Below are 144179 nucleotides of genomic sequence, written 5' to 3'. Positions count from 1 at the left end.
CTAACAATAATTCTGCAGGTTCATTTTTCAGTTCTATCAGTACTCTGGGATGAATACCATCCGGTCCAGGAGATTTGTTACTCTTCAATTTGTCAAATTGCCCCATTACATCCTCTAGGTCTATAGAGATTTAATTCAGTTTCTCCGACTCGTCAGCTTCAAATACCATTTCTGGCACTGCTATCTCTCCCAAATCTTCCTCAGTGAAGACCAAAGCAAAGAATTAATTTAATCTCTAAGCTATGGCTTTGTCTTCTCCAATCCCCCCTTTTACCCCTTGGTCATCTAGTGGTCCAACCGATTCTGTTGCCGGCTTCCTGCTTTTAATATACCTAAAAAAATGTTTACTATATGTTTTTGACTCCAACTCAATCTTTTTTTCAAAGTTCCTCTTTGCCTTCCTTATCAGCACTTTGCATTTGACTTGACATTCCTTATTCTGTTTCTTATTATTTTCAGTCGGTTCCTATTGAATACCGAGTAATTTTGGTTCATGAGGTTATAATATTGATTACTTACTATATTCTGCTTGCTTGCTTTATTTTTTTTTTATTATTATCACATTAATCCATGCTCTGTTCACTAATATCGCTGTGTATATACTTGCACTTGTGTGTGTTTGTGTGAACGCATGTTTGATTTTCTGAATATAATATTTTAAAGGTATCTGATACACTCACTTTCTTACCTTTTTTCAACCTAAAGTACTATAATGCTGGCTGATCGGATAGTTATGATGAAAGATGAAACAAAAAAGTGGAGTCAGTCAAACGAATGTAGGAGCCAAATGATTCTTTAATTGTCAATATTCAAAATATTCAAAGAGCCTGGCATGGCTGTGTTTCAGCACAAGCAAATGCCTACATCAGGAGTCAAAAGACAATAATTCACCATGTATGTCCTTGTAGTCCAACAAGTAGTGCAGTGCTTGAACTAAGTTGATCTCCTGTCCATGGAATGTGTCCAGCACCTTACCCTAAACTTGTTGTAAAGATTTTTTCCTTCTATGTTTTTTTGTTCTTATTGGATAGTTACTGCATACTGTTTGCTAATCGTCTACTTTAGAGCTAGATGTCACTCTCTGTTTGATTGACATATGCTCTTGAGTTCAAGAGCGTCTGTAATTATAGAGGCACAGTTTGAGGCATATTTTCATTTGTGTGCATGGAATGGACATCAGACCTGACAAGATTGAAGTCATGTGTGCCTATTAATGTTTGTTTCCTTCCTTCTCTGCGTAATAACTCTAATTTCAATGTTTATATATTGCTTTATTATGAAGAACACCAACTTTATTGTTACCACCTTATCTGTTGTAGCAGAGTAATATTTGTAGTGACTTTTTTGTTATCATGATGTTATTGCAGTTTTGAGTTGTTCACATATGTTCTTCCTGCTGATCTCACTGACCCACAGCTTTTTTCTTCATGTGCACCACGTTCTTGCATGAGATTTTGATAAGATGTGGACATTATTTATATTTTGATTATATTATTGGTCCTTTAAAACTAATTGTATATCCCTCAGTGTCAAAGGTATCCACAATCCTATAAAAAGAACTAAAATTCTGAACTATTGTCAAATTTTCTCCTGACATTGCTCTGCTTCAGGAAACTCATCTGCTGCGGAGTCCCTCAAATTCTCCTGTCATTGGGCTCATCCTCCTCTTTTTTTTTTTTTTTACCAGCAGAAGGAAGAAAGAATGGTACCTGATTCTTATAAGGAAGCGTGCTACTTTCTCATGCTACTGACTCCAGTGGTCGGTTGAATTAAAGTTTCCTTATGTGTCAACAAAAAGAAATTGACATTAATCAATATCTATGTACCAAAAGCTGACAATCCAAACTTATTTAATACTATTGCTGATTTGCTTGCGATGGAGGGTGATATTCCATGTATTATTGCTGGTGACTTTAATCTAACCATAAATCCTGACATGGACAGGAAGTCCTCTGCTTCCCTTAAGAAAAGTAAGGCTCAGCTTAAGCTTCTAGACATATGTTACTCAATTTAATCTTGTGGATCCATGGCGCTTACAGCATCCTAACCAATATACAGTCTTCACTCCCTTCGATCCTCATGGTGCCTAATACACACCTACCTCTTTCGACCACAATATCACCTGTATTTGTTATCAACCAAATTGGCAAACGCCATTACAGTACTATGCAAGCCACATTGAGCCTGCAAATAGGTGGGAAAATGTGGGGTACAAATGTAACAAATAAATAAATAAAATAAAATCTCATGGAGCGTTCTTACACTTTTTCCTCTCCTCCACATGCTTCATACTCACAAATTGATTTCTTTCTTGTAACTAGACATCTTCAATAGCCTCATATGGTCATTGAGGCTATAACAATGTCAGATCACGCCCTAGTTACGATGCAATTAGCAGGTATTACAGAGCTATCTAAAACAACTAACTGGTGCTTTAATTCCTCACTGTTGGATACACCTGAATTCTGTGAACATATCACCATAGCCATCACAGATTACTTTGAGTTGAGCAAAGTTGAGGATACTGACTGGTTCACTACCTGGGATGCTTTTAAAGCGTTCATAAGAGGCATAATCATCACTTTCTCTGCTAATTGGAAAAAAAAACTAAGAAGGAGCTAAAAGACTTAGAATGCGATATTAGTCATCTCAAAAATTTATATTTACAATCTCCTAGTGATGTGAAGATTCTTGACCAATTGCATCATCAGTGCTATATATATAACAACATCCTTAGTAAGAAGGCAGCTAAAAAGATTTTCAACATGCAGCCACTTATGCTGAGCTAGATCGTTCTGGGCATCTTTTAGCCAATTTTTTGAAGTCTAAAATTGAAAGATCTTCTATAACTGCCATCAGATATTCTTCTGAAACTCTAGTCACTCAAGACTCTGCTATTTTAGAATGTTTTTATGGCTATGACAATGACTTATACACATCCCAAACTCCCTTGATAGATCTAAAGGATATTTTTTTTAAAGAGATTTGTCTCATCCAGTCATAGATGAGAACGATAATCTAATGTTTACAAAACCTATCTTCAAGAATAAAATTCTGGACACTTTAAAAAGTATGGTTAAAGGGAAGACACCAGGACCTGATGGTCTTCCAGTAGAGTTTTATTTAGCTTTCCACTCTCTTCTTGTGCCTAAGTTATCTCAGTTCTTTGAGCATATGATTCTCACCAATTTTGCTTGTGGTTCATTCACTGGAGCAACCATAATTGTCTTACCAAAACCAGACAAAGATCCTCAGATGGTCTATAGGTATTGACCTCTTTCTATGATCAACATTGATGCAAAAATATTTGCCAAGCTCCTTGCTTCACATTTACAATCTATTTTACTACAAATAATTGGCAACAGCCAGAATGGTTGACACAACAGATTCTTTGTAAATGCACTAATTTCCATGTCCACCTCATCAACTCCCAAAGCTACATGGTTAGCATGTGTTGATTTTTAGCATGCGCTTAAAATGCTAGTGCACCTTAGTAAACAGAGCCCTTAGCTGTTACTTTGGATGATACCCTTAATTTTCAGGCTAAGATCTCATCTGTAGTTAAGCGTTATTTCTATAAATTGAAATTGATTCATTCCATTTGTCATTCATTTCATCAGTTTGTGCTTTAGTCATTAATAATTTAGGGCCCCTTTTACAAAGCAGCAGTAAGCCCAACTTAGGCTTACCGCTCGCTAAAAAGAAAGTACTGCCAGCTTGGCGATACTTCCCACCCCCAGTGCACCATAATATCTGGTGCTACAATAATATATTTATTTTTGTAGCGCCGGTGTGTACCTGGTAGTAATTGGGCAGTGCCGTGTGCTTCCCAGTTACCGCTGGGTAAGGGCTCCAACTGAAATGGCCTCACAGCAAGTTCTTCACTTGCTGCACGGACATTTCTTGAGAAAAAGAAAGACCTACATTTTACCCATTTTGGTAAAAGGGACCCTTAGATTACTGTAATTCATTTTATCAATGTATCAACATTTCCAACAACTGACATCTTCAACTAATTCAAAATGTAGCAATTAAACTTATCATGGAGTCAAAAAGTATGACCATATTATGCCTTTACTCAAACAAGCACACCAGCTATCCCTGTCCCACTGCATTATGTATAAAATACTGTCACTTATCTATAAGATTCTACAGTCTTCTGGCCATCCATTTTTTTGTCATGTTTATTGATTCCATATAGTCTAGCAGGACACTTAGGTTGAGGCAATAGCAATTACTTGCGATCCCCACATTTAGACTATCTAAACTCTTTTTATTCTGTTTATCCTTTATTTTAGAGAAACATAGAGACATGACAGCAGTTAAGGGCCAAATGGCCCACCCGGTCTGCCCTTCCTCAGTAACCACTTACTCCTCATTTTCCTAAAGGATCCCATGTGCCTATCTCAAGCTTTCTTAAATTCTGAAACAGTCCTCATCTCCACAACCTCCACAGGGAGGCCATTCCATGCATCCACCTCCTTTTCCATGAAAGAGTATTTTCTTAGATTCCTCCTAAACCTATTTCCTCATAACTTCATCCTATGTCCTCTCATTCCAGAGTTTTCCTTCATTTGAAAAAGATTCACCTCCTGTACATTAATGCCAATGAGGCATTAACATCTCTCATTCCCCACTGTCCCGCTTTTCTTCCAGTGTATACATGTTGAGATTCATAAGCCTGTCCCTATATGCTTTATGACTGAGACAGTTTACCAATTTTGATTTGATTATTGAAAATCTGTTAGTGAAACATTATCCCCCACTGGCAGGACTGTAGATGATGGACTCCTGCTCAGCTTAGATGGAACAGTGGGTGCTAACTGCCTGGTTACTGCTGAGTTAGCGTGGGAGCCCTTACCGTCACCTCAATGGGTGGCGGTAAGTAGTCCTCCCGAAATGGCCATGTGGCAAGTTGTTCAATTGTCGCACGGTCATTTCCTTAAGAAAAAGGGAAACCTGCTTTTACCCACTACAGTAAAAGGGGGCCTCGGTGCGTGTCAAAAACACCCGCCAATATCAGCGCAGGCCCCCTTTTGCCACAGCTTCATAACTTGGGGTCATCGACTCCTCCCTCTCCTTCTCTGCACATATTCAGCAGACTGCTAAAACCTGTTGTTTCTTTCTCTATAATATCACCAAAATTCGCCCTTTCCTTTCTGAGCACACTACCAGAACCCTCATCCACACTCTTATCACCTCTCGCTTAGACGATTGCAACTTGCTTCTCACAGGTCTCCCACTTAGCCATCTCTCTCCTCTTCAATCTGTTCAAAATTCTGCTGCACGACTAATATTCCGCCAGTGTCATTAAGCTCATATTAGCCCTCTCCTCAAGTCACTTCACTGGCTTCCTATCTGTTTCCGCATACAGTTCAAACTCCTCTTATTGACCTATAAGTGCATTCACTCTGCAGCTCCTCAGTACCTCTCCACTCTCATCTTGCCCTACATTCCTCCCTGGGAACTCCGTTCACTGGGTAAATCTCTCTTATCTGTACCCTTCTCCTCCACTGTTAACTCCAGACTCCGTTCCTTTTATCTTGCTGCACCATATGCCTGGAATAGACTTCCTGAGCCGGTACGTCAAGCTCCATCTCTGGCCGTCTTCAAATCTAAGCTAAAAGCCCACCTTTTTGATGCTGCTTGTAATGCCTAACCCTTACTCACTTGTACAGAACCCTTATTTTATCATCTTCACTTTAATATTCCCTTATCTCTTGTTTGTCCTGTTTGTCTGTCCTAATGTAAGCCACGCCCCCTCCCAAGCGATTTAGATCTGATGAAATGAAGCAGAGTTCTCTATGTCAGTAGTCGTGCCAGTGACTCTGAATCATCCACAGGAGCAAGGCGATGGATATAAAGAAAACTAACCTCCTTACTCACCTTAAGAAGGTAAGGACGGAAATTAAACTCAATTCTTACCCAATTTAACCCAAATCTTTTAATAACCAAACCTTCCACTTAGAATGTGAATTCTGTTTTTTTATTTTTATATTTTCCAATCAAGGTAAGTATTTAGCTATATTATGTTTAGAACCATTTTTCTTCCCTTAACAAAACTGTTTTTCCTTAATATGTAACTTTACATTTAACCTTTGTCTGTTCTGTATATCAACAGGTCAATTCTACTCTTCAGACAGAAAACCTAAACATCAGAGAAGTAATTTCCTTTAAAGAACAACACATTTAACCTTTTTATTTATTTTACTTTTTCTCAGAATTTGTCAAGAATTTGATTCTTTATGTAACTCTTTCCTTGCAGTCCCTCCTCACTTCTGGAAAAGAACCAACTTCAATTCAGGTATTTCTTCTAACTTTTCCCCTTTCTTAGGCAATTTCAAACTGATAAAGGTTTCCTTTAAAATTGGCACTTAGCGTGGGGGCCCTTGTAGAAGTCTTTTATGCAGGGTACTTCACAGGTTTCTTCTCCCTAAACCTCACTTATAAAGAACATAACTTGGAGGCAAAACCCTAAACTCCCTTTATTCAGGAACAGGCTCCTTCCTGGTGACATTTAATTAGTGTTCAATACTGTGGCCACATACTCTACTTAAAACAAAATAAGTCAAAGGATTTCTCAGTGCCAACCCTATTTCTCACGGCTATGTGTCCCTATTCTAGGATGCTGCAGCAGACTCTTGCACTGCATTCATGCACCTCACACAGTATCACATTCTGTATTCAAAGGGTGTTTCAACATTCCATCCTACAAACCTCACTTAAATGCATAACAGTACCTTTTGTAACTTTCAGATCAATCTGGGAAACACTGCACCCTCATAGAAAAGCAGCATTGTACTTTCTTTAAGATTCCAAGCCCTGTACTGATCCCAGCACACTATCATTCATCTTACCTTTCACACAGACACAGCCTAAGGATTTTCTCTTTCAATTCTCAAACCCACCTTCAGACTCTCCCCTACCACACTTCAAAACCTTTTTCACCCTTTTTTTCTGACACCTTTAGGATTTTTCTCATTTAATACTCCCACAAACAGGAATCATAGTCTCCCTCCCTCTAACCAGACACTCACCATCTGTATGTCAACTGTGCACTTCAGCATTCATACCTTTCTCAAATACAACTTACAACTTTTTCTTTCTTTCTCTCAAGCCACCACCAACACCACCTCTCACTCTCACTGCTTTCACCTTCTTCCCCAATTGCCCAACCCTCAACTGACCAGCAACATGTTGCCAAGGCAACCAGGTCTCAGCTTGCTCAGCTGTTGGCCCATAGTGATGCCACTATAGAACCCTTATTTCTTTCCTCTGGAGGAGCCCAGTTAAGATTATTTTAACCCCTTAGGGTTGCACTAATTAGATTGTAAGCTCTGTCAAGCAGGGACTGTCTCTTCATGTTCAAGTGTACAGCGCTGTGTACGTCTAGTAGCACTTTAGAAATGATAAGTAGTAGTAGTAGTACATAACTTTGGGAGTATAGATCCTCTGAAGCAGGGATTTGGGCCCCCAGACAATAAGATTCATGGACTTGTAACCCAACTGTACCTTAAGAAACACCTGCCCCCCCCCCCCCAATATGTACATACACTTAGGTGTACTACTACTGATAATTTCTATAGCAGTACTAGATGGTGGCAGCGCTGTACATAGTTTAAGCAGGTACTTTCTCTGTCCCTAGAGGGCTCACAATCTAAGCTTTTGTACCTGGGGCAATGGAGGGTTAGGTGACTTGCCCAAGGTTACAAGGAGCTGTAATGGGAACCAATCCCAGGTAGTCAGGATCAAAGCTTGCTGCACTAACCATTAGGCTATTCCTCCATTCAAGCACAATTTTTCCCCTAAGGTAGGGGAAAGGTAGGGCTTCAACCCAGAATCTTCTGCTCTGTATGTATAGTTACAAGCAGCTGCTTTAGCCATGTGTACATCTTGGACAATTGTGAAAAACCTAATTTCTGAATGTAAAACCATGTTTTATTTCTGGAAAAGCCTTTGAAAATTCTATCTCATCACCTGACTCCTGTCCTTTACTGAATTTAAATGTCATATAAGAAAACTCCAGAGCTGACTCTGTACTATTTACATAAAAGGGGCCATTTTGTAAACCGCCATGAGGATATCCACTTACTAGAGGGTATTATCAAAGTTAAAGTGCAATAGCTGCTGAAGTACCTCATTAACTGTTGTCACAGGTTAATTTTTATGTTACTAGCTAACACAGCTTCATAAGTAGCCCCCACTGTTTCCCACTGATTTGATGAATGGAGGAAGACCCTGAAAAGCTAATCACATGTATAGGGTTAATCCAACAATAAAGTATCACCAACAAAATTGTTATTGACCACTATATTTACTTAAGTTTTATGTTCAAATTGTGTATAACATATTATTTTAGTTATAAAAATATGTGAAATTTAGGATGGCCTCGACCAATGATGCAGTTTCTGCCAAAAAAAAAACAAAAACAAAAACAAAAAAGCCCAGATCATTCACTTTTAACTTGCCAAACAAATGATAACAATAATTTATTTAATCCATCATTTGCATAAATTTTAATCATTTCAGTTTTTAGATAGGTATTTTCTGCTGTTCCTTTCAGGCCTCAGCAAAATAATGTAGCACTTAGGGAGAAAGATACAGCCCAGAAGTCCAGCACTGGAGGCCAGGATAGCAAATATCTCCACTGCCACCATGTATTTGCCCTTGGTGCTCAGATACGTTGGGATGAAGGCGATCCAGACACTGCAGAGCACCAGCATGCTGAAGGTGATGTATTTGGCCTCATTGAAACTGTCAGGTAGATTTCTTGCTAGGAAAGCTATGACGAAGCTAATACCTGCCAAAAATCCTAGATATCCCAGAACACAGTAAAATGCAACTCTTGACCCTTCATTACATTCAATTAGAATTGTTCCAGTTTCTGATTTCATATTAAGATATGGGAAAGGGGGAGCAGTACACAACCAGATAAGACAGAGAAGAGCCTGAAGAATGGAACCGGAAAGGACTATAGAGTTTGAGAACCTGGAACGTATCCATTTACGGAGCTTGTTCCCAGGTTTGATGGCATGGAAGGCCATGACTACGGTGATGGTTTTTGCCAATACAGATGAGAGTGAAATGGAAAAAGTGATCCCAAAGACAATATGCCGGAGAATACAAGTCACCTTTTCAGGACGGCCAATGAATATCAAAGAACAGAGGAAGCAGAGCATGAGTGAGATGAGGAGAATGTAACTGAGGTCTCGGTTGTTGGCTTTCACTATGGGAGTGTCTTGGTAGTAAATAAAGATTCCCAGAATAACAGCAGTGATGAGAAAGAAGAAAATTATGATGAAAGTCAAAGTTATTCCCAAAGGCTCTTCATAGGACAGGAAGGTTATTACTTTTGGGATGCAGGCATCTCTCTTCTGATTGGGCCATTGGTCCTCTGGGCATGTTATACAGGTATCCATATCTGAGAATGAAAAATATTGTCATATCTCACAAATAGCATCTGTTGCAGGACATACATGAATCTCTATTCTTTTATAAAACAGGCTCCTACTTGTCATCTTCTAGGCACCTAATTATGGGCGTCCTTTTATAAAATTACCCCCTAAGGGCTAAACCCTTTTCAACCATGCCTCATTATTATATAGTATTCTTGTGGCTGCATTGCATTATTAGAAAAGGTACAGAGAAGGGTGACTAAACTCTTAAGAGGATAGATCGAATCTCATTAGAGGAAAGGCTAAAGAGGTTAGGGCTCTTCAGTTTGGAGATGCAATTGCAGAGGGGAGATATGACATAGGTCAGTAGAACCATGAGTGGAGAGGTACAGGTAAATATACAATGGTTATTTACTCTCTCAAAAACTGCAGAGTCTAGGAGACATGTCATAAAATTACTAAGTAGTACCTTTAAACTGAATAGGAAAAATATATATCTGTATATATCTATATCTATATTTTGTTTTCACTCAGTGCATGTTTTGGTTCTGAAACGTTTTGCTGGAGGATGTCACAAAAGTATTTAGCTGGGTTATAAAAAGGTTTAGACAAATTCCTGGAGGAAAAGTCCATAAAGTATTATTAAGGCATTGCTTATCCCTGGAAATAAGGGGGCATGGAGTTTATCTACTTTTGAGGTTCTGCTGTGTTCGTGTGACTTGGATTGACAACTGTTGGAAAGAGGATACCAGGTTAGATGGACCTTTTCTCTAACTCAGTATGGCAACGCTTATGTTCTTATGTTTGCAAATTTGAGCAAAAATTCTTGATTACTCAAATAATAGAACATTTGCAGGCTTATTTTTGAAAGAGAAGGATGCCCATCTTTTGACACAAATCGCAAGATGGGCGTCCTTCTCACAGGGTCGCCCAAATCGGTATAATGGAAAGCCAATTTTGGGCGTCCCCAACTGCTTTCCATCGCGGGGACAACCAAAGTTCCCGGGGGCGTGTTGGTGGCGTAGCGAAGGCGGGACTTGGGAATGCTTAACACATGGGTGTCCTCGACCCATAATGGAAAAAAAGGGCGTCCCTAATGAACATTTGGACGACTTTACCTGGTCCTTTTTTTCTTACGACCAAGCCACAAAAAGGTGCTCAAACTGACCAGATGACCACCGGAGGGAATCGGGGATGACCTCCCCTTACTCCCCCAGTGGTCACTAATCCCCTCCCACCCTCAAAAAACAATTAAAAAATACTTTTTGCCAGCCTCTATGCCAGCCTCAAATATCATACCCAGCTCCATGACAGCAGTTTGCAGGTCCCTGGAACAGTTTTAGTGGGTGCAGTGCACTTCAGGCAGGAGGACCCAGGCCCATCCCCCCTACCTGTACACTTGTGGTGGTAAATGTAAGCCCTTCAAAACCCACTGTACCCACATCTAGGTGCCACCCCCTTCACCCGTTAGGGCTATGGTAGTGGTGTACAGTTGTGGGGAGTGGGTTTTGGGGGGCTCAGCACACAAGGTAAGGGAGCTATGTACCTGGGAGTGGAGGAGTGGCCTAGTGGTTAGGGTGGTGGACTTTGGTCCTGGGGAACTGAGTTTGATTCCCACTTCAGGCACAGGCAGCTCCTTGTGACTCTGGGCAAGTCACTTAACCCTCCATTGCCCCATGTAAGCCGCATTGATGCTGCCATGAGTGGGAAAGCGCGGGGTACAAATGTAACAAAAAATAAAAAAATTTATGAAGTACACTGCAGTGTCCCCTAAGGTGCCTGATTGGTGTCCTGGCATGTTAGGGGGACTAGTGCACTACGAATGCTGGCTCCTTCCATGACCAAAGGGCTTGCATTTGGTCATTTCTGAGATGGGCATCCTTAGTTTCCATTATCACCAAAAATCAGAAACGACCAAGTCTAAGGACGACCATCTCTTGGGACGACCTAAATGTTAAGATTTGGGCGTTCCCGACCGTATTATCTAAACGAAAGATGGACGCCCATCTTATTTTGATAATACGGGTTTCCCTGCCCCTTCGCTGGGACGTCTTGCGAGGAAGTCCTCAGGAAAACTTGGGCGCCCCTTTCGATTATGCCCTCTTGGTGTTCTAAAGTTCTGACAAATATCAGTAGGAGTCACGAGTAAAAATACCACTTAACACTGGAAAGAACTATAGAATTATTCTGCTTCTGTCTGCTACTCGTGTGCCCCATCTTTTCAAATCCAAATATTCCCATAAAGCAGCTTATACTAAAATTTCCCCATTAGCACATGGCCATTAGAGTGGGAGCATTAACCAACACCTATTTTCTAGATAGTTATTTTTATTGTTAACCGTCTTGCTTTGCTTGTCAGTTAAAGGTCGTACATCAAGTTACAAATAAATAAGGGTTCACTGCTAATCATTTGCTAATCTTTAGCTTATGGGAAAGTTATCTGGACAACACTTCTGAATATTGTAGTGCACAGGAAAGTCCAGGCTTTACCTAGAATACACCGCAGGACCACCCCAGCAGTAACAGGATAGGGCCTCAGTCAGTGGTGTGCTGGTAAATTTTTAACAGGCTCTCTCCCCGGTCCACCTCTGCACCGCCCCGTCCACCTCTGCGTGCCCCCCCCCCAAATTGTAGAGCTGGCTATACCCAGGGAGAGAGCCGGGGGGTCATGCATTACTCTCTCCAGGAATTTTTTTTAAAATGCTCCCAGGTTCCAATCTAATTCATGTTTAATGTGGGATAAAATGCCATAATTAAGTAAATAAATAGATAGAAACTCTGAACATTGAGAACCTGATTCCCATAACTAATTAACACTAAACTCCTTAATTTGTTTACTTTAATCACACTGTTATTATTTAATGCTATACTTTATCCTATATCTCACATATCTGATATGAATTAATTATTTCTTTACTTCTAATTTTCTTGATTTCTTATGCACCTTAATTGTAATAACACTCTGTTCTTCTCAAACCGTTAATGGTGATTACCATTGCGGCATAATGGAAGCCACATTGAGCCTGCAAAGAGGTGGGAAAATGTGGGATACAAATGCAGCAAATAAAAGAAATAAACATGTTGTCTGTTTTAGAAACCCATTACCAGGAGAAAAAAAATCTCTGCACCAATAACAGGGTTAAATGTCATAAATAAGTAAGTAAGTAAGTAAGTAAGTAAGTAAGTAAGTAAGTAACTAACTAACTAACTAACTAAATAAATAAATAGATAGAAACTCTGAATGTTGAGCACCTGATCCTTATAATATGACATCTGTTTTAATGGCCCTTTACCAGAAGAAGGGCGGGGGCTAGACTGCACAGAGGACAGGGGTTGAGTGTGGAAGAGAGCAGGAGATGTTTACAGGAGACACTGTAAACGCCAGAATAGTAATTAATACATTAATCACAGAGTTAAGTGTGATTAACTTGCAGCCCCCTATGTTTCTTCCAAACTACAAACATTCCTGAGTTACAGATTCTGAAATACCTTCCGTACCATATTTGTTTACATTATGAAAATATATGTATTTAGTGTGAATATCATTTATGCCTAGTATATTTACACACATATAATATATAGAATATAAATGTTCAAGCCCAACCTCACAAGATAAAAATGTTTATATACTTGTTAGATTAGTTTTGCACTAAGTTTAGAAAACTTGTGAGGAGGTAGTGGGGGAGGGGAAGGAAAAATTCACTCAGCTTTTCTGGTACATAATAATGTCACAAACATTATGCAGGAATCAATGTGCCTTTTGTTAAAGCAGACATCAGCAAGGTTTGGGGAAAGAAAAAGTTAGACACCGATCCTACTGATAAGCACTTACATGCAAAAGCAGGGATGCCTAGTACTCTGTCCCAGTAATGTTCTGCATTCTCACCCAAGGTTTTCTTCCTCATTTTTTTTTTTTTTACTCTCCCTTCCTTCCACCATTTCTGCCCTACTGTCTCCTCTCATTCCTTTCATCACTAGTTTTCTTCCAAGTATTATGCTCTCTCCCTCTCCTGTTTGGATCATTTTATCCTTCACTGTAGCTAGACCTTTCTTGCCACCGCCTCTCCTTTGATGATCTTCTCTCCCCCCCCCCCCCCCCCCCACAAACCATACTGCCTCAAAGCTCATATGGAAAAACAGGCAGAAAAGTGCTGCTTTCGAGCTCTACTGTTCCAGCCTCAACAAGCTGCAGAAGGCAGCAGCAGCATTTTTAACAAGAAATTATTTTCTGCGTATTCCTTCAAACTGCTCATGCTTGAGCCACAGAACAGGTCACTTGTTCAAATTACAGCTGGCAAGATGCAGACCTGAAATTTTGCTTCACAAATTTCTTACTAAAACTGAACTACTCTCAATCTGTTTACAACTCACAGCAAAGGAAACAGACCAGAATAAGAGCCAAATTTTGTTTACTGAATCTTTCCTAAGCAGCAGGGCTATTACTTTTAACTTCTAACAAGAAGAGTACCTGCTAACATTACTGGTGGAAGTAAATGCATTACTAGAGGTTGCTGGAGAGCTGAGCACACTGTCTAATTCTGCTAGAGCTGCATACTTGTCTGTAGATGCACTTGATAGACTTGGAGCCGACACAGTTGACCCGGCTGATGCTGTAACTGCAGCGCTGTTCAGACCTTAATCTTCCAGCAGCTCTAGTGGTGGTCACTCAGAGCCTTGTCTCTGCCGAGCAGGGGCGTAGCTACGGGTGGGCCTGGGTGGGCCTAGGCCCACCCAATTTCAGTCCAGGCCCACCCACCCAAGCGCACACAGTCACACACAACTGCAGCAGCAGCCTAGCGCAGAGACGGCGGCACTCGCGGCGCTCTGGCAGCTGATTTCTCCTCTCCAGGCTCCGATTCAGGCCCGCCCACCACTGGCACAAACACAGCCTAGTGTACGTCGCGGTCGCGGCTCAGCCATCATCATCAGATTCACAATTCAGCCCACCTACCTTCGCTTCGGGCTTATTAGAGGCAGAGTGCGTCGTGGTTGGTTGTTATCCACACACGTCCATTCCTACGCGGAAGCGCGTAGCGGTACAACTCGGACGTGGCTGTGCGCGGAGTGCTCTCAGCCTCGCTCTCGCTCCGCTTGGCTCCGTGTGCTCGCTCGTGTTCTGAGGGAGGGCAGGCTAAAAACAATAGCTGCATGGCCACATGCACGCAGGGTTGTGCGAGCCTCAGCCTGGCCTGCCCTCCCTGGATTCTGGAAACGTGGGAATTGGTCTTCGAATTGAGGAGAGATCATTCGAGAATCGGACTTTATCATCACAGAAGCGGAGCACTCCCCCATAGCCCCCCACAAAAGGTACAGGAGCCAGTGCACACTGCACCACGTGCAGCAGGTAATTCATACATTTTTTAAATTTTAACCATGTCGTGTAATTGTAATCAAAATGCTGGCTGCTGGTGGTGGGCTTCTGGGTGGGGTAAACACTTCACTGCCTACAGGGCAAAAAAGGTATATTTAATCATTAAATATACCTTTTTTTTTGCCCTGTAGGCAGTGAAGAGCTCACCCACACCCAGAAGCCCACCACCAGCCAGCATTTCGATTACTCTTGTAATCAAAATGATGGCTCTGGTGGTGGGCTTCTGGGTGGGAGGGGGGGTGGACTCTTCACTGTCTAGGGCAAAAAAAAAGGTATATTTAATCATTAAATATATTTCTTTTGACCTAGACAATGAAGAGCCCATCCTCACCCAGAAATTCACCAACAATACATTTTAATAGTGCCCATGTTAATTTTAAAAGATTGTCTATTTCTCAAGTTGGTGGGTTTTTGGGTGGGGATGGTCTCTGCAGTGCCTAGGTTAAAATAAAAAAAAAAGTGTAGGCAGTTTTCTCTGGGTGCCAAAGGAAGGGGAAAGGACTTCAAAGGTATTTTACCTATTTTCCTTAATCAGACATTTACATTTCTTACAAAGCAAATTATATGCCATTCTTGTAATTATAGTGCAGGATCCTGTTATGTGTGTTGACATATTTGTCATTATTATAGACTTATATTTGGTCAAACTTGATATGGCATAATGTAACCATATTTAAAAATATAGGTATTTTATTTTATTTTCTCCATTAAGTATGTTTGTGGTTTATGTTGATGCAGGGCAGCTGTTGGGCACACTACTTAGAAATCCATCATCAAGTGAACTCTAAGGCATTATTTTATAGTATCCCAAGAAACACTACTCATACATAGTGCTCACCCACATTAGCTCTGGGCCCACCCAAAATGTCAGGTCTGGCTACGCCACTGCTGCCGAGTACTGCCCGCTGATGCAACACGGGCGGGTGGGGGCTGGGGGAGGAGGGAGAGAGGAGGAGAAAACCCCCCCAGATGTTTGTGTGCTCCCTGCCTGACTTCAACAACCGGCTCGCAAAAACCAATAAAATTTAACAACCGGCTCCAGCACACCACTGGACAGTGCTCTTCCTGGATTTTGAGTGGAAATATGCACTTATGGGCTGCTGAAAGTACTGGTATAATTCAGTCAGCAATACTTAATCTTATAGGAACCCCTTCTGGAAAGTTAATTAGTGCTGAATAGAATATTGGACCTATAATTTATATAATACATAGCTAGTTGAGTGCTAAATTAGACTAGATATTGGTGATCAATACCTTGATTTTATTTATAGCCATGACCGCCAGTATTTTTAAAATAGCAAGAAGAAGCACCAGGAGCCTTCAAAATTGGGACACAATTTCTTTAATCATGTAACTTGAACATTAATTCTTCCCTTAGTGACCCGACAAGGGCCATGTTTCGTGCATAGCACCTGTGTCAGGGGTCAGAATAAGGCTTATGAATTCGAGTAAGAGGGATCACCTTTGCTCTAATTCCACTGAGTGATCTAGTATATTTTATCAGCATTTAATGGGAGAATTCATCTAACTTGTCATTCTCAAAGAAGTAAGTTCCGTTGCTTCTTAGACGTCACAACCTATTTCACCCCTGACGCAGGTGCTGTGTGCTGAAACAAGGCCCGTGTCGGGTCACTAAGGGAAGAACTGATGTTCAAGTTACATGATGAAATTAATTGGGGTCTTGACTTTGAAAGCTCCTGGTGCTTTTTCTTGCTATTTGGACTTTATTCTGTACTTCGGGCCCTCTCTGTGACGTTCCTTCGCCAGTATTTTTAAACAACGCTGACTGCAAAGGCTGGATATGTGCTTAATAATGAATAACCAGTGCCCAATTGAATGCCTTATTCTAATTCTATCACTCACCAGTTTGGTTGGAGACCTCGCCTTCTGAACAGGGAATACAGTCATAACAGCAGATTGACATTCCTTTTCTGGTTAATTTCCAGAATCCAGGATTGCAACTTGGGCTGCATCCAGAATGCGGAGGAGCCTGAGGATTGAAAAAATAATCTGAGAATGTATAGATAAATACTGGATTATGATTTTTCAGATGAGGTTTGACTTTTCTTTTTAAATGTGAGCTGGTTCCATCCTTTTAAGATTTTTTTTTGTCTCATTACCAAGTTATTTAGTAGAATATGAGGGTTGGGTATGAGCACTATTTTGACTGGAAATATAGTTAAAGATAAATTATGAAACAAGTTTGACCTGGAATCAGTCATTCAGGTTCATTGGGGAATGTGTTGAGGAATGTTCTTCTGCTGGGCACCCTTATAAATAATATCTTGATTAAATAATAGGATGAAATTCCTCTGTTTCCTCAATTAACTTTGAAAATTGCCTCTGTTCTTGAGACTCAGACAGATAAGCTCTTTGTTTAAACTTTTTGCCTCACCAAATAGAGACATTTTGACTATATAAGTCAACATATAGCCAAAATGTATCTATATATATCAGAAGAAGGGAGCAAGGTTGTTCCAGGGGAAGGCGTAAAATTTTCACCCGCTACCGATATAACTTATCCATATATAGCAAATTATACCCAGAAAGAACAGGTCTAACTTTATATGAATAACTTATCTGTATAAAGTTAGGTTGACATATTCATTAGGCTTACCTATAGGGATATTACCACTGAATACAGCATGAAGATATGCAGAAAAATGATCAGTTATGCAGTCATTATGAACATAAGAATTGCCCAAGCCCAATATCTGTTTCTAATAGTGGACAATCCAGGCCAAAAGTACCCATCAGGATCCTAAAACTTAGCAAGATTCCATGCTACCTACCCACAGGGATAAGCAATGTGTCATGGTTGTGACCATGCCCGTATGTTCAGACCTACTGTTTCTTTGTATCTGGCTCTGTGACCTCTCCAGTCTGCCTTTTCCTATTGTTCTTCCTGTTAGCCAAGCCTCACTTTGGTTTCCCTGCTTCTGCTTCATTTCCTACTTGTGACATCATCAGCCTACACCTTTATAGGGACCCAGGGAGCTTTCCTGTGTTGCCTTTGCAACAGGTCTTTTTTCTTGTTGTACTGTTGTGTGATTCTGAGGGAACTGGTCTTCTTGTTATGCTGTGCCTTTGGGCACAGCCTTGAGTCCTGTGTGAGTGGTTTTGGTTTGAATCTGTATGGATTACTTCCCTGTTAGGTTTGTCCTCAAACAAAGCCCTCCTCTGTTTCTCAGTGTGTTGTTCTGGTTTAAACCTGTATGGATTACTTGCATGTTATCTTTATTCCCAAGCAAAGCCCTCTTCTGTTTCTCTGTGTGGGTTGTTTTGATTAAAGCCCTCTTCTGTTTCTCTGTGTGTGTTGTTCTGCTTAAGGCCCTCTTCTGTTTCTCTGTATGTGTTGTTCTGCTTAAGGCCCTCTTCTTTTTCTCTGTGTGTGTTGTTGTGCTTTAAACCTGTATGGATTACTAGCCTGTTAACTTTGCTTCCAAGCAAAGTCCTGTTTTGTTTCCTTGTGTGGTTTCCCTTGTTACCTTTCACTGTTCAGAGAGCCAGTTGTTGCCAGACCAGCAGCTTTTCTTGATTACTTTGCTTCCATAGCCTAGCTGCTTCCCTGATTATCTTGCTTCCATGCAGCTGGGTGTACTCTGTCTCTGCCTGCTTTTCTCTTCCTTTCCTAGCTGAGTTCTGGTAAGAACATTGTTGTTTTTTTCTTTGCTTTAAACCTTTGATTGCAGTCAGTGTAAGCCCTGCTTCTTTCTGATGTGTTTTAGAAGCAGCTTTTCCCTTTAGCCTGCTTTAACTCTTGGTCTGCTGGTCTGTCTCCTGATTCTTGTGAGCATTGCTCCTTATCTGATTTGTGTATGTAAAGGCAGCTTTCCCTGTTTGCTTGCTTTTCCCTTTGCTCTAGTGTCTGTTATTTGACTCTGTGGCACTGCCTTGTGTATTCTTATGAGTGGTTTCCCTTTGCCCTTGAGTGCTGTGTGGCACAGCCTTGTGTATTCTTATGAGTGGTTTCCCTTTACCTTTTTTTGTTTCATTTGTACCCCGTGCTTTCCCACTCATGGCAGGCTCAATGCGGCTTACATGGGGCAATGGAGGGTTAAGTGACTTGCCCAGAGTCACAAGGAGCTGCCTGTGCCTGAAGTGGGAATCAAACTCAGTTCCTCAGTTCCCCAGGACCAAAGTCCACCACCCTAACCACTAGGCCACTCTTCCACTCTTTGAGTCCTGTATGGCCAGCCTTGTGTATTCTTGTGAGTAGATTCCCTTGACCCTTGAGTGCTGAGTGGCACAGCTTTGTGTATTCCTATAGGTGGCTTCCCTTTTCCCTTGAGTGCTGTATGGTACTGCCTAGAGTGCATTCCTATAGTTGGCTCCCCTTTATCCTTGAGTGCTGTGTGGCCAGCCTTGTGTATTCCTATGAGTGGCTTCCCTTTTCCCTTGAGTGTTGTATAGTATAGCCTAGAGTGTATTCCTATAGTTGGCTCCCCTTTACCCTTGAGTGCTGCGTAGCCAGCCTTGTGTATTCCTATGAGTGGCTTACCTTATCCTTGAGTTCTGTATGGCATACCCGTGAGTGTTCCTTTGTGTGGCCTTATCTTGAGTTTTTCCTGTGTGCTTTCTGTTTGAGTTCTCTCTTTGAGGTTTATGGTTGTGTTTGAGTGGATTGCTTATTTGCTTAGCTGTGACTATTAGTGCAGCCTTGAGCGGTCTCTCTCTGTGGCACGAGTGGGCCGATCTTCCATTTAGCTATGTCTACTAGCACAGTCTTGTGCATCCTCTCTGATTGATTGAGTGGGTGGTTCTTCTGTTTGCTGGGACTACTAGCTCAGCCTTGAGCTACCTCTCTGTGTGATGTCTGTTTGACTTGGTTAGGACTATTCATTTATAGCTGGGGTCCTAAGCCCAGTCCTGTGCTGCCTTCCTTTGTGGTTTTCTTATCTTTTATTCGTAGTTTCTACTATGTGAGTCTAGTGGGGTTGTCTCCTCCTCTTCAGTTTCTTTGTGCCTGTGTGTAGGGTCTTTTGACCCCTTGTTAGTGGCTTTGTTTAGTGCAGTGTGTGAGCACTGCTTGAGTAGTACTTGCACAGGAGATTCCGTTCTGTTTCTTTTCCCTTCCCTCTGGCCTGTATGCTTGGACTCTGTACGAGTGGGTTCCGGATTGGCCATGAGGCCCGCCTGAGTGGTCTATCTCCCTTTTCTGGTGGTGCTTGTTGCTTGTCTTGAGTGTGCTCTATTTGCAATGTCTGGTATCCTGTTTGTATTCAGTGCCTGGTTCGCCTCTGCTCTGCGCCTCCCCAGAGGACTTGTCTGCTGCAGCCTGGCTGCAGCCCAAGGGCTCACCATCCTGGGTTCCATGACACAGTGGCTTCCACAGATCTACCTTAATAATGGTTTATGGTAATAATAATAATAATAATAATGGTTTACTTCAAGGAATTTGAATTTGTCGAAATCTTTATGTAAACCCAGCTACCATAAACTTCTTTTACCATATCGTCCAGCAATGAGTTCCAGAGCTTTAAGTGAATATATATATATATTTTTTTTCCCTCCTCCTATTTGTTTTAAATATACTGCTTAGTAATTTCATGGCATGTCCTCTAGTCTTTGTATTTACTGAAAAAGTAAACAATTGATTTGTTCCACTCTACTCTGGATTTTAGAAACTTTAATCTTTCTAGTCTGAAGAGCCTCAACCTCTTTAGCCTTTCCTTAAATAAGAGTAATTTGATCCCCTTAATCATTTTGGTTGTCTTGCTCTAAACCTCTTCTACTGTATCTTTTTTGAGATGCAGGTGACTAGAATTGCTCACAATCGGCCTGATTCTATATTTATCGCTAAAAAAATTGATGCATAGTTTATAAAATACGTGAAGTGCCATCTATGTGACTAAAATTTAGGCACAGCCTTTTACACTAATGAAAAGCTGGTGTAAATGCCTATGATAAACTTTAAATCTAATAGATAGGACCAAATTACTTAGGGACCCTTTTACAAAGGTTCACTGAAAAATGGCCTGCAGTAGTGTAGATGCATGTTTTGGGTGTGTGCAGAATCATTTTTCAGCGCACCTGTAAAAAATGCTTTTAAATTTTTGCCAAAAATGGATGTGCAGCAAAATGAAAATTGCCGCACATCCATTTTGGGTCTGAGACCTTACCTCCAGCCATTGACCTAGCGGTAATGTCTCAAGCGGTAATTGGGCGGTAATGACCTAGGCACGTGAAATGCCACTTGGCACGCGTCCTATACATGCATCCAAAAAGAAAAATTATTTTTTGTACATGCATATCGGACATGAAATTACCGCAAGAGCCATGCAATAGCTGGGCAGTAATTCCATTTTGCCACCCTTTGGGTATGCGTAGACACTTACACAGCTTAGTAAAAGGGCCCCTTTGTGCAGGGACATGTAGAATATATTAAAATCTATTCTAAGCATCTATATCCTTGTACACAATGCAATACATCACAGCTTTCACATATTAAATTTTCCTCATGTATTACTCCATTTATTTAGCTTTTTACTAACAAGGATCTTCAGAGTTTAACTGGATGTTCCAGAGCAACGGTGTGCCAATCTTCATCGATCCTTATTGTAGTTTTTATTTACTCATCTTCAACTCTGTGATAGACTTTAACATATGTACTTTTTAGCTTAAAATTACTCCAAATGTTTTCAGCAAATAATCAGAATTATGATAATGCCACTTAACTTGCCGCTGTTTTCAAATCCATGAGAACCTCCACCGAAATGAACAGGTTTTGATACTTCCTCAGGGAAGGGGTTCTGATGTCATAACTTGCAATGTGTCTCATTTAAAAAGGAAAAGGTCAAAAAGTTTTAATGTTTCTTGACGTAGCTAGGGTCATGCAGCTCAGGAGAACATTATTTCTTCAGTTAAAATCAAAAGTTTCTCAAGTGGGTGGAACCTTTTTGTTTTTTAAGGTTCCATTGTAAAAGTTTAATTTTCTGGCAAGGCAAACAATATATCTTTTTTGACCATCTCCATTTGGAGAATATTTTGAGTGATAATGTTCCCTTAAAGATTATTTCTTCGTGTTTAGAAGTAGGATATGGTACTATAATGTGGTGGGAGTTTTAGCTGCATATTTGAAATAAAAAGAATTTTTCATGTTATATTTATGATAATGTTTTCAGATTTTACCTTGACATGGCCTACATAACCTAATTTGATTAAGGTTTTTTTTTCCTTCCCTCATGATTTGTTGGTCAATTTTCTTCTAAAGTGCATTTTTTTCTCTTTTGTGTTCCTAAGGTAAAGGGATTAAAAATTCCAATTTAAAAAAACATACAAAACTGTATGAAAAAAAATATCCTAGATAACAAGTAAATGAAGATACATTAAAAAAGAAAACCCAATAGATACTATTTACTGGCTGCCCCAGGTTCCTAATCCTGATTATTTATTTATTTGTAACACTTATACCCCGCGCTTTCCCACTCACTAGTAGGTTCAATGCGGCTTACAAATCCTACAGGTTAAACTATGGAGAAGAGCGGACTATAATTTAAAAAGACCTGGTTAAAGTTAGGAGCTGAGATTATTTATTTGTTAAATTTGTACCCCACATTTTCCCACCTATTTGCAGCCTCAATGTAGCTTACATAGTACAGTAGTGGCGTTTGCCAGTTCGGTTGATAACAAATACAAAGTTATATTGTGGTCAGATGAGGTAGGTGTGGATCAGGCGTCATGGGGTCGAAGGAAGTGAAGATTATAAATTGTCCAGTACGATCATTAGTTATGCTGTGTTGCTGAGTGTGAGGATTTACGTTGGATCTGTTGGATTATGGGGGCCTTGAGGGTGAATTTAAGATGCATAAAAAAATGTAGGAGCATAGTGTTGAATTTAACAACAAAGTATCCAAATTCAGGGCAAAAATCTAGGTAAATGAATAGTGGTGAAAATTTAGGATCCTAGGGGATTAATATTAAGATATTGTATGCAGCTGATGTTGGTTTCTTGCCCTGGCCAGTACATTTCACTGAAATCAAAACATCAACAAAAAATCTGAAATGTTATTTTTCCTGTGCCATCAGTAAAGGGGACTAATAATACCTTGGGGGTGTCTTTAAACTGCTCCCTCAAAACTAAAATCATGTAACAACCTGATCTGTCTCATGTTGTGTTGTTGTAATGTGTTTTTTTTATTATGTATGTAATTAGGTATGTCTGGCGATGGCGCACGCAGAAGAACAAATGGCTAGAAATGTAAGGAGGGGCGACAAAAATTTCTTCAGGTATATTAGTGAAAGGAGAATGACTAAAAAGGGAATTGTGAGACTAAAAGATACAGCAAACCGCTATGTAGATAATGATGAAGAAAAAGCCAATTTGCTAAATAGATACTTTTGTTCTGTTTTCACTGAAGAAAATCCTGGAGAAGGACCACGAGGGACTGGCAAAAGTACATCTGAGAATGGAGTGGATATAGCACCGTTCACGGAAGAGAGTGTGTCTGAACAACTTGGAAAGCTAAAGGTGGACAAAGCCATGGGACCGGACGGGATCCACCCCAGAATATTGAGGGAGCTCAGAGAGGTTCTGGCAGGTCCTCTTAAAGATTTGTTTAATAAATCCTTGGAGACGTGAGAGGTTCCAAGGGATTGGAGAATGGCGGATGTGGTCCCTCTTCACAAAAGTGGTGATAGGGAAGAAGCTGGAAACTACAGGCCGATAAACCTCACTTCAGTTATTGGAAAAGTAATGGAAGCGATCCTGAAGGAAAGGATAGTGAATTTCCTGGAAGCCAATAAGTTGCAAGATCCGAGACAACATGGTTTTACCAGAGGGAAATCGTGCCAAACTAATCTCATTGAATTCTTTGATTGGGTAACTGGAGAATTGAATCATCGACATGCTATAGACGTAATCTACTTAGATTTTAGCAAAGCTTTTGACACAGTTCCCCACAGGAGGCTTTTAAATAAACTCGATGGGCTGAAGATAGGTCCCAAAGTGGTGAACTGGATTAGGAATTGCTCGTCAGGGACGCCCTTTTTTCCATTATGGGTCGAGGACGTCCAAGTGTTAAGCACGCCCAAGTCCCACCTTCGCTACACCTCCAACACGCCCCCATGAACTTTGGCCATCCCTGCAACGGAAAGCAGTTGGGGATGTGCAAAATCGGCTTTCAATTAAACCGATTTGGATGACCCTACTACTACTACTTATCACTTCTATAGTGCTACATGGCATACGCAGCGCTGTACACCATACATGAAAAGACAGTCCCTGCTCAAAGAGCTCACAATCTAAATAGGACAGGCAAACAGACAGAACAACTAAGAGGTAAGGGAATTAAAGAGGTGGGGATAAAAAGGTACAGGGCAAGTGAGTAGTGGTTAGGAGTCAAAAGCAGCGTTAAAGAGGTGGGCTTTTAGCCTGGATTTGAAAACAGCCAAAGATGGGGCTAGACGTACAGGCTCGGGAAGTCTATTCCAGGCGTGAGTTGCAGCGAGATAAAAGGAACGGAGTCTGGAATTAACAGTAGAGGATAAGAGGACAGACAAGATAGATTTATCCACAGAACGGAGTACCCGAGGGGGGTGGGGGCGTAGGGAGAGGCAAGAGTGGAGAGGTACTGGGGAGCGGTAGAGTGAATGCACTTATAGGTCAGTAAGAGAAGCTTGAATTGAATGTGGAAACGGATAGGGAGCCAGTGAAGTGACTTGAGGAGAGGGCTAATGTGAGCATAGCGACTCTGGTGGAGAATGAGTCGTGCAGCAGAGTTTTGGACTGATTGAAGAGGAGAGAGATTTCGGGAAAGGAGGAAAAGGACAGAGGGGTTGGGGAGTTAAGGGAACAGACAAGGGGAGGGAGAGGTGGGGGTGACTTGGTTGAGAATTCAAGGTTTATCTTCTGAACCTTGTCGTGGAAGAATTCAGCTAGGGTCTGAGAAGATAGTGAGGGGGGAGTTGGAGATGGAGGCACCTTGAGGAGAGAGTTCAGTGTGGCGAAGAGAAGTCGAGGGTTTGAGCCGAGAGAATTAGTCATCTGGATGTAATAGTCCTGTTTAGCAAGCAAAAGAGCAGATTGGAAGGAGGTCAGCATAAACTTGAAATGTATGAAGTCAGCAATGGCACGAGATTTCAGCCAGAGGCGTTCGGCGGAGCGGGCACAGGAACATAGGTAGCGGATTTTAGAGGTCAGCCAAGGCTGGGGTTTGGTACGCCTTATAGGACGGGGCGTGAGAGGTGCAAGAGTGTCTAAAGCAGAGGATAGAATAGTATTGTAGGAAGAGATGGCTTCATTGACTGATTTGGATGGTGCAGTAGTAGAGAAGAGGTTCGAGACACTGGAGGATAGGGTAGTAGGGTCAATAGCCTGAAGGTTCCTAGATAAATTGGTTAAGATTGGATGGGATTGGGCAGGAGGAAGTTTAAGTGTGAAGGTTGTTAGATGATGGTCAGAGAGGGGAAGATCTGAGGCAAAGGAATTGGAGGGAGAGCAGTTATGGGAGAAGATAAGATCAAGACAGTGACCATTTTGGTGAGTGGGGGAAGTGGAGCGTAGTTGGAGATTGAAGGAGGATGTTAAGGCGAGGAACTGGGAAACGTAAGAGTTGGAGGGATCATTAGTATGAATGTTAAAGTCGCCAAGGATGAGGGAGGGGGAAGAAGGATCATGAAAGAAGGAAAGCCAAGCGTCAAAGTCACTGAGAAAGGATGAAAGGGACTTATCAGGGGGATGATAAATAACTGTTAATTGAAGAGGCAAAGGAGTGAATAGGTGGACGGAGTGGACTTCAAATGAAGAAAAGCAGAGAGACTGAGGTGGTAGAAGAGATTGAAATTTGGAAGAGGGTGAGAGTAATAGTCCAATACCACCACCACGGCCAGCAGGGCGAGGAGTATGGGAGAAGAGATAACCACCATGGCAGAGGGCTGCGACTGAAGCAGAGTCTTCAGGGCACAGCCAAGTTTCTGTTATGGCGAGCAGATGGAGGCTACGAGAGATAAAAAAGGTCATGGATATAGGAAAGTTTGTTGCAGATGGAGCGGGCATTCCATAGGGCGCATGAGAAGGGCAGAGAAGAGGGTGGGAGGAGAGGAATAGAGATGAGATTGGAGAGGTCACGGTGCACCTGCACAAATAGGATGAGGGTTGTTGAGGGGGACCAGGATTGGGATTGATGTCTCCAGCAGAGAGAAGAAGAAGGATTAAGAGAGTGCAGAGGAGAGTAGGAGAGGAGTGGCGATGAAGGTGACGAAGGCGAGATGAACTCAGATAGAATGGGGAAGGTACAATGGAAGGAATGAAATGTTGAAGGCAGAAAGCAAGGAGGAAGGAAGAGGACAAGAGAGATGGTGAGGTAATAAAATCAATGAAAGGGTAATGTATAACTGTAGTGCACAGTGGCTTCAGGTGGAGGAGTAGATTGGGAAGGGACAGTAATAGGAGGAGAATGTGAAATGGAGCCATATGTAGTGACTCAGGCAGTCCCAAGCGCTAGATAACAGTCACGAACAAAGGTGAGGCAGTAGGCTGGAGCTGAGGCTGAAGGCTGGAACAGAGGAGCAGAGGTTGCAGGACTGGAGTTGAAGCTGCAGGCTGGAGCAGAGGATGCAGGACAGGAGCTGAAGCTGCAGGCTGGAGCTGAGGTTGCAGGCTGGAACAGGGCAAGCAGCGCTGGAGCAACAAGACCGGAACAGCAGGACTGGAGCTGAGGCTGCGGCATGCAACAAGACTGGAACAGTGCTGCAGGTAGCTATGCAGGTAGTAATTTCATGGCACCGATCCGTGCTGCTGATATTAGCATTAATTCAGGTACCGTAAGCAACCTGTAAGTAGTGCTTCTGTGTTGTCGTTCTGTAGGCTGCAAACTCGTGCGATGGTCTCCAAGTAAATGGCCCTGGGAGGGATTAGCACATGCGGCCCTGGGAGGGAGGTGAATGCGGCCGGTTGTCCTCGGTGATTCCGGACCGACACAACAAGCAGTGCTCAAATTGGTCTCGAATTTGAGCTCCATATCTCTTCCCGCATCAATCGTCCGCGGAACCAAACCAGACAGGTTAGTACACAGCTATTGTACGATCTGGCTCGGTCAAGGGTCCCTGGAGCCTGTTGTTCTTATAACCGTTAAGCGGCGGCCATCTTAGGTCTTGCGTATTGTAATATATTGACCCTGTGAGAAGGACGCCTATCTTCCGATTTGTGTCGAAAGATGGGCGTCCTTCTCTTTCGAAAATGAGCCTGATAATGCTGATTTCTATGTGGATTATTAGTAGCCCTTTGTGACCCATTTCCTACCACTGGAGCACCACAGCTAGTTTGCTCACTCACATCCCAAAAAAATCACAGAGCTCCCACTTCACCATAACATTTGCAACAGCCTTGCAAGACACCTGTTGTTGAGAAATCCAATCTAGGTTTACCTTCAAGGGCCACACCTGATTGTAGACAATCTGTGGTGCAAGAGATGGTTGACCACAAACACACAAAACTTTGGGCTTGTACAAGATCCAGCAAGTTGACAACTTTAAAAGACATGTGTGGACATGGTGATACCAATGTCAGTCATGATGGTCAGTAAGCATTCAAAGAATGACAGTGAGACTTCAGAAGTGATCCACAATAGAACACATCATCAATGTAGTTCCCATCTTACATCTGACCTGGCTGAACAAGTCCTCCAACACAATCGCCTTCTCATTGATGGTGAAGCCTTTCCCTGATGAAGCATAAGGGTTATAACTTTCAACAATTTCATGACTTCGTGTCCCGTCAGGTAGATAGAATTTGCTTATAATATCATATCCAACGGCAAGTTCACCATTTTCATCAAAAACAATTTCCTCACCCAGAACATTCTTAAAATGAAGACTCTTCAGATAATGATGAAGCTAATGGAAAGCAAAACATTTTTATTAGTGAACTCACTGTTGGGATACACTCCTAATGTACAGCACATACAATCTGCTCCTTATTATAGGGATGGGGTTTCATTTCAAATCAACATGATATAAAAGGGATATTATCTGTAAAATTATTCCAGGCACGTGTACATGGTTATTTTTCTATCTATTTATCTCTACCTATATTTATAGCTATAAGTATATCTATAGCTATATACAAAACATATTTATGTATGTGCTTTATTAAGATCGAGTGTTAGGTGAAAAACAGATAATCCAGTTCATTACATGCAACTGGCCAAAACTATCCATTGAAAAGCATTTTAACACTGGAAAAAAATAATCCCCTTGATATTCAGCTGGTGGCGGTCATTTTTTTAAAATGCTAAAGGTCGCAGCTAGATTAGCCCCTGATATTTTTAGTTACATTTGTACCCCGCGCTTTCCCACTCATGGCAGGCTCAATGATATGCAATGCCGGGCCATTTCCAGGTGTCGCGAACACCAGGTACCAGCACTGAATATTGAGGGCTAAGTTCTGTGGGGCTGGCCCCTGAGCTTATATTGTTTCTAGACTATAATCAGCTGAGGCCCACATAACCTTTTTTTTTTTAAATGTCTCTAAAGACCACAAAGCTGTCCACTGTCTTCCATCCCCCTCCCCCAACCTGCTGCCATTTGAAGCCCCCAACCCTCCCCAAACATCTCCTCAACACTCACCCCAGGTCTGGATATGCCCCCCCTGGGCCTATCTGTATCCCAGCATGCTTGGTGGACATTCCATGACGCTGTGCAGACGCTGCTCAGCTCTGAAGTTTTTCAGATATTTTCATATCTTGACTCCAGTTAGTCCAGAAGTCATGAAGATTTTTTTAACCCAGGTGACACCTGAGGAAGGCTAAGTGCCAAAACACAGCCCGTGTAGTGTCTTTTGGGCTACCTCTTCACCAGTTTGTGGCTTTTTTGGTTGCTTTTGATGAATAAAATTTGTTTGGATTATATTCCTGTTAGTCTTGGAACTAGTTTCCTTCCACCCCATTTCAGCATTCTGTTTCCTTTGTTTACTAGAATAATGAGAAAATTAGTGCCAATAATTGGCTTTTTAACAAGCAATTATTGGCACTAATTAGATTTAATTTGGAGGGTCACTGGCATTTTGGGGTTGGATTAGTGGTGTGGTTTTGAGTTATGCGTGTAATTAAGGAATAATTTTGCTCTGTGTGTAAATTTTAAGTGTGGGATTTGCAACGCATTTTTGTTGGAGCAAATAGCCGCTGCATAAATTTATGTATAACCTGTCCACTTAAGCATTAATTCTATGAACTGCACTGAAATTTAGGCACAGCGTGTAGAATATTGCTTAAGATTTTTTTTGGTGTCAATTTTTTAGGCACCATTTATAGAATTCCCCCTTACCCATGGATTCTATATAGTCCGTCTACAGATCTATGCCAATTCTATAACACACATAACTTAATTGGCATAACTAGCTAATCAGCAATTTTAAGAGCTCTTAACAAGCAATAATGAGCACTAATTGGCAATAATTACAATTTACACACACAACTCACTAAACACATTCTGTAATGCAGTGCGCCTAATTTCTAACATACACAGGCAAAAAGGGGCATGGTTATGGGCGTTCGAAATTTACATGTGTAGGTATAGAATATGTCCCACTGTGCCTAAATCTATGTACCAGGATTTATATCATGTTTTCGATGGTGTAAATGGAGGCATGTAGTTTTAGGTGCTGACATATCGACTAAGCGTATTCTATATATTGCGTTTAAATAAAAGTACATAAGTATTGCCATACTGGAAAAGACCAAAGGTCCATCAAGCCCAGCATCCTGTTTCCAACAGTGGCCAATCCAGGTCACAAATACTTGGCAAGATCCCAAAAAAGTACAAAACATTTTGTACTGCTTATCCCAGAAATAGTGGATTTTCCCCAAGTCCATTTAATAATGGTCTATGAACTTTTCCATTAGGAAACCGTCCAAACCTTTCTTAAACTCCACTAAGCTAACCACCTTTACCACATTATCTGGCAACGAATTCCAGAGTTTAATTACACATTGAGTGAAAAAAAAGTTTCACTGATTTGTTTTAAATTTACTACATTGTAGCTTCATCGCATGCCCCCTAGTCCTAGTATTTTGGAAAGCGTAAACAGGTGCTTCACATCTACCCGTTCAACTCCACTCATTATTTTATAGACCTCTATCATATCTCCCCTCAGCTGCCTTTTCTCCAAGCTGAAGAGCCCTAGCCGCTTTAGCCTTTCCTCATAAGGAAGCTGTCCCATCCCCTTTATCATTTTCGTCGCCCTTCTCTGCACCTTTTCTAATCCACCATATCTTTTTTGAGATACGGTGACCAAAATTGCATACAATATTCCATGTGTGGTCGCACCATGGAGCGATACAAAGGCATTATAACATCCTTATTTTTGTTTTCCATTCTTTTCCTAATAATACCTAATCTAGGCACTGCTTATTGAATACACTTAGTCTGCATTGATTTCTGCACCAATTTTTTAGGTGACATATATAGAATCTCCCCCTAAATGTCAGGGTATGTGGGGTACGATGGTAAAGGAAGATGCAGCATCAAGTGGAGAATGAGGAACTCTGTGATCTGGCCACATTCTGGTTTCCTTGGATAAACCTAGTTATACATTGAGACTAGTGGTTCATCTTGTGTTTGGAGTATAAAATTATTGTTTAGTATGGGGTTCTAGAGACTTGGAAAAGCATGAGGGAAGTGAACACTCAAAACTGAAAAAGAATATTATAGAGAGAGATATTTTATGGGTACCCAAAGAATCATAGAAACATAGAAACATGATGGCAGATAAAAGCCAAATGGCTCATCCAGTCTACCCATTTTCTGTAACCACCAACTCTTCCTTTTCCTAAGGGATCCCACGTGCTTGCCACATGCCTTCTTAAATTCTGACACAGTCCACGGCCTCCACCAAGAGGCCATTTCATGCTTCCAACACCCTTTCCATCGGTGCACATCTCTTGACCATGGGCAGGAAGCATCTGTGTGAGTATAGAAACTTCACTGCATCCTGCAACTACAGACCATCACTTCTTTCTGAAAATAACATTCCTCCGTCAAAGGATATTACCTTCCATGGTAACAAATCCAAAACACTCTCACTTTCTCCACTCTGCAGGGTGGTATTTTCCGATCTAGAAGTGATCATGTTGTGCAGTGCATGTGCCAGGCCATACACAGCATTGTATATATTATAACTGCTCCCAAGGATTGCGATGTCACAGTGCGAGATGTAGTTAGATGTTTCATCACTACTACAGGATCTTTGGATGCTCTCGGGGCATCGGTTGTTACAAAGGTCCTTCCACCATTCCTCTGTCAATGAATCACTTGGAAATAGAGCAGGATTCACCTCACGAACAAATTTATGAAAGCTTGGAATATTCTTCTTTCCCGCAGTAAAAACTAAGATGTTTTTCCTTTCAACATAGTATGAAGTTGAGGTAAATAAGCTTTCAGCTGTGACGATCCAGACCTTTCCAGGTGCTTCCCAAATGGGTGTATAACTTACAAACTCTGTTTGGTCTCTATTACAATATAAAATAATCACTTTAATTGAAGATGTAATAATGGTGTTGTAAATTTTAGGTGTTTCTTGAATTAAGAGTGAACTGGACTGACTGAAGGTTTGTATGAATTCAATGCAACCTCCACTCTGTTCAATCCCTTCTTTCAGGATCTGCACAGCTCTCACGCTGATTTCATCAGTGCACGCAATGACACCGACCCAGGTCCAGCCAAAATGCTTTAATAATTTGACTATGCCAGCACAGAGGTGCAGCTCGCTGGGGGCAGTCCGGTAGAAAAAAGGAAACTTAACTCTGTCGCTCATGACAAGATTCCCTGAGATGTAGCTGATCTGTTGAAAATAAAAGATTGAATTCATCACCATCTTAGTTGTAAGTTTACATTTCATTCACATATCAAATATTTAGAACATAATTATACTGTACAGAGAAGAGGAGAAAAAGTATTGTATGACAAAGCCAATTGGTATAAAGTATCAAAAAAGCAGTACTGAGCTGTCAGTGAGACACAGCAGAATAATTTTTGTGTTTTTTTGTCTTTTTCCTTAATTTTCACTTTATATGCTAGTTGTTTTTTTCCCCTTAAAGTCACCTTCCCTCAATTGACCTCTGTTGCTATTGGTGCTGCTACTGAAATTGTAACATAAGAGCCCCACCCTGGGACCTTCTTCAGGCCCTTCAAACCTCACAGGCCCTCCATTTATTCATTTCTTCTAAAAAGGCAGGAACACTCCACCTTTGTTCCTGTCCTGCAACTTCTGTATCTCAAAATTGCTGCTGAAGGGTGGATGTTAGTTTTAAATAGTCTACCTGTAGAGCGATCTTTGATTCCAGTGTCTCGATGGACGTAAAAGTTGACATCAACCCATGTGGTACATTGAGGGAGGACGCTTCCCTGGTCTGAGAGTAGGGCTGTACCTCGATGCCCTCCTTAGGGTCTGATCCATGCTCTATTAGATTGCAGTCTGAATTATTTAAATTGGAGATATTGAAAGCTTTTTTTTTCCAAACAAAGAAATTCCTTTTTGAGGGTCGGTAATTTGCATGTTTCCAGACGTTTCTAGATCAACTCAGCTTAAGAGGACATCTTTTTTACAATTAAAAGTAAAAGTCTTGGCAATTGGTGGGACATTTTTCCTTTAATTTTCTTGTAAATGTTTGATTTCTTATCAAAGTAATAAGCATGTATTTTTTGATGTAATGCAGTTGGAAATTTTCTTGCAGGATAAGGAATTGGTAAACTAATGTAATTTCTTTATTGTTATCAGGAACAGATTGTTTATTAGGGTTCCAGGAATTTAGAATTATGCCTGTTGGTTAGAGACGTTTAACTAATAATATCTTATTAAATAGTTTTCTTTTTCTTTTGAAGTTCAGGTTGCGTTCTATAATGTGGACTTGATACTCATAGAGGTCTATAAAATAATGAGTGGAATGGAATGGGTAGATGTGAATCACTTGTTTACTCTTTCCAAAATTATTAGGACTAGTGGGCACGCAATGAGGCTAATAAGTATTAAATTAAAAACAAATAGGAGAAAATATTTCTTCACTCAATGTGTAATTAAACTCTGTAATTCATTGCCAGAGAATGTGGTAAAAGCATTAGCTTAGCAGTGTTTAAAAAAGGTTTAGATAGCTTCCTAAAGGAAAAGTCCATAGACCATTATTAAATTGACATGGGGAAAATCCACTGCTTATTTCTGGGATAAGCAGCATAAAATGTATTGAACTTTTTTGGGATCTTACCAGGTATTTGTGACCTGGATTGGCCAATGTTGGAAACAGGATGCTGGGCTTGATGGACCTTTGGTCTGTCCTAGTATGGCAATGCTTATGTACTTATACCTAATTTCTGTTTTGTTTTATGTAATATTCTCCTATGGTATATTCTTGTATTCTGTTGTAATACAATGATTTATAATTGAATTTAAAAGAAAGATTTACATTTTTACTTGAAGTTTTTGCTTTTTTAAAAGGCTGTTTATTTGTTTTTGTTGATTTTATTGTTTATGCCCCTATTGTTTTCAGGATTTGTTGGGATACTGAATATACTTGTTGTGCTATACAACCTCTTTCCTTTCTTCATGGATACTGATGTGTCCATGTTTGGTGCTAAGGTGCTGCAGTGACTTGGCATAAGCGGATGTGCCTAAATGTATTTATTTTTGTATTTTTATCAAGTGCTGAAAATACAAAAATACTGCAAGTGATCCCTGAGGTGACCATGCGATTTACAATTTCTATTACAGGTATTTTGCATTGTCCCTAATGAGCTCACTATCTAAATTATAGATTGTACTTGGGAGAATGTAGGGCTAAGTGCTACAGAGAGAATGGAACCTGGTTCCTCAGGATTTCCACCACTGCTGACCATAAGGTCCGCAGCCTGCTGCACTAACCATTAGGCCACTCATCCACTGCATTCTACCATGGACTATGCTGCCTGCAGCTGCTCCAGAACCTTCCCTCTGAACTATTCCAACCCTATGGAAAGTGGAAGTTGCATCAAAAGGGGCAGAACAGGTCAGAGGGAAGGCTCCGGAGCAGAATGCAGGCAGCCAGTGGCATTCCTAGGGGGGGGGGGGGGCGGTGGGTGCGGTCCGCCCCGGGTGCACGCCGCTGGAGGGGGGGTGTCGCGTGCGCCTGTCCTCTGTTGTTCCATGCTTCCGGGGCAGAGAAGAAGCATGGAACAACGGAGGACAGGCGCGCGCGGCACCCCACCAGCGATGTGCACCCGGTGTGGGGGGGTTTCCTTTGCGGGGGTGTCCTTTCGACGGGGGGGGGGGGGGGGTCCGTGCTACATCGGGGGGGGGGGGGTGCTGCACCTGGGGGGCAGGGCGCATCGGCGATCCGCCCCGGGTGCCAGCCCCCCCAGGAATGCCACTGCAGGCAGCGTATGACAATCACTGCCGCTCCCCGATGCTAGCAGCATTCTGAAGGTGGCAGGAGACAAATTGTAAGGTAGATGAAGGATTAGAAGAGAGGGGGAGAAGCTGAATTGTACAGGCAGGTTTGGAGGGAGTGTGTGCAGGAGAGATGCCTCTGGGTGGACTTTAGCGCTTGCTAAAGTCTCCAGTGATCTGTTCCTGGCCAGATCCAAAGGTCTCTATTCTATCCTCATCCTTCTTGATCTATCTGCTGCTTTTGACACTGTTGATCACAGCCTACTCCTTGATACGCTGTCCTCACTTGGATTTCAGGGCTCTGTTCTTTCCTGGTTTTCTTCTTATCTCTCCAAGCGTACCTTTAGTGTATACTCTAGTGGATCCTCCTCTACTTCTATCCCACTGTCAGTTGGTGTACCTCAGGGATCTGTCCTGGGACCTCTTCTTTTCTCCATCTATACTTCTTCCCTTGGTACTCTGATCTCATCCCATGGTTTTCAGTATCATCTTTATGCTGATGACTCTCAGATCTACCTCTTCATACCAGAAATCTCAGCCAAAATCCAGGCCAAAGTATCAGCCTGCCTGTGTGACATTGCTGCCTGGATGTCTCAGAGCCATCTGAAATTAAACATGACCAAGACTGAGCTTCTTATCTTTCCCCATAAACCAACCTCTCCTCCTCCCCCATTCTCTATTTCTGAGGATAACGCTCTCATCCTTCCTGTCTCATCAGCTCGTAACCTTGGGGTCATCTTTGACTCCTCCCTCTCCTTCTCTGCACATATTCAACAGACTGCTGAAACCTGTCGTTTCTTTCTTTATAATATCACCAAAATTCGCCCTTTCCTTTCTGAGCACACTACCAGAAACCTCATCCACACTCTTATCACCTCTTGCTTAGACTATTGCAACTTGCTTCTCACAGGTCTCCCACTTAGCCATCTCTCTCCTCTTCAATCTGTTCAAAATTCTGCTGCACGACTAATATTCCACCAGTGTTGTTATGCTCATATTAGCCCTCTTCTCAAGTCACTTCACTGGCTTCCTATCCGTTTCCGCATACAGTTCAAACTCCTCTTATTGACCTATAAGTGCATTCACTCTGCAGCTCCTCAGTACCTCTCCACTCTCATCTCTCCCTACATTCCTACCCGGGAACTCCGTTCACTGGGTAAATCTCTCTTATCTGCACCCTTCTCCTCCACTGCTAACTCCAGACTCCATTCCTTTTATCTTGCTGCACCACCATATGCCTGGAATAGACTTCCTGAGCCGTTACGTCAAGCTCCATCTCTGGCCGTCTTCAAATCTAAGCTAAAAGCCCACCTTTTTGATGCTGCTTGTAACTCCTAACCCTTATTCACTTGTTCAGAACCCTTATTTTATCATCCTCACTTTAATATTCCCTTATCTCTTGTTTGTCCTGTTTGTCTGGCCTAATTAGATTGTAAGCTCTGTCGAGCAGGGACTGTCTCTTCATGTTCAAGTGTACAGCGCTGCGTACGTCTAGTAGCGCTATAGAAATGATAAGTAGTAGTAGTAGTGGGTGGAGAATAGCAGCAGCCTTCTCCCCCTCCCTAGGAGGGTGGGGCCCTGTAAAGCTGCAATGTCACCTCTGATTAAGGCTGGCCCTGCTTAACATTTACTATTTATTTATTTGTTACATTTGTATCCCACATTTTCCCACCTATTTGCAGGCTCATTGTGGCTTACATAGTACCGTAAAGGCGTTTGCGAACTCTGGTAGAGAACAAATACAAAGTGATGTTGTGGTAGGATAAGGTTCATATGTTACAGGCACATTAGGGAATCGTAGAGTGGAAGAGTTATGTTATGTCCATCACGAGCTTTGGTTTCGTTGTGTTTCAGGGTTCAGGCATTTAGGTTGGGTTGGTAGGCTATGCCTTTTTGAACAGGTTGTTTTTTAGTGATTTTCAGAAGTTTAGGTGGTCGTACATTGTTTTCACGGCTTTTGGTAGTGCGTTCCACAGTTGTGTGCTTATATAGGAAAAGCTGGATGCATAAGTTGATTTGCATTTGAGTTCTTTGCAGCTTGGGTAGTGGAGATTTAGGTATGTTCGTGTTGATCTGGTTGTATTTCTGGTTAGTAAGTCTATGAGGTCTGTCATGTATCCCGGGGCTTCGCCGTAGATAAGTTTATGAACCAGGGTGCAGATTTTGAAAGCAATACGTTCTTTGATTGGGAGCCAGTGCAGTTTTTCTTGGAGGGGTTTAGCGCTTTTGAATCACGTTTTTCCAAATATAAGCCTTGCTGCCGTGTTTTTGTTTTTAGGTGCCCAAATTTACACCAGCCCTAGAGCTTGTGTAACTGTGTGCGCCTACATGTGTTAGAGACATGGCCAACATAGAATATTAGCCAGTATATAGTTCTCAGGTACCTAACTAAATTCAAATAGACAGGTTCTTCAGTAAGAAAATCTCACATACATATTCTTCTAAATGACAACTTTAACTTTCACATTCACTTTTATTAATTTTTTATATAGTGACCTCAGCGGTGCTCATCGCCTCATTGGTTCACTTAATTATATTTGTCCATTTTTTTAATTTAGAAAAAATATTAATTAACTTATCTTTTAGATCTTTTTTCGATCGGACCCAGGGGTTCTACTGTCCAACATACATGTTTCGCTCAGAAGCGAGCTGTCTCAAGGACATTCCTCTATAACAGAAAAAACAACATCAATACATCTACTCTCATCACCCAAGATCCCAGTATTTCCTGGTACTCAAGCAAGGATATACTAAAGATTATATCTCTATCAAAATCTCACCCCAGAGTCTTTTTAGTGCCAGCTCTGCTATGACTCTTCGGGACTAATCCCCCAGCAAAGATGGCAGCGGCATTTCTTATTCTCATTTAAATAATCATCTATATAGTGACGTAATGGTCCTTCCTCCCTTGGCTCCTATTGGGTCAAAGATTAATCATCTCATATCAGCGATGCCCATTCTAGCTCAGCATTCAAGCCGTAAGGGGTTACAGTCTGCAAAGAAGAAATGTACCATTGTTCCCTGAAATTAAGTAGCTTTCCAACTGAACCACCCTCCTTTCTTACTCCTACATATTCAATAATTCTCCATCTAATATCCTCAACGTTGTCTCTGCAGCCAATGTTCCACCAAAGGTGCCTGAGTATTTTGCGTGGTTATTCGAGACTTATGCTCTGAAAGGTGTAACTTAATGGGTCGCACACTCCTCCCAATATATATCAAGTCACAGGGGCAAATTATACCATACTAGCCGTTAAGCCCGTTAAAACGGGCGAGATTTGTGTTTTGCAAAATGTAATAATTCTCACCTCCATCCATCCATGTCCAGCAAACCTCCTCTCTCCCCTGCCCTCTCCTCCCCCGATCCATGTCCAGCAACCCTGCTCTCTCCCCGCCCTCCCCCCCATGTCCAGCAGCCCTCCTGTATCCCCTGGCCCACCCCCCGTCCAGCAACCCTGCTCTCTCCCCTGCCTCCCCCCCATATCCAGCAACCCTCCTCTTTCCCTTGGCCTCCCCCCGTCCACCAACTCTGCTCTCTCCCATGCCCTCCCCCATGTCCAGCAACCCTCCTCTCTCCCCTGCCCTCCCCTCCCCTCCATTGATCCATGTCCAGCAGCCCTGCTCTCTCCCCTGCCCTCCCCCCCATGTTCAGCAGCCCTCCTGTCTCCCCTGGCCTCACCCCATCCACTGATCCTCCTCTCTCCCCTGCCCTCCCCCCATATCCAGCAACCCTCCTCTTTCCCTTGGTGTCCCCCCTACCAACCCTGCTCTCTCCCCTGCCCCCCCATGTCCAGCAACCCTCCTCTCTGCCCTGCTCTCTCCCCATGTTCAGCAACCCTCCTCTCTCCCCCCTGCTCTCCCACCATGTCCAGCTACCCTCCTCGCTGCTGCTCCCTCCCCCTCCATGCCCCCTGAACTGACATGACAGCGCCTCTCACCTCCGTGTGAAAGCGCTGTAGGCAGCAGCAGATCGCTCTGCTGCTGCCTGCAGCGCTTCCACATGGAGGTCAGAGGCGCTGTCATGTCAGTGCAGGGGGCCCGATACGGAGGGGGGCGGGAGCGGCGGTGGCGACGTCGGGGATGGGGGGATGGAGGTTGGTGCGCTGGCAATGTTGCTTCGGCTCCAGCGGCAGCGGCAGCGTCTGTTTCCCTCTCTGTTCCGCCCCCTGATGTCATCACGTCTTGACGCAAGGGCGGGACAGAGAGGGAGGTCTGTATTGCGCATTTGCGGGTGAGTCGGTCACTTGTCATTTATATGCTTGATACTATGTTACTACTATCACAGGTTGTCATATTTCTAATCCTCAAAGTTTGTCCTCTCCCTGGAACTAACCAGACATGTCCTGTGATCACTGATCTACACCATTGACAGTGTCCACATGTCATCTGCTTCCCCTGGTTTTTGTTTTCAGTCACTTGAGAATCAAAAAAGTTTTTGAACCTAAACGTTCTCCCAATGACTTACCCCTCGTATATGATATTAATGGAAACTCAGGAAAACAAGGGTATAGTTGGAGTATATGCCTATATACTGGCTATAACTGTGGTACTTTATATAAATCTGATTGAAACAAGCCATTAACTTAGTATTTCACAACATACAATATTGTCAGTTCTGTGCATAAATGGAAGCCCCACTTATATCCCAGCCATGCTTCTCGCCTGTGAACATCTCCCTTACAAATATGCACTATGTAAATTAAGCAGGTTTTTGCAGAATAGTGCTTAGGCACCCTGCTGGCACGAGCACGAGTATATGCACAAATGTATTCTTCAACAAACCAAAGAGTGGGAAACAGAAGAGGGCTAGGCAAACCACAAGTTCAACAACTCACATTTTCACAATCTTATTCTCATTATCGCACCATCAGACTCCTGAGGCAGGTATCCTGTATGCCGAAACATGGTGCCATGTTGGGTCTCGATATTTTATATTTTACGGAATAAATGTGACTTGTTGGACCTGCAGTTTGCCTAGTCCTCTTCCATTTCCCACTTTTTGGTTTGTTGTATTTTTCATGGGACTTTCTGTGTTCAGTTACCATTTGGTTCAAAATATATTCTAAATATTTATGCATGCAATGCTTTAGCATCCAGGTTACATAACTGATCTTCTCTTGGATATGGAAGAAAAAGCTGTTATGTGTTCATCACACCAGAAAACTCCAGATTCTATAAATAGTGACTAAAGTTCCACACGCAAATCAGCACGTTTAGCTAATTTGCATGCGGAACTTAATTGGTTAACAAGTCAATCAGCGCTGATAATTGGATGTTAATAAACAATTATCAGTCTAATTGGCAATGATTATGATTTACGCAAAGAGATCACTAAGGGGCCTTTTACAGAGCGGCAGTAAGCCCAACGTGGGCTTTCCACTCGCTCTTCTGGGACTACCGCCGGCCCAGTGCAGCTGCCAGCAGTAGTCCCACCCTGAGCGTGCACCATTTCTGGTGGAAAAAGAAAATCCCAGAAATGGCTTGCGCAGTGGTAGCACCACTGCATGGCCATTTTAAAAACTTTTACTGGCTGTGGGAAAAATGGCCATCGCCGCTAGCGCAGGGCCCTTTTTCCTGCAGTTTGGTAAAAAAACCTCTAAGTGTATTATATAAAGTGAAGTGCACAAATTAGACTGTGGAGATGAGGACATAGGCGTTTCTAAAAATTATGCCAGTGTTACAGAATATGCCCAATCTGCACCTAAATAACATCAGGTTTTAGTTGGTATAAATGGCTGCTCCTAAATTTTAGTCATGCGGCAGCCTGCTACACGTATTCTATAAACTGAGCATAACTTTAGGTGAAGTTTATAGACTAGCACTAAACATGTTTTTTCAGCACCAATTTGTTTGATGCCAAATATAGAATCTGGTCCAAAATGTATAACTTTTGTTTAAATTTTGACTGCATAATCTATTTATTATGAGACCCATATCACCTTATACTCCTGGGATATATTATCACAGTGTACTCTGTTCCTTATAAATTAATTTTGTAGCTATGATGGAGTTTTTCTTGTTATCACATCCAATTTTTCAAGATTTTTACAGGGCTAGTCTGCTATTTCAAATTTGACAACAGCACAGACATTGCAAACTGGGTAGTTTGTATCATTTTTCATGCTGTTATAGCACTTCTCAATGGGATAAGAGGAAATGGAGACAGCCAAAGAAAACGGCACAAGAAACAACCCATTCAGAGGACAATCTGTCAATCAGTTAGGGCTTTATTTATCACAACCTCTCAACAAAAATTATATGAAGACCTGGTGCAGGACTTTTAGGCACATTATGTTATGCTCAAATAGAAGTTGGGCACCAGAAAGAAGATATAACAAAATGGTATAACAAAAATCTATCCTTACAGGGGCACTAGTTAGCTCTTGATAGAAATGGACATCTAGCCTTCTCTCTCCCTTCCAGCGCAACTCAATCTTCATTCAGATTCTTGGAATCTTACTTATTAATCTTCTTGATTGATCTTATCCTATCGACCATCATGTCGGGAACCAGATCATCTAAACAGGAATCATCAAACATTCTGGCAGCCGGTTCTAAAAGATCAAAAAACTGGTCCTCCAACACCAGAGAAAATGGTGCCAAATAAAAACCCACCTCATATTTCAAATCCCATGATAGAAGAACTTTGTGCATTACGAGAACTAACATCTAAACATTTTGAAACCACCTGCAAACTCCGAAATGAAATTGCTTCTATTACCTCCTCTCTCAGTGCTTTTCAAGTGAAAATTTGAAAATTCAGAATGCCGCTCTGATCAAGCAGCCCTCCTGTTTACAGTTACAGGATGCCTCCACTAAACACTTCAAAATATTACAGCTGGCACTAGAAAATCTCTCCAACCCCTCTCGGAGGAAAAACATTCATATACTGGGGCTCAAAGAAGGACTTGAAGGATCCAACATGATTGATTTCCTTAGTAAATGGATTCCCGCTATTCTCAACATCACATTCGATCCACCCCTGGAATTTGAGCATGCCCATCACATGCCATCACAAACGCGGCTCAATCAACCTCACCCATGACCGGTTGTTGCAAAACTCCTCAGATTTCAACATGCTCTACAAATACTCACAGCTGCATGCACGCAATCATCACTACAAAATGAAGGTAAGAGAATTTTAATCGTTCCTGATCTGGCCAAAACAACAGCTAGAAAAAGAAAAGCCTTTCTTGAAATGCATGCACGACTCAAATCCATAGGAGCGCGCTTTGGCCTGCAATATCCAGCTCGCATGACGATAACCATAAACAACAATACCAAATACTTTGACTCTCCAGAACTACTTCAAGAATACACTGATCATCTTCAAAACCAAGACATGGCATAACTTCCTCATAAGTATGTCTGTTTGCTTGATGCAATTCACAGTTACCCGTTTTCTAGCTACTGCACATTTCACTGTTCTAATGCTATTAAATACTATTTCCTAGAAGCATGCTAGTTTCTCTTGACTGACAAGTTAAACTTTAAATCTAAATTTCTCTAATGCATGCTCTACTATATGTGAGCTCTTGCTGTCATCCTATTTTCTTCCAAAATAAGCAGCAAATTCCACCATCAACTCCGCTAATATGCATACATTCCCACTATAGGAAGTTGGCTTCTATCAGCAGATTGAGCACTAAATCTCCTGGTCACTTGACTATTCTTTACAAACTCTCTTTTGGTTCTTTCCTTAATGATGTTTATTTTTTGCCTGTGTTAAATATTTATTGATGCCTACGAATCTTATCAGGTTCTCACCAATTATTCTCATGTATTGACTGACTCCTGCTTGCCAATGGCATATTTGATATCATCTATTAATCATACAATCACAGAATTTATTTACTAGTTCATTACCTTTGACTTAATCACAGGTTGTTCTTTTTGATGTATAATTGTTTTCTCTTTTTCTTTGTACTATCTAGCTCGTTTAGCTCAAATATATTATGATGTTTCTGAACTATTTTATATTAGTATCATACTGCTGATTTCCAGTATGTATTCAATTGCATTTTTACAAATCAACCTTGTTATATCAGTTTGCTTTAATTATATATCTATATTTAATTATTACCCCATTCTTCTCTAATACTCACCTTTCTCCTTTGTCTAGTTATCAATCACTCAACTTAGAATGATTCCAGAATCTTTCTTAACTTTCTTGAAACTATGGGGGGGGGGGGGGGGGGGGGGGGGAAGGATAGGTTTCACGCTAGACTTCCCTATATTAGCCACTTGCTCTATTACATTTTTTTCTTGTGTTGACCGAGCTCAATTTGCTCTTTATGTCGTTCAATTTTATTACATATCAGAGACACACAATTATGATGAAACATCTTCCCCACAAAAGCCTTCTCTTCTTATATCACATTATCAGTCCCACCATATCCACTCACCACAATGGCTAGTACTCACTCACCTAACGCAATAGCACTAGTCTCATGGAATGTGAATGGTTTAAAACATCCAATCAAACGAAAGAAAGTATTTATGCATCTCAAAAAATTACAACCCCCAATAATCTTCCTTCAAGAAACACATATGCCCAATCTTGTCTGCTTTATGCCTACCTTTCCTTGGATCTCTCACACTTTAGATGCACCCTCAGTAGGTCGTAAGCATGGTGTCTCAATTCTCTTTCATAAAAATCTTAACATCATTATAAGCTAAAAGCCCACCTTTTTGATGCTGCTTTTAACTCCTAACCCTTATTCACTTGTTCAGAACCCTTATATTATCATCCTCACTTTAATATTCCCTTATCTCTTGTTTGTCCTGTTTGTCTGTCCTAATTAGATCATAAGCTCTGTTGAGCAGGGACTGTCTCTTCATGTTCAAATGTACAGCGCTGCGTATGTCTAGTAGCGCTATAGAAATGATAAGTAGTAGTAGTAGTAAATGAACAGATTATCGACACAGAAGGAAGATGGCTAATTGCTAAAGTCACCATTTCAAATGAACAATTTCTTCTAGTAAATTGATATGCTCCTAACTCAGACTCTCCTGATTGTTTCATCTGTCTTTTTAAACCAATAGCTTCTTTTGATCCACTCCCTATATACGTAGCTGGAGACTTCAACCTTCCTCTTGATATTTGGATTGATAAACACACCCCTTCTCCGAAAGTTCTTTCCAAAGCTAATATCACTCTTCATTCTTTAATTACACAATTTAACTTAGTGGATCCTTGGAGACGTGAATCACCCAACCATTAGATATTACACACATTTTTCTTCCCCCCATTCCAGTTACTCTCGTATAGATTACTTTTTAATCTCTGCATCCCAGCTATCATAAGTTTATGAATCCACAATTAAACCAATAGTTATATTTGATCATGCTCCCATAACATTATCCCTCTTCAAACCTATTCAAAATCCATCCAAATCCCCTATTTGGAAACTAAATACAAAACTACTTGATGATGAAGACATACAAATTAGACTTTAGAACTTTATCACTGAATTTTTCCAATTTAATCTTTCTGATGATATCCCACCTTTGGCAATATGGGAAGCTTTCAAAACTTCACTAAGAGGTGAATTTATATTTATCTCATCACACAAAAGAAAAAGAACAGCTCACCAAACTTACAAATATAGAGAATAATATTAAGAAACAAGAACAATGCTACTTTCAAACTGACAAATTAACTCTCAATGCTATATGTCAACTAAAATACTCATATAACAAATTAATAAGTGAGCAAGCTAATCAAAAAATCTTTGTCTCAAAATCCAAATACTATATTGAAGGAAATAAAAGTAGCAAATCACTAGCAAACTACTCAAAATGAAAAACAAAAACCCCTTAAAATCCAAATACCTTCATTAAAAAATGCAAAATAACAACATTATTACTTCAACCTCAAACATACTGGACTCTTTTAATCAATTCTATTCCACTCTTTATCAATCTGAAGTAAGTGGAGATAGCTCAGAAATCAACAAATTTTTATCAAACTTATCTCATCCTAAATGGTCCTCTTCTGATAACAAATTTCTCACAAAATAAATTGATCTTGATGATATTGCAAAAGTTCTCAAAGATCTACCTCCAAACAAAGCTCCCAGTCCAGATGGTATCCCTGTTGAACTCTATAAAATCTATAAATCCCTTCTCAATACATTTCTTATCACCAACTACAGTAGCAAAAAATCACTTCTCTGAAGCAATAATCATGGTTATTCCCAAACCAAATAAAGACTCACAATTAGTTCAAAACTACAGACTCATCTCCCTGTTAAATACAGATTATAAGATTTTAGCAAAAATTCTAGCTAATAGAATTAAAAAGATCATTGGAAAAATCATGTCTCCAAATCAAGTAGGATTTATGCCTGGCAGACTAATCACTGATAATTCTAGGCTGTTCTTCCATCTCTCAAACATTGCTACATCTCTTACTCACCCTGCTATGGTTCTTGCATTAGATGCTGAAAAGGCATTTGACAGAGTAGAGTGGTCATATCTTTTTCATGTAATGAAATGGTTTGGCGCCAACACAGAATTTATAGAAAAAACAAAAGTTCTGTATACTAACCCAATTGCATGAATTATAGCTAACAACCAACTTTCCATGTATATTCATCTAAATAGAGGGACTCAACAAGGCTGTCCTCTTTCTCCCTAACTATTTAATATTGCCCTTGAACCCCTATTAATTTCAATTAATTCTTATGAGAAAATAGCAGATCTACAACTCAACTCTCAATACTGTTTGTATTCTAAATGTTATAATACCTTGTTATTTCTCATTCCGTTAATGGCGATCGCCATTATGGCTTTATGTAAGCCACATTGAGCCTGCAAAAAGGTGGGAAAATGTGGGATACAAATGCAACAAATAAACTCATCAGTATATAAAATCTTAGCTTATGCTGATGACATTCTATTAAATATCACTAAACCTAAGTCTTCTCTCTCTACTCTTGGAAAAGGTGCAGCGAAGGGCGACAAAAATAATAGCGGGGATAGGACAACTTCCCTATGAAGAAAGACTAAGGAGGCTAGGGCTATTCAGCTTGGAGAAGAGACGGCTGAGGGGAGACATGATAGAGGTATATAAAATAATGAGTGGAGTGGAACAGGTGGATGTGAAGCGACTGTTCACACTTTCCAAAAATACTAGGACTAGGGGGTATGCGATGAAACTACAGTGTAGTAAATTTAAAACAAATATGAGAAAATTGTTCTTCACCCAACGCATAATTAAATTCTGGAATTCATTGCCGGAGAACGTGGTGAAGGCAGTTAGCTTGGCAGAGTTTAAAAAGGGGTTAGACAGTTTCCTAAAGGACAAGTCCATAAACCGCTACTAAATGGACTTGGGAAAAACATGTATAGAATGTTTGTACATTTAAGAAGCTTGCCAGGTGCCCTTGGCCTGGATTGGTTGCTGTCGTGGACAGGATGCTGGGCTCGATGGACCTTTGGTCTTTTCCCAGTGTGGCATTACTTACGTACTAATTAAATCTTACTCAAAATTCTCCTGATATGAATTAAATCAGTCCAAAACAGAAGCATTGCCTCTTAACATACAGACTACTTCAGGCTCGATTCAACAATTTGGCTTAATCTGGTCCCCCTCTAAAATCAAGTACCTAGGTATCAATCTTAGCAACAATTTGATACTTTAAATATGAACAGTGAAAATATTCTAAAATTCATTAAAGCCCTAACATCAAGCTGGCATCCATTACACTTACCATGGTGGAGAAGAGTAGAAACAATCAAAATGATGATCTCCCCTAAAATAAATTTTATATTAAGGATAATCCCATGTCTTTTTCACACCACGTTTTATAAGTGAATAGACAAACTTCTTTCCCTCATCCTATGGAAATCTAAGCCTCCTCAAATATCCATGATTAAGCTTAATGCTCCAAAAGACGAATTTGGTGTCATGTTTCCTGACTTTTATCTATATCGCAAAGCATTTATAACTCAACAAGGTTATCATTGGCTCTCATCCACAGTTGAGAACTCTGTCTACTCTCCTCTCTGGTTGAATTCGGAATCATCTCTCCTATTTCCTGTACCTACACACCTTCTCTTAACCACCACAATACCCCATCACTTTAAAAAACAACCCAATTAGAGTTAATACTAAATCATGCCTTCACGAACTTGATCGTATTTTAGACATTCCTATAAATAAAACTTCTTATATCTCAATCTGGTTTAATCCCAATATACAAATTAATGGCTAGTGGCCATCTTGGTCATCCAACAACATATGGACATTAAAAGATATCTAGTTCCTTCACAATTGACCCTCTTATTTTCTCAATTACACTCAACATTTTCACTAGACACAACACAATATTATCGATGGCTGCAGTTAATGCACTGTTTAAAGAAGTCTAAAATATTACAAAATTAAAGCGTAGAAAAACGTTCAATAACCACCTTCCTTCTTGACAAAGGGCACATAGCTTCATTCATTTACAAAAAAATGATCTCATATAAGTATATGTCTAAGGCCTCTATAGTATCATTATGGAAATCCGACACTAAAACAACCATTCCTGATTATAGTAGTACTTATCTTTGTTATTCTCTTCACAAACCCTTATCAACAGCCAACTTCTCTCAGTCCATGCTGTTTCTCTATTACAGAACAATATGGACTCCTAGAAAGTTATATACTACTGGTCTAACCTCCTTTAAATTATGTTGGCACTGCCATTCTCAAATTGGTACTCCTATTCATATGATTTATGAATGCCCATTAATTCACCTCTTCTGGTCTAATATTTGGGACATTATAAGTAAAAGTTTTCAATTTAACCACTCATTAACTAGTTCTATAGTGGTTTTCAAATCTTGTTCTCCTCTTCTCACTGACAACCAAAAACCACTCTTCGATATAATAATAACTATTGGCCAACAATTAATACTAAATAATTGGAAAAATTACAAACTTTTAAATGAGCATTTCTGATGGCAATGAGTTTTATTATACCACAAATATGAATTAGCAGCAGCCACCTTAAACGGTTCCCTTTATAAAAAAAATACTTAATCTGGGAACCTCTCACTGAATATATTAAGTCTTTTGTTCCAATTAAATAACATGGTTGCTATTACTGTTAGAAACAAGAAGTAGATGGCTTTTATAATGATAACAACAAATATTTCTCTCTCTTTCTTTTATTGTGTTACATGCCTCTGAATGTATTTGAATTGTATTTACACACTGTTTTGTATGCTTACTATTGCAATGTTATAACTTCTGAACTTCAATAAAATTTAATGGAAAAAAAATCTATCCTTACATAAGCACCATCTTTGCAACTGGGAATGCGACCAGTGGAAGATCAGCAGCAGTAACCACCAAAGTCTCTTTAAGGATTACCGTCCCCTTAACATGTTAAAATTTTAACCTATGTTATAAATTTTAATGCAATTAATTGCCCCAGCTTGACCTTCCCCGCCTATTTACTCATTAATTGGTCAACTGTCCTGCTGCTTCCTGAGGTCAGCAGGGCAGCAACAGCAACAGAAAACAGAAAGTTTGTCTCTTTGCAGATGATACCAAACCTGTAATAGGGTGGAAACCCTGGAGGGTGTGGATTGCATGAGAAAGGATCTGGCGAAGCTTGAAGAATGGTCTGAAAATTGGCAACTAAGATTTAATGCTAAGAAATGCAGGGTCATGTACTTGGTCACAAAAACCCGAGGGAATGGTACAGTATAGGGGATGCAGAGATTCTGTGTATGAAAGAAGAGCAGGGTGATTATGTATGATGACCTTAAGGCGGCCAAACAGGTAGAAAAGGTGACGTTCAAAGCCAGAAGGATACTCAGATGCATAAGGAGAGGAATGACCAGCAGGAAAAAAGAGGCAATAGTGCACTTTTACAAGTCTCTGGTGAGGACCCCTTTAGAATATTGTGTGCTACAATTCTGGAAACCGCACTTATAGAAAGATATAAACAGGATAGAGTCGGTCTAGAGGGTGGCTACAAAACTGGTCTGTGGTCACGATAATAAAACATTTTGGATCTGGTCTTTGGTGGTGTACAGGACATGGTGTGAGAGATGACGGTGTTGGTTCCAATGGGAAACAGTAATCATAACATGATCAAGTATGAGCTACTATCTGAGATGAACCCACAAAGGAAATCTACTGTAGCTGTGTTTAATTTTCAAAAGGGTGACTATGATAAAATGAGGAAAATGGTTAAAAAGAAACTAAAAGGATCAGCTGCAAAGGTTAGGACACTAACTCAGGTTTGGACATTATTCAAAAATACCATTTTAGGAGCCCAGTTCAGATGCATTCCACATATTTGCAAAGGTGGAAAGAAGAGAAAACGTCAGACAGCATGGTTAAAAGGTGAAGTAAAAAAGATATAAACTAAATCTCAACACAAGGGGGAGATCTCTTCAAGTTAGTCCATCTACACAAATATAAAATACAAGAGATACTCTTCTCAAGGTCAGAACTTGCAGATTAATTAGGGGGTGTAAGGAGGAAAAAAGCCTCAAGAAGCTCCCAGCTTTATCTAGCGGAGTATTAATAAAGAAGGCTAAAAGAGAATATGAAGAGAAACTTGCCGCAGAGGCTAAAACTCACAGTAACAAAGCCTGTGAGCAGCTTTTCAAAATTATTGGGGGTGCTAAGCCCAATGGAAATAACCCCTCCCTGGACACATACAAGAAATTTTCTCAATATTGGGGGTGCTCAAGCACCCACAGAGTCGGCTCCTATGCCTGTGAGGGAATCCATGGGACCGTTAGATCACAAAAGAGCAAAGGGGGCGCTCAGGCAGGACAAGGCCATAGCGGAGAAATTGAATGAATTCTTTGCTTCTGTCTTTACAGAAGATGCAAGAGATCTGCCTGAACCAGAAATGGTTTTCAAGGGTGATGATGCGGAGGAACTGAAAGCAATCTCAGTGAACCTAGAAGAGGTACAGAGTCAAATTGACAAATTAAAGAATAGTAAATCACCTGGATTAGATGGCATACATTCAAGGGTACTCAAAGAACTCAAGCATGAAATTGCTGATCTGCTATTACTAATATGTCAACTGTCATTAAAATCATCCGTAGTACCAGAAGATTGGAGGGTAGCCAATGTGATACCGATTTTTAAAAAAGGTTGTAGGGGTGTTCCAGGAAATTGTAGACCAGTAAGCCTCATTTTGGTGCTGGGCAAAATAGTGGAAACTATTATAAAGAATAAAATTACAGAACACATAGACAAACATGGTTTAATTGGACAGAGTCAGCATGGGTTCATCCAAGGGAAGTCTTGCCTCACCAATTTGCTTCATTTCTTTGAAGGCATGAATAAACATGTGAATAAAGGTGAGCCGGTTAATGTAGTGTATCTAGATTTTCAGAAAGCTTTTGATAAAATTCCTCATGAAAGACTCCTGAGAAAATTAAAGAGTCATGGGATAGGAGGCACGATTCTGGTGTGGATTAGGAATTGGTTATTGGACAGAAAACAGAGGGTAGGCTTAAATGGTCATTTCTTTTAATGGAGGAGGGTGAACAGTGGCATGCCATAGGGATCTGTACTGGGACTGGTGCTATTTAACATATTTATAAATGATATGGAAATCGGAACAACGAGTGAGGTGATTAAATCTGCAGATGATACAAAACTATTAAGGTTGTTAAAACACGTGTGGATTGTGAAATATTGCAGGAAGACCTTGGGAAATTGGAAGAGTGGGCATCCAAATGGCAGATGAAATTTAATGTGGAGAAATGCAAGGTGATCCACATTGGAAAGAATAATCAGAATCATAGTTACCTGATGCTAGGGTCCACCTTGGGGGTCAGCACTCAAGAAACGGATTTGGGTGTCATTTTAGATAATACGCTGAAATCTTCTGCTCATTGTGCTGCAGTGAACACAAAAGCAAACAGGATGCTAGGAATTATTAGGAGTATTGCGTTCAGTTCTGGTCACTGTATCTCAAAAAAGATATAGCGGAATTAGAAAAGATTCAAAGAGAGACCAAAATAATAAAGGGGATGGAACTCATCTCGTATGAGGAAAGGCTAAAGAGGTTTACTTGTGCCAAAAGTACTAAGACTAGGGGACACTCAAGGAAATTACATGGAAATACTTTTAAAACAAATAGGAGGAAATATTTTTTCACTCATCGAATAGTTAAGCTCTGAAACTCTTTTCCTTGAGGATGTTGTAACAGCGGTTAGTGCAGCTGGATTTAAAAAAGGTTTGGACAAATTTCTGGAGGAAAAGTCCATAGTCTGCTATTGAGACAGACATGAGAAGCAACTGCTTGCTCTGGGATTTGTAGCATGGAGTGTTGCCACGATTTGGGTTTCTGCCAGGTACTTGTGATTTGGCTTGGCCACTGTTTGGAAAACAGGATAGATGGCTCATAGGTCTGACCCATTATGGCTACTCTTATGTACTTAAGTACTTTTATGTAGGGACAGGGTCATGAACCTCAACATGTGTATGCTGGAAGAGAGACGTGAGAGATGGGATATGATAGAGGCGTTTAAATACCTCAGTGGTGTTAATATACAGGAGGTGAGACTTTTTCAAATGAAGGAAACCTCTGGAATGAGAGGGCATAAAATGAAGTTAAGAGGAAATAGGCTTAGGATGAATCTGAAGAAATACTCTTTCAAGGAAAAGGTGTTGGATGCATGGAATGGCCTCCCGGTGGAGGTTGTGGCGATGAAGACTGTGTCAAAGTTTAAGAAGGCATGGGACAGACACGTGGGATCTCTTAGGAGAAGGAGTTAGAGGTTACTAAGGATGTGCAGACTAGATGGTCCATATGGCTTTTATCTGCCATCATGTTTCTACGTTTCTTAAGGCAAGTAAAGGGATATTGCCCTGTGTGTGCTATTGATGGTCCCAGAAATAGGAAGTAACTTCAGAGCTGATGTAACTTCTTGTAGCTGTGGTGCACACCACAGTAGTTTGCTTAAAAATTCTTAAAGCAACTCATTAATTTTCCTGAATGAAACAAACCAAAGTATCAAACAGCTTGACTTAAACGTCCTGGGAAAAAAAGGTGAATTTCTCTAACTGAACCTAAGTCAAAAAGAGAACAAAATAAACAGCCAAACAATCTTTTCTGGAAGACAAGTTGCTGACTGAAGATTTTGTTCCAGGGAACAGCAGCTGCTAAGGTGTAACTTACTGTTTCTGGTACTGAGAGAGCCAGCTGTGGAATGCACAGAGCAGTGCCCATGTGCCTTCCTTCAATCTGCTGGTGCTGCTGCTATCATGGAGACCTGGGCAATGAGCCTGGCAAAAGAACCGGGGACCAAGTGAGTGAGTGGGAGGGGGAGAGGAAAGGAAGACAAATGGGGGGATGCAGGATGGTTTGGGTGGTGGTGGTGGTAGTGAGGGGAGGTAGAGATGGATGAAATTGAGAAAGGCAGAAAACAGGCAATATCAAATAAAGGTGGTATGGGAAGAGAGATGAGACAATACAGAAGAGAAACAGAGAGGTGTTGCTGGAAGGTGAAGGAGTGAAATAAATTAAGATATCCCCTGACCTGTGGGTAGTGGTATATCCTGGATAGGCTGAAAATTTCACTCGAATGCTCAGCTGAAAGACCTTCAATGACAGCACCCAGTGGTCCAGATGTTTTGCAGCTGTAGTTTGGGATCCCGGAATCCATTCCTGATAATATATTCATGGCCATTGTATACGGTAAGAATAAATTGTAAGGTGTATAAATGTGGAACCCCAGTGTGAGGTTGGGTAAGAGCTCTGAGCTGTTGTTAATCTTCTCCACCGCAGACACAAAGGCCAGGAAGTTGTAATAGTTCAATGATACATGACTTTAAGGATAATAAATGACAGATAATATTAAATTAGCATCAAACTGAAAAATATAGAAACAGAGACATTGGTAGCAGACATGAGTGATGGATTAGGATTAGGTTTAGAAAAGGAGGGGTTCTATTACTAAGCCATGTAAGCACCTACGCGTACCCAATGCGCATCGATTTTGAGTTACCACCTGGCTACCGTGTGGCCCGTGCTGTAATTTTATTTTTTACGAGTGCCCACTATGCGCGCCGGAAAATATTTTTATTTACTGGCGCGTGGGCGGTAACCGGGCAGTAATCAGCATTTTACGTGCATAGACCATTACCGCCTGGTTACCACATGAAACTTTACCGCTAGGTCAATGGCTGGCGGTAAGGTCTCAGACCCAAAATGGACGCATGGCAATTTTCATTTTGCCGCAGGTCCATTTTTGGAAAAAATGTTAAAAAGGCATTTTTTATAGGTGTGCTGAAAAATGATTCTGTGCACGCCCAAAACATACATCACCACTACCACAGGCCATTTTGCAGTGCGCCTTAGTAAAAGGGCCCTCGAGTCTGTTACTTTTTTGTCTGCAAACATGACGGAGAAGTGCACACTTCAGGTTTAGCACAAAATAAGCATATGTCTTTCCTCTCTCTATCTTCTACCATGTTTTTCCTATTCTTCAGCAGGCACATCTGCATCTACCCACATGCACACAGCCTTAATCACTGAAGTCTAGCACCTCTGCTTCTCTGCCCAACCATATGCATCTGACCCATTAAATAACCTCACCACTCAAGATTAAGCAGGGCCAGAGGACTCTGATTCAGGAAGTGGCATCAGGGGGAGACGGCATGGCTGGAGGTACATGTGGATGTTCCCTACCCTACCAATAAAAATGAGACCATACCTATGATGGAACAACTGAAGTGTTAGCAGAAGTTTGTATGCAATGCGTTTGAAGATGTGTCCCATACTGAGAAGAGTTAGGAAATGTTGTAAGGGGGAGGGGAGGAGAAAGAGAAGAAAGCAGAAATGAAAGGAGAGAAAAGAAGGGAGTAAGAAGCACTGTTCCATCTAAGCTGAGCAGGTGTCCGCCAACTGCATTACTACCAGTAGGGGGTGGTGCTTCAATGTTGCATTTTCAATCTCTATGAACATGCAGGTTCCATAGAACATTCTATGCTCTATGTTCCATAGAACATTCCTGTCCCTCAGTATTGAAAGTATGATAGTGAAACAGCACCCCCCACTGGCAGGACTATAGATGGAGGACTCCCACTCAGCTTAGAGGGAACAGTGATAAGAAGGAGAAGGCCTTAAAAAGGAAATGGAGGTTAGGTAGGAGAACGGGGGTGGGGGAGTGAGCGTAGGGAGGGAGAGATAGGAGACGTGAACAAAAGAGAAGGAAAGCAGGAAGAGAGAGAGTAAAGTGTCCAAATCCTTCCACAATAGTCTTCCTAAATGCTGACACTTCTTGTACTCACAATACCCCATACTCACACGACTCACACAAGTAACATTCAAAAAAATGCACAAAAAATAGAACACAAGTGTTTGTGCTGAGCTTTGCAAACTTTTGCAAATTAATTTCAAAATGTGATCAATCTCTGTAAGAAGGTTTCGTGCCTAGTGTGAATGGTGAAGTAAATTCAGAATTAATGACTTTCTGTGATGCAAAAAGCCACAAAACATAGAAGGAGCCTTCAAGAATGAGGGTGTCAAGTCAATATTTTATTGATCAGGATCCCCCCCCCCCCCCCCGCACACCCCCACCCGAAGGCTGCTTGTACTTTTTGATGGGTGTTTCAGATTCCCCTGTCCTGCATTTTCTGTGATGGAAAAACACACAAAGTAACATATGAAAATGAGTTAGTGGTCACGTTTCACAAAAAGACCACTAAGCTTCAATGTGGTGAATCTGACAATTCTGGGTATTCAGGCACACAATTTACAGGTTATGTGCTGTCAAGTGCCGGATGTAATAAGCTGTGAGTTAGACTGGTGTACTGAGCTTCAGCACAGCATTCTAATGCAAGCACAGGAAAGAACTGAAGACCCATCTCTTTAACAAGGCGTACCACAAAGATCAACAAATGTGAACTCCTACACATATATCCAGAATTGTCTTGTAATATTTGCTTGTTACACTACTATCATGTTTCATCAATATCATGTTACCCAAGATCCTATATAATACTAAATGTATATTCTCTTATATATTTCCACCATTCATGATGTATTGTAAGTCACATTGAGCCTGCAAATAGGTGGGAAAATGTGGGATACAAATGCAATAAATAAATAAACTTTATTCCCAATGCAGTTAATTACATACAAAGTATTGCTGTATTTAAAAAATGTAGAATGATAGAAAAGCAGCATACACTACAGAATGCTACATCGGCCGTGTTTGTCTCCCTTATTTTCAGGTGTCACCATTTTTTCAGATGGCAGCAGAATGCCTCCCCAAACCAGTTACATATTGGTCCTGGTGGGTGAAAGGACATGGGTGTCTTGGCTCATATTGTTATGGATCAGATAGCAAAATGGTAGAAACTATTATAAAGAATAAAATAATTGAACACAAAAACAAATATGGGTTAATAGGATAGAGTCAACATGGATTCAGCCAAGGGAAGTATTGCCTAACAAAGTAAGTGGTGGCAGATCAAAACCTGTATGGTCTATCCAGTCTGCCCAGTATTATAAACTCATTACATATGGTATGAAGTGTTACATCATATGTATCCTTGCCATTAGATTTTCAGAAAACATTTGATTGTGAATAGTGGAGTCCCCCCGGGATCTGTCCTGGGACAGTGGTATTTAATTGATTTATTAATGATCTGGAAATGGGAACACTGAGTGAGCTGATTACCTTTGTAGACAATACAAAACTATTCAAAGTTGTTAAAATGCATGCAGATTGTGAAAAAAATTACAGGAAGACCTTAGGAAGTTGGAATACTGGGCATCCAAATGGCAGATAAGATTTAATGTGGATAAGTGCAAAGTGATACACGTTGGGAAGAATGATCCAAATCATAGTTATTTGATACTAGGTTCCATCCTAGGAGTCAGCATCCAAGAAAAAGATCTAGGTGTCATCATGGACAATATACTGAAATTATCTGCCAAGTGTAAGGCAGCAGCCAAAAAAAGCAAGCAGAATGCTAGGATAGAAAATAAGACAACGAATATTATAATCTCTATGTATTGCTCTATGGTGCAATCACACCTTGAGTATTATGTATAATTCTGGTCACCGTATCTTTAAAAAGATATAGCAGAATTAGGAAAGATTCATAGAAGGGAACCAAAATGATTAAGGGGATGAAACTCCACTCATATGAGGAAAGGCTTATGAGGTAAAGACTCTTCACCTTGGAAAAGAGACAGCTGAGGGAGAAATAGAGGCATACTGAGAGGTGTAGCAGGGGTAAACATAAATACATTTTTTTGCTCTTTGAAAAAGTTCAAAGGCTAGGGGACAGTCAAGGAAGTTACATGGTACTAATCTTTTTTTCCTCAACAAATAGTTAAGCTCTGGAACTCATTGGTTGAAGATTTTGTGTCAGCGGTTAGTGTCTCTAGGTTTAAAAAATGGTTGACAAGTTCATAGAGATAAGGTTCATAGTCTGCTATTGAGAATGACATGGTTAAGCGACTGCTTGTCCCTGGGATCAATAGCATTAATTTTAGAATGATTTGGAATTCTGTCAGGTACTTATGACCTGAATTGTTCTCCAGGAAGCAGGATATTGGGCTAGATGGACCATTGGTCTGACCCAGTATGGCTAGTCTTATGTTCTTAATTGAAATACAAGGTGTAATCAGCTGACTATCTGGCAATAAGTAGTCTGCTGAAACGGAGACAATATGTGTAATGTCATTAAATGACATGAAAAGGGAATTTCAACTATTGCAGTAAGGAAGTATTCAGATGTATCTTTGAAGTTAGAATCAGTAAAAGCTCATTGATTAAGATTTTAGAGAATTATTGTGCTCAGAGGTTCAGTGATATAGCAGAGAAGAGTTTTCTTATTATCCAGTACATATGGGGTTGGAGAATAGAGTACTGATGGAAGACAAAATAGAACAAAATGTAATATAAAAGAAATTCAGTGACAAGCGGAATGTGGAAACAGGGAATGACCTTTGTGAAGGTTAAATTGAACACAGTTTTTCTATGATTATTTGAGAAGAAACATATAGACAGAAAAAGATTAAACTCTTAGCAGGTCATTTTCCCCAGGGTAACTTTCAAAAGGAAAACACTCATACTTTATTTGATAGAACTGGTAAAAAGTCCACAGGTTATATCTGCAGTTCATGCAGTGACAACCAAATTAAAACTACAGGGATGTCGCAGATAGGAGCTAAACCATGATACTACTTACAACCCTTGTCCTTCAAATGAGGGAACAGTTGTGAAGGCTGGATGATCAACTAGATAAATGAATTCCACTGCTATGAGTCCCCCAATCATGATGTCCCCATATCTATGATATCCTGGTTTTAGATTAACTGATAAGTAGTTTCTAAGTGTACACTGACACTCAGCCGTCTTCCATAGGATGTCAGAGAGCATCAATACAATGAGAACCAGATGAGCTTTCAGCTTTAACATTGTTGAAACAGCTTCTTTTGTGAGGATGTTGGCTCTTTCCACTCCAGTTGTTACACTTGGATATTGCAGGGGTGATGTACAGTTCTTGATGGTGCTATCAAATCGGATGTTTGAATGATAGGCAGAAAATATTATGTATTAATTTGACCTGTACATTTATACACTAAAGAATGAGGAAAGAAAGTGAAATTATTATGCTTACGGTGAGGTGATTGCTCTATTTCTAGCTGAGCTTGAAACCTGTGAGGACACTGTGTGGTCTCTGTTGGGTTCTTCTGCTCCTGACATCAGCCTTAAGGGATATCTGCTCCTGATATCTGCATTTACCATGAAATATAGGTTGTTTCTTTTAAATATTATCTTTTGGATCCTGTGTCTTCATTAACATAAAGACAAATATTAATTTGATTGAAATGCTTGTGAAGGACACAATGTAATAACATAACAGCCTAACAGAAACAGATTAAATGTGCAGGTTCCCTTGTAAATGTGTAATCAAGCTACAGTAGTCAAATATGTCTTTTTTGAACCTTCCTACCTTTCTACGCTTGTTTCTTCTGGGTGGACTTCAGCCCCAATACTAGGTGCTCCCATTGTATGAGGGAAGTTTTCTGTTCTCTTGTCTTTGTACATTGTATAAAGTAATGTTACTGAACTGAGACATGTCAGCTTAATTTCTTGAAGCTGTTCTTTTTATATCCCATTCTCTTACTTGTCACCGGTTTTGTGGACTGGAGTAGTATTTGCCTAAAGATGTTATTCTTGGTTTGTTGTTTTCTTTTTTATTTTGTATATGCTTTTCCGTACAAGTATATTTTGTTAAGATAAACTGGTATAAATAAAAAGTACAAAAAAATGTAAATGTGTCTAAATCTATTCATTTATTAAAACAAACAAACAATCCAAAAACAACTCAAAAGAGAAAATCTGACTATAGTTGAGCCCCCAATTTCTCAAAGAGCTCAGTGTGAGTGTACCTCTTACATTAAGTCCTTTGGACTAGATTCTATATATGGTACCTGAAAAATCAGCACCAAAAATATTTCCACCTAGGCGCATTCAGTAAACCACACCTTGATTTAGGTGTGGTTTATGGAATACACCTAACGGGTTTATAGAATATGCCTAGTGGCATCTAACTCTAGGCATGGCCATTTACATCAAGTAAAACTTGGTATAAATAATGGCATCTAAGGTAGGCCCGGAGCAGGGGTATTCTATAACCCTGCGTGCAGATTTTCAGAATGCCTAAGGCCCGTCCACTCCATACCCAAGGCCATGCCCCCTTTTTCAGGCAGCAAAGAAGAGAGGGTCCAATAATACACAAAATACAGCAACAAAAAGAAGCACAAAAGGGCCTCCAGAGCTGGAACAATGATACAATGTTTAATGAAATTGACCCAACACAGGCCATGTTTCGGCGCTCAACAGTGCCTGCCTCAGGGGTCGTGATAAATATTCCTTAAAGATCTTACAGTTTCAATCTGATTGTACCAAATGCTTCCAAGATCAGTGATGATGTTCTAAAGAACTGTTTTGGAATCTTAGGTAAAATGTATCGGACACTTCCGGAAAGCCACAGTGAGGTTCTGATAAAACCACCAAAAAAGCATTTGGTACAATCAGATCGAAACTGTAAGATTTTTAAGGAATATTTATTATGCCCTCTTTTTGACAGCGCATATTAGAATTTACACACACCATTTTCCAGAATACGCTTTGTAAGTTGTGGGAACTTTTTACCAAGCTGTGGTAAAAAGGGCTCTGTGGTAGCGGCATCAGCCATTTTTTCCTCGCGCCAAGGCCCTTTTTACTGCAGTGGGTAAAAAGCCCGAAAAGCACATGGCCATACGATAAGCTTGCACTTACTGTGTGGCCATGTGGGGGGGGGGGGGGGCCAGGGGTGTGCTGGTAAATTGTTAACAGGGGGCTCTCTCTCGCCAGCAAAGTAAAAGAGAATTCAGGAGGGGCCCAAGCCCACATTTTGGGATCCATTTGTTAAAGTAGCCATGGAGAACCGGCTCCCAAAATTCTTAAAAACTTAACAAACGGCTCTCGAGAGCCTGTGAGAGCCTGCTTCAGCACACCACTGGGGGGGGGGGGGGCGCACTTACCGCCATCAATTAAGATGAAAGTAAGGGCTCCCATGCTATCCCAGCAGTAACCAGGCAGTGATCACCGCTGGGTAACCCCTTGAGGTATATATTTTTTAAAATCCAGCAGCACCAAAATGGTGCACGTTGAAGGCAGAACTACCACCAGCAGCTGCGTTGGGCAGGTGGTAATTCCGGGTTGCCACGTGTCAACCTTTTAGTAAAAGGGCCCCTGTGTGCGTAAATTCTAATTAATGCCAATTAATGTCAATAATTGCTTTAGTGTTGATTTGCTTGTTAAATAATTAAATTGCAAGCACAAATCCAGAATATGACTGGATTTGTGCACGCAATTTCAGTCATGCTATATAGAATCCAGGGATTAATATGAAACTGTAAAAAAAACCCCAAATTAAATAGAAATAAAACCATAGATTTTTCTTTTATAATACACTCATTTACCTCATTCACATTGTTTTCTTAGCTTTTGGGGGCAAGAATCTACCCCTTTTTTATTTTTGGTGATGGGTTTCACTATCTTGCTGGCACTGCCACATTCACATTTCTTATGTAAGAGTCTATTAACACAGTGGCTCCCAAACCCAATCCTGGAAGCACCCCAGCCAATCAAGTTTCCAGGATATCCACAATGAATATTCATCAGATAGATTTGCATGTAGTGGAGGCAGTGCATGCAAATCTCTCTCATGAATATTCATTCTGGATATCCTGCAAACCTGACTGGCTGGGGTGCCTCCAGGATTTGGTTTGGGAACCACTGTATTAATATAATATATGATAGATTTGGATTGACTCTACACCTCCAGTAAAAAGCAGAAGTACAGTTTGTTTGGATTTTTAAAGTCTTTCTGTACTTGAAGTCAGACAGCACTCTCTTTTAAAGTCAGGCTTTAAATTCTGCCAACATTCAGTCCCACTGGCTTACCAACAGCTGCTTCTATAGAAAACCTTGAGTGATTAAATTATAAGGGACTCTGAAGTGATAGAGACTGTCTAGATTGATTAATTCTTTCAGGTAGACCTCCTTTGTTTTAGTGGCATTCATGCCAGACGGCAGTGACACAGCTTCACTTTCTTTTACCAACATCCCTTTTGTTAACAGCCTTATTATTTTCAATCCTTTCATTGCCTTCAAAGGGACTCATATGTGTGTTTCTATTCTTCTGTTATTCTGTCCTTTTCATGAATTTAGCATGTGCCCAAACTAGAGCAGAACAAAGCCAGTGGCTGCTCACAATCACATTTATTGCATTACTCAGACTGTATGTTGTCAACCATTTTACGTGGCTCAAATGAGTCAGGAAATCAGCCCAAATGCCAAGGGGTAGGGTGATAGCTCCTTTATCCAAAGAAGCAGCCATTTGTCTGGATAAATGACTTTTGAAAAATTGCTCTTATCGTGTATATGTGAGGGGGGTTGTTCACATACACACTCTCTAACTATAAGATCAGTTTTCAAATACCATTTACTCTGGATAAAGGGGCTATTGTAATGTTTATTTAAAAGAATGATGTCCAATTGTTGCTTTTAGAGGGTGATTCGGGGAGGGGGGAAGAGGAGGGTGAAGTTGAGCTAACCATGATTGAGGAATTTTATTGTAAAAATCTCAGACTGGCTTTAGGATCTAAAAGATAATTGGGGAGGGGAACAGAAGGTTATAGATTTGCTTAGACTTCCTAATTACACTCATCCTGGGGAAGGAGGATTATTGGCTGCCTGGAGGATGCAGATCGCTAGGGGACATGTATGTGGGAAAGAAATATTCAGAAGTGGAAGCCAGAAATTTGGAAAGAATCCATGTGTAGAAGCAGTGGCGTTCCTAGGGTGGCTGACACCTGGGGCAGATCGCCGATGCACGCCCCCCCCGGGTGCAGCGCGACTCCCCCACCCCGGCGAAATGATGGACACCTCCCCTGGGGAAACGACCCCCCCCGGGTGCATTTTTACCTGCTGGGGAGGGGGGGTGCTGCGCGCCTGTCGGCTTCACTCGTTCCCTGCTCCCTCTGCCCCGGAACAGGAAGTTTTGTACTGTGAGTCTTTGGTTGATCTCTCTGTATTGTAACCCACTGGCTGATCTTTTAGCATTGTCAACTAGACTGGTATATCCTTAACTCCTAAAGCGGGTGTTTGTCACACCGAAACATAAAACATAGGACTGCATTGAGTCCATTTCAGTCTTTTTGATGTATTAGACTTATCAGCCTCTTTGCAGTATACTCAGGGCCCTGTTTACTAAGGTGCTTTCGTGTTATTAGCGCACCTACTTTTAGGTCCCACGCTAACCATGTAGGCGGCTATAGAGATATTGTAGGCACATACATGGTTAATGCGCGTACATGGTTAACGCATGTTAAAAACGTTAACGTGCCTATAACACTGCTTAATAAACAGGGCCCTTAGTGTTGTATCCCCTTGGATACTCATTTTTTCATTGTTTCTAATAAATTTGTCATACCTAGTTGGAATTTCATTGGTCTCTCCCATTTGTTTCTTTTTGAACAGGGGCTTTTAGCCTTGTTAAGTACGGTCAGTTTTCAACCTGGTCAATTCACCTCGATAAATCATGTTGAGAATGGCCCTGTCCCCTTAAGTAACTGTCAGCAGTGGTCCATGGGACACGCTGAGGGCTGCAGGGCAATGTGCAGAGATTCAAAGTGGGGCCTCATTTGCATAAATCAATAGGGGGTGAAAAGTAGAGCTGAAAGTGGGGAGTTTGCAAAAAAAAAAAAAAAAAAGAAGCTAGGGCCGGCCCTGCTGATGGCAAGTTGATCATTCATAGATAACAGTCACCACACAGGCCCTGCACATCAGGGTGAATGTAATGCAGCAGATGGAAACAGGTGGACAAGCAAATAATGAGGGCCAATGACCCTTGGCTAATGCCACTGCCCAGCCCAGCTTCAAGCTGCAGAGAAGAGAACAAGCCACAAAAGGTATAGAAAAAAATACAACAAAACAATTGCAATGATTTGCAGTAAACATAATCTATTTGACAACATGTAGGCTGCAGTTTCATGCTGTCTCTTGACCATCTTATTTTTAGCTTTTCAGGGTGATGCAGAATTCCACTGTGCGTTCCTTTCTCTGTTCTATTGAATTACACATGCTGATTGACCTTGCTTTTTCCCTCTTGTCCCTTTCTCCTCAGCTGCCCCTGAACCAGTGGCGTACCAAGGGCTGGGCGGTGGGGGCGGTCCGCCCCTGGTGCACACTGCTGGAGGGGTGCAGAGAGCAGCCGTGCGCCTGTCGGCTCCACTGGTTCCCTGCTCCCTCTGCCCCGGAACAGGTTACTTCCTGTTCCGGGGCAGAGGGAGCCAGTGGAGCCGACAGCCGCGCGGCTGCTCTCAACACCCCTCCAGCAGCGTGTTGATGCAGGGTATGTTGATGCGCCAGGGGGGGTGTTGATGCTGCGGAGGGGGGGAATGCCGTGCTGCACCCGGGGGGGGGGGGTGCACAGCGGCGATCCGCCCCGGGTGGCAGCCGACCTAGGAACGCCACTGCCCTGTACCTGTAGTTATTGCCCTTATTTGTCTTTTGCCTGCCCTCTCTCCCCTCTTCACAGTTCCTGTATGTTAATTACCTGAGAAATTTTCCTTTTAGTCAATTTTAGAATGAAACTCCTGAATATGGCCAGAAAAACTGTGCCTGGTGTTAACTGGTTTACTACAAAACCTTAGGTATCTGGCTAGATCCACTCAAAAATTGCCCTCCTAGTTCATCCAGTTTCTGCCCACTTTCTTTTGCTTTAACTATAAATACGCTCTTTCCTTAGCATGAACAACAAGAAAATAGTGCCGGGTCAATATTCCTAGCCAACGGTGATCCTATTTTGTTAAACGCTAGCTGTGGCATTCAAAAAATACATACTTAGTGAACAGATGCAGACATATAACAGTAAGCTGCATTGGGCATGAATGCACAAGGGGCATAGCCAGACACCCAATTTTGGGTGGGCCTGGGCCCAAGATGGGTGAGCAGAAGAACTCCACCCTGTTCCATAAGTGATTTGGTTTCTCCCACTCTCGCCTGCATGCCATATGGTCCCTCAAACATCCCCCCTCCCAGTGGCGTTCCTACGGTGGCTGACACCCGGGGCGGATCGCCGATGCGCCCCCCCCCAGGTGCAGCGCGACCCCCCCACCTCCGGTGAAAGGACACCCCCCCTGGCGAGAGGACACCTCCCCCCAGAGAAAGGACAACCCCCCCGGGTGCATTTTTACCTGCTGGGGGGGGGGGGGGGGTGCCACGCACCAGTCGGCTCCGCTTGTTCCATGCTCCCTCTGCCCTGGAACAGGAAGTAACCTGTTCCGGGGCAGAGGGAGCACAGAATGAGCGGAGCCGATAGGCGCGCAGCTCCCCCCCCAGCGGTGTGCACCCAGGGTGGACCGCCCCCACGGCCCCCCCTTGGTATGCCACTGCCCCCTCCCCTACATACCTTTTAAATAGCAGATTTTCACCGGCAGCAAGCAACAACTAATATACATTGCTAATGTTGGCCCCACAGCCTTCCCTCTGAGGCAACTTCCTGTTTCCAGATAGGCAGGAATGCATCAGAGGGAAGGCTGTGGGGCCGGTGCGAACAGTATGTATCTGTTGATGCTCGCTGCAGACGAAGATCTGCTATTTACAACTACATAAGTACATAAGTTCTCATACTGGGACAGACCAAAGGTCCATCCTGTTTCCAACAGTGGACAATCCAGGTCACAAATACCTGGCAAGATCCCCAAGAAAGTACAAAACAGTTTATGCTGCTTATCCCAGAAATACTTTCTCCAAGTCCAATTTAATAATGGTCTATAGACTTTTCCTTTAGGAAGCCATCCTAACCTTTTTAAAACTCTGCTAAACTAACCACCTTTACCACATTTTCTGGCAACGAATTCCAGAGTTGAATTACACGTTGAGTGAAGAATAATTTTCTACAATTTGTTTGAAATTTACTACTTTGTAGTTTCATCGCATGCTCCCTAGTCCTAGTATTTTTGGAAAGAGTAAACAGACACTTCACGTCTACCCGTTGCACTCCACTCATTGTTTTATAGACCTCTATCATATCTCCGCTCAGTCGTCTTTTCTCCAAGCAGAAGAGCCCCAGCCGCTTTAGCCTTTCCTCACAGGGAAGTCGTCCCATCCCCTTTATCATTTTCATCGCCCTTCTCTGCACCTTTTCTAATTCCACTATATCCTTTTTGAGACGCTACTCAAAAAATACCATGGGACGCATCAGCATGTCCCGCGGATAGGCTCTTTTAGTGTGGGGTAGGTGAATTAGGCATTCTGCACCTTAATAAAAGTCCCCTAACTGTTGGAACATGTAAATTTTTATGTTAATAGATAACGCAGCTTCAAACGTAGCCCCCAAACATTACTAATGTTTTCCCATTAATTTGAAGGATGGTGGAAGACCCGGAAAAACTACTCAGCTGTATAAGGTTTACTCCAATAATAAGGTATCACTGACAAAATCGTTATTCACCATTATATTTAACTAAATTTTATATTCAAATTGTGTATAACATCATATTTTATCTATAATAACAAAAAAATTGTGAAATGTAGGATGACCTCTACCAGTGATGCAGTTTCTTGCAAAAAACACATATCATTCAGTTTGAACTTTCCCAACAAAAGATAGCAATAATAAATTAATCCATTATTTGCATATATTTTAATCATTACAGATTTTAGTTAGGTATTTTCTTCTGTTTCTTTCAGGCTGCAGCAGAATGATGTAGCACTTAGGGAGAAAGATACAGAACAGAAGTCCAGCACTGGATGCCAGAATAGCAAATATCTCCACCGACACCATGTACTTGCCCTTGGTGCTCAGGTATGTTGGGATGAAGGAGACCCAGACACTGCAGAACACCAGCATACTGAAAGTGATGTACTTGGCCTCATTGAAACTGTCAGGTAGATTTCTTGCTAGGAAAGCTATCATGAAGCTGATACCAGCCAAAAATCCTAGATATCCCAGAACACAGTGAAATGCAACTATTGACCCTTCATTACATTCAATTAGAATTGTTCCAGTTTCTGATTTCATATTAAGATATGGGAAAGGGGGAGCAGTACACAACCAGATAAGACAGAGAAGAGCCTGAAGAAGGGAACAGGAAAGGACTATAGAGTTTGAGAACCTGGAGCTCATCCATTTACGGAGCTTGTTCCCAGGTTTGATGGCTTGGAAAGCCATGACCACTGTGATAGTTTTTGCCAATACAGAGGAGAGTGAAATGGAAAAAGTAATCCCAAAGACAATCTGACGTAGAATACAAGTCACCTTTTCAGGACGACCAATGAATATCAAAGAACAGAGGAAGCAGAGCATGAGTGAGATGAGGAGAACATAACTGAGGTCTCTGTTGTTGGCTTTCACTATTGGGGTTTCTCGGTAATAAATAAAGATTCCCAGAATAACAGCAGTGAGGAGAAAGAAGAAAATTATGATGAAAGTCAAAGTTATTCCTAAAGGCTCTTTATAGGACAGGAAGGTTATTACTTTTGGGATGCAGGCATCTTTCTTCTGATTAGGCCATTGGTCCTCTGGGCATGTTATACAGGTATCCATATCTGAGAATGAAAAATATTGTCTTATTTCTCACAAATAATATCTGTTGTAGGACATACATGAATGCCTATGTTATCCTCCTATGAGCCAAACCTTTTTCAACTGCAGCTCAAGTTTTGCATAGTATCATTGTGACTGCATAACATTATTAGAAAATGAAAAGAACACAGCAGATCGGTCCAAAGTATTCTTTATTGCAGCGTCTCAGGCATTTTATTTGACTGAGACTCTGCAATAATGTATACTTTGTACTGATATTTTTATTACATTTGTACCTTACGCTTTCCCACTCATAGCAGGCTCAATGTGGCTTACATATTATATACAGGTACTTATTTGTACCTGGGGCAATGGAAGGTTAAGTGACTTGCCCAGAGTCACAGGGAGCTGCCTGTGCCTGCAGTGGGAATTGAACCCAGTTCCCCAAGAACAAAGTCCACCACTCTAACCACTAGGCAGGGGTGTGCTGGTAAATTGTTAACAGGGGGCTCTCTCTCGCCAGCAAAGTAAAAGAGAATTCAGGAGGGGCCCAAGCCCACATTTTGGGATCCATTTGTTAAAGTAGCCATGGAGAACCGGCTCCCAAAATTCTTAAAAACTTAACAAACGGCTCTCGAGAGCCTGTGAGAGCCTGCTCCAGCACACCACTGCCACTAGGCCACTCCATGTGGTGCTCTTGTCCACATTGGAGTTTGCAGGTAGTTTGCCTTGTTGTTTCCATGGATCATTATTAGAAAATGTACAGAGAAAGGTGACTAAATGATTGAGAACAGATTGAATCTCATATGAGCAAAGGCTAAAGAGTTTAGGCTTCTTTGGCTTGGAGAAGTAACCACAGGGAAGATATGACATAGGGTAAAATCATGAGTTGAGTGGTATAGAAAAACATAAAATGGTTTATCATTAAACATTTATTAATTTGATATACCACCTCATTAGAGCATGAGTGAAGGTGGTTTACATACAGTTGAACAGGTACTTGAGCTGTCCTTAATGGGCTCACAGATGAAGCAATATATTGTACCCGGAGCAATGGAGAGCCAAGTGATTTGCCCAGGGTCACACAGAGCTGCAGAGGGAATTGAACCTGGTTCCCTAGGATCTCAAAAATGTTTTTTGCTCTTTCACAAATTACAAAAACTAGGGGACAAATAGGAAAAAAACATTTTTTTTCTATTCAATGCATTATTAGGTTCTGAAATTTGTTGTAGGAGGATGTCACAAAAGTAGTTAGCTTTGCTTTGAAAAGGTTTACACAAATGGTGAAGAACTCATGAGGGAAGGGGCAACTCTGGATCTAGAGCTCACAAATGGAGGAAGTGTTTCCAATGTCCATGTGGATGCCCACCTAGGCAATAGTGATCATCACATGATATGTTTTGATATAACAGCGAAAGCAGAGTGAAGACGCACAAAACTAAAAGTATTGGATTTCAGACTTAATGATTTTGGTAAAATAGGGGAATACCAAAGAAGGAGCTGATGGCATGAGTAGGCATACGTGATGTGGAAACATAGAGGTGCATAATCGAACAGAGGTGCCCATCTCTAAGGGCGCCCATCTCTAAGGATGGCCCTGTAAAGGGGCGGAGTAACCCGTATAATCAAAACAAGATGGGCGTCCATCTTTCATTTCGATAATACGGTTGGGGACGGCCAAATCTCAACATTTAGGTCGACCATTGAGATCGCCAACCTTAGAGATGGCCGACCTCGGTTTTCGCCGATAATGGAAACCAAGGACACCCATCTCAAAAACGACCAAATCCAAGGCATTTGGTCTTGGGAGGAGCCAGCATTCGTAGTGCACTGATCCTCTCCTCACATGCCAGGACACCAACCGGGCACCCTAGGGGGCACTGCAGTGGACTTCCTAAATTTCTCCCAAGTCCATAGCTCCCTTCCTTGTGTGCTGAGCTCCCCCCCAAAACCCCAAAACCCACTACCCACAACTATACACCACTACCATAGCCTTTATGGGTGAAAGGGGGCACCTACATGTGGGTATAGTGGGTTTTGGGGGGGTTTGGAGGGCTCCCATTTACCACCACAAGTGTAAGAGGTAGGGGGGATGGGCCTGGGCCCGCCTACCTGAAGTGCACTGCAGTACCCACTAAAAACTGCTCCATAGACCTCCCTACTGCTGTGATGGAACTGGGTATGACATTTGAGGCTGGCATAGAGGCTGGCAAAAAATGTTTTTTAAATTGTTTTTTTTTGGATGGGAGGGGGTTGGTGACCACTGGGGGAGTAAGGGGAGGTCATCCCCGATACCCTCCGGTGGTCATCTGGTCAGTTCGAGCACCTTTTTGAGGTTTGGACGTAAAAAAAATTTGGACCAAGTAAAGTCGGCCAAATGCTCGTCAGGGACGCCCTTCTTTTTTCCATTATCGGCCGAGGACACACATCTCTTAACTACGCCCCCATCCCGCCTTCGGTACACTGCCGACATGCCCCCGGGAACTTTGGTCGTCCCTGCGACAGAAAGCAGTTGAGGAAGGGCCAAGTCGCCTTTCGATTATGCCGATATGGCCGACCTTGAGAGAAGGGTGCCCATCTCCCGATTTGTGTTGGAAGATGGGCGCCCTTCTCTTTCGAAAATAAGCAGGATAGTGGTCCAAGCTTGCTATAAATATGGCAACTGATCTTTATACAAGGAAAGTAAACAAAAATGAGAGAAAAAGGAAGTCTATATGGTTCTCAAAAGAAGTGGCTGAAAGAAAAAGGGCAAAAGAGGCAGCATTCAAGAAATACAGAAGAACACAACGAGAAGTTCACAGAGAAGATTACCGGAATAAACTCAAAGAAGGAAAGAGGAAAATGCAGCGAACAAAAGCACAGGCAGAAGAAAAAATGGCTAAAGATGTCAAAAGAGGTGACAATGTTTTTCAGATATAATGGGAAAGGAGAAAGGCTAGGAATGGAATTGTAAGACTGAAAGATTCTGAGAATGGCTATGTGGAGAGTGATGAGGATAAAACAAATGTGCTACAGAAATACTTCTCTTTGGAATTCATGGAAGAAAATTCTGGAGAAGGACTGAGGTCGGTCGGCTGCCGAGGGTATATGTGGGAATGGAGTGGATACTGCCTCTTTCATGGAAGAAAATCTGAAAGTGGACAAATCTCATTCCAGGATACTAAGCTTAGAGAAGTCCTGACAAGACCTCGTAAGGATTTATTTAATAGATCTTTAGAGATGCGAGAGTTTCGTGGGATTGGAGACAAGCTGATGTGGTCTCTCTTCACAAAAGCGGGGATGGGGAAGAAGTGGGAAATTACAGGAAGATAAGCCTCACATCGTTGGTACAAAAATAATGGAGTCAATGCTGAAGGAAAATATAGTTAACTTTCTAGAAGCCAATGGGTTACAGGATCCGAGGCAACATGGCTTTACAAAAGGAAAATCCTGAAAATGAATCTGATTGACTTCTTTGACTGGGTGACCAAAAAACAAGATAAAGGACATGGACTAGATGTAATTTACTTGGATTTCAACAAAGCCTTTGATACGCCCCCTCACAGAAATTCGTAAGTCTTCTGTGAGGGGGGCGTATCAAAGCTTATTCATAAGCTGGTAGGGCTGAACATTGAACCCAAAGTGGTGAACTGGTTTGGGAACTGATTGACATAGAGGGGCATAATCGAATGCAAACGCCCATGTGTAAAAACATCCATTCAGTTGTTTAGATCCCCTTCCCTTTCCATTAAGTCCCTCCATGTTTCTGTCAGCCAATCACAGCTCGTTTAGATGACATCAGTGTCAGCTAAACAGCTGTGATTGGCTGACAGAAACTTAGAGGGACTTAATGGAAAGGGAAGGGTGTCTAAACAACTGAATAAGTGATGCAGTGGTTAAAGCACAGGTCTTGTAATCAGAAGGTGGCTGGTTCAAATCCCCCTATTACTGTTGTTTTAATTTGGAAGTCCCTGACTGCACTTGCATGTTTTTTTTTCTTCCGATTTTTGCTCTCTGCATGGGTCCTGCGCAGCACCAACTAAACTAAAATTGCTCTAGGGACCTGCATACTGCTGTCATGGAGCTAGGTATGGTATTTGAGGCTGGCATAGAGGCTGGAAAAAATATTTAAACATTTTGTTTTTTAGGGTGGGAGGGGGTTAGTGACCACTGAGGGAGACAGAGAGATCATTCCCGATTCCCTCCGGTGGTCATCTGGTCATTTAGGGCACTTTTTTGGGACCTGTTCATGATAAAACAGGGTCCAGAAAAAGTGATCTAAATTCTCGCTAAAAACGCCTTTCTTTTTTCCATTATCCGCCGAGCGCGCCCATCTCATCTCGGCCGATAACTATGCCCCAGTCCCGCCTTCACCACGCCTCCGACACACCCCCATCAACTTTATTCATTCCCGCGACAGAGTGCAGTTGAAGACGCCCAAAATCGGCTTTCGATTATACCGATTTGGGCGCTTTTGCGAGAAAAATGCCCATCTCCCGATTTAGGTTGAAATATGGGCATTTTTCTCTTTCAAAAATAAGCTGGATGGTGACAGAGAATGGTGAAAATGGAATCCGCTAGGAGTAAAGGAAGAAGAGCAGTGGAGTGCCTCAAGGGTCAGTGCTGGGGCAGATTCTGTTTGATATATTTGTGAGAGACATCGCTGAAGAGTTAGAAGGAAAATGTTTGCCTTTTTGCAGATGACATGAAGATAGCCAATAGAGTGGATATCCCTGAGGGAGTAGAAACGATGAGAAGAGATCTCATAAAATTAGAATAATGGCCAAGGGTCTGGCATAAAAATTTAATGCAAAAAATTGTAGAGTGATGTACGTGGGGTACAAAATCCAAAGGATTTGTACCAGATAGGACAAGAGAGATTGATAAGCTCAGTTCAGAAAAGGGATCTTGGGGTGATGGTGTTGAGGATCTCAAAATGATAAAACAATGTGACAAGGTGATGGCCATGGATTGAAGAATGATAGGCTGCATAGTGAGGGGTATAACTTGCAGAAGAAAGGAGGTGTTGATGCCCTTGTACAAGTCATTGGTGAGGCCAAAACTGGAGTAGTGGAATTAGAAAGGGTACAGAGAAAGGCGACAAAAATGATAAAGGGGATGAAACAACTTCCCTATGAGGAAAAGCTAAAGCGCAAGAGCTCTTCAGCTTGGAGAAAAGACAGCTGAGGGGAGATATGATAGAGGTCTATAAAATAATGAGTGGAGATGAAAAAGCTAATAAAATTTAAAAATGCATGAGATAAACACAAAGGAATCCTATTTAGAAGGAATGGATCCAAAGAAGCTTAATAGTGACTAGGTGACAACACCAGTAATTGGAAAGCAGAGCCAGTGCTGGGTAAACTTCTATGGTCTGTGCCGTGATCATGGCTGAACAGATTCAGCTTCAGAAGTTGGAAAACAAGGCCAGTGCTCGTCAAATTTGTATGGTTTGTGCCCTGATAGTATCATGTCTTTCCTTATGCTATGAGTTTATCTTGTTGGGCAGACTGGATAGATCGTAGAGGTCTTTATCTGCTGTCATCTAATATGTTACTATTTTAATATGTTACTACATGTAAAAGCCCATAAACCATTAATAAGGTAGTCCTTGGAAAAGTCACTGGTTATCTTTGGAAATAAAGGGCATGGAGTTTATTTACTTTTGGGGATTCTGCTATGTATTTGTGAGTTGGATTAACAACCGTTAGAAAGAGGATACCAGGTTAAATGGACCTTCGGTATAACTCAGAATTACAAATCTTATGTTATTATGTTTGCAAATTTGGATAAAAATCTTTGCTTACTCAACAGAACATTTTGCTATTTAGCATCACCACCAGGATTTCGCGTGTCAATTCCCCCCCCCCCCCCCCGAACGACCACCATTTGCATATGTGTTTTGATATTTAATGTCAGCCCCCCCCCCTCCAGACACTGGCCTGAATATCCAGTTATGGGCTGCTGAAAACACTGGTAGAATTCAGTCAACACTATTTAATCTTATAGGAACCCCTTGTACCCAGTTAATTAGCGCTGAATATTGGGCCGACAGTTTATATAATACTAAAATTCTTTTACTGCAGTTTGACCTGTCTAGTGCCTTTGATATGGTGGATCACGACCTCCTTTTACACCTCCTTGACACATTTGGTGTGAGCGGCTTTGTTTTGCACTGGATCAAGGGCTTCCTGTCGTCCAGATCCTACCAGGTCAAAGTGAACTCTACCACCTCTGCTCCCTGGAGAGCCTCCTGTGGGGTGCCTCAGGGCTCGCCCCTATCACCTACACTGTTCAACATCATGCTGATCCCCCTTGCTATTGCCCTCAGCAACTTAGGCCTAAATCCATACATCTATGCCGACGATGTCACCATCTCCATCCCATTCACTGACACAGTAGCTGAAATCTCAGATCTGATTGCTGCCAACTTATCTACAATGGATCATTGGGCGAGGGTGTTCCGGTTCAAGTTAAATAAGGACAAAACTCAGTGCCTTATTCTCCACTCCCCTTACTACTCAGTCCCTACAGATACATTCACTATAAATGACCATGTTCTCCCTCTCTCTAATAGTCTAAAGCTCCTTGGGGTGACCTTGGATAAGCATTTGCATCTGGATGCTCAGGTACGAGCTGTCACTAAGCGAATGTTTAACGCAATGTGGAGGCTTCGGCGGGTCAGAAATTGCCTAACTAGAGACCTGTTTCGCACCCTTGTTCATTGGTTGGTGCTATCTCACCTGGATTACTGCAGCGGGATTTATGCAGGATGTCTTGGATATCTTTTGAAAAAATTCCAGACTGCACAAAACACAGCGGCGAGACTGATCCTGGGAAAATCACGTTTTGAGCATGCTCAGCCTCTGCGTTTCCTTCTCCACTGGTTGCCCGTGAGGGAACGTATCTCTTTCAAAATTTGCTCCCTAACTCATAAAATCATATACGGGCAGGCTCCGGAATATATGCTTTGCCTGCGTGTGTGGGAAATGTGGGGTAGAAATGTACTATAAATAAATAAATAAATAAATAAATAAATACTATGTGAGTGCTAAATTTATCTGGATATTGGACATCAATACCTTGATTTTTTTTTATATAGCTATGGCCACCAGTATACTACTACTACTACTACTACTTAACATTTCTAGAGCGCTACTAGGGTTACGCAGCGCTGTACAATTTAACAAAGAGAGACAGTCCCTGCTCAAAGAGCTTACAATCTAATAGACAAGTGAACGGTCGGTCCGATAGGGGCAGTCAAATTGGGGCAGTCTGGATTCACTGAACGGTAAGGGTTAGGTGCCGAACGCAGCATTGAAGAGGTGGGCTTTAAGCAAAGACTTGAAGACGGGCAGGGAGGGGGCTTGGCGTAAGGGTTCAGGAAGGTTGTTCCAAGCATAGGGTGAGGCGAGGCAGAATGAGCGGAGCCTGGAGTTGGCGGTGGTGGAGAAGGGTACTGAGAGGAGGGATTTATCCTGTGAACGGAGGTTACGGGCGGGAACGTAAGGGGAGATGAGGGTAGAAAGATAGTGAGGGGCAGCAGACTGAGTGCATTTGTAGGTAAGAAGGAGAAGCTTGAATTGAATGCGGTATCTGATCGGAAGCCAGTGAAGTGACCTGAGGAGAGGGGTGATATGAGTATATCGGTTCTGGCGGAATATGAGACGTGCAGCAAAGTTCTGAACAGACTGAAGGGGGGATAGATGGCTAAGTGGGAGGCCGGTGAGGAGTAAGTTGCAGTAGTCCAGGCGGGAGGTAATGAGAGCGTGGACGAGAGTTCGGGTGGTGTGTTCAGAGAGGAAAGGGCAAATTTTGCTGATGTTAAAGAGGAAGAAGTGACAGGTCTTGGCTATCTGCTGGATATGCGCAGAGAAGGAGAGAGAGGAGTCAAAGATGACTCCGAGGTTGCGGGCAGATGAGACGGGGAGGATGAGGGTGTTATCAACTGAGATAGAAAGTGGAGGAAGAGGAGAAGTGGGTTTTGGTGGAAAGACGATAAGCTCTGTCTTGGACATGTTCAGTTTCAGGTGGCGGTTGGACATCCAGGCAGCAATGTCGGATAAGCAAGCCGATACCTTTGCCTGGGTCTCCGTGGTGATGTCTGGTGTGGAGAGATACAGTTGGGTGTCATCAGCATAATTAAACAGTATAATTAAACAATGCTTATTGCAAAGGCTGGATGCAGACTCAATGATGAATAACCAGTGCCCAAGTGAATGCCTCATTATATTGTTATCACTCACCAGTTTGGTTAGAGATCTCGCCTTCTGAACAGCGAATACAGACATAACAGCAGATGGACTTCCCTTCCATGGTTAATTTCCTGAACCCAGGAAGGCAACGCGGGCTGCATCCAGACTGTGGAGGTGCCTGCGGATTGAGAAAAAAAATGAGAAAGCTGAGATAACACTGGATTATGACTTTTCAGATGTAGTATTACTTTTCTTTGTAAACATGAGTTAGTTCTAAATTTTTAAGTTTTTTTGTCTCATTACTAAACTATTCAGTAGAATATAGGGGAGAGGAATGAGCACTATTTTGATTGGAAATATAGTTAATGATGAATTATGAAACAAGTTTGATCTGGAATCACAGTCATTCAGGTTCATTAGGGAATGTGTTGAGGAATGTTCTTGTGCTGGTCACTCTTAAAATTAATATCTTCATTAAACAGAATGATGGAATACCTCTGTTTCCTCAATTAACTTTGAAATTTCTCTCTGGTCATTTTATTTTTTTTTTGGGGTGGGGGGGTGGGGGTGGGGGTTGGCCTTTTACCAGCTACAGAAAAATCGGCCCTAGTGTGTGGGAAAAACGACCCCAGTCGCTAGCATATGGTCCTTTCCCCCCACAGCTTGGTAAAAGGAACCCTTACTTATCCATAGATAGCAAATTATACCCTGAAAGAGCAGGTCTAACTTTATATGGATAACTTCTCTCTATATAAAACGCACCTCCAACATTCTGAAGCCTCCACAAGTCCCAACATTCTAAATGCATGGTGGTGAAACCAGGAATTCGCCCATGAGTGTTGGCCCCGCCCCCCCCGCATCAGACGTCATGACGTCGAGGGCGGACCAATGACACTCAACCAATCGCATCGCGAACCCGTTACTAAGCGACGGAACGTGACATAACACACATCGCAGAACAATGAAAACCAGCAGCACACAGTTGCTACGCGACATCAACAGCAATGCTAAAAGGACCATATAGATCTCTGATCTCCACACAAACAACGGACACAGTGGGCATAGGAGGGAAGGGAAAAAAACAGCACATACACACACACTCTCACTCTTAACTGGCTATAATGAGCAACTGACCTGCCACTATCACAGGGACTGCTAGCACCTCTCTCTCTCTCTCTCTCTCTCTCTCACACACACACATACAGACTGGACACAGAGGGGATGGAAGACAAGGAACGAATCATTGGGTATGGAGGGGGCGACAGGGGAGATAAGGCAAGAACTGCCTCAAATGTTTGTGCTGTGCTATGTACAATTATAATGCTGTCTCTTCATTTTGACCCTACCCTTTCACACTCTTTCACACAGACGCACACACACACACACACACACACACTAACACTGTCTCTATCTCTCACACACACGCACCCACACACATATACACACTCTCTCACACAGACACACAAACACGCCTCAAATGGTTCAGCTGTCCTATGTAAAATTTCACTGCTGTCTCTTCATTTTCACCCTACCTGTGCACACACTCTTTCACACAGAGACACACACACACACTTTCTCTGTGTCACACACAGACACACATACATATACACACTCTCACTCTTTCTATAGTCTTGCTAGCGCCCGTTTCATTTGTTTAAGAAACGGGCCTTTTTTTACTAGTATTTGTATAAAGTTTGGTCAAACAGTAAATAATATAAATGGGAGAAAACACAAATTCAAGCCAAAAAATAAATAAACACAAAAATTTCTAAAGGCTAAATTCAAAAGAACAATGATACAAATTTTCTTCAATTATTAAAAAAAAGATATATAAATGCAACTAAAAATCCTTTGAGAATAACAAAATCCTGAACAATTAAACACAGTTCTTTATTTTCCAAAACAGCTGAAACATCTCCTCCACGTGGGAGTTGAACCTGCAACAGGACCATAAAATGCAAATCCTTTAAATTATACAATGCATTAACCCAGTGCTTAATTGAGATGGGTTACTAATTGGGTGGTTTGCTCTGTTAAACTTGATTTATCAAGTTTAGAATAGGTGGAGGGGCATTTTCAATATGACGTCTAAGTCCAACTTTGAACATTTTGCAAAAATGTCCAAAATATGAATAGGAAAGAAGGTCATTTTCAAAAAAGAAAAACGACTATCTTTTGTTTTTGAAAATAGAAGGTTTTGTGATTTGGATGATGGGGGGGGGGGGGGGGGGGGGGGGGGGGGTTGGTCCATTTTTGAAAAAAAAAATGTCCAAGTGCAAAACACACAAAATCAAGCCATTGGGATGTAGGAGGAGCCAGCATTTTTAGTAGACTGGTCCCCCTGACATTCTAGGAAAGCAATAGGGTACACTAGCGGGCACTACAGTTGACTTCATAAAATGCTCCCAGGTATACATCTCACCATTGCTCTTTTAGCTTGTCTGCGGAGCCCCCCCAAACCCACCCTAAACCCACTACCCCCAACTGCACACCACTACCATAGCCCTTACAGGTGAAGGGGCACCTATATGTGGGTACAGTGGGTTTCTGGTGAGTTTTAGAGGGTTTACAGTTTCCTCCACAAGTGTAACAGGTAGGGGAGGTAGGATCCTGGGTCCACCTGTCTGCAGTGCACTGTACCCACCACTAGACTACTCCAGGGACCTGAGTTAAACATCTGAGGCTGGCATAGAGACTGGCAAGTAATGTTTTTCATCACATTTTTTTTGGGGGGGGGGGGGGAGGTGGTTAGTGACCACTGGGGGAATAAGGGGAGGTCATCCCTGATTCCCTCCAGTGGTCACCTGGGTATTTAGGGCAACTTTGTGTGCCTTATTCGTTATAAAAACAGGTCTAGCTCAAAACTAAGTTTTAGTCCTGGACGTTTTTGTTTTGTTCCATTATGACTGAAAAACGTCTAAGTCTTAGGAACGCCCAAAAGTTAGCCTGAACACTGCCCTGACATGCCCCCTTGAGATTTGGATGCACTTCTGACAGACTTCATAGAAAAACGTCTAAAAATATGTTTCAAAAATGCTGATTTGGACGTTTTTTGTGAGAAAAACATCCAAATGTTGCTTTAAGCCAGTTTTTAGACGTTTTTCTGTTTTGAAAATGAGCCCAATAGTCTTTTAACCTGTCTATTTAGCTTTTACGATTGTGTTATGCTCAAAAGATTTTTAGTTGCATATATATATATCTTTTTGCATAATTAAATACAATTTGTATCATTGTTCTTCTGAATTTTGCTAATTTTTGAATAAAGTATTGTCGACATATTCAGAAGGGTTTCCTATATGGATGCAGCTAAAATATCATTTATGCAGTCATTAAGAAGAACATAAGAATTGCCCAAGTCCAATAGTTGTTTTTAACAGTGGACAATCCAGGCCAAAAGTACATGGCAAGATCCCAAAACTTAGCAAGATTCCATGCTACCTACTCACAGGATAAGCAATGGATACCCTATTTGTAGGTTTGTGAGAACCAAAATAGTTTGACCCTGAGGTCTGAGGCTTTTCCTCCCACTCTTTGGAATTTGTTAATAATGGACGAAACCTTTTTGAAAAGCCACCAACCCTAAACTTCTTTTACAACATTCTCCAGCATTGAGTTCGAGAGCTTAAGTTATACAAAGAGGTCCCTTTACTAAGGCACATGAAAAGAGCAGTATCCAAGATTTTTTATTTTTTTGGTGCGGAAGGCATGTCTGGGAGTGGAAAGTAAGCATGCCCATGCTAATCTGTTAGCACTGGCACATTACTGCATGAAGAGAGGACTATAAATTGAGAACGCCTGGTTGTAGGTAGGAGCTGAAATTATGGATGGCCTTGGGGTGAATATAAGGTGGAGAAAAAAAATTAAGGTGCATAGCATTGAATTTCACCATAAAGTATCCAACCTGAGGGCAAAAATCAAGGCATATTAATAGTGGTCAACATTTAGGATCCTATCCTTTTTATAATCGAAAGAGAAAAACGCCTATATTGCGACCCAAATTGGGAGATGGGCGTCTTTCTCCCGTGGGTGCCCAAATTGGTCTAATGGAAAGCCGATTTTGGGCATTTCCAACTGCAATCCATCGCGGAAATGGGTAAAGTTGACGGGGGCGTGTCGGAGGCATGGTGAAGGCGGAACTGGGGCGTGGTTATTGGCCGAGGAGAGATGGGCGTCTTTAGCTGATAATCGAAAAAAAGGCGTTTTTACCGCGATTTTGGGTCACTTTTTTGGACCCTTTTTTTTCCACGAACAAGTCCCAAAAAAGTGCCCCAACTGCCCAGATGACCACTGGAGGGAATCGGGGATGACCTCCCCAGACTCCCCCAGTGGTCACTAACCCCCTCCCACCAAACAAAACCCACTTTAAAAACTTTTTTTCCAGCCTGTATGCCAGCCTCAAATTCCGTACCCACCTCCATAACAGCAGAATGTGTTCTATCCTCTGACAGCCTTTCCCTGGTTCTGATGTGGCTCTCGGGTGAGTGTGACACCTTTTCTGTTATGCGCACTGCAGAGTCACATCAGCAATGCATTGTGGTGGGTGTAGGGTATTGGGCTCCATGATTCCACTAGCTTGTGGCAAATGCTCACGATGTTGGTAGTTGGTAGGCTCTACTCCCATCATGCTTTCCCCCCTGCTTACTGGGTCAGAGTGTGCCCTGTTATGTTTCCGGTAGTCCATGAGGTAGTGGCCATTTTTGTAAGCCAGTTTTAGCTCCCTTTCACGTGTTAGCCACGTTACAGAACTTAGTTCTTACCTTGAATGTGGCTGAAAGAGGGCATTGTACAGCATTCTGCCAGCTCTGACCTACTGCTCATCTCAGTACCAGTGGGGCACAACCTCTGATCTGCAGTTAACTGTGAGTAAGCGTGCTTATTCCAATAAAGAACGTTTTCAGGGAGATTAGTCTTCAGGTGTCAACTGGTGTGCCAAATTTATATAGCAGCAACAAGTCCTAGAGGCCTGCGTGTATGCAGGTCCCTGGAGCACTTTTAGTGGGCACCGCAGTGCACTTCAGCCAGGTGGACCCAGGCCCATCCCCCCCTCTACCTGTAACACTTGTGCTGGTAAATGGGAGGTCTCCAAAACCCACTGTACCCCCATGTAGGTGCCCCCTTCACCCCTAAGAGCTATGGTAGTGTTGTACATTTGTGGGTAGTGGGTTTTGGGGGAGGGGAGTTGGGTGCTCAGCACCCGTGGTAAGGGAGCTATGCATGTGGGAGCTGTTTCTGAAGTTCACCGCACTGACCTCTAGGGTGCCCAGTTGGTGTCCTGGCAGATCAGGGGGGCCAGTGTACTACGAATCCTGGCCCCTCCCATGACCAAATGGCTCAGAATAGGACGTTTTTGAGCTGGGCGTTTTTAGTTTCCATTATCGCTAAGAAAAACAAACACCCAGCTGAAAAACGTCAATTTTTTCGAAAATATGGTCTGTCCCGCCCCTTCACCTACCCATTCTCGGAGATAGACGCCCATAGAGATGGGCGTTCGCGTTCGATTATGCGCCTCAGTGTGTATCTGCATTTTCAAAAGACGTTTGATAAGGTACCTCATGAAAGGCTACAGAGAAAATTGGAGGGTCATGGGATAGGAGGAAAAGTCCTATTGTGGATTAAAAACTGGTTGAAGGATAGGAAACAGAGAGTGGGATTAAATTGGCAGTATTCACAATGGAGAAGGGTAGTTAGTGGGGTTCCTCAGGGTCAGTGCTAGGACCACTGCTTTTTAATTTACTATAATAAAACACAGCCTCAACGTTCTGAGGACACTGACGTCACTGAAGTCACTCACACACCGGTTCATGGTTTCATGGTGGTGAAGCCACACAATATCTTCATGCCCCGCCCTCGCGTCACACGTGATGACGTCGAGGGCGCAACATGAAAACAAGGCTAATTAACGCACGGGGAGCAGTATTTCCCTACTCCTCCCCTTCCAAAAAATCCCAGCCGCCCAGGACGTCCACATCAACCCGGCCCCTTTCCCCACATAGCCCTGCCCCTTAAAAGTTATACCGCCCTGCCCCGCCCAAGGTACCACACTCACCCTCAGCAACGTCCCTCCCCCCCTGTCACCTCCCTTCCCCTTCCCTTCCGCCTGTCTCCCTGGTGGTCTAGAGGTACCTGTTCGGTGGGGGCAGGAAAGAAAGAGCCCCCTCTTTCCTGCCCGTAGCGGTGGTGGTAGCATCCTTGCTACATCGTGTGGGAGTCCGGCTCTCGGCATTTCAAAATGGCCGCCGAGAGTTCAAGCTGCATTGCGAGACTTCAACTCTCTTTCCTGCCCCCACTGAACAGGTACCTCTAGACCACCAGGGAGACACGCGTAAGGGGAGGGGAAGGGAGTCCCCTGCCTGCTAGCGCCCATTTCATCGCCGCCAGAAATGGGCCATTTTTACTAGTATATTTATAAATGATTTAGAGATGGGAGTAACCAGCAAGGTAATTAAATTTGCTGATTACACAAAGTTATTCAAAGTCGCTAACTCGCAAGAGGATTGTGAAAAATTACAGAAGGACCTTATGAGACTGGGAGACTGGGAGACTGGGCGGCTAAATGGCAGATGACGTTTAATGTGAAAAAGTGCAAGGTGATGCATGTGGGAAAAAAGAACCCGAATTATAGCTACGTCATGCAAGGTGCCACGTTAGGAGTTACAGACCAAGAAATGGATCTGGGTGTCGTCATTGATAATACACTGAAACCTTCTGCTCAGTGTGCTGCTGTGGCTAGGAAAGCGAATAGAATGTTGGGTATTATTAGGAAAGGTATGGAAAACAGGTGTGAGGATTTTATAATGCCATTGTATCGCTCCATGGTGCGACCGCATCTTGAGTATTGTGTTCAATTCTGGTTGCTGCATCTCAAAAAAGATATAGTAGAACTGGAAAGGTGCAGCGAAGGGCGACAAAAATGATAGCGGGGATGGGACGACTTCCCTATGAAGAAAGACTAAGGAGGCTAGGGCTTTTCAGCTTGGAGAAGAGACAGCTGAGGGGAGACATGATAGAGGTATATAAAATAATGAGTGGAGTGGAACAGGTGGATGTGAAGCGTCTGTTCACGCTTTCCAAAAATACTAGGACTAGGGAGCATGCGATGAAACTACAGTGTAGTAAATTTAAAACAAATAGGAGAAAAATTTTCTTCACCCAATGCATAATTAAACTCTGAAATTCGTTGCCGGAGAACGTAGTGAAGGCGGTTGTTAGCTTGGCAGAGTTTAAAAAGGGGTTGGAAGATTTCCTAAAGGACAAGTCCATAGACCGCTACTAAATGTACTTGGGAAAAATAAACAATTTCAGGAATAACATGTATAAAATGTTTGTACATTTGGGTAGCTTGCCAGGTGCCCTTGACCTGGACTGGTCGCTGTCGGGGATAGGATGCTGGGCTCGAAGGACCTTTGGTCTTTTCCCAGTATGGCATTACTTATGTACTTATAACATCAAAGCTGTCAACCTAGGTACCGATGCCGACGTCAAAGGACCGGATCGAGCCCCAAAAAGTTTCCTGCATTGGGCTTCTCGAGCTACTTGGGTCCGTTTCTTCATACGAAGACACAGAGCACAAGTAGCTGGGCTGTGGTTGGGCCCAAGGCACTGGATACACCAGGAATGGGTATCGGTATCTGAGATGGTCCAGTTGCACAGATTACGTTTGAAGCCGCTGGTTGTCTTCGATGACATGGAAGGAAAAACGGTTCCGGTGAATTCAAAAGATTTGATTGTGCCAATAAAAAGGGCACAAAAAGGAGGAGAAACCCGACCGCGTCGAAAAAGAAAGAAAATTTAAAAATGGGGAAAAAAGCTAAGGATTTACTCAAAAAGGAAACCTAAACCTCTGTTTAAAAAAAAAAAAAAAAAAGAAAACAATTAAATGTACAGAAAAAAAAGCGAAAAAAATTGCTCCGAGAACAATTCTTTCCGGGGCCAGTTTGAGGAACACAGGAGGAACCTGCCGCACCTCGTCACAGAAAAAAAGTAACTGAGGTGCGCGCTCGCACAGCGAGTGGGAAGTCAGTCCACGCACGTGCGCCGGAGCACTCTAGCAAAGTTTTTTTTTTGCTATGGCTAAATGCCGGATCCCGGGCCGATGCGGACGTCGACCCATGTGTGAGATTAATGCAGCTTGCTTGTCCTCGGAGAAAACAAGTTTGACCTGGAATCATTCATTGAGGTTCATTGGGGAATGTGTTGATGAATGTTCTTGTGCTGGTCACCCTTAAAATTAATATCTTGAATAACCAGTATGATGAAATACCTCTGTTTCCTCAATTAACTTTGATATTTCCCTCTGCTCCTAAGACTCAGACAGATAAGCTTTTTAGTTAAACTTGTTGCCTCAGGAAGTGGATATAATTTGTCCATAAAAGAAAACATATAGCCAAAATTGATCTGCATATCTCAAGAAGGAAACAAGGGTGTTCGAGGGGCAGATGTAAAATTTTATAGATAGCAGCAGTACTCATCTAGGACCTGTATAACTTATCCAAACATAGCTAATTATACTCAGAAAGAGCAGGTCTATCCTTATATACATCACTTATTTGTATAATGTTTGTTCAAAATATTCAGACAGCTTACCTATATGGATATTAACACTGAATACAGCATGACCATATTCAGATAAGCTTATATTATTTGTTTATTTTGTTTATTGGGATTTATTTACCGCCTTTATGAAGAGATTCACCCAAGGCAGTGTACAATAGGTACAGTTTAACGTTAAACATAAATACAATGAAAAAGGAAAACTTAAAAACAGCAAATTGAAACCTAATAATAGGACTACCAATAAACAGGATCGAAATTATATGTATTTAACAGCATTGAAATTCAAATTACAGAGATATAATGTGATGTAGACATAATAGTGATGGAATTTCTAAGCACACAATTAGAACATTCAAATAACATTGCTATGATACTAATGCTTTTCTACAGTACAGCTTACCATATTGCTGAGGGGCCAAATGCAGATATATACATGGGGACAAGTTGTGTGGTAAAGAGTCATTTGGGATAAGTAAATGGGTGGCTAAATTAAAGGCAAGTTATTTGTATAGTTAATCAAGATTTAAGGAACAGGTCTAAGTTACAGTGTGTGTAGCAAGCAAGTGCAGAATGGGTCTATAGTCAGTCACCCTATGTATTAAAGTCTTGGGAGAAGAGCCAGGCTTTTACCTGCTTCCTGAAGTAGAGATAGTCTCGATTTAGATGTAGTCCCACTATGAGTACATTCTAGAGTATGGGGGCTGAACCTGAGAAGGCTCGCTGGTGGGTATGCAATCATTAAGAATATAAGAATTGTCCAAGCCCAATGTCTGCTAGAGGACAATCCAGGCCAAACACAGCTGGTAAGATCCCAAATCTCAGCAAGATTCCAAGCTACCTACTCACAGGGATAAGCAATGGTTGCCCTATTTGTAGGTATGTGAGAACCAAACTAGTTTCGGCCTGGGGTCTGATGTTTTTCCTCCCACTCTTTGGAATATTTTAATAAAGGTTTATAGACTTGACCTCCAGGAATTTGAATTTGTTGAAACTTTTTTGAAAGTCCACTACCCTAACCTTCTTTTACCACATCCTCCAGCATTGAGCTCTGCAGGTTAAGTTGTAGGGGTCCTTTTACTAAGGTGCACTAAAAGGGCAGTACCATGGTATTTTCTATTTGTTTTGGTGACAGTTGTGTCTTAGAGCCCGTGATAATCTGGTAGACCACTTTTTAGTGCACCTTAGTATAATGACCCCTAAGTGAATATATATTTTTTCCTATCTGTTTTATATATGCTGCTTAGTAATTTCATGGCATATGCTCTAGTCTTTGTACTTAATGAACAACTAAGCACTTGATCTGGATTTACTTTTTATTTATTTATTATGGCATTTGTATCCCTCACTATCCCCAATTATAAGCAGGTACTATCCCTGTCCCTAGAGAGTTTCTTGTACCTGAAGGGATAGAGGGTTAAGTGACTTACGCAGTGTCACAAGGAGCTGCAGTGGGAATCAAGATCATGATCCTGTGATCAATGTTGACTGCACTAACCATTAGGCCACTGTTCCACTCCTCTCTGAATTTTACTGTCCTCTATCAGATCTTTCCTCAGCTGTTTCTTTCCAAGCTAAAGATCCCAGCAACCTTAACATTTCCTTAAATAAAAGTCATTCAGTTCCCTTAATCATTTTAGTTGCCTTGCTCTGAACCTCTTCTACTATATCTTTTCCAAGATGCAAGTGACCAGAATTGCACACATTGGACTACTGAATAATAGCTCCCATGGGTAGAAATGGAAAGGCAATGCTTCATAGTGTTTAGAGGCTGTATTTTTAGATTCAGGATCCTAAATTGACCCCTTTGAAAAAAAAAAGACAATTTATTTATTTATTTAGTCATTTGATAAACTGATCTTCAGGGATTGATATAAAACTTGTAGATATATAAGCATGTATGAATAAAAATGATCATAGATAACAGGTAAATGAAGACACATAAAGACAACCAATAGATACTAGCTGCCAGCTACCCCAGATTCCTAATCTTATTAATAGAGAACAGTGGACTATATACGCTCTAAATGTTGTTTTGACTTGACTTTGTCTTCCCATAACTCCTCATAATGTAACCCATAATTGTACTGTAACACATTGTATTTCCATCATTCACAATGTATTGTAAGCCACACTGAGCTCGCAAATAGGTGGGAAAATGTGGGATACAAATGCAATAAATAATAAATAATAAATAACTTGATAAGGCCTCTTTAAAGGTAGGAGCTGAAATTATGGGTGGTCTTTGGGGTCAATCTAAGGTGAAGAAAAATATTTAGGACCATAGCATTGAATTTAACCATAAAGTATCCAACCTGAAGGCAAAAATCTAGCGAATGTATAGTGGTCAAAATTTAGATCGTAGGGGATCGATATTAAGATAATGTATCTAGCAGATGTTAGTTTCTTGCCCTGGCCAGTACATTTTACTGAACCCAAAACATCAACAAAAATTTGAAATGTTATTTTTCCTGTGTCTTCAGTAGAGGGAACTAATAGTACTTTGGGTTCATCTTAGACTACTCCCTCAAAAACACTTCTCAAAGTTGACAATAAAACTAAATTCATGTGAAAAATATTGCACCACATTCGTCACTGGAGCACCACAGCTAGTTTGCTTACTCAGATCCAAAAAATCCCAGAATTTCCTCTTTACCATGATACCCTTACAAGACACCTGCTATTGAGAGATCCAATCTAGCCCCACACTTGACTGTAGTGTAAGAGGTGGATGACCATAAGCACCTAAAACTGTGGACTTGTAGAAGATCCAGCAGGCTGACAACTTTAAAAGTCAGGCTGTGGTCAGTAAATATTCAAAGAATGGCACTGGGGCTTCAGAGATGATAGACAATGCCCCTATGGCATCTACCAAATAATGGAACACATATCAATGTATGCCCATTGACATGCCTGCCTAGTGAACTTGAAGGTCCCCCCCAATGGCAGCAGTGCAGTTGGAGGACTCCTGCTCAGCTTATAGAGAACAGTGATCAGCTTTGGTATTCTTATATGTTTTATAAGAAAGTGATTGATATATGCATGGTTCAGTGGTTTCCATCTTACATCTGACCTGGCTGAGCAAGTTCTCCCACACAATCGCCTTCTCGTTGATGGTAAAGCCCTTCTGTGGTGGAGCATAAGGGTTATAACTTCCAACAACTTCAATAGTCCATGTTCCATCAGGTAGATAGGCTCTGCTTATAATATCATATCCAACGGCAAGATCACCATTCTCATCAAACAGCATTTCCTCACCCAGAACGTTCTTAAAATGAAGTTTCTTCAGATAATGATGAAGCTCATAGGAAGCAAAACATTTTTATTAGTGAGCTCACTGCAGGTTTACACTCATAATGCCAAGCACTTGCAAACAGCTCCTTATTATACATATGGGTTTTCATTTCAAAGCAAAATGATCTAAGGGAGATTATCTGTAAAATTATTCCAGCCGCTTGTACATGGTTATCTATCAATATTTATAGCTATCTCTATCCATATTAATAGCTAAAATTACATCTATGTCTATATACAAAGCTTTATTATCATCTAATTATTAGGTGAAAAACCCAGTTTTACATGCTATTGTTAAAACCATTCATTTTAAAGCATTTTAATACTGTAATAAAATTATCCCCCGATATTCAGCTAGCAGCAGTCAGCGTTTTTTTTAAACATTTACTGTCACCATCTAAATTAGCCCCTGATATTTAGTGCTGGGCAATGTCCAGGCACCAACACTGAATACTGAGGGCTAATTTCTTTGAGGATGGCTGCCGGAGCATTTGTTTTAGTGCACAATTTATACAATTTGGTCCTCAATAAATAGAGACGTGAAGAAGCATAATAATACCCTTTATCACCAACATCCTTCCCAGCTCTCTAGATTACACCTTAAAAGCTTTGCCTCAAAACCAATTTTCCCATCAAAGGAAGCAACAGCATGACTGAGGACCAATCTCCCTGTGTCTATACACCTGACAGGTCAAAGCCTCAGTTGCAATATCAAATCCTGGTTATGATATGTCCTAAGCTGCCATCCTGGAGCTTGTAAGAGAAATAACAACATTTTCTACCTGGGTTTCTAAACCATGGTGGTGTAAATTGATGTGCCCTTAATCCAGTCCTTAATATTCCTCATGGTACATACTATATTATATTTTCTAATGCCTAGTAGGGCCAAACTTCCTCTCCCTAAGCTATTCTGAATTTCCTGCTTTCCACAGAAATAATGCACACAATTATATTACTGAGGAGGGGAATTGTCAGCCACTGGGAGACTTTTTACAGGAGAGGAAGAAACCAATGTGTGAATTCTTGATTTATTATCAATTGAGGTACTACATCCTCTTATTGTTCCCTGCCAAAATTCAAGAAGATGCATGGACGCAGGTGTCTTAAATCTTTCTGTTAGCATGAATATCTAAGGTGAATATCTCCTTTCTTTACAAACTGCTCAGGAGCTTTGATCCACCGAAGGACTATGAAACTGTGGCATCACAATACACATACAACTTTGAGGGGAAAGAGACGTATCCTGGGCAGCTATTAGATTGTTTATGAAAATTATTAAAAGTGTTACTTATTTATATCTTTATAAGAACAACAGTATAAGTTCCTGTTATATGTCTATATCTCCCCAAAGCAAACCTATTGAGCCAGCATTGCAGAACTTAGGTAATATTTTACAAGCTTACAAGATGTCTCCCTGGGACATTCGTTCTGGTCCTGTGGAGAGGCTTATGAATTGAAGGCTGCTGACCTATTACTTAGGGCCACTTATAGGTGTTAAGATATCAAAAGGCCCATTAGTACAATTATTTAATGGCATGGAGATGGTGCCCAGTTTGTGTAAGGGGGAGAGATTACTCCTTAGAAAGTTGCTTCTCTTTGGCAGGAACTGCATGTTGGTAAATTGGTTTACACAATAATTCCCCTCAGTTACTCAAAGGAAAAATCAGTAGAATAGTAACATAGTAAATGACAGAAAATAAAGAACTGAATGGTCCATCCAGTCTGGCCAGCAATCACACTCATTATCAATTCATGATTAAACCAACAATGAATGTGATATAAAATACTTGATCAATGTCTTTCCAGTTGTTCCAGATGCTGCAATTTGAAATAATCAGGGTGAAGAACAAGAACAAATCTACTCCCTCTGCCCCCCCCCTATCATTGGAGAGTGTTTCAACAAACATAGGCTCCAGTTTGAGGGGGGGGGGGGGGGGATGCTATCACAACAGACGCGGTGTTTCCTGTTAAATCAATAAAGTAGCATTAAAAATGAAGTAGGTAATGTGAATATTGGAACTCAGAAGATGCAAGGTAGAAGAATAACTATCTGATGGATTTGATTAGGGGAGGAGGTTTGATTATTAACAAAATGGCTTTGCTGTAAAATAAACCAACCACCAATAAAAACCCCTACAGTAGAAAATACAAAGTCAAAAATCAATAAACTTAGGAACATGTTTTTATTTTGTGCTCATTCATTTTCATAGGACTCACATAGAACATAAGAAGTGTAAACATCAACCAGTCATATAAGGTAAAATTATGTCTTACCTGATAATTTTCTTTCCTTTAACGCAGCAGATAAATCCAGGAACTAGTCGGATGTACCAAAGCATTCCTTAAGTAGGGTGGGAAGCCGATGCTCCCTGCGTGAAGCAGGGGCAGTGATGTAAGAGACGGGCGGAGCCTGCAGAGCCAGCAGCCAATGCTTCGAGGCTGCCTGTGGTACCGCGTTTTTTTTAAAACATTTTTTCTCGTCGAGTCGTCGTTTGCGTTGGCGCTCAGCTCAGTCAGCTGAGCGCTTCTTCTTTTTGTAGCGCCGGCCCTGCTGCTCATCAGGAAAAGCAGCAGTGGCCGGCAATGGGAGCTGGGGCTGGTGGGCCTGAATCGGGAGAGGGAAAATGGATGGCAGGATGGGGAGAAAGAGGGAAAATGGAAGGATGGGGAGAGAAAGAGGGAAAACAGATGCAGGATGGGGAGAAAGAGGGAAAATGGAAGGATGGGGAGAGAAAGAGGGAAAACAGATGGCAGGATGGGGGGGAAGGGGGGAAAATGGAAGGATGGGGGAGGAGAAAGAGGGAAAACAGATGGCAGGATGGGGAGGAAGAGGGAAAATGGAAGGATGGGGAGAGAAAGAGGGAAAACAGATGGCAGGAAGGGGAGAAAGAGGGAAAATGGGAGGATGGGGAGAGAAAGAGGGAAAACAGATGGGAGGATGGCAGAGAAAGAGGGAAAATGGAAGGATGGGGAGAGAAAGAGGGAAAACAGATGGGAGGATGGCAGAGAAAGAGGGGAAATGGAGGATGGGGAGAGAAAGAGGGGAAAACAGATGGGAGGATGGCAGAGAAAGAGGGAAAACGGAAGGATGGGGTGAGAAAGAGGGAAAACAGATGGAAGGATGGCAGAGAAAGAGGGAAAACAGATGGAAGGATGGCAGAGAAAGAGGGGAGATGGATGAAAGGATGCAGAGAAAAAGGGGAGAGACTGGAAGGATGTGGAGAGAGAAGGGACACTGAACAGAAAAGGGTAGAGAGATAGACACTGGTTAGAAGGAGGGAGAAAGACATTAGATGGAAGGATCAGGAGAGAGGGTAGATGGGTAGAAGGATGGGGAGAGAAAGAGGGAAGACGCTGGATGGAAGGGTAGGGAGAAAGAGGTGACACTGGATGGAAGGATGCAGAAAGAAAGAGGGGAGACTATTGAAAGGATGGGGAGAGAGAGGGGAGACACTGGAAGGATGGGGAGAGAAAGAGGAGAGCTGCTGCATGGAAAGGGGGAGTAGTGAAAGTTTGGAGAATAAGAGGAAGGGGCATGGGGAGAACAAGGGTGAGAAAAAGATGAAAAGCCATAAGTAGATGAAGGAAATTAAAGAATGGATAGTAAGAATGAATTAAGTCTGGGCACAGAGAGAGGCAGAAAAATATTGAAGAAAGAAAAGAAAAAGGAGAGAAAAATGACAAATGGACAGGAAACCCTGGCAGAAGAGTTAAGTGAAAACGAAGGAAAGCAGAATCTAGAGACTGGGAGCAACACAATGAGAAAAAGTAAATGGCCATACAACAAAGGTAAAGAAAATAATTTTATTTTTAATTTAGGATAAAGTAATATGGTGTTAATAAAGTTTCAGAGACCAATACTTCCTTCCTTAGGTCAGGAGAGGATACCGTAACAGCATTATACTGACCTGAGGTAGGAGGTTTTGGCCTCTGAAAGCTCACTGAAAAGGATTAGGCTATTAAATAAATTGTCTGAAATCGGATGCACTGAAAAGCAGCACTTTACCCTGTCTGACAAATGCATCTGAGTGTGACTAAATTTTGCTGAGGGGGGGGGGGGGGGGGGGTAGAGAGAAAATTTTGTGCCCACCCACTTTGGGTTCAGGCCCACCCAAAATTGGCAGTCTGGCTACGCCACTGGAGCAGACACATCTAGCCTGTAATGCTTCGCAAAAGTATGACAGGAAGCCCAAGCAGCCGCCCGACAAATCTCTTCCAGAGGTAAAGTCCGATGCCTTTGCCCAAGAAGCCGCCAGTGCCCGAGTAGAATGCACCTTCAGGGCCACTGGAGACGCTCGCCCTTGTAGCAGATACGCCACTCCAATGGCTTCCCTAATCCAGCGAGCAATGGAAGCCTTAGAAGCCACCTCACCTCTTTTCGATCCCGACAAGAGCACAAAGAGATGATCCAAGCATCGAAACTCGTTAGAGATCTGCAAGTACCGAAACAACGCTCTCCGCACGTCCAGGAAACGTAGCGAGGCAAACTCCCCCTGATAATCCTCTCTTCAAAAAGACAGAAGATAAACCGCCTGATTGAGATGGAAAGCCAAAACCACTTTAGGTAGTGTTAAGACCAGGATAGTGAGCCCTTGTGCCACGACCGAGCACGGTGGAAGACAAGCAGAGCCGTACTCGGTCAAGCAGCTGAACAACCCCTAGCTTCACCTGGGAAGAGACCACCGTTCCCCGAGAGTTGAGCCCCCAGGTGCAGGCGGCCACCAGAACTTCAGGATACGGATGGGGTTGGGCAGCCACACAGCAGGGGTCGAGAACAGTCCAAGGGTCTAGGCAGGCAGCAACACAGCGGGTAGTCGGGTTCAGTCCAAGGGTCTAGGCAGGCAGCAACACAGCGGATAGTCAAGTTTGGTCCAGGGGCCTAGGCAGGAAAGTAGACAGCAAAGCACACGATAACTAGCACCGAACCTCTATAGCAATAGAAGCCGAAGCAAAGATGGTGGCTCAGGCCAGCTCTTAAATAGGCCTTCAATCAGAGGATCCTGGTCTTAGCTGTGAGGCAAGAGCTCCCATAGGGCACGCCCAAAAGATACTCAAGATGGCTGCCTCCTAGTGAGCTACCTAAGATGGCTGCTCCTCAAACGATCCTTCCAAGATGGCTGCCCCTCAGATGATCTTCCCAAGATGGTTGCTGCTCAGATGATCCTTCCAATATGGTCGCCGCCAGAAGAACAAGGTAGGGTTGCAACAGGTAGAAACGACGGCATCATCCGGATCGACACCCCTGCTTCAGAAAACTGCAAAAAAGGATCTCTGCAAGACAAAGCCTGAATTTCAGGTGGGGCTTAGAGGGCTCGCAGTACCACATTTAGGGTTACCATATGGCTCCAGAAAAAGGAGGACACATTGATCCAGTCCAGGTTTTGCTTCCATTGAAAGCAATGGAAGTAAAACCCAGACTGGCTCAATCTGTCCTCCTTTTTCTGGAGCCATATGGTAACCCAAACCACATTCAAATGTCACGTTGGGCACGGCTGCCGCAGAGGAGGCCGAAACCGAAGAGCCCCGCGTAGGAAATGGACCACATCAGAGTGAGCTGCTAAAGAGGAACCGTCCAGTTTGCCTCTAAAACAAGCTAGTGCGGCCACCTGCACTCGAAGGGAATTATATGCCAATCCCTTTGAAGACCATCCTGAAGGAACTCCAGAATAACTGGAATGTCCACCTGAAAAGGCGATTCAGCACGCAAAGCACACCACGCCGAGAAAGCTTTCCACACTCGTACGTACACTGCTGAAGTAGACTGCTTCCATGCCCCCAAAAGAGTGGCAATGACTGGTCCTGAAAATCCCTTCTTCCTCAGCTGCCGCCTCTCAATAGCCAGGCCATAAGACCAAAGTGGGAGGGATTTTCCATCTAAACTGGCCCTTGATGCAGCAGATTGGGAGTCACCGGAAGTTGCAATGGTGGCTCTGAGAGTGCTCGAACGAGATCTGCATACTACGGCTGTCGGAGCCAGTCTGGGGCCACTAGAACAACTGGCCCCGATGCCACCCTATGCGGCAAAGAACTCTCCCTATCAGAGGCCACGGAGGAAAAACATACAGTAGCTGTTGTTCCAGCCATGGCTGGAGAAGAGCGTCCAATCCTGCGGATCCTGGCTACCGTTTGCGGCTGAAGAACTGCGGAACTTTGGCATTGCAAGCCATGGCCATGAGATCCATTACTGGTCTTCCCCAACGTTGACAGATCAGATCAGCCGGAAGCCGAGCCCGACAGCGTCCATTCCACTGCGTCCAAAAGAGTCCGGCTGAGAAAATCCACCTGAACATTGTCTTGACCCGCAATGTGCGCTGCTGCCGACAGACTCTGAACATGCGCTTCCGCCCATACTAGAAGACGAGACGCTTCCACTGCCAAGGGAAGACTGAGAGTGCCCCCTGCCGATTGATGTAGGCCACTGTCGTGGTGTTGTCCGAGAATACACGAACCGCCTGCCCCTGCAGAAGGTCCTGAAAACTCCGCAGCGCATTCACGACTGCTCGCAACTCCAGACGATCTATCAGCCAAGTCCCTTCGAGAGGGGCCTACGATCCCTGGGCTACTCAATGAAGACAATGGGCTCCCCAGCCCGCAAGGCTGGCATCCATCATGACTACCACCCAATTGGGAGACACCAGAGAAACACCCTTCTGCAAACTGGCTGAATGGAGCCACCACGCGAGATTGTCCCTGGCCCAGCTCGACCAAGGAAGGCGTCGTTCATAATCTAGCGACGTCGGCAACCATCTGCTCAAAAGGAAATTCTGAAGAGGCCGCATGTGAGCCCTTGCCCATGGAATGACCTCCAAGGTCACCGTCATGGAACCGAGGAGCTGAACATAGTCCCACGCTCGGGGAGCACGATGACTCAATAAAGTCCGTACCTGAGAAAGCAATTTGATCCTTTGCCCCTTGGGGAGAAACACCTTCCCCCGCTTCATATCAGATTGCACTCCAAGATACTCCAGACTCTAAGTATGAACCAGATGACTCTTGTCCATATTGACCACCCAACCTAAGGATTGCAACACCGCAATCACTTGGTCGGTGACCACTCAATTCTTCTCTGCTGTCGTTGCCTGAATCAGCCAATCGTCGAGATATGGATGCATTTGAATCCCCTCCTTTCGCCACCATCGCCATGACCTTGGAAAAAGTGCGTGGGGCAGTGGCCATTCTGAAAGGAAGGGCCCGAAACTGGAAGTGATGACCCAGCACCGCAAATCTGAGAAATCTCTGATGGGGCTGCCAAACAGGAATGTGCAGGTAAGCTTCCCTCAAATCGAGAGCCATCAAAAACTCGCCTGGTTGAACAGCAGCAATAACTGCCCTTAATGTCTCCATGCGAAAGTGACGAACCCAGAAAAACTGGTTTACTTTTCTGAGATTGAGAATAGGCCGAAAACCCCTCCCTTCTTTGAAACTACAAAGAAGATGGAGTACCGACCTGTGCGCCTTTCGAGAGGAGGAACAGGCACGATAGCCCTATCCTTAGCAGGTCTCACAAACACTGCAGAACCGCTGTCCTCTTGGCCCACGATACACAGCAGGACTCCAGAAAAAAGTCTGTGATGGGAGAGAAGAATTCTAGCTTGTAACCTTCTCGCACCACATCGAGGACCCACTAGTCCCAAGTAATTCTGGCCCACTCTGGAAGAAACAGAAAAAGCTGACCACCGATCTGCTCTCCTCCCGAGTGGACCTGCACCCCTTCATTGGGAGGCTGAGAAGGAGCCCCCTGATGAGAGGGGGATCCAGCCGGACGCTTCTCGTTGCGAAAGGAAGAACGCTGCCCAAAACGAGGACGCTGAAAGGCTGCATTGGACCGCCTCGGGTGATACCGTCGCGTCTCTCTGAAACCTGACCTTGAGGCTCCCTGCCTGGAAGTAGACTTGGGTGTATCCTCTGGAAGACTCTGAGATTTGTAATCCCCCAAATCTTTTCTAGGTCTTCCCCAAAAAGCAATTTCCCGCGGAAAGACAATTTAATGAGCCGTTGCTTAGAGGCCAAATCTGCGGCCCAATGACGGAGCCACAGAAGACGCCGAGAGGAAACGTTCAAGGCCATGAGTTTGGCCGAAGCACGGACCAAATCATACAAGGCATCCACCAAGTACGCCAGCCCAATATCCATCAGCGACATCTGAGGAGTTCCCAGCATATCAGACTCCAAAATCGAATCCATGACAGAATGTAGCCAACTGAGACAAGCTCTAGCCGCATAAGAACTACAAACCAAAGCTTGAAGTGTCAGAGGCCTCTAGCGGTCCGTCTTGCATATCCTTAAGTGCCACACCACCTTCCACTGGAAGAGTAGTCTTCCTAGTGACCGCCGTCACCAGGGCATCCACCCTAGGTAGAGCAAACTGCTCTAAATAGTCCGCTGAAACCGGATACAGCCTGGCCATAGCCCTGGCTACTTTCAGACCCCCATCCGGATCCGTCCACTGGGCCGAAATCAACTCTTCAATAGCTTCATGTACCGGAAAGGCCTTAGAAGGTCATCTGGTACTAGCCATCTTGGGGTTGTCTGTGAGAAGTGGCAACCTCAGGGTCCTCTATATTCAGGGCTTCCAGCGCCTGAGATATAAAGGAGGACAGCTCCTCCTTATGGAAAATCCTCAAGGCGGAAGAGTCCTCCGGTTGGTCAGTGAGGACACCGTCCTCCATGTCCTCTACCCCCCCGTCTGCTCTGAGAGAGCCACCACACAGGAAGCTGCAGGCGACCGTATGCAGGACCCCTACTCAGACCCCCAAAAAAGCCTAGGCATTTTAAGGGAGGAGAAATCCTCTGGGGAAAAACCCCAAATCTCTTGGTTACCCCCAGACCCCCTGAGAGAATCAAAGGCCGAAGCTGTCGCAGCCACATGACGGGGGGGGGGGGGGGGGGGGGTAAGGCCCTTTTCAACAAAAACCCGGTGGAGTAGCAAAATAAACTCTGGCGAAAACCCCTCCCCCAAAATGGAGGTCACAGCCATGGCACCTGCACCACCGCCCACAGTGCCTGACGCTCCCCCCCCCCCCCCCGACTCCCCTATCAGCGGAGAAGAAGCTTTGCCCGGAGCCGGCTCCACGAAAGATTGCAAAATGGCGTGAGAATCGCCAGGCTCTGGGCGAGAAAGCACGCTTTCGAGGGAGGCCACCTGCCAATACAGCGCACCCCGCGCTGCAAAGGCCCACTGCTGAACGCCGTTTCCCGCATTGGGAACAGCATTTTACCGCCTCCACTGCCATCACCCGTTCCCGAACAGGAACCCAGCAGGACTTACCCCGGACCAGGAAAGCGCAGGAACTGACAGTTGAGCTGAAGAAAAAAAAACTCTCTGACTCCACTTCGAGACAGGCTCAGACAAGCAGGCAACAGAAAACAGGACTTGCTAACATAAACCTGCTCTCAGCAAAAACACACTTCCCTGTGCTTCTCTGGTCTCTTTTAAATAAATTCTGTGGTTCTCTTTTTTTTTTTTAGTGAGGAGGCAGAAACAAACAGGGAAGGAAAGGAACAGCAAAAGCCTGTTCAGAAGGAATTTGAGTTGCAGCAGGGACCCAGCAACTGCGTATGCTGCCAAAGGGGACACCACCAGTCCGCCACCCCCGGCTCAAACTGGCCACCGGCCCAGGAGCACCCTCAGAGACCTTGGGCTCAGGAGCTGGAGAAAAAGCCGTCCACCACCTGCTGAGATAGAGACATACTAAATGAGGAAGGAGCTGGCCGTCTGGCATCACTGCGTTTAGTTTGTTTATCTCTATCTCCACCTGCTGGTAGGCGGACTTAACCCACTAGTTCCTGGATTCATCTGCTGCAAGTGACAAGGAACCATCGATATTCATATTTCTAATGGTTTATTTGAGTCCTATGAAAACGAATAAGCACAAAACAAATTTATTTTTCTAAGAACGTTTATTGATTTTTTATTTTGATTGAATTTTCTACTGTATGGGTCCTATTGGTATTTGGATCTTTTTATTTGCTTCCCAGTGAATTGTAATGAATTATTCCTCTTAAGATTTGATTTGTAGTATAAACCTACAGATGAGAAGAACAAGGGGTCTTTTATTATGGAGAATATAGGTTGATGGGGAAGGAAATACAACAAGGAATATAAATCAGAAAAATATGTTAATGCTAGTGGGCAAATTCATAGTGTTCTACAATAAACTGGAAGATTTCTGTTATATGATGAAGATGTTTTGACAAAATAGGAAAAAGTTGTACCTGACATGGAAATAATTTATAACTACAGCAATTAATACTACCCTTATAGTTTTTATATATGCTTTACATTCCACTTTTATCTTTCAAATTGGTGCACATCTGTGAAGGTGGGTAGGAAGCCTCTGTGTGCGTATAGAGACTTCACAACATCCTGAAAATTATAAACTATCACTTCTTTCTGAAAATAACATTCCTCAATCAAACATTATTACCTTCCATGGTAAAAGGTACAAAACGTTCTCATTTTCTGAGCTCCACGTGGTGGTATGTCCAGAACTAGAACTGATCATGTTATGCAGTGCATGTGCCAGGGCATAAACAATATTGTATATATTATAGCTGCTCCCAAGGAGTACGATGTCACAGTGGAAGAAGAAGTTAGATATTTCATCACTGCTGCAGGATCGCTGGATGCTCTTGGGGCATCGGTTGTTACAAAGGTCCTTCCACCATTCCTCTGTCAATGAATCACTTGGAAATAGAGCAGGATTCACCTCACGAATAAATTTATGAAAGCTTGGAATATTCTTCTTTCCTGCAGTGAAAACTAAGATGTTTTTCCTTTCAACATTGTATGAGGGTGAGGAAACTATCCATTCAGCTTTGATGATCCAGACCTTTCCAGGTATTTCCCAAATGAGTGTATTTCTTATAAACTGTATGTAGTCTCTATTACAATACAAAATAATCACTTTAGATGAAGATTTAATGATGGTGTTGTAAATATCATCTAAATTTTCAACCCTCAGTGAAGTGAACTGATGGAAAATCTCTGTGAATTCAGTGCAACCTCCAATCTGCTCAATCCCTTCTCTCAGAATGTGCACAGCCCTCATGCTGTTTTCATCACTGCATGCGACGATACCAACCCAGGTCCAGCCAAAATGCTTTAATAATTTGACTATCCCAGCACAGAGGTGCAGCTCACTGGGCACAGTCCGGTACAAAAAAGGAAACTTTACTGTGTTGCTGATGTCAAGATTCCCTGAGGTATAACTGATCTGTGGAAAGTAAAAGATTCAATTCATTACCACCTTAGTCGTAAGATTGCATTTCATTCACATCCTATATAATAATTCTCACCTCCAACGTTCTGAGGCTGCCTGGAACCGTGGGTCCCTTGGAGATGGTCTGCTAAGTGCGGTAGATAACACTGACGTCATCGAATCCAATGAAGTGGCACGCGCTGGGTTCGTAACAGGCCCCGCCCTCGCATCAAAACGTCATTACATCAGAGGGCGGGGCCTGTAACGAACCCTCTCTCTCTCTCTCTCTCGCACTAAGCCTAACAAAAGAAACTTCCCCCGAGATTGCCGCCCCCGCAACCCACCCTCTCGGTTGCAGCCTGCAGGCGCTCAGTCAGACAGACAGTCAGTCGTCAGTCCCGAGCAACGCCAGCCACCCATCAGCACATGGGGGTCGACGGCGCTGGGGAGCGCACGAGCTGGCTGGCAGGCAGAGCTTGCGTACATCGCGTTGGTGTATAGTGAAAGAGCGTGGGCTACCATTAGGATGAGGTATGCGGAGGACAGCTGGGAGATGCAGAGGCAGCAGCGGGGAGGGCACTGCGAAGTTGAAGAGCAAACCTCTCTCTTACACACACAAACTCACTCTCTCTCTCTGACACACACACTCACTCTCTCTCTCAGCCCCCCCCCCCCCCAACACACACAGCATGTTAGCAGCAAATACACATCGGAGCATCGCTCAGCCCCATACAGAGGAAACCCACAAACCTCTGTCATTCATACCCCCCCCAACTCTCTTAACCAAACACCCCCCCGCACACACACATACAGCATATTAGCAGCAAAGAGACATCAGAGCATCACTCAGCCCCATACAGAGGAAACCGACAAACCTCTCTCATTCACACACACACACACACACACACTCTCTCTCTCAACCAAACACCCCCCCCCCCCACATACACACAGAGCATATTAGCAGCAAAGAGACATCAGAGCATCACTCAGCCCCATACAGAGGAAACCCACAAATCTCTCTCATTCACACACACATACTCTCTCTCAACCAAACACCCCCCCCCCCCCCCCAGACGCATGCACAGAAACTTGAACAGATGATTATTCAGCAAGCAACACCGGCGCAGACAAGAACAGAACTTTGGCTGTCTGGGGTTGGGGTCCCCGTCAGCACAGGTATGCAACGGCGGCGGGGGATGGTTTTCGACGGGAAGGGGGGTCAACAGGGTCACGGAAGGGGGGTCCAGGGGTCAGTAACGTGGAGGGGTGTTGAAATCGGAGGGAGGGGGGAGTCTGGAACTCGGTGGGAGGGGCGTGAGGGGGCCTTGAACTGGGTGGGTGGGTGGGAGGGAGGGAGGCCTTGAACTGGAAGAGAGGGAGGCCTTGAACTCGGAGGGGACAGAGCGAGACAGTGAGGGAGGGTGGGGGATTGCCTTGCTAGCGCCCGTTTCCTTTCATAACGAAACGGGCCTTTTTTTACTAGTATTATATATTTAGAACATAATTATACTGTAAAGAGTGGAGGAGAAAAAGTATTGGATGAAAAGCTGTACTAATCTGCAGGCAAGAAATATAGGACTCCAAGCACACCAAGGAATCAGAACAAAAAAGCACAAGTTGATCTCCAGTAACAGGATAACTGGAACTTCTTTACTGAAAGGACACGACAAGGGTCATGTTTCGGTGACCAATCGCCTGCATCAGGGGTCACTAAATTGCAGAATTCTTTTATAAAAAATGGAGTCTTACATATACTATACTAGGAAAGGTACAAGAAACAAATTCCCTCTTCTAGTCAGGAGGATAAAAAATGTGTAGTTCTGTAAAAATCTAAAATTACTATCACTTTATAAAACATCCCTATCTCTGTCCATTCCCAAATGTATGTAGATATTTAGGCAGATTTGAGTATTTATATTTGCACACTTTGTAGCAGATTCTATATATGGCGCCTAGATTTCCCCAGGGAATATGCACATAACTTAATTGGTGTAACAAGCCAATCAGCATTTTTAACAGCACTTAACAAGCAATAATTAGCACTAATTGGCAGTTATCACAATTTATGTGCGGAAATTGCTAAACATATTCTATAAAGAACTGAGCCTAAATTATAAAGTACACAGTTCAAAATAAACACACATAGTTTAAAAGGGGCATTCCAAAATTTCCTCATGTAATTATAGAATAGGGGTTAGTCCACCTAAATCTGCATGTGCAGATTGACATTAGGTTTTCACTGGCATAAATGGATGCATTCAGATTTAGGCGCTACAGTGTTGACTAATCGTATTCTATAAACTACACTTAAATCTTATGGAATACACTTAGTTCTGCGTGGATGTTTTATTTATTTATTTATTATCTCATTTGTACCCCACAGTTTCCCAACAGTGTCAGGCTCAATGTGGCTTACAGTGCACCACAGAGGCAGATGCCAATGCAGTAAAATGTAGCTAATTCAGCAGAAAAACCTACACGAGATAATGGGGAAGAGTGGGAATGGACGGAAGGAGTAGGGAAACCTGGAGGTTAAGAGGGAAGGGGAATGTGTCCAAAATGTCTCTAGATCGATGCGCTTCCAACAGTGGAGGCCATCTATAGAATCTGGCTCTATATACACTATGAAATCATGGTGGGTACTATTAAGCTAGTTGAAATTTTGTAAGAGATCATTTTTTTTACATACATGACTAGGATAATAATATTTACACATGTTCTCCCTGTGTTCAGCAAGTTATTCATTATATAATTACCTCAAAGGGTCAGATTCTATGTATGGTGTCTAAAAAATCCACACAAAACTGTTCCCTGTACTGATACCTGTGCTAGTTAACATGTTTATAAATTATCTGGACATCGTAATGATGAGTGAGTTGATTAAATTTGCTGAGGACACAAAACTATTCAAAGTTGTCAAAACACATGCGGCCTTTGAAAAATTTCTGGAAGACCTTAGGAAACTGGAATAATCAGTACCCAAACGGCAGATGAAATTTAATATAGACAAATGCAAAGTGATGGTCATTGGGAAGAATAATCTGAATCATAGTTATCTGATGCTAGGGTCCACTTTAGGAATCAGCACTCAAGAAAAATACCTAGGTGTAATTGTAGACACTACGCTGAAATCTTCTGCCCAGTTTGCGATGGCAGCCAAAAAAAAGTAAAGAGGATGCTAGGAATTATTAGTAGAGGGATGCAAAATAAGAGCAAAAATATTATAATCCCTGTGTATTTCTCCATGATGCAATCTCTCCTTGAGTATTGTGTTCAGTTCTAATTGCGGTATCTCAAAAAGATATAGTGAATTAGAAAAGGTTCAAAGAAGAGCAACCAAAATGATAGAGACTACGGAACTGCTGTCATATTAGTAAAGGTTAAAGAGGATAGTAGTCTTACACTTGGAAAAAAGATGGCTGAAGGAGAATATGATTAGGGTCTACAGAATCCTGTGTGGTGTGGAGCAGGTGGAGGTGAATTGATTTTTCACTCATTTAAAATGTACAAAGATCAGGGGACACTCAATGAAATTGCATGGAAATACTTTTAAAACAAATAGGAGGAAATATCAGCCACTGAAAGAATAGTTAAGCTCTGGAATTTGTTGCCAGAGGATGTGGTAACAGCAGTTAGCAAAACTGGGTTTCAAAATGTTTAGGACAAGTTCCTAGAGGAAATGTCCTTAGCATGTTTTTGAGATGGATACGGGGGAAGCCACTGCTTGCCCTGGGATTAGTAGCATGGAATGGTGCTACTATTTAGATTTTAGCCAAGCACTTGTGACCTAGATTGGCCACTGCTTGAAGCAAGATATTGGGCTAAATGGACCATTGGTTTGACCCAGTATGATTATGGTTATGTCCTTATGTTATGTTCTTAAGTTCAGGGAGGAACTGGTGCAGATGTTTCTGCTGCACAGACATCAAGGATGATTATATCAGCTACACCTCTGCCTCACTTCCCTCCTGAGGCCCCTGTTCTTCCTCTAGAGAGGTCTTTGATGCCATCACCTCAAGTATCAATATCGACCCATATGGTGCCATTCTCTACATTTGGGGAGGAAGCTTCCCTAGAGTCTGCGAGTAGGGCTATATCTCAGAACCATCCTTATGGTTTGACCCATTCTCTATTTGTTTAAGTCATAACTGAAGATACTGCTTTTTTAAAAGGTTGGGTTTTTTCAATTTTATTATTTATGCCTCTATTGTTCTCAGGATTTATTATTAATTTACTATGACTATTGTATGTTAAATATGATTGTTCTGCTATACAACCTTTCTGTTTCCCTCATGGATTTTGATATGTCCTTCACAGAGGATGAGCTGAGGTATTGCATAGACCTGGCATAAGTGGCTGCATCAAAGGGGACAGAGCAGGTCAGAGGGACAGCAAGAAACATATTTTAAGTTAGATGAGAGATTGAAAGAGATGGAGAGATGCAGAACTATGAAGGCGGGATGAGGAAGGGTGTGCAGGAGAAATGCTTCTGGGCAAAGAATAGCAGCAGCAGCTAAGAAATTCAGTGAGCTTCCCGTTCTTGCCTCCTCCTCCTCCTCCCTAGACTGGCTCTATGTAACATTTAGGTGCCCCAAATTACATCCACCCTAGAGCTCATGCAAATGCGGATGCCAACATGTGGTAGGGAGGTGCGTAACTTACAATATTCTGTCAGTTAAGTGCAGAAATGGGAGCTCCATTATGTCCCTCCCAAGCTCCTCCCCTGTGTATGTCTCACTTGCAATTATGCACTATGTAAATTAAGCAGGTTTTCCCAGAATAGCGCTTCGGTACCCTGCTAGTACTTACATATATTCTAAACATTTCGTCATGCAGTGGGTTAGTGCCCAGTTTACAGAATTGATCTTTTAAGGCTCTTGGATATGGAAGAATAAAGCTGTTATGGGTTTATCAGGGCACAAATCCCCGGATTCTATAAATGGTGACTAAAGTTCTTCACACAAATCAGCACACGTTGCCAATTTGCACATGGAACTTAATTGGTTAACAAGCCAATCAGCGCCAATAACTGGATGTTGAAAAGTAATTTTCAGTACTAATTAGCACTAATTCAGATTTACACATAAAGCTCGCTAAGCATATTCTATAAAGTGATACATGACACACAAAGCTTTTTATTCACTCAGTCCATCATATTTGTCTAACCTCATTATCCCTTATACACCAACTCGGACACTTCGGTCGCTGGCGGACAACAGACTTGTAATCCCTTCTCCATCCAAGGCTAGATGGGAATCAACACGATCATCTGCATTTTTTTTCCTTGCTCCGTCTCTTTGGAATTGTCTCCCTAAAGAACTTAGGCTTGAGGACTCCTACACTCACTTTCGTAAAGCTGTAAAAACATATCTTTTTCGAGAGTCAGTTGAAACAAATGTTTAGAATATGAAACAAAACAAAAACAAAAAAAATGTGTGTGTATGTATATATGCACATATATAGATATATGTATGTGTATGTGTATATATAGGTATATCTATATTAGTAATGAAGCTTTTTAGCGTTATGTTTTATTAATGTTTTTATGGCTATTGCCGTGAAATCTGTATGTGTACCGACTTTTTGCAGTGCTTTCAGAGTGTTGTTTATTTACTATTTAATGCTATTTTAATGTTATTTTATATTGTAAACCATTCTGATTTACTTCTGTAATAAGTGACGGTCTAGTAAATGAATAAATGATAAACGATAAACATGTAAATTGGACCACACAAATCTCAAAAGGGAGTTCGGTAATGGGTGAGTAGTTTGTATCATAATTATTTCATGCTGTCACAGTACTTTCCAATGGGATAAGAGGAATAGAGATGGCCAAAGAGAAGGGCACAAGAAGAAATCCATTCAGAGGTCCATCTATCAATCAGTTTGGGCTTTATTTGTCACAACCTCTCAACAAACATTACATGAAGAGCTGTCATAGGTCTTTTAGGCACCTTATGTTAGGTAATGAAATGGAAGTTGGGCACCCAATGGAGGTACAACAAAATGGTATTTTAAAAAACACCTATACTTACATAAGTACCATCCTAGCAACTGGGAACGAAAATGGTGGAAGACCCCCAGCAGTTACTACCTGAACAATTTTAACCTGCATTAAAAGTTATAATGCAATTAATGGTCCCAGTCCTGACCTTCTGCTCCCTGCTGATGACCCACTTACACGACTGGTCACTTATCGACCAGACCAATTGCCATCCAGCATTGTCCCATCTCTACCCCTTATCCCAATAATCACCACAATCTGTTTCCCTTTTCGTTCCCCCTCCTACTTACTCAATTATTGGTCAACTGGCCCACTGCTTCCTGAGGTCAGCATGTCAGCAACATTATCACAAATCAGAAAGCAAGCATAGGGACATTGCACTGTATATGCCATTGATGGTCCCACAAATGGAAAGTTACTTCAGAGCTGATGCAACTTCCTGCAGCTGTGGTGCACACAGCAGTAGTCTGGTTACAAATTCTTACAGCAAACTCATTAATTTTCCCGATTGAAACAAAGCATAATATCAGATAGCTTGACTTAAATTTCCTAGAAATAAAGATGAATTGTTTTAACTAAACCCAAGTCAAAAGGAGAATAAAATAAACAGCCATACAACCTTTTCTGTCAGATAAGACACCAATTAAGGATCCTCTTCCAGGGAACAGCAGCTGCTGGAGTATAACTTACTATTACTGTGACTGACAGAGCCAGCTGTGGACTGGGGAACTGAGGAAATGAGTTCAATTCCCACTTCAGGCACAGGCAGCTCCTTGTGACTCTGGGCAAGTCACTTAACCCTCCATTGCCCCATGTAAGCCGCATTGAGCCTGCCATGAGTGGGAAAGCGCGGGGTACAAATGTAACAAAAAAAATGCACAGAGCAGTGCCCCATGCTTTCCTTCAGTTTGCTGCTGCCACCATGGAGACAAGGGGAAGCAATGGACTTGTTAATATAGACGGTGAACAAGTAAGTAAGAGGGGATAGGAAAGGGAGAAAAATGGAGGACTGCAGGATGGTGGTGATGGTGACAAGGAGAGGAAAATATGGAAGAATGCTAGATGGGAGTGAAAAAGGCAGAAAAACAGGCAATATTGGATGGATGTGGTAGGGGGAGGAGAGATGAGACAATTCTGGATGTGATGGGAAATATGGAGAGGTGGTGCTGGATGATGAAGGTGTGAAGTAAAATTAAGATATCATCTGACCTGTGGGTAGTGGAATATTCTGGACAGGCTGGAAAATTCACTCGATTGCTCCGTTGGAAGACCTTCAATTACAGCAGCCAGTGGTCCAGATGTTTTGCAGATGTAATTTGGGATCCCAGTGTCCAATCCTGAAAATATATTCATGGCTGCTGTATACGTTAAGAATAAATTGCCTGAAGGGTTATAAAAGTGTAAACCCAGCGTGAGGTTGGGTAAGAGCTCCGAGCTGTTGTTAATCTCCTCCACCGCAGACACAAAGGCCAGGAAGTTGTAATAGTTCAATGATACATGACTTTAAGGATAATAAATGACAGATAATATGAAATTAGCATCAAACTAAAAATATAGAAACAGAGACATTAATAGTAGGCATGAGTGAAATAGGGTTATGATTAGGGTTAGAAAGGAGGTTGTTATATATTTGCTGGCTAACATGATGAAGAAATGCACACTTCAGGTTTAGCACAAGATAAGCACATTTCATTCTTCTCTCTCTCTCTAACTTCTCCCATGTTTTTCCTACTGTTCAGTAGATACATCTACACCCTACCCACATGCACACAGCCTTAGTCACTAGTTTCTGGAACCTCTGTTTCTCGGTCCATCCATATGCATCTGACTTGATACATAAACTCATCATTGAAGATTAAGCAGGGGCCAGAGGAAACTGACTCAGGAAGTAGCATCAGGGGGAGATGGCATGGCTGGAAATATAGGTGGAGGATCCCTACCTACACCAGTAAAAATTATGCCTTACCTATGATGGATCAACTGGAAGTGTTAGTGGAAGTTCATATGCAATGCAGTTGAAGATGTGTCCCAGACTGTGAAGAGTTAGTAAATATAGAAATGGGGAGAGAAGAAAGCAGAAAGGAAAGGGGATAGAAGAAATGGGTAAGAAAGAGAAGCCTTAAAAGGAAAGAGACAAAGAGGTGAGGCTGGAGAATAGCGGGTAGTTAGTGTAGGGAGGGAGAGAAGGGAGAAGTGAGAAAAACAGATGCAAAGCAGGAAGGGACAGACTAGAACCCCCATATGCCTCCTGAAAAGTCCCACTAAATGCTGACCCTTCTTGCATTCACAATATCCCATATTCACACAACTCACACAATTAACATGCAAAAAATAAAAAAAACTACAGAAAACACGTGTTTTTGTGAGATTTGCATACTTGCAAATAAATTTACAAAATGTGACCAATCTCTGTAAAACTTTTGTATCTTCCCCATTGCAAGTGAATGAAATTGAAATGTATTACTTCTAGCCCGGCCTTATCCAGGGTGAGGTAATATAGAAACATACATAATTGGTGATGTAAATTCAGAATTTATGACTTTCTGTGATGCAAAAACACGCAGAGCAGCATATGAAGATGAGTTACAGGTCAAGTTTTCACAAAAAGACCACAAAACTTCAATGTGGTGAATCTGACAATTCTAAAGTTTTATGCAAAAGTTTATCAAACTTATTTTTCAAGGTTGCTTTGGCTGACTTTACCCAAAATGTCAGAAAACTCACAGAAAACCCCATAGATTAGTACATCAGTGCCTGAAATTTCTGTTCATACAACCGTCAAATAAAAAGTGGGAAGTGGACCAATGACTCCAGGGAAACCGGACTATGGTGGTAAAGGAAATAACTTTATTCACAGACTCGACACAGTACTGTGTTTCGGCCACAGGCCTGCCTCAGGAGTCTAAAATATAAAAACAATAAAAACTTACAACATACATGCAAACACTATATGTAAAAAAAAGAAAAATAATTTACATGCAAACACTATATATAAAAAAGGAAGAAAAATAATTTTTAAAGTATATGTATTTTTAAGTTCTGCACAATTATGTTACTCTAATTTTTAAACAATTATAAGTACAACATCCAAGTATTACACAAAGAATATGATATAACATAAAAAAAATGGAAAATGAATTAAAAAAAATTATATATAAATGTAAGTTATGCACAATTATGTTACTCTAATTTTTAAACAACAATTATAAATACAATATCCAAATATTATGCAGGATTTATTTTTATATGCAGTATGTATTTTTTGACATTGTGATCTAACACACAAAAAAAATATTCGAAATATGTCCAAAAAACATCATAACTTGAATTGTGTGTAATTAAAGTAAAAAAACATATATAAAATATATTAAAAACATCATAACATGTTTTATGTGATTAAAGTAAAAAAATGTGATTATAGTAAACATAACCAAAATGGTTTCAGAGATATATTAACCATTATAAAAAATGGATGATTATGAAAAATCATGAAACATGAACTTTGTAAACAATAAAAAATAAAAAAAACTATGTGAGCAATAATAAGTGTATGTTTTATGGTAAAAAAAAACCAGAAAAAAGAAAAGAATAAATGAAGGCAAAAAGGGGGAAGAAAAAAGAAGAAAAATGAACATATCTCTATAAATAATTCTCACCTCCAACATTCTGAAGCTCAGTCTGTGGCAGGGAAACATTGAAGCCCTGCACTGTTGGTAGGCTAGGCTGTCAGCACCACTCACTGTCACTCATAGACATGCCCTCAGCCATGCCCCTTCCTCATATAATTCGCAACCCCAACGTTCTAATGAAGCTGCAACTTCCGAGGTGGTCTAGATTGGAATTTTTCCCCATGAGTGTGTGCCCCGCCCTCGCATCACAACGTAATGACACTCGACTGGCGAAACAGACAACGCACACCACTCCGAACACAGTCGCCGCTGCCTACAGTCCGAACCCATCCCCCGCACACCTCCAACACCCAGCATGAAGTCACCAGCCCGACGCACAGCAACAAACAGCGACCTAGGCAGGAGGAGAAGTAGGGAAACATGTGTGTTTCCCTACTCCTCCCCCTGCCTAGGAATCGCTGGATGGATACAGGGAGAGGGGACCCTGGCACATACTATCATTCTCACACACACACTCTCACCCAATCTCACTCTCTCTCTGTCACACACACACACACTCGCACATTCACTCTCTCTCACACAGTCACTCTCACACACTCTCTCTCAAACATACACACTCCGAGGAAAACCTTGCTAGCGCCCGTTTCCTTTCAAACAGAAACGGGCTTTTTTTACTAGTTACTTTCATAAAAACCCATTAATAAATGGTAATATGTATTGATGTAAAAATGGTAATATGTATTGATGTAAAAATCACAAAAAAGTGGGGATGTTTATAGAAAGTGTATTGGATCATGGGAACTGTGTGGTAGTAGCAGATATTTCCTACGCAGTTATAGCAAATATTTACTATACGAGCCATAATATGATGACTATGAACATGATGGTTATAAGAAAGGTGAACAGACCTTGAATCGAACCTTGAAGCTTAAGAATGAAAATGATACCGGGAAGTCTGTAAAATGAAACGGGTACATAAGCTTAAAAAACGGTATAAGATAAAACGATAAGAATAGTTATCTATCTGTACAAAGCTATGTCAGAAGTATATTTTTATGGGCAAACCGAATAAACAAATATAGAATATAAAATCTATGATGATAAAAACATGTGGAATGAATTGAATATATTGAACGTGAAAAGTATTAACTTTAAACAGAAGAACATACCTTGATAAACACTTTAATGATATACTGTAGACAGTGTAGCATCTCTCTCTGGTATACATAAGACAAAACAGTGTGTGCAGATTTGCAAGGGAGTTAAATACATTAAATTTGGCGCCAAAAAGAACCGGAAATGAGGTAAAATAACGGTAACTTGTACATAATGGGTTAATTTAGAAGTAATTAAAGGGTGATTGGTTGTTACAAATGCGATGTTACATTGTAGTGACACTTGAAATTGACATGTGTGTAAGCCAATCGGAAGGCTGAATGGGAGGGAAATAACAAGTGTGATGTTAGATTATATCTAAGCCAATTGAAGGGCTAAATGGGGGGAAAATGACAAGTGAATGAATGAATGAATCAATCAATCAATCAATCAGTATCTTAATAAGGGAAATTGTGTGACTACCTAGCTTCAGTACCGAAAAAGAAACTTTTTATTAGACAAAATTAAAAAACAAAAACATTTTTATATATAAAAAGTTTGTATTTTTCAAGTGCATACAACACTAGAATCTCACATATCGTCTATAATGCATTTATTAATCGTAATGACAATAAAATTATTGACAAAATTATATAATAAGATGATATATGGCAAAGATAACACTTGAGTTTGGCATCTGCCTCAACAATTCCAAGAACTTACTTAAAAGAAATGTTGAATTTAAGAGAAATGGGCAAACAATCCCTCTTTCTTAATAATAAAAACGGAATAGTTTGGCCATCTATCTTTACTTCCCCAAAATGATTTTTAATTTAAACAATCGTCCATATTGTTTTAAGGACTCGTATACTATTTGATAATGCTCTATGGATTGTAATTACATAGAAAAGGGATATATGTATTGATGATATATATGTTAAGATGTAATAAGTGATGTCAAATAAAAAGTATATATGTAAAAAATGCAATAAAAATGGAAAAATGTGGCCATCTGTCTTTACTTCCAAAAAAAGATCTTAATTTTTGAATTTAAAAGTAGAATCAATTGTCCATATTTTGTTAAGGCCTCGTATGCTGTTTGATGATACATAAGAAAATCAAAATGGATATATGTAATGACAATATATATATGATAAGATATAATAAGTTATGACAAATAAAAAGAATTTATATAAAAAAGGAATAGCGTGGCCGTCTATCTTTACTTCCCCAAAATGATTTTGAGTTTTAATTTAAAAATGGAATCAATCATACCATATTGTTTTAAGGACTCGAATACTAATGTTCTATTGTAGTTACATAGAAAATCAAAAGGAATATACTTATTGACAATATGATAAGATGTAATAAGTTATATCAAATGAAAAAAATGTATATATGAAAAATATAATAAAAACGGAATAGTGTGGCAATCTGTCTTTACTTTTCAAAATTGATTTTAATTTTTGAATTTAAAAGTAGAATCAATCATCCATAGTTTTAAGGACTGTATACCGTATGATAATACTCTATGGATTGTAGTTACATAGGAAATATGTATTGACAATATAAATGATGAGATATATTAAGTGATGACAAATGAAGAAAATGAAAAAATATAATATAATATAAAATATAATATAATAAAATAAAAAAAATTATTAAAAATCAAAGAAACAAAAAAACAAAACAAAAACAAAATAAAAAAAATAAATAAATGAGAAATAAACAATGATAGGTGATACATAAAAATGAGAAATAGACATTGAATGAAGAATATGCAGAGAGTAGAAAATATAAATAATATGAAATATATATATAAAAAATAATACAAAAATAAATACAAAAACATATAAAAAATGAAAAGTAAAAAATATATAGAACCCTAAATAGAGAATAAGAATATAAACAAAAAAATGAATAATAATCAATGAAGTAAAAAATAAAATAAGAAAAAAATAAAACATATGAAAAATATAATATGTCAAAACAAAATATAACATTGTATGTTGTAAGTTGAATATTAATGTTGTATAAATAAAAATAATAAAATATGAAACATTACATTATATGTTATGAAAAAATACATATATTGTAATGAAGGATATGAAAAATACAATATGTCAAAACAAAATATAACATAGTATGTTGTAAGCTGAATATTGATGTTGTATAAATAAAAAATAAAATATGAAACATTACATTATATGTTAAGAACAAAATACATACATTGTAAAAAAAATATGTGTTATATGTATAGATTAATGGTATACATGAATAAAATATGTATTGTTTATGATAAAAATTAATAAAAAATAAATAAAAATGAATTAACTTGGGTTAAACTTTCAACAAAAATTGTGCAAAAAATTTGATTTCCAATTATGGATTGAATATAATATGTGATTATACAATGTTAACATTTTTAGAACATTATTGATAAATTAAATAAAGGGAATACATTAAAAACTACACACAAGACTTGATATTTTTAACAACTCTGCACTTATGATTGAAAACCTAAATAAGCAAAAATATTATCCTTGTTTGCTGTAAAACCCTCCTAAAGGATACATATTGATAAGTTGAATTAAACAAATAAAAAAAACCCAAGATCAGACAGGAGACTTAAAATAATAACAACTATGTGCATGTGGTAAAAGACCTAAATAAGTGGGAATATGGTCCTCATTTGCTGTATATCCCTCATAAATAGACTAAAAAATCTATTTCATTATTGAGACCCTTTGGAACAAGGGTTTCTAAATCAAAAATTAGTTTTTGTTCCTCTCTTAATAGCTGTCTATCGATATTGCCTCTTCTTCTACTAGTGTGAAGTACTTTGAAGACGAGATATCATGGTTGGCGGTAATCCAATGGCTGACGAGAGGGGCACTTTCGATTCTTCTATTGATACAATTTCTATGTTCTATCATTCTTGTTTTAATTGCTCTGATCGTCTTCCCTATATATAACATGGGGCATGGGCATTGTATAATGTAAATCACAGATGAGGTGTTACTATTTATTTTATTGCATTTGTATCCCACATTTCCCACCTATTTGCAGACTCAATGTGGCTTACAGAGTCTTGTTATGACATTAACATTACAGGATATCAGATACAATTAGTGATGTATTAAGATTAAGTATCTGAAGAATGGTTTAGATGAAATGACTTGAGAATGTGTGGATGTGAAAAAAACATCGTATCAATGGAATGGCTGCACACACTACATTTGCCGCAGCGGCGATGGCCATAGTTGGTTGGATGTTCACCTATTTCTGGTAGATAGGAAGGTACCAGATGTTCTCTGAGGTTCTTATTCCTAGAATAAGCTACCACTAGATTTTTATCTTTCAAGTAGTCTAACCTTCTCAGAATACGCCAGTTACGTCTTATGGCTCTTTGTATGTCTTTCGATAGATGAGAATATCATACGACAAGATGGATATAAGAAAGCACTATCTAAAGATAGAGGTACACTACTACAACCCATCAGTCATAGAGAAGCTCCTGACATTGTATGCACTCTCAGATATTCTCATCTATCGAAAGACATACAAAGAGCCATAAGACATACAACCGAACAGATTGTGTGGTTTTAGATGTAACTGGATATTCAGGCATACAATTCACAACTTATGTGCTGTCAAGAGCCAGAAAAGAACTTTACTCCAGATGCAGTTAATGACATATAAAGTACTGCTGTATTTATAAATGTGCAGTGATAGAAAAACAGCCTACACTACAGATTGCTACATCAAGTGTGTTTGTCTCCCTTATTGTCAGGTAACATGGTAACATAGTAAATGATGACAGATAAAAGACCTGTACGGTCCATCCAGTCTGCCCAACAAGATAAACTCATTTTACATGGTATGCGATACTTTATATATATACCCGAGTTTGATTTGTCCTTGCCTTTCTCAGGGCACAGACCGTAGAAGTCTGTCCAGCATTGTTCTTGTACTAAGTTCTGAAGCTAACGTTGAAGCCCCTTAAAATTTACATTCAAGCCCATCCCTATCTATTCAGTCACGATCAGGGCATAGACCGTAGAAGTCTGGCCAACTCCCGTTTTGTCACCATTTTTCCAGATGGTGGCAGTTGAAGAGGACACTGCAGCAGGCCTCCCTAAACCAGTTAAATATTGGTTCTGGGGGGGGGGGGGGTGGTGAAAGCACACAAGTGCTTTGGCTTATATTACTCTGGATCAGATATCTTCCAGGAATGCCTGCCTTAGCTGACATAAAGATTCTAGACCAAAGAAGAAATAAAAAAAAGAATGCAAAAATGTATCACATTTTTTTGCATTGGGAACAATTTCTGATTCATTGGGTTTTTGTGGGATTGTATGATATCCTTGTTACTCTTTACAATAGACTATCTCTACTTCAGGAAGCAGGTGAAAACTTGGCTCTTCAACCAGGCCTTTAATGGAAGAAGTAACTAACTTGTTAGTCTCACTCACACACACACACACACACACAAGGAGTGACACGGGCTGCACAAACTGCAGCAGGACATGTTTATCCACTCCTACCCTAGCTGAGATAATATTTAACCGTCTCTCTGACCTCATGGGCAACTTTCTTTAAATCAGTCACTTTACTTTCTAACTCTTCCTACTTTCTTACCTATCCATATGTTATGTCTTTGTTTTACCCTTCACTATCAATTATAATGTTCTATTACGTATTGTGTTGACATTATAAGTAGTATACTATGCCATTCTTTGTATTGTTATTTGAATATTTTTACTGCTGTAATTGCCTATTGCTCATGTTTGATCTATTCTTACTGTACACCACCTTGAGTGAATTCCTTCAAAAAGACGGTAAATAAATCCTAATACATAAATAACAGTTCACTGTGGAAATTTCATACTGAAATCCTTACTGCATCAGCAGAAATGTTAGCACAGGATAGTCAAAAGTAATATGCCATGCTATTGGATATTGCAGCTTACTACATCCTCTACATCCTCTCCCAATGTCTTAACTACCACTGAATATTGACTCATGTGGCACCCATAAAATCATAATTTCTTTCAGTGATCAAGTCATATACGTGACTGAAATTCACTGGAAACTCTTATGAATAGACAGTTGAAAATACGTTAACAGAAATTAGAAAAGCTAGCAAATTTGGACACAGTATAATAATTGGTGATTTAAAATACCCCATTATTAACTTGTTAAATGCCCCAGCAGGAAGGGCTATGGAGATAGAATTCCTAGATGTAATAAGTCAGTGCTTCTTGGAGCAACTGGTCTAAGAACCAGCAAAGCAGGGAGGCGTTTTACCTCTAACCCTTAGTGGAATGCAGGATTTAGTACAAGAAGTAACAGTGTTGGGTCTTAATTACATATTTATTTTTAAAAAAATGATAGACTACCTAGAAACTAGGTGATTTCCAAACGTAAACATACATAATTAAAATAGCATCAAAATTACAAAAAAAATTATAAACATTACCTTACGTGACTACTATAGCTGCTTCAAAAATATGCATGTACTAAGGAAATCTACTGTATCATTTTATTTTTGAAATGGTAACAATGATAAAATGAGGAAATGTTTTATAAAAGCTGAAAGGCACAGCAGAAAAAATTAAGACTTTAAATAATGAATGTTTTTTGTTTGAAAGTATATTTCGGAAGCCCACACCAGATATTCCATGTGTGGAGCTATTATAGATGTCAAGACGTGCATGTACTGACCTGTCCATATATGGGATGGTCATCCATATATGGAGCTGTGCATGTAAGGACGTCCATAATGCATGGGCGTCCATATAAGGCGATGCATGCTTTCCAACGGTTATTCACTGAGAAACATGTCTCTGAGAAGAGAGCCAAATTTCAGCGAAGCTGAAACTGTATACTTGGTGCAGCTGTGCATCAAGCACAGACGAATCCTGTTCAGGCACCACCACCACCTGCCCCCCAGGACTCTCTCCATCAAAGCCTGGGGTGAGATAAGGGACAGGTTGGAGAGGTAAGTGTTTGCTCATCCCCCCCTCCTGTGGCTACACATATAAGAGCTACCTCAGCAATGTAAGCACAAACTGTAGTCTGCATTTAAGGGTAATCAGTGATACGTGCACATGCACATTCATTAACAGAATCTATGTACTAGAAAGCAAAAACATTCCCACATCCCTACAATACTGCACAAAAACGGTACTCTCTGTCCTCATGTCCACCTCAATGACATCATCTGTACCAATGTAATGTCCCTCCCCCCCAATCAGTGTTGTGAGTCTCTCCTATTTCATTTCCAAATGAATTTGTGTGCTGAAGGCAAGAAGGGCCATCCCCTGACTCCTGGTGTACAAACTTCTATCTTGCAGAAGATTTGGCATTTGAAAGGAAGCAGTAAGGGACCAGCTCAACGTGGTCTTTCACTGTGGCAGAGATGTGGAAGACTGCAAACGAAAGTGGCGCCGGCTGAGGTGTGATGTCAGGAGGAAGGCTGATGCCAACTTCCCAGCAGATGACACCACTAACTTGGCCCCCATCAAGCGCATCATTCATGGGCTCTTGCCCCAGGAGGGGATCCATGGCATTGGGTCCCTTGATACATCAGCATAGCCTGAGGGCTCAGGTAGGTTCACCATTAGGTCATCTGGTCAGTTGGGGTACTTTTTTGGGACTTGGACCTGAAAAAAAAGGGTCCAAATAAAGCGGACCAAATTCTCGTCAAAAACACCCTTCTTGTTTTGATTATCAGCTAAAGACGCCCATCTCTCCTCGGCTGATAACCACGCCCCAGCCCCGCCTTTGCCATGCCTCTGACACGCCCCCATGATCTTTGTTTGTCTCCGTGACAGACTACAGTTGAGGATGCCAAAAATCGGGTTTCAATTATAGCGATTTGGGCACCCACGGGAAACGGACGCCCATCTCCCGATTTGGGTCGAAATATGGGCGTCTTTCTCTTTCGAAAATAAGCTGGATTGTATATTAAGGAGAGCCTTGAATCAAATAGATTGAAAATTCTGCAGGAAACAAAACACTTCTTGGAATCACTGTGGATTGAAATTCCATGTGTAAAGGGGAAAAGGATAATGATAGGAGTGTACTACCGTCCGCCTGGCCAGGATGAACAGACGGATGCAGAAATGTTAAAGGAAATTAGGGATGCAAAGAAACTGGGCAACACAATAATAATGGGTGATTTCAATTACCCCGATATTGACTGGGTAAATGTAGCATCGGGACACGCTAGGGAGGTAAAATTCCTTGATGAAATCAAGGACAGCTTTAAAGAGCAGCTGGTACAGGAGCCAATGAGAGAAGGAAAATTCTAGACCTAGTTCTTAGTGGAGCGCATGATCTGGTGCGGGAGGTAATGGTGCTGGGGCCGCTTGATAACAGTGATCATAATATGATCAGATTTGATATTAGCTTTGAAGTAAGTATACATAGGAAATCAAATACATTAACGTTTAACTTTAAAAAAGGAGACTATGATAAAATGAGAAGAACGGTGAAAAGAAAACTTAGAGGAGCGACTGCGAGGGTCAAAAATTTAAATTAGGCATGCATGCTGTTCAAAAACACCATCCTGGAAGCCCAGGCCAAATATATTCCACGTATTAAAAAAGGAGGACAGAAGACCAAACGACAGCCGGCGTGGTTAAAAAGTGTTAGAAATATGTAATTTATCATTAAAATCGAGCGTGGTACCGGAAGATTGGAGGGTGGCAAATGTAACGCCGATTTTTTTAAAAGGTTCCAGAGGAGATCCTGGAAATTATAAACCGGTGAGTCTGTAGTTGGTGCCGGGCAAAATGGTAGAGACTATTATTAAGAACAAAATTACAGAGCATATTCAAAAGCATGGATTAATGAGACAAAGTCAACATGGATTTAGTGAAGGGAAGTCTTGCCTCACCAATCTACTACATTTCTTTGAAGGGGTGAACAAACAAGTGGATAAAGGGGAGCCGGTTGATATTGTGTATCTGGATTTTCAGAAGGTGTTTGACAAAGTACCTCATGAAAGACTCCAGAGGAAATTGGAGAGTCATGGGATAGGAGGTAGTGTTCTATTGTGGATTAAAAACTGGTTAAAAGATAGAAAAGAGAGAGTAGGGTTAAATGGTCAGTATTCTCAATGGAGGGCCTAGGTGAGCCGGGGCCCACCCACTTAGGCCTCAGGCCTGCCCAACAGTAGCACACATAGTAATATAGTAGATGACGGCAGAAAAAGACCTGCATGGTCCATCCAGTCTGCCCAACAAGATAAACTCATATGTGCTACTTTTTGTGTATACCTTACCTTGATTTGTACCTGTCCTTTTCAGGGCACAGACCATGTAAGTCTGCCCAGCACTATCCCCGCCTCCCAACCACCAGCCCTGCTTCCCACCACCGATTCTGGCACAGACCGTATAAGTCTGCCCAGCACTATCCCCGCCTCCCAACCACCAGTCCCGCCTCCCACCACCGGCTCTGGCACAGACCGTATAAGTCTGCCCAGCTCTATCCCCGCCTCACGCCACCGGCTCTGCCACCCAATCTCGGCTAAGCTCCTTAGGATCCATTCCTTCTGAACAGGATTCCTTTATGTTTATCCCACATGTGCTTGAATTCTGTTACTGTTTTCATTTCCACCACCTCCCACGGGAGGGCATTCCAAGCATCCACTACTCTCTCCGTGAAAAAATACTTCCTGATATTTTTCTTGAGTCTGCCCCCCTTCAATCTCATTTCATGTCCTCTCGTTCTACCTCCTTCGCATCTCTGGAAAAGATTCGTTTGCGGATTAATACTTTTCAAATATTTGAACGTCTGTATCATATCACCCCTGTTCTCCTTTCTTCCAGAGTATACATGTTCAGGTCATCAAGTCTCTCCTCATACGTCTTGTAACGCAAATCCCTTACCATTCTCGTAGCTTTTCTTTGCACCGCTTCAATTTCGTTTTACATCCTTCGCAAGGTACGGCCTCCAAAACTGAACACAATACTCTAGGTGGGGCCTCACCAATGACTTATACAGGGGCATCAACACCCCCTTTCTTCTGCTGGTGACACCTCTCTCTATACAGCCTAACAACCTTCTAGCTACTGCCACCGCCTTGTCACACTGTTCGTCGCCTTCAGATCCTCAGATACTATCATCCCAAGATCTCTCTCCCCGTCCGTTCCTATCAGACTCTCCCCGCCTAACATGTACGTCTCCTGAGGATTTCTATTCCCTAAGTGCACCACTTTGCATTTCTTCGCATTGAATTTTAATTGCCAAACCATAGACCATTCTTCTAGCTTCCTCAGATCCTTTTTCATGTTTTCCACTCCCTCCCGGGTGTCCACTCTGTTGCAGATCTTAGTATCATCCGCAAATAGGCAAACTTTACCTTCTAACCCTTCGGCAATGTCACTCACAAATATATTGAACAGAATCGGTCCCAGCACTGATCCTTGAGGCACACCACTTGTCACCTTTCCCTCCTCCGAGCGAATTCCATTCACCGCCACCCTCTGGCTTCTGGCCGTCAACCAGTTCCTAATCCAGTTCACCACTTCGGGTCCTATCTTCAGCCCATCCAGTTTATTTAAGAGCCTCCTGTGAGGAACCGTGTCAAAAGCTTTGCTGAAATCTAAATAGATTACGTCTATAGCTCGTCCCTGATTCAATTCTCCTGTCACCCAATCAAAGAATTCAATGAGATTTGTTTGGCACGATTTCCCTTTGGTAAAACCATGTTGTCTCGTATCTTGCAACTTATTGGCTTCCAGGAAATTCACTATCCTTTCCTTCAGCATCGCTTCCATTACTTTTCCAATAATCGAAGTGAGGCTTACTGGCCTGTAGTTTCCAGCTTCATCCCTATCACCACTTTTGTGAAGAGGGACCACCTTCGCTGTTCTCCAATCCCTCGGAACCTCTCCCGTCTGCAAGGATATATTGCACGTTTAGCAGTAGCTGGTGAGGATCCCAAGCTCAGCCAGCTCAAGATTTCCCCCTGATGGTAACAAAAATGCTACTCTCCACAATAACGGCACCTGATCATGCTCAGTTTTCAATGCACGCCTGCTGCAGACTGCCAAGATGGAAAGAAGCATTTTCTCACCGGCTGAGATATTTTTTTGGGTGGTGGTTAGGGGGAGAACACTTGGTGCCCACCCACTTCTTGCCTAGGCCCACCCAAAATCTGTTGTCTGGCTACGCCTCTGGCTGGGACCGCTGCTTTTGAACATATTTATAAATGACCTAGAGATGGGAGTAACTAGTGAGGTAATTAAATTTGCTGATGACACAAAGTTATTCAAAGTCGGTAAATCGCGGGAGGATTGTGAAAAATTACAAGAGGACCTTACGAGACTGGGCGTCTAAATGGCAGATGACGTTTAATGTGAGCAAGTGCAAAGTGATGCATGTGGGAAAAAGAAACCCGAATTATAGCTACGTCATGCAAGGTTCCATGTTAGGAGTCACGGACCAAGAAAGGGATCTAGTGTCGTCGTTGATGGTATGTTGAAACCTTCCGCTCAGTGTGCTGCTGCAGCTAAGAAAGCAAATAGAATGTTAGGTATTATTAGGAAAGGAATGTAAAACAAAAATGAGGATGTTATAATTCCTTTGTATCGCTCTATGGTGCGACCGCACCTCGAATATTGTGTTCAATTCTGGTCGCCGCATCTAAAAAAAGATATAATGGAATTAGAAAAGGTGCAGAGAAGGGCGACGAAAATGATAAAGGGGATGGGACGACTTCCCTATAAGGAAAGGCTAAAGCGGCTTGGGCTGTTCAGCTTGGAGAAAAGGCGGCTGAGGGGACATATGATAGAGGTCTATAAAATAATGAGTGGAGGTGAATGGGTAGATGTGAAGCGTCTGTTCACGCTTTCCAAAAGTACTAGGACTAGGGGGTGTCACGATTGTGGCCGTGACCCCTCCCAGACTCACCTTATTGCTGGCGGTCAGCTTCTGAGCTGGTCTCTGTCTGTTTTGCCTGAGTTAGCTCTGTCTCTGTGTGCAGGCTGCTTCCACCGTGACTCTAATTACCCCACTATACTGCACCTGTGGGGGTTAAGCCTCTCTGTGTTTCAGTATGCTGTCTGCCTGTGTCTGGTAGTTGTGACATCATCAGGCAGGGCCTCGATAAGGAAGTGGTGTTCTTCCATTCAGGGCCTTTGCAACTTTTTGCTTTAGGTCCAGGTTAGTGTTGGTGCAGTGTGCACTTTTGACTTATGTGTTTGGCTTCCCTGCTTTTCCTTGTGGCTCCCCTGCTTTTCCCTTTTGGTGCTGTTAGAAGCACTTCTGTTTTGCTGTTAGAAGTACTTCTGGTTTGGTGCTATTAGAAACACTTCTGCTTTCTGCAGTTAGAGGTACTTCAGGTTGTGGTGCTGAGTGTCTTGACAAATGTATAGATTTTAAGAAATCACTGTGCTCAGAAGGTTAATGATATAGCAGAGAAGAGTTTCTTATTATTCAGTACATAAAGGGTTGAAGATCAGAGTACTGATGGAAGACAAAATGGAGCAAAATATATAAGAAATTCAGTGACAAGTAGAATTTAGAAATAGGAAATGACCTTTGTGAGGATTAAATTGAAGACAGTGTGTATAGGTCTATGATAAGACACCCCCTTGGGTACTGGAGACATAAAACACAAATGGACATCAATAAGGTGGAGGTAATTCAAATGAAAATTGACCAAAAATGGTGTAAAATCTGCAGAATAGGTCACACACAGAGGGTCTGAAAGAGATAAAGATGTAATCCACAGAAGAAGAAAAGTAAAATGAAGATATAATACAATTTTCAAATACTTATCTGCTGTTACGTTCCTCACCTGATTCCAGGCCTGCGCGTCTGATTCACCGGCGAGGTGCGGTCCGGCAGTGCTAGCCGGCTTTTTGATGTTTCTCCAGGATGGGTCGGTTTCAGTTTCCCAAGTCTGGCAGCCGTCATCCGGTTTAGAGCACAGGCAGTGGCCATCTTGGCTAGCTCAGGAGGGGGCGGCCATCTTGTGTAAACGAGATCAGGAAGGAACCCCATATTTGGTCTTGGGAGGATCTCCTATGGGGGCAGCCATGTTGATTTCACCTGAGTGTGGTTTGCTCAGATTTTCTCACTATTTAAAGCACTGCCTCCAGGCCTTCATTGCTTCGTCCTCTTTTGTTCCGAGGAGTTGCTGTCGGAGTGCTGTTCACCGACCGCCTTCTGTTCCTGTTTTCTCCTGTGTACCAGACCTTGGCTAGTTATTTCGGATTTTGCTTGTTTGCTGCCTGCCTTGACTCTGGACTGATTTTGACTATTTCTTGGCCTGTTGGAGTACTGGTTCTGGACAGTGTCTGTTTCCTGCTTTCCTGGTCAGCGGCTGTGCAACCCCGCCGGTTCCTGAAGTCCTGGTGGCCGCCTGCAGCTGGGGGCTTAACTCCCGGTGAACGGTGGTCGCTTCCCAGGTGAAGCTTGGGGTTGTCTGGCTGCCTGACCGAGTGCGGTGTCACTCCATCTCTGCTGTGCTCAGTCGGGGCACAGGGGCTCACCACTACCGGGTCATAACAGTAGGACGAAGCCATGAGCTCGCCAGATGGTTCCGAGCTTCCTAAGCTGGCTCAGGCGGTACAGCTGCAGCAGGCGCAAATAGCCCGATTGTCCAGTATACTGCAGAACGTCAGCAATCAACTTCTAGGGGCCCAGCAGCAGGCCGCTGCGGGTCCTCCAGGATCTAGAGCGGAGGCTTCCACCACATGTCTGCGTCTCCCGGAGCCACCGCGCTTTGATGGAACCCCAGCAACCTGCAGGGGATTCCTTAACCAATGTCAGATCTTGTTTGAGTTACAGCCGGATGCTTTTTCTTCCGATCAAATTAAATGACTTTCATCATTTCTCTGTTGTCTGGTGCCGCTCTGGCTTGGGCATCTCCGCTTGTGGGAACAGCGGAGCCCCGATACTGACCAACCTGGAGGAGTTCTTGCGGCATTTCAGGATGGTGTTCGACTACCTGGCCGACCATCTTCTGCCTCGGGAGCACTGCTGCGGATTCAGCAGGGCTCCGGGTCGGTCGGGGCGTACGCCATCCGGTTCCGCACGCTGGCCGCGGAGCTCGGTGGAACCAGGAGGCCTTAACGGCCATCTTCTGGCAAGGACTGGACGGGCGAGTCAAGGATGAGCTGGCCGGCCGAGGGATTCCGGCCACTTTGGACGACCTTATTGCTCTCTGCACTAGGATTGACATCCGGTACCAGGAGCGAGACCAGGAGAGAGGAATGTCACGGCCGCGGCAGAGATCCGGAGGTCCGTCTCCTCATCCAGAGGCACATGGTTTCCATGAGGAAGGTTCGGAAGGAACCAGGATGAACCCATGGTAATGGGCCGACATCGCCTGTCCAAGGAAGAAAGAAATCATCGACTCCGAAACCGTCTGTGCTTGTATTGTGGGGAGGCCGGCCATTTCTCAGGCAATTGCCCAAACAAGCCTAAGGGGTCGGGAAACGCTCCGGCCCGAGCCCCATGAAGGGAGTGGCTCTGGGCCGGTTGGCCTCCCTTCCAGACAATTTGCTCTCAGTTCCTGTTCTGCTCCAAGACGGGGAGCGTCGGGTTCAGACTAGAGCCTTGTTGGACTCCGGGGCCGGAGGGAACTTCATTGACGCAGAGTTCTTGTCCAGCTGGGAAGTCCCACGCTACCCTGTCAGCGGTGGCTCCGGGTCACCTCCATCCAGGGGGACAGCCTTCCCCGGACTATTTCTCAGGTTACCACAGCCATCCATCTTCAGGTGGGGGCATTGCATCAGGAGAAGATCCAGTTTCTGGTGCTCACCCGAGCCATCCATCCAGTGATTCTGGGACTCCCCTGGCTGCGGCTGCACGCGCCTGTAATCGACTGGACTACTGGTGAGATTAGGCAGTGGGGTTCTCGATGTTTTGAGCACTGTCTCCTGCGAGTCAAGACCCCTATACCACTCTGCTCTGTGTCACTGCCAACCCCGCAGAAGGGGTTATCTGGGTTACCCATGACTATCAGGACTTCCAGGATGTGTCAGCGCCCGGGCAGCGGATACTTTACCCCCACACCGGTCGTTTGACTGTGCTATAGATCTTCTGCCAGGTGCAGAGCCACCTCGGGGGCGTCTTTATACATTATCTCGGGAGGAGTCCCGTGTTATGAGAGAATACATTCGGGAGAATCTCATCAAGGGGTTTATCCGGTCCTCCACTTCTCCTGCAGGGGCCGGGTTCTTCTTTGTGTCCAGAAGGACGGGTCCCCTTCGCCCCTGCATAGATTATCGGGGCCTGAACAAGATCACCATTAAGAAACCGGTATCCGCTTCCACTCATTCGGAGTTGTTTGACCGCCTTCAAGGAGCCCGGATTTTTCACCAAACTGGATTTGCGCGGGGCTTACAATCTGGTGCGGATCCGTGAAGGGGATGAGTGGAAGACGGCTTGTTAACACTCACGAGGGGCAACTTCGAATACCGGGTTATGCCCTTGGACTCTGCAATGCCCCTGCGGTGTTCCAGAATTTCGTGAATTACATTTTTCAAGATCTACTGTACACTTCTGTCATAGTGTATCTGGATGACATCCTGATTTTCTCTGCCTCACTGCACCAGCATGTGTCCGATGTCCGCATTGTGCTCCAGCGGCTCCGGGAGCACCGCTTATATGCCAAATTGGAGAAATGCTCGTTTCACCAGCAGAGTATTCCATTCCTGGGGTATATTGTGTCCTCCACTGGATTACAAATGGATCCTGGGAAATTGACTGCAATCCGCGACTGGCCGGCTCCCCAGTGCCTGCGGGCCTTGCAGAGGTTCCTGGGGTTCGCCAACTACTACCGACAGTTTGTCAAGGACTACTCCCTCATCACGGCTCCCATAACGGCCCTCACTAGGAAGGGCGCCGATGTCAAGAACTGGACGCCAGAGGCGGTTGCTGCATTTACCACCTTGAGAAAGCGTTTCTTTCTGCACCAGTCCTCCGCAGTCCGGATCCTACCCAGCCTTTCCTGGTGGAAGTAGACGCCTCAGCCTTGGGAGTAGGGGCCGTGCTCTCCCAGACATCTGCTGCCGGGAAGAAGCATCCCTGCTTCTTCTTCTCCCGTAAGTTCACCCCCGCGGAACGAAACTATACAGTGGGGAGATCGGGAGCTTCTGGCACTCAAGTTGGCTTTTGAGGAATGGCGGTACCTGCTGGAGGGAGCAGCGCATCCCGGTGACGGTGATCACCGACCACAAGAACCTCTTATACCTCCAAAATGCTACCAGACTGAATCCTCGTCAGGCACGGTGGTCTCTGTTTTTTGCACGCTTCGACTTCCGCCTGATTTTCAGACCAGGGGAGAAGAACGTCCAGGCGGATGCCTTGTCCCGCAGTTTCGAGGCTCCCGGGGACCAGGAAGAGCCATATCCCATGTTGAATCCGGCCTGCATTCCTTCCATATCCGGGGCGAGTGCCGCATGCCAGAGGGCAGTACCAGTGGGTCTCCGGAGGAAGGTGCTGCGTGGGGCACGCTTCTGAATTCGCCGGACACTTCGGGTTCCACAAGACCCTCCATCTGATCTCTCGGTCGTTACTGGTGGCCGCGGATGGCGCAGGATGTGCGGCAGTATGTGACTACCTGTCCAGTATGCGCCCCGAACTAAGAGTTCCCATCAGAGGCAGTGGGGCTTGATGCAGCCCATGCCGGTTACAACAGCAGCCCTGGGAGGACCTGTCCATGGATTTTATCACTGATCTGCCGGCCCTCCCAGGGCAACACCGTCATCTGGGTGGTGATAGACCGGTTTTCCAAGATGGCTCACTTTGTTCCAATGAAGACCTTGCCCACTGCAGCCAGCCTTGCCGCCAGCTTCATCACCCACATCTTCAGGCTCCATGGATTACCCCAAAGGATCATCAGTGACCGGGGCTCTCAGTTCAACCTCCCGCTTTTGGAGAGCGCTTTGTTCAGCTTTTGGGGTAACCACTCTCTTTTCCTCAGCGTACCATCCGCAGACTAACGGGATGGTGGAACGGGTCAACCAAACCGTGAAGGCATTCCTCCGAGCCTACTCAAATCAGCGCCAAGATGATTGGTCCACCCTGCTACCCTGGGCGGAGTTCACTTACAACAACAGTCTGCATTCAGCCTCCCGGACTACACCCTTCAGCACCATCTATGGGCGTCATCCTCGTCTACCTCCACAATTTCCCCCGCCTGAGGTTCCACTCAAGTTCAGGCCACGGTCCGAACTCTTCAGGAAGCATGGAAGAAGGTTCAGGAGCAGCTGTGCCGGGCAGCGGTCAAGGCCAAGGAGACGTACGACCGCAAGAGGCAGGCGGCTCCCAGTTCCAGCCAGGAGAGAAGGTTTGGTAAGCACCCCGGTACCTGAAGCTGCGGCTCCCATCACTCAAGTTTGCCCCTCGCTTCATTGGGCCGTTTGCGGTGCGCTCCAGGATAGGCGCGGTGACTTATCGGCTGCACCTGCCCGGTCAACTCAGAGTACACAATGCCTTCCACGTGTCTCTCTTGAAACCTTTCCGCAGGTCCAAGTGGCATCCGGAACCTAAGAGGATGGTCGTGCCAGAGAGTGATCCAGACCCCGAGTACGAGGTGGACCGGATTCTGGACTCGAAGCTACGTGGAGGGAGGTTGTTCTACTGTTGTCCTGGAAACACTTCGGACCCGAAGACAACTCCTGGGAGCCAGCAACCAACGTCCATGCTCCAGACCTGGTCCGTGAGTACCATTCCCTCCATCCTAATCGACTCGGACCAGGGAGACGGGGGAGGCGTCAGGGGGGGATACTGTTACGTTCCTCACCTGATTCCAGGCCTGCGCGTCTGATTCACCGCGAGGTGCGGTCCGGCAGTGCTAGCTGGCTTTTTGATGTTTCTCCAGGATGGGTCGGTTTCAGTTTCCCAAGTCTGGCAGCCGTCATCCGGTTTAGAGCACAGGCAGTGGCCATCTTGGCTAGCTCAGGAGGGGGCGGCCATCTTGTGTAAACGAGATCAGGAAGGAACCCCATATTTGGTCTTGGGAGGATCTCCTATGGGGGCAGCCATGTTGATTTCACCTGAGTGTGGTTTGCTCAGATTTTCTCACTATTTAAAGCACTGCCTCCTCCAGGCCTTCATTGCTTCGTCCTCTTTTGTTCCGAGGAGTTGCTGTCGGAGTGCTGTTCACCGACCGCCTTCTGTTCCTGTTTTCTCCTGTGTACCAGACCTTGGCTAGTTATTTCGGATTTTGCTTGTTTGCTGCCTGCCTTGACTCTGGACTGATTTTGACTATTTCTTGGCCTGTTGGAGTACTGGTTCTGGACAGTGTCTGTTTCCTGCTTTCCTGGTCAGCGGCTGTGCAACCCCGCCGGTTCCTGAAGTCCTGGTGGCCGCCTGCAGCTGGGGGCTTAACTCCCGGTGAACGGTGGTCGCTTCCCAGGTGAAGCTTGGGGTTGTCTGGCTGCCTGACCGATGTGCGGTTGTCACTCCATCTCTGCCGTGCTCAGTCGGGGCACAGGGGCTCACCACTACCGGGTCATAACATCTGCTTTCAAAACAATGAAACCTCAATGTAAGGAGATGTCAACGGAATTGAGAAGGAGTGAACCTCAAAACAGATATGAATTATTTATTTATTTAACAAATCCTATCCAACTTCACCCACAGCTCTAGGTGTGTTATGGAAAGAACACTTCTCATGACAGAAAACTACAACCACTAACTGATGAAGACTACTTCTTTGACATACTCGTGGTTGTAGAAAAATTCAGAAGAATGCATATTACACACATAAACAGAGGTTTTTTCAGCCGATGAAAATGAGTTATGTGAGCACATAAATGTTTAAATTTTGACCACAAACAGGCAGAGGCTTTTTCCTCTGTAACTAAGGAAGATTAGTCATCACCACAGTGTGTTACTGAAAGAACATACATAATTCTTTACAAATATATCACATATAATTTTGTCAAACAAAAACAAAAACAAAATTAATTTTATGCTGATTGCCTTCAAAGAATATGTTGGAAGTCCTAACAGCAGACCATACAACAATCAAAACGATGAGAATATCAAAGACAAGCAAAATAGCCCATTTCATGAAAAATGAAATGGGCCCTAGGAAGGCTATGGTCTAAGCGATTTCTCCTCTCTCCCCTGCCCTCCCCTCCATGTCCAGCAATTCTCCCCTGCTCTCCCTTCCCATCCCATCCATGTCCAGTGATTCTCCTCTGCCCTCCCCTCCCATCCAATCCATGTCCAGTGACTCGCCCTAGCCCCCACCTGCCCCCCTTTTAAGCACCTGAGTTCCAGTTCAACCCCAGCCCTCACCTGCCCGCCATCTTCTCCCACAACAGCCCTCCTTTGCTTCCTGCCACCCTGCCTTTAAAATTTTTTTTTTACCTCAAGTCAAAGTGGCGGCAGTGAAAGTGGCAGGCTCGGCTCGCCTCCAGCCTTCCCTTCCCTCTCAGTGTCTGCCCTCCTCTGACATAATTTCCTCTTTCCATGAATGCGGGACACTGAGAGGGAAGGGAAGGCTGGAGGCGAGCCGATTATGTAGTAGCTCATTTGCATACGGTTACGAACCCAGCCAGCCAGCCATCCAGGGACGCAGGTTGACAAATCATTATATAGGAGATTGTAATACTAGCCTGAAATTAAATGGATTCAGTAAATCTTTTAAATGTCTCACAAGTCTTAAATTGGAGAAAATCAAACCAATCAATTTAGATACTTGATGTTACAATGTTAGTCCAGTATCCAGAATCACCCCAGATTATGTATCTTATCAATTAATTCAATCTTCAGCTCACTGATCACAAAAAAAGGAAGGGATGCCTGTACTAACGAAGTTGGAAAGTAATAAGATCTGAGTTTTATGTGTATTAAGTTTCAAATGATTGCCTCTTAACCATTGGTAAATCATAAACTAAACTAAATAAATAAACTAAATAAATAAAGAATAAATGCAGATTTTCAAGTGTCCTACTCACAGGATTCTCTAATCTTAACAAGAAATAAATGTCATCAACATAAATATAGATATTTAATAAATCATGGAGAGTTCGATATATATCTGAAGTATTTCAATACAAATCAGCATCAGAATGCAAATGTGCTTTGTGAAAAGTGCCCTCCCCAAATCTCTTCAATCTGTTTACATAGGATTTAAGGCTGTCTGAAAACATCCAACTCTCAACATTGGAAAAAATGTACAGAGAGAAAAGTATTTCTACCTGCCAGAAAGGTATGAAGTTTCGAGAGAGACAACACCACCACATATAGTTGTGTATTATTATGATTATTTCAATGGGTAAAGATCAGACAGAAAAAGATGAAAGTCTTAGCATGTAAATTTTCCCCAAAGTAACTTTATCTATGAGAACTGGTAAAAGTTCATTGGTTATACATACAGTTTATGAAGTGAAATCCAAAATAAAACTACAAACCAGCCTCAGATAGGAACTAAACCATGATACTACTTACAACAAATTTTCTTTAAATGAGTCAGCATTTGTAAAGGATGGAGGATCATGTGTATGAAAGAAATTTAAAGATATGAGTCCTCCAATCATGACATCCCCATCTCTATGGTACCCTGGATCTAGTTTTGTTAAGAAGTAATTTGTAAGTGCACACTGACACTCAGCCGTCTTCCACAGGATGTCAAAGAACATCAGTACAATCAGAATCAGATGAGCTTCTGTCTTTAACATTGTTGAAACACCTTCTCCTAGGATAATGCTCTTTCTTCCCACTCCACTTATTATACTTGGGTATTGTGGCGATGATTTACAGTATTTGACTGAGGCAGAAAATATTAAGTATTAATTAGGACTTGTTCCTTATATATAAGGAGAATGAGCAAAGAAGTAAAATTATAATGCTTACTCTGAGGTGATCGCTCTATTTCTAGCTGAACTTGGACACCTGTGAGGACTTTGTGTGGTCTCTGTTGGGTCCTGCTGCTCAGAGATTAAGCCTTAAGAGATATCTGCACCTGACACCTGCATTTACCATGAAATATAGGTTGTTTCTTTAAATATAATCTTATAAAAACTTTCTTCATTAACATAAACACAATATTTAATTTGATTGAAATGCTTGTGAAGACACACTGTAATAACATAATAGTAACATAGTTGATAACAAAAAATAGCCCCAGATAAAATGGCCCATCCACACTACTGTTATTTTGTCCATACTGCCTTAAATACACTTGAGATTCCAGTCAGAGATTGTGATTGATACAAAGGGGGAAAATTATCAAGGTGCAGCAAAAGGTGAATCTCACTGCACCTTGATTTCGTATGGGAGTCACCAAAATACAGTACCTCTTTACTACATGTAACAGGGTTAAAGGAAAAAAAAAATGATATAATTTTGTTGTTGTTGTTTTTTTAACTTACTGTGGGTGTCCGGAGGATACAGGGCTTTGAGGAGGCTGCAGTTGGCTGTGAGAAGCAGCGCTGTTTTTTTTGCCGGGGACAGGGAAGGTGCTCGGGTGAGAACCTTCTGCAGTGCTCGTTCGGGGCCAATGTTCGGGCCTGTTCTTGGGGCCGAATTCCGGCAGGGTGACAGGGCACGGGAAAACCGGGTTTCAGGGCTTAGGGGGGTCGGTGGAGCCATCGATGGTGGGGCTCCGCAGCAACGCGTTTTTTTTTTTTCAGCTCCCGAGGACGATTTGGCACGTCCCGGGAGAAAGGAGGGAAATGGAGCTGGAGAGTGGGTGATCGGGGACCGGAGAGCTGGAGGACGTTTGCGTCGGGGTTTTTTTTTGGTTTGTTTTTTGGGCCGGGTCGCTCCGGCGTTTGGGGGGGGCACGTCCCTGGGAGCGAAGAGAGGCTGCCAGGGGGAGGGCAGCGACGCATTTTCGGCTCCCGGGAATGGTTAGACACATTCCGGGAGTGAAGAGACTTTTTGGGGCCTGACGGGGCCATTCGGAGGAGGCGTGTGTTGGGCCAGCCGCTGAGGGTGTGTCGGGGGTGCGCGCACGCGCACGAACTGTTTTTCGGCGGGAGCTCTGGCGAGGCCTACAAGCCTGGGCCTCGATTTTTAAGCCGGAGCTCCAGAAGAATCGGGCTCTGGTTTTGGGGGCAAATTTTTTTAATGGCTCCGTTTTTGGGCCCAGGACAGCGGGACCGGATCCGTTGGTTGGGATCAAGTGAGGGGAAATCTACATTAAGGTAAGGGGTTTTAAACCCCAAAAATTTGATTGGTTAATTTTTAATTTGTATAAATTGCATTTTTTATTTTTAAAAATCGGGGGTTGATGGATTGGAAATATTTTTGCATATTTGGGATCAGGGTATTTTTGTTATTTTTGTGGGGGGTTACATTTTAAATTTTAATATTTTTTGGGGGTGTTCTGGAGTAGTGTGGGTTTTAAGGAGTTAATACATTGTAAAATTTTTAATTCGATGTAGCAGGTAGAGGGGAGGGGTATTGAATTTTTAGAGTGGGTTTCAAATTATTTTCGGATTTTTGAGGGGGGTTTAGGAGAGATAATTGCGGGCGGACTATTAAAGTGGTATTTTTAAATTTTAAAAGCAGGATTTAATAGGGAATGGGAAGTTTAATTGGTATGGAAATTTGGGGTGCTTTGGATATAGTTTTATAGGGTTTTTTATTTAATTTTATACTTTTCCATTAGTTTCTATGGGGTTAAAATGGGGATTTTGCACTGCTGGCCAGAATTCCGCTGGTCAGCAGTGGAAATTGGAATGTTGGTATGTAGGTGGTTATATATATATTTTGGTAAGAGGCCAATTCCTACCTATGTACTCGCTTATGTCTAGGGGGCGTGGCCTCTGCCCAACCTTAGCTGCATGGAAAAATAACCGGACAGACCAATGGAATATATTAGTTTATTTATACAGCGTTATATACAAAAATATAGAAAAACTCTTATCAGCTTATAGCATCAGCATTCCTGATTGCATGTACAATGATACCAAAATATAGAGAATAACTACGATTATCCTATGGGCTAAAATCTGTAATGACAGATAAACACAATACCGAGATCCTAATGATTACCCACACAATCTTATACTAGGCTAACAACAACTAGAGATCATAAATCCTGACGTCACACATCTGATGGGTCCGAGCACAGACTAATTATCTAACCCAGCCTGAAGGAAGTAAACTATGATCTCACCGTCCCGGTCACCAGATCAGATTCCTTCCGATACCTCAGCCGAATGTCTCAGCGAGGTCCCACAAGCTCAGGTGATGCACTTGTCTTGATCAGCCACAGATGATACAGACTCAGTATAGATCCTGTAGACAGCTGTAATCTGGGGAAAAGCTTTGCCAGGTAGTATCAGTAAGTCTCTCAGGTAAATCAGGTGCTTGCAGAAATGCAAGGGTTCTCCTCTTCTGTTCTTCTGTACTTCTGTTCGGTTCTTCAGCAACTAACTTGTTTTCTGTTCCCGCTTTCTCAGACCAATCAGTTTTCTGGGAGCCAATCAGAAATAATCCCACCATGTACTCCCAGGCTCTGTATGAAGCTTCCTTTGTCCGTCTTATCTCGTACGCTCTCTCTCTTCCCTCTCCCTCAGGGACATGCATTCTCCCCCGATACAGAGTGACCTTGGAGGTGGTGCAGGCTTCAGTAAATCTATTACAAGCTGAAATGCTGACTTCTGCACAGTTGGTAGTCAGACATATAGGTGAAAGGTTGCAGCGTCCATGTTGGCTGACAAGGTGCTCTCATTTGCACACAGGGTGGGTGAGATCACAGCAAATACTCCTACCAGATTCCCCCCTTGGAGATGGAAATTACTGCAAGCGGAGTAAAGGCCTTCTCCAACCTAACTACAAAAATAAGCCAGGACAGTTCAGTCAGGATTCAGGTACAAACTTCATGGTCAAAACTACAAAAGTTTCAAAGTAAATCTCAACTAATGCAAATAACGCTCTTCAAACAGTTCAATTAAGCAAAATAATGTTCACAAGGAAATCACACATGCTAATACAGCAAAATACTGAATAATAGAACCCGCATGTGCAGTTAGTTAAAGTCTTAACACATGAAAATTAATCAAACAAATCATGAACCATAATCACATAGATCATGAAAATCACATCATGCAAAGCAAAGCATATTAGTACAGAAAAGTGAACGGAATAAATTGTTGGCAAAACTCTGGTCAGATGTAACTACATAAAGTCTTGCAATCTCATCGCCGTAGGAGACAAAGTGTTTACGCGATAGCGTAAATGACGAAGGTCTCTCCAAAACACTACAGCACACAGGAGCATGATGACCCACGAGATGGTCCAAAGTGGGATGACACGTGACGTGGACATGTGGAACTGGGTGACATCAGATGAACGCGTTGTAATCTGCAACCTCGAGAGTCTCATGGTCAACAGATTAATTCAACAGTGTGAGAGTCTTTGGCTGTAAAAAGGGTATAAGGTCCATAGCAAGTCAATAGGATGTCCACGAAATACATCAAGCACTTCCAACTCAGAAACACACCGGGTCTGTGTCAAGATAAAACAGGGAAAACTCCTCCTACATGAGCAACAGCATACTTGGGTACAGCGATTACACAAACATTGCAAGGAAGAGTGTAACGGTTGATTACATCATGCTTCTGGAAGGTGACAGTAAGTTCCGTACTAGGTGTGCTAACTAACCATACCGTATCCAGTACAGCTACAGTGGTATCAGAAAATCGTCATATTTTGACACGGTAACCTTACCACTTCTCTTGGACATTCTCTGTGGACAAGCCACAAAGAGCTTCTGTTGTGTCTTCAGGAAAGGTTTACAGGGCATAGCCAATTAACATCTTTAGTTTGTGGCAAAGGTCTAAGTTAGGGACCAAATAATGTTGCGGAGCATCCTGTTGGTAAGCAACATACTTAGGTGTATCAACATTAAGGTACAAATTCTCATGCCAAGTACCTACATTTACAACTTGTTTAAGCTGGTATACATTCTCAGGGCATAATAAATGGCAAATTAAGGATGAAGGCAATTCCATACGCTCCATATCCAAATAAAGGGGAAAGGCAGTACCTAAATTGAAATGCGATTTGAATTTGAAAAGGTTCAATAGACAAACGGGTAACTTTGGCAAAGGCATCTTTAACAACATCAGATGGTATCAGGTACGTTGGTATCTGTCCCTGCATTAGCTTACTAACACTAGTATCTACTTCCCTAAATAAATCCTGGATAAGGTCCTTAACAGGTTGTATAAACACACGGTCTTCATTCATGGTACCTTTAATTGTCAACAAATCAGCTGTGTTAGCACTAATTTTATGTGTATGTAAATTCACAAGAGTGACCGTATCAGCAATAGTTTTACCCTGGGCCACAAGTTGGCTCTGTTGGACTACCAATTTGGTCTCGATGGCTTTCAAGTCTGCTTGGATGGCTTGTATATTGGCCTGCAGCTTTTGGACAGAAACTACGTTGGCAACAGACATGGAAATACCAAAAAGTGAACCAATGGCCGAAAAAATCAAACCACCGGCCAGACCAAGAAAACGCTTAGATCTGGACCTGGAATTATAAGGTTGCATAGGTTGTACCATGACTTTGTCCAGTTGATGCAAAATGTTCTTCACTTGTGCACGGGCATTTTGCATATAATTGAGAAACCAGGAATGGGTAACAGCAGACAGAGATAAGTTACTCATATTGAAATGTTTCAGTAGTACATGCATTGGGTCAAGGGACACAACTACTTTCTGGGGAACAATCTGGGACTGGGTAATCAGGAAGCCAGGGGTATCTTGCAGAACAACTCCAGACATGGGACCAGGTTCGATCATCTTGGACCACGATCCCAGCAGCACGGAGATCCAGAACACGATCATCAGGGTTCTTTTCTGCATCTGCAAGGTACAAAGAAAACAGACTATGCTGTTGGGGTGTTAGTACAGTTCGTGTCATCAACACATACGTCTGGAATCAAATGACTGGGATGACGTGGTCTCAACTGATTGATGTGGACCCATTTAAGGGTGTCTTCACCCTTAGTATTTTTCTTGAGGCAAATTTGGTAAGCCACAGGTGAAGCTTTTTCCACTATTGGGAATGGACCACGCCAACTAGGCAGAAACTTCCTTTCTTTAACCTTGTTTCTGGCAAAATTGAAGTAGAATACCTTGTCGCCAATTTGGTATTCTTTAGAGGTAGTCCCTTGATCATAATAGGCTTTTCTACCTCTAGCGCTACTTTCCAAATTTTTCTGAGCAAAGGCAAAGGCACCTTGCAAATGCTTACGCAAATGGGTGACATATTCATGAGTGGAGGTAGCACTGGACAAGTTCACATCATTAGTCCTGTACAACAAATGAATTGGTAATGTCATTTCCCTACCTGTCATCATCTCAAAAGGAGACACTCCGGTGGAACGGTGGGGTGTGGAACGAATCGCCATAAGGACCAATGGTAAGACAAGGTCCCAATTCTTACCTGAGGATGACACATACTTCTTCAGAATGGTCACGATGGTGCGATTAGCTCTTTCCACCTGTCCCGAAGATTGAGGTCGGTAAGCTATGTGCAACTTACTCTTTACTCCAAGCATCTTCCACATATGTTGAATCACCTCTGCCGTGAACTGAGAACCTTGGTCTGAATCCACTCGCATAGGCAAACCCCACCGGCTGAACACATGATTCAGTAGTAAGGTAGCCGTGGTTTCTGCCGTGCAGTTGGGTGCAGGCAGACACTCCAACCACTTGGTGAACAAGCAGGTGACTGTGAGCAAGTACTTGTTACCACGAGTGGATCGAACTACAGGACCAACCCAATCAATCTGGATATCCGACCAGGGCATGGCGATACCCTTCTTCCTAAGTGGTGCTCGGTGAGATGGTGAAGATGGCTGGAAACGACAACAGGTCAAACACCCTCGCGTGTACAACTGTACATCCTGTCGCATGTGAGGCCAATAAGCTACTTGCTTTAGGGTCTCATAGGTGATATTCTCCCCTCGATGTCCAGCACATGGTTCGTCATGGGCATGCTGCAACATAATGCCTCGATATTCTTTAGGCACCACCCATTGCTCAATGCCATGCTTGCTCGTCCGAATAAGCAGGTCCTTGTGAAGTTTGAACTTCTCTCGGGAGGCGTAGAGTATCCTCATTTCCTCATCTTGCTTGTGTTCTTCCGTCAGGGAACAGTCTTGCGGATTCCATATGTACTCATAAAATCTACCGATCACCGGGTCGGATTTCTGTGCCATGACAAGATCAAAGGATGGGACTTCCCTGCACCACTGGACCACCGGCGTGTCGTTGGACTGCTTCGCCTGTCGTCGGGTGACCGCATGGACAGCCGCAGTCTCCACATCTGGGGGTCGCCATAATTCTCCTGTAAGCGCACCCTCCTTGGCCAGGTGATCGGCCAAGTCGTTTCCCAGCTTGTCGGGACTGTCAACTTTTGCATGACCCTTGACCTTCTTCCAATAGATGGTCATGTCATGGTCCTTTACCAGTTGATCTAAAATCCGGATCAAGTTTCCATGATGTACTGGTTTTCCTTTGGAATTTAACATATTTTTCTGCTTCCAGATGGGCAAATGGGACACAAAATTCTGTCTCACATAGTCCGAATCCGTACAGATGACCAACTGTCGGACTCCTTTCTGAATTGCAGACTGTACCGCCACCAGAGCTGCCACAATCTCAGCGTACTGATTAGTTCGCGAGCCCAAGCTGTGCTTCAGGGTCTTTTCAAGATTGGTTGGATCCCATACCACTCCTACTCCTGCAACCAATTCCTTGACTGTATCACGACGGTAAGCACAACCATCTACATAGACCTTAGGCATGGTAGCACAAGTCTGTTCATCATACAGATGGTGTCGATGAGGTTCTTTCTCTAGCGGGGGAACATCTGCTTCGGGAATACCTGCAATGGAATCCTGTTCTGCACAATCATGTAGGTCAGCCATACCTTGGGCTACTGCGTTACGATGTTTCTGAGCATACCTTACCTCCAGAGGCCAGCCTTGAAGAGCCAATGTCCAGGAGACTATTTTGCTGTTTGACACTCGACCGGTCTTAATTCGGTCACTACCCAAGAAACTGATGGGCTGGTGGCAAGTCTCCACAATTAGCTTCTCACCTTGGATGTAACTTCTGAAGTGTTGCAAAGCCCAAACGGTAGACAGGAGTGCTTTCTCACAGTCGGAATACTTCCTCTCCACATCCGTTAGTCCTTTACTGGCATACGCCACTACCCTCTTATCCGTGTCATACTTCTGATATAGGACAGCACTCATAGAGTGTTGGGAATATCCCAAGTCCACGTAGAACTCACGACCTCCCTCGGGGTATGCGAGGCATGGGAAGCAGCTAAGCTTGTCTTTCAGCTCCTGCATAGCAGATTTCTGTTCTGGCCCCCAGACCCAAGGTGTATCTTTCTTCAACAACTTGACCAACGGTCGGGTGATCTCCGCATACTCATCTATGAACTGTCTGGAGTAGTTGCAAATTCCTAGAAAGGAACGAAGTTCAGTGATATTGGTGGGCTGTTTCAACTGTTGTAAAGACTGCACTCGCTTCTTCTGGGGTCGCAGACCCTCAGCAGAAATTTCATACCCTAAGTAATTCAGTGATTTCCTGCACCATTGTCCTTTGGCAAGAGTCAGTTTAGCTCCAGCATCTGCCAACTGTGTGAAGACATGCTCCATCTCCTCCAGGTGTTCCTGAAAGGTAGGACTCTTGATCAGAATGTCATCCACATAGACCACTGTTCCTCGAGCTTCAGCATCTGGTAGGGCTTTGTGTAGGAAAATGTTGAATTCAGCAGGTGAATTGAGAAACCCAAAGGGTGTCCTGTTCCACGTATACTGCTTCTTCCCAAACGTAAAGCCAGTTTATGCTGATCGTGGGGATGGACTGGTACTGTCCAAAACCCTGATGCCAAATCCAGGCTGGTGAAATACTTAGCCCCCCTGATGGTTGCAAGGTTCTGATCCAGTGGAGCCATAGGCCACCGGGACAAGGGTACTCGCTTATTCAACTGACGGTAATCCAGAGCGATTCTCCAGCTGTTATTCTTTTTCAAGATGGGCCACAGAGGGGAGTTGTACGTGCTGTTGCATTGTCTGATGATACCCCTGGTCTCCAAAGTGTTGAGAATCTCTTGTACAGACACATAGGAAGCCAATGGAATCTTATACTGACGCACAAAGACAGGCTTGCTACCAGGTTCCGTAGGCACTCTGGTGACATGTAGGTTCGTAAGTCCACAGTCATACGAATCTACAGCAAAAAGGTCCTTGTAATTGTACAACAACTGAGTCAACTTCCTCTTCTCTGTGTGAGTAGCACAAGCATCAGCCTGTTCCACTTGCTCTTTCACCATAGCATCAAACTCTGAGAAAGGTTGGTTGGATGAAATTTCCACCTGTTCTTCAATGTCCTCCTGCAAGGTTGAGGTTTCCACAGAATTCACCCTTCGAGGCTTCTGAGGTACAGACATCTCCCTGGACAGAACCAAGAAGTCATCTTCCACCTGTACCTGAGCACACGTCGCATCATAGGGCCAAACAAACTCGAGAGATACGAGGCCCCTGGGAGAGGTAAACCAACTGTCAGTCGTCTCCCCCCCCTGGCAGGTGTCCCACGAAGAAGGCAGCCTGCCAAGGATAGGCAAACTTACCTCGACATCATGGAAAGACTGGCCAACTAGAAAGCCAAAAGAATCTCCAGCAGATAGCTCAACTTCAGCAGACTGTGGATTGGTGACCAACAGGTATAAGGTGGTACCGGTGACCTCCAAACATGGCAGAACACCACTTGCCAATCCAAGGTCTCGAAAGTGGGCATGTGGGTTAAAGAACACTACATCATCCAGCAGACGTTGTCCTTGAGCGAGGCGAAGCTTGAGGGAAAAATCCCGAACTCTTCCTGGAATGGTTACATCCTTGTCACAGACTACCTCACAGACCTGGGGAATGGTCTGTCCAGACTTCAAACAAACAGCTGTAGGTTCAAGTTCCACTGGGTTGTTCTGCATTCTACTCCACAGGACAAGATTCACCAGGTCCACATAAACTCCCAGTCGTGCAAGGCAATCTGACCCCAAACATAAGGGTTCCCTCAAGCCCCGGACAATAGAGAAGTGGTGAGTGAATGTCTTCTTTCCCACAGTCAAGGGAAGGCCACATATTCCGTCAAGCGGCTTGGAGCCTTGTCCCCGTACCTGTACCGAAGTAGAGGAACATCTGCTGAAGGGAAGTTGTACAGACTTACGAATTTGGCTGTACAACGAGTCACTGATGTAGGAGAGATCACTAGTGAACAGTAAAGTAGTTTGAAGCAATTGGGTGTTAGCCACTTGAACTGGTATGGTGAATTCATCACCTTTCTGGGTGATGATAGTCACCTTGCAAGGATGAGCAAAATCAGGACCAGAGATAGGAGGTGATTTTTCAAGTAATGCTGGAGACACAGTATCTGTTAAGTCATCCGTCTTGGCTGAATCCTGTGAAACAATCTCTAGTTGGTCCGCTTGTTGCACCAGCTCTTCATGCTTCTGACCCCCTTTTGGTGCCTCTGTCAACGGAGGCTCCCGCCTGGGCAGATCCGCGGAACACCGGAGATCAGTCCGCAGGGGAGTGTCCTGTAGCTCCACAGAGTTGGCATCACCGACTGTACGCCAGTATCTCCCTCGCACATATTTAAGGGGTCGAGTGACTTTAGACCAGATCGTTTCCTCGTCATAATCCAAAACAGGCCGAAATCTCTTCAAAAGGTCATTTCCAATCAGAAATTCTTCACCCTCGCTGGTAGTGATGATGGCTGGGTGCCTGACGGTCATCTGTCCAAGCTGTAAAGATAGCCAAACCTGTCCCACAGTTCCAATACTTTGATTGCCATAGGCCACCAGTGACAAGTCGCTCGGTGTGACATGCAGCACATCCTGACCCCCCCCTAGAGATGCCTCTAGTTTCTGAAACAGGCCCTGGGTGACCAAAGTCACCTCTGATGCTGTATCCAGGAGACCTTCACAGGAAAGTACTTGTTGAATTAACAACTCCACGGTATATCTGTAACCTTTAGATATAAGCTTACCTAGAAAATACCTGACTTCCTGGGATGAGTCTTTTGAAAGAGGCCCTTCCTGGTTCGAGGGCTGCGACGCGGCATGGTTCCCTGGGGACTCCTCACTGAAGGACGACAACGCATCCACGTGGACCGTGGGGACACTTGCGGTAACAGGTGTTGTGGCCACGTCTAGTCATGCTTGTTCTTCCTCCGAAGAGGATGGCTGTTCCACCTCAACAGATTTAACACTCAGCCCCGGAGGGGTCGGCGGTCTAGAAGACTGGTCCTTCTGCTTCTGGAATTTGACCTTTTTATGAGATGGAGGTGTCTTAGGTACATTGCTAGACTCCGCGATTGAACATCTGGCCATCAATTGGTCCAGCTGAGCTTGCATAGCACGGATCTTCTCTGCATTCCACTTCTTCTGATTAAACCGCTTCTTTCTAGGTTGTTGCTGTCCCTCCTGCGCAATAGGAGGCGCTGCATCCCGCGGCAGGGCCTGAGAGCCCGGCGGCGTAGTTGGTCTCGGCGCTTTGTTTTCCAGAGAAAGCGTGGAAGTGACCGCACAAACAGCGGGTGGTATCACCCTGTTGCGACTCTTGGATGCCGGTTTCGGAGTCTCTGCGATTGGCTTGGCGCGGCAGATTTCAAAAATTCCTTCAGCCTGCTTTAGAAGGCTGGAATAGGGTTCTGCGTTTTTTCCTGCCAAGGGAATCTTTATCGGGTCAGGCAGACCCTGTATAAAAAGGTCCCTGAAATCACCAAATTCAAGATCTTTAGAATCAGGCGGCACCCCCCCCCTGGTAAAATGCACGCTTCAAGCGATGGGCCCACTCCCGCGGACTCTCCTCCGGATTACAACTAATAGTATACGCTGCACGCTTAGCTTCCAGAGAGTTGGCAAAGAGACCGTAGCGCTTCGCTAAGGCTTGCTCCACTGACCGTAAATCGGGGTTATCGGACATGATCAAATCTAGAACTTCATGGCACTCGGTACTAAAGGTCCATTTGAGGAGGGCTCTGATGTCATCCTCAGAAGAGACGTGCATGGTCTGCAGGAGTTCATGCACTGCCTTAAGATGGGTTTCTATGGATACCGAGGCAGATTCTTTAAAAGGCGCTATTACGGTGCGTAGCATCTTTATAATATATGCTTGCCTCTCCATAGACATTCCTTTCTTGGGTTCCGGCCTGACATGCCGCTGATCACTACCAGGTGTAGAGAACCTCGGGGCAGGTGTATTGCTAAAACTGGGTGGATCTGCCGAAGGCTGAAACCCTGAGCTAGGCACCTGACCAAGTGAGCTGATGATTTCAGCAGGCAGTCCCTGGACCCGTGCCCCCAGTGGGTGTGTCACTGTCTCGGGTCTGCTGCTTAGGTCACCAGCCACTATGGGGCTGGATTGTACAGAGGGGCGGGAAAGAGCCGAAGCCATGCCCCCAATGGGTGTGTTTAACTCGGGTCCCTCCCGGCTCACGTAACGGTTCATTTCGGGAGCTGGGCTTGGGTGACCCGCAGCAAAACTGTCGGGGAACTCTAAGGTATACAGGTACTTCTTCCTGCGCCATGTGCGTAAGCTCTTGCTGCATTGTGGAAATCTTTACAGTGCACTCATCTAATGCTTTAGACAATGAATCTCTGTCCTTCACTGTACATTGTAATTGCAGTGAGACTGTCTCCTGCTTCTCTTTTAACTCCGCCAACTCTAGCTTGGCGGCGTGCCAATCTTGAAACACAGATTCTTCTTGAGTGGTCACTAGCTCCCTGCGCAACTCACTCTGAACACCTTCTGAGACCTGTTTTAGCTCCCGATTTAATGTCTGCAACTTATCTGTTTCCCTAATCTGGTTGTGTAATGCATCAGTCAAACGAGAAAATTTCTCTTGCAACGAATCAAAAGACACGAGGTACTGGGCAATTTCTTGCTTTAATGTGTAATTAAGTGCTTCACAATCAGTTAGGTCACACTGCAAAGTTTTACACTTATCATCCAGTGTCTGGCACTCCGTACAAATCTTTTCAGAAGAATTAGGTGGGGCGGGGCTTACATTGGTCCCTGCTAAAGCAGATTTGGCAGTCTCTAAATCAACTCGTAATGCAGCTAACTCGCTGTCTCGCTCCTGGACAGTTTCCCTTGTCTGGGACAAATCTAACTGCAAATCCGCTATGCGATCTGTTAGAGGTACAGATCCCCCTCTTATCTCATTCATCAAAGAGTCTTTAACTGCCAAAAGAGACACGCCCAGTTCACAAAGCATCCATTGTGACAAATGCTGTTTCTCTTTTATAATTGTATTTAAAACCGTAGCATATGCTTCTGAGCTATTCGGTGAACTGCTACCAAATAAAGCACGTACAGACTCTACTGTAGGAGGTGCTGGTTTCGTCTTACTATGAGAGAGTGGCAGTAATATTTTCAGCACGCCCTTCTCCTGTTCACTTAGGAGAATTTCAGGCAATGTGCCAACCATGCCGGTCACCATGTTAAAGACTAAACACACCCTGTTTTCCTTCCTTACAGAGAGTTAGAGAGACCGTTTCTTTCTCTTTTGGAGCTCAGAGTAATAAATCTGTCAACCAATTACAGCAATAAAACACAGCTGTATAAACAAAGGTCTGCCGTCAGCTAGGGTAAATCTGCAGTTCGTGCAAAAAGAAACAGAGGGTCAAACCAGCTTTCTGAAAAGACCCAGAAAAGTTTTAACTTCTGCTATTCTTGCACCAACCGTCCCGGACGAGAGCCCCAATTTGTAGGTGGTTATATATATATTTTGTAAGAGGCCAATTCCTACCTATGTACTCGCTTATGTCTAGGGGGCGTGGCCTCTGCCCAACCTTAGCTGCATGGAAAAATAACGGACAGACCAATGGAATATATTAGTTTATTTATACAGCGTTATATACAAAAATATAGAAAACTCTTATCAGCTTATAGCATCAGCAATTCCTGATTGCATGTACAATGATACCAAAATATAGAGAATAACTACGATTATCCTATGGGCTAAAATCTGTAATGACAGATAAACACAATACCGAGATCCTAATGATTACCACACAAATCTTATACTAGGCTAACAGCAACTAGAGATCATAAATCCTGACGTCACACATCTGATGGGTCCGAGCACAGACTAATTATCTAACCCAGCCTGAAGGAAGTAAACTATGATCTCACCGTCCCGGTCACCAGATCAGATTCCTTCCGATACCTCAGCCGAATATCTCAGCGAGGTCCCACAAGCTCAGGTGATGCACTTGTCTTGATCAGCCACAGATGATACAGACTCAGTATAGATCCTGTAGACAGCTGTAATCTGGGGAAAAGCTTTGCCAGGTATTATCAGTAAGTCTCTCAGGTAAATCAGGTGCTTGCAGAAATGCAAGGGTTCTCCTCTTCTGTTCTTCTGTACTTCTGTTCGGTTCTTCAGCAACTAACTTGTTTCTGTTCCCGCTTCTCAGACCAATCAGTTTTCTGGGAGCCAATCAGAAATAATCCCACCATGTACTCCCAGCATCTGTATGAAGCTTCCTTTGTCCGTCTTATCTCGTACGCTCTCTCTCTCTCCCTCTCCCTCAGGGACATGCATTCTCCCCCGATACAGAGTGACCTTGGAGGTGGTGCAGGCTTCAGTAAATCTATTACAAGCTGAAATGCTGACTTCTGCACAGTTGGTAGTCAGACATATAGGTGAAAGGTTGCAGCGTCCATGTTGGCTGACAAGGTGCTCTCATTTGCACACAGGGTGGGTGAGATCACAGCAAATACTCCTACAGGTACTAGTCAGGGATTGGCTGGAAGGGTCTTGGAATGCAAGCCAGGGCTGGTTTGGAAGGCAAGCCAAGGCTGGTTACCAAGGCAACCGGGGAGTGGGTAGTTGGTCAGAGTGAGATTGTTGGTCAGAGAGAGTGGAGGTGTTGAGGAGGTGCTGGTAGTGAGAGGAGGGTTTTAATGGTAAAAGTTAGGATTTTGGGAAAAGTTTCTGGTGATTGATGGTGAATGAAAGTAAGGTGTGTAAGGAAGGTGTGATTTCTAGTATAAGTTTTAAAATTTTGTTAGGTTTGTATGAACTGGGGTATAAGGTAGGAGTTAAGTGGAATTGGTTAATAAAGGGTTATTGGGGTAATAGTAATAGTAGCTTAAGGTGTATTTGGGTAAGGGTTTAGGGATAAATTTAAGGAATAATTCAAGGAAAGTAGAGTCATAGTTTAAGGAAAATTGAAAAATGGGAGTTTGAATAAGAGTGATTAAGAAATGTGAAAGAGTAATTGTGTGAAAGGGACGGTCAATCTCTCTCCAAATAAGTTAAGGGAAGAAAAAAAAACTAGAGTATAGGCCTGGAAGATAGGGAACATTTGATTAATTTTATTTTTGAAGAATAGTTGGCCACAGTTTTTCATATACCACTCCTTAGCTAAACTGGTTTCAGTTCAACCCAGGAAGACAGGGTTTTGCTCCCATTTCGTTTTGTTAAGGAAAGGTTTAGAAGGAAGACTTCACAGAAACAAGGCATCTATTGACAACGGGCCCCCACGCAAGAAAGACGGCGACAAGAACGGAGAGTGAACCAACGACAGCTAAGTGACATTCTGGGACACAAAAAGTGATTAGAAGTAAAGAGAGAAAGACTAATAGGGAGAAAAAAAACAATACTTACCTTATTTCCCTGGTGAGAGGGGTGGGCTGCTTACGGAGACCTGAAAAGAGAAAAGAAAACACCAAAGAATCAAATTCAGGGAAATACTCACAGAGAGAGAGAAAATACAGAGAAAATTTGGGTTTGCTAAGGTTAATTTATACTTATCTGATTTTGGGGTGTGTTCTGACGAAAGTGAACCTAAAAGAGAAAAGAGGTACAAAAATAAGTAAGATATCACAACAAAAGAGTAAATCTGCACATTGTATTACAATTATTATTTACTTTAAATGTTATAAGATTGGTTATAGTGCTTTCTGAAATTAAAATCTGTCTTAATGTTTAAAACTTTAATAGTGTGGTGGTTTTAGTTAATTTGGTTAAGTATCCAATTTAGTTTATTTTTCCTCCCACATCTTTTTGAAAGGGTGGGACGAGGTTAGTATTCCTGCACCATCCCCTGAGCTCCGTGTGGTACCCAACATTAGCCATGACTACTAACAACAGGTGTTGGGTAAACTTACACAGATACAACGGAGCGCAGGAGGGTGGTGACAGAATTGACGTAGTCGGCAGGATACTTGCCTAAATTAGCAAGCACATTTGGGGTAGTGAGTGTTCTAACTACATTTTACCTTTAAGTAAAAGTAGAGGCTGTTCTGGGTGAAGAATTGAATCGGAGGCGGCTGCCAAAAATAAAATATTTTTTTTTTAAAAAAAGGTCTTGTGTGAGTGTCTCTCGGGGGTCTTTTGTTCCTGGAGCAACACCCTAACAGAAGATGGAGGGAGAAGCTTCAGCGAGTCGGGCCGTGCCACAAATTGTCACCCACACCGTGATCATTCCACATGACCGAACCATGCCTGATTTCCACGGATTTCCCAAGAGTGCCGAAGATTTAAGTATCAAAGAGTGGATAGACAAGATGAGAACCAGGATGAGGATAATGAGAGTGCCTCAAGAAGACCAGGTCGAGGTGATCAGGGATCATCTCCGGGGCATAGCGCTGGATACTGTGAAATATTCCTTGCCACGAGAATGTACAGTGGAAGAAGTTTATAATCTACTTAGGCAAGTGTTTGGAGATAAAGTTGCCATCGGGATAAGAATCCAGGAATTCTACAATTTGCGACAGAAAGAAGGAGAGCCTATCCGGGTGTTTGGATACAAGCTTCAAGAGAAGCTGGAGGCAGTCACCAAGAGAGACCGCCGAAGGATCAGTAACCCGGATGAGTCCTTAAAGGAACAATTCGTGATTGGACTTAAAGACGAAGGGCTGAAGAGGGAAATGGCGAAACGTAGTGAAGATAATCCAGATGTCTTTCCCTGAGCTGATGCAGGCAGCTATTCGCTGGGCAGGCAGAGCCCTCACCAAGGAAAATATTACAGAGAACTCGGGAAGAGGCCGGAGATTACCGCAGCAAATGACTCAGATGTTCTCAAGGCTTTGCGAGAGACAGGAAGAGGAATGGAGCAGGCAGAGAAGAGAACGAAGGGAAATGAGACCGGCTAGTTTCCGTGGAGGCTATGGGGTTTACCTCAGCATAGACCGTCCAGGACAAGTTCGGGCGAGGTGATTTGCTATAGATGCAATGAACCAGGTCATTTTGCTAGGGAGTGCTATAGTGAAAGAGTGAAACAAGATAATCATCAATCATTCTCCTCCGGGGGACCAGCAAATTCCGAGAAACCAGGTCCCAGTGGTGAGCCAATGAGGAAAGAGAGACAGCGGGAGGAGCTAAATTCAAAAGTAGATTCCAGTAAGTCCGTGGTGCGGATGCAGAGGTTACAGGAGAATGAAGAGACTCCGGAAGAGAAGTTGCTGGGAGAAAGGGCAATTGGAGCAAGCCCGCTTCTCAAGATTGCAATTGATGGGATCGAAACCTTGTGTACAGTGGACACCGGATCTAATGTGTCCACGATACTAGCTAGCTTTTTCTACAAGAATTTCCCTCACACAGATCAGTTGATGGACGCGAGTCAACTTACCCTGGTAGCAGTCAATGGTACCGAACTTCCCGTTCTCGGGTATATAGATGCAGATGTCAGATGTCTGGGACAGCTCGTACCACAACGGTGTATTTTTGTGGTGAAGGATAATTTTCAGGATGGACAAAATGAGAGTCGGTCCTTTCAAGGAATTTTAGGGATGAATGTCCTTCAGCATTTAGAAGGACTTTTCAAGGATCTCACTTGCTTCTCCTTAGAACCAGTGAAAATTGCGGGAATTCAGACCAAGATTTCTCAAAAGTCTTCCACTAAAATCAGGGAATCTGATAGAGTGGTTAAGTTGCAGGGAAACGTGGGAACGATTGTCCCTGCAATGTCAAAGAAGGTCTTGTTTGAGACGTGTCAGCACAAACGGAAGAGTGCAGGAGCAGTTATGCCATCTGCTTTTAGGAGA

General features: G+C 42.7%; 2 protein-coding genes across 2 annotated transcripts; both read right to left on the bottom strand.

The window, feature by feature from the left end:
* Positions 1–8525: 8525 nt before the first annotated feature.
* LOC115464523 (vomeronasal type-2 receptor 26-like) lies at positions 8526–31576 on the bottom strand. The gene is made up of 4 exons (XM_030194887.1): positions 30755–31576; positions 27373–27600; positions 16630–16756; positions 8526–9421 (listed from the first exon to the last, which is right to left on the bottom strand). The coding sequence occupies exons 1-4, from the start codon at positions 31574–31576 to the stop codon at positions 8526–8528; spliced, it is 2073 nt and encodes a 690-aa protein (XP_030050747.1).
* A 32746-nt stretch (positions 31577–64322) lies between these two features.
* LOC115464522 (vomeronasal type-2 receptor 26-like) lies at positions 64323–111800 on the bottom strand. The gene is made up of 6 exons (XM_030194886.1): positions 111793–111800; positions 103637–103928; positions 95650–96438; positions 85002–85196; positions 73430–73556; positions 64323–65227 (listed from the first exon to the last, which is right to left on the bottom strand). The coding sequence occupies exons 1-6, from the start codon at positions 111798–111800 to the stop codon at positions 64323–64325; spliced, it is 2316 nt and encodes a 771-aa protein (XP_030050746.1).
* Between the last annotated feature and the right edge of the window lie 32379 nt (positions 111801–144179).

This window comes from Microcaecilia unicolor, chromosome 3 (genome assembly GCF_901765095.1).
Source record: "Microcaecilia unicolor chromosome 3, aMicUni1.1, whole genome shotgun sequence".
In the NCBI taxonomy this organism is placed as follows: Eukaryota; Metazoa; Chordata; class Amphibia; order Gymnophiona; family Siphonopidae; genus Microcaecilia; species Microcaecilia unicolor.
The sequence above is the reverse complement of the archived record's forward strand: the minus strand, read 5'-3'. Positions and strand labels throughout refer to the sequence as shown.

Excerpts from the sequence above, each read along its gene's own strand:
- LOC115464523 (XM_030194887.1), bottom strand. The coding sequence starts at position 31,576 with ATGGTGATGAATTCAATCTTTTATTTTCAACAGATCAGCTACATCTCA. Across the intron at positions 27,601-30,754 it reads TGGATTTGTTACCATGGAAG|CTTCATCATTATCTGAAGAG; the intron begins GTAATATCCTTT and ends GCTTTCCATTAG. Across the intron at positions 9,422-16,629 it reads CGAGGTCTCCAACCAAACTG|ATATGGATACCTGTATAACA; the intron begins GTGAGTGATAGA and ends TTTCATTCTCAG.
- LOC115464522 (XM_030194886.1), bottom strand. Across the intron at positions 96,439-103,636 it reads GAATATTCCACTACCCACAG|ATCAGTTATACCTCAGGGAA; the intron begins GTCAGATGATAT and ends TACTTTCCACAG. Across the intron at positions 65,228-73,429 it reads CGAGATCTCTAACCAAACTG|ATATGGATACCTGTATAACA; the intron begins GTGAGTGATAAC and ends TTTCATTCTCAG.